The 110,588-nt window shown below is 38.9% G+C and overlaps 2 protein-coding genes across 2 annotated transcripts; both read left to right on the forward strand.

Moving 5' to 3' along the window:
- Positions 1-2,405: 2,405 nt before the first annotated feature.
- LOC139711823 (rho GTPase-activating protein 17-like) lies at positions 2,406-62,601 on the forward strand (the record flags this gene model as incomplete). The annotated part of the gene is made up of 14 exons (XM_071623673.1): positions 2,406-2,445; positions 3,873-3,974; positions 5,393-5,469; positions 8,612-8,723; positions 15,637-15,713; positions 26,641-26,761; positions 32,282-32,350; positions 36,771-37,028; positions 38,539-38,687; positions 39,588-39,668; positions 41,091-41,210; positions 41,589-41,668; positions 46,319-46,619; positions 58,822-62,601. Coding segments are annotated over 14 exons (2,077 nt in total), but the record flags the coding sequence as incomplete, so codon positions are not given.
- Positions 62,602-89,530: 26,929 nt separating this feature from the next.
- LOC139711831 (uncharacterized) lies at positions 89,531-105,526 on the forward strand. The gene is made up of 4 exons (XM_071623680.1): positions 89,531-90,611; positions 93,749-93,936; positions 98,754-98,988; positions 102,080-105,526. The coding sequence occupies exons 1-4, from the start codon at positions 89,900-89,902 to the stop codon at positions 102,415-102,417; spliced, it is 1,473 nt and encodes a 490-aa protein (XP_071479781.1). The 5' UTR covers positions 89,531-89,899; the 3' UTR covers positions 102,418-105,526.
- Positions 105,527-110,588: the final 5,062 nt, after the last annotated feature.

A 110,588-nucleotide genomic window follows, 5' to 3' on the forward strand; every position in this document is an offset into this window, starting at 1 on the left:
GATTACTTGAACATTTTTAAAATCACTGCTCCCGGTGGTAAACAATGCCTTTAAGTATATTTTGAGACACGTGTTGTCACATATTGATATTCTCTCCTTTCATTTGGTTTCTAACAAAAGTCTTAATGTAAGAAAAGATACAAAGTTGATGAATTAGTAACAGCCAGCCAAGAGTTCAAGAGGATAGCAACCTACAATTGTACATGTAAGCAATAAAGTCAAGTTATAGACCGTGTACCCCATTTCTTACAATGCCATTTGATGAAACCAAGGCCGTGCAAGCATGGATAGTAGTTGAAAGATAAATACTGAGTGACATCAAGTAAAATTACTCGTCATTTTTGAAAAATAAAACAAATGGTGGATAATCAAGTTTGACATTTTGTACAAAGTACCACGAGGAGCCAGGTATCTCTTCTTCCTACTCCAACTGTTACAACTTTCACAGCATGTTTGCGATTTGCATAGTATAACTATAAAGTATAATGTCAAATGAGCAGCAGGTTGCAATCATGATCAGGGAAAGCTAGTACCTTAATATTAGGTGAATTTAAAGGGCATATCATGTAAACAGCATTAATGAACTTCACAGTGACCTTTCTGTACGCATATGGTAACAAAATTTGGATAATTCGATTTCTGCCCTCATACTTGCCATCGACACATGATATCATTAGTCCCTTCTACCCAGATAATTGTTGTAACATCTAAGCATGCAAGGTCTTTGCAAGTTTCTTTGTCTTTTCTCTGTCAGCAAGACAACGTTATCAGATGAAAATATTGAAGTAGATTTATATGATGTCAGATGCTTTGAATAGGATATATAGTTCCTATTGTCTGTACAGAAATGAATTTTCTCTGTGGAAACAAGAAAGACAAAAGTGGATGATGAATGCTGAAAGGGAATCATCTAGATAATTGACAACCATTTGGTCCATCTGGACAATGCATAGAACTGTTAGAGACATTAACGTTGCCCTTGGTTGCCAGCCAACCTCTAAGATGGAGGGATCCTGATTCCATAGGTGAATGCAGGGTCGCAGATTCCATTCACGATATGTGACTTCGCGTTTATGAGTAAAATTAAACTATCAGAAATATATCCATAGATTTGCATACAGTGCACTCCCGTTATAACGAACATGGTTATAACAAAATTCGGGTTACAACGCAGTAAAAAATTCGGATGGGAACAATATCCAGTCTCTGTATTTTTATTGTTTATTTGTTCGGTTATTATAACGAAATTTTGATATAATGAAAGAAAACTGCCGGTCCCGAGAACTTCGTTATAAGGGAAATCCACTGTACATTCATAAGATTTTATGTTACAAGCAGCTTGCAAACAAACCATGTGTTATGGTTTCTCTTAGCAGGGGCAGGTTTATTAAAAAATACACAACAAAAACAAACTTCAAAATTGTGGTTGAACAGTTTTGATCTATTGTTCACTAAAGTAATTTTTAGGTGAAAAAGAAAAATATTGAATGAACATGTGGCATTGTGAGGGTACATTGCAGGTACAGAAATTTCTTGAGGGATTACAAAATTTCTGGGGAGTGAATGTGAACCGATTTCCCCAAACATGTCTCCTCAACTGAAAAGGCTCAATCTCCAAAGGGTCACCCTGTTCTCCAAGCCACATAGGTTCTTAACTTCCTGGGTTCAAGACTACAAGAATCCTGATGTTGGTCTGTGTCAGGCTCCAACAAGATACTATAGTACAACATGAAATTCATTTCCTTTACTCTCCTATCTTTTTTTCCCCACCTTCATAACTTTGCATGAAATGACATTGTGTGGTATAATTGAAGCAGTTGAATTTTGGATCAAAACTTCCTCATGACATCCAGCAGCAGGGCATAGATGCTGTTGTAGTCCCTGATATCCTTACTTGCTTTCTTTATTCCCTCCCCCCTTTTTTTTTTCCTGATCTATACAATTTATCTGGGAGCATATAACATTGCCTCATGGCAAGAAATATTCCATCATAGCTGATATCTTATAGACACAGGATATGCTTGAATCAGAATTTGTCATTGATTTACTTCAAATATTTGATACTGTTGCTTCTTTTTATTCCACCTGTACGTTAACATCTTAGCATGATTGCCACTTTTCTAAAAATTCCCTTTTCATGTCATCAGTAAAAACTTTGGGTTGATGTATGTACCAAGATATACGTTCATAGTATAAGACCAGATTTAAATCCTTTTTGTGTGTGTGTGTATGTGTGTGTATGTTTAGTAAAGTTCTCACCTGAATTTGAAAGTATGAAGCTTGGTATCCTTTTACTTACAGGAAACAATTGGGGAGTACCTGGTAATTCACTCTTTGAATGCCGGACATGTTTGCATTATGGTGACTTCAGTTTCTCTTTCTATTTTATTTTGTTGTTAAAACAGGGCTGAGAAGACAGAAGTACTGAACGATGAACTATTACAGGTAAGAAGGTGTTTTCCGTTCAAGTGAGAATTGCTCCTTCCTTGTTCAGGAATTGTGTTTGGTTTCCCTTTTCATTTGGTATCATAAAATACCAAGGGGAGGAAAAAAATAAGAGTACTATGTAAAGGTGTGCTCTGTATTATTGGAAAATCAATGCAGGCTGGATCAGAAAATATTTTCTTCCTTGTAAGTGTTAGTGTTTAAGATTTCCCAGAAGTGAAAAGAAAAGAAAAGAAATCCAAGAATGAACAGCAGGACAAAGACTCATTGTGGCTCACTGGTGTGAGGGAATTCCCCCTTTCTTTATGCATCGGTTGAGTAGGGTTTTCCCCTTTCATCTTGGTGTACTCATGTCCTTTCAAGGAGGGGTATTATATAAGATCTTAAGAACTATGCATGTAGGGTAGCAAATGCTCAACTGAGCTTTAAATATCTATGCATGAGTAACAGTGTTTACTGTGTGGAAACATTATACTAGGATGTACCTAGTTATATTCCAGAAACTGCTCTGATAATATCCTCCCATTTCTTCTTGTTTTGCGATGTGTTCTTGCAACCAATGTCATGTAAACAGTAATTCTGTGTCACAACAATTTTTGTGAGAGCCACTGATACTGTTCCAAATATCTTAACAAAGAGGCCCGTACGTGGATGGGTTAACCTGTCTCAAGTCAGATCTAGTGATCATATTGACAGAAAGTGTGGATGTACATGCAAACTATGTAGGCTTATCACAAAGAAGTCTTTGTACGATATAGAAAGAAGCCAACCAACAGTTGTTTTGTGATGGCTACAGTGGTTTTTGTAGAGCAGCAAAATGAGAAGAGACATTTGTTTGACACTTAATTTTGACCCACAGAAACCTTCCCTGTCAAAAAACAAACAAACAAACACAAAACAAAAGCAGAAACACCTTTGATTGGACAGCAATTTGGTAGTTTGTGGAATGAAAATAAGCATGTTCATGAGCCGACATGCAACATGCTGCAGATACTGATGTCAGTGTGCTTTTTTGAAGACAAGTACAAAAAACATCTGATTGGATAAATGTTCAAGTAGACTTGTTAAGCAGAGTTATTGTACAAGTAGGGTAACTTATATTGGTCAGTGATGAGGAGTCAACCGTGGTTAATTTACATCATTTAGGCAGATTTTGATAAAACAACACCGTTAAACTTACAAGCTGACTCCATTTGATGAATGGTAAAAACAACAATAACCAATTCAAACTAAGTGTGAGTTAGGGGTTGAAGTAGAGGCTTGCTATCAATATTGCAATTGCGAGTTATGTAGAGGTAACAGTGACTTTGTGCAGTTGTAAAAATTTTGTTCTCTCTGTGACATTTCTTCCATCCTCCATGAAAAGGTTTATTCTTTCCCAACTCAGCTAATATTTGGTTTGTTGTTGTTCTCCTGCTTTCCTCCAGTGTGAGAAGAGAACTGAGCACATCAAGTATGCATGCAAGAACATCACCACCAAGCTGTCGGCCTGCCTCATCGGGTCAGGCACAGATGTGGAGAAGAGAACGGTAAGAACATACAGAAAGGAATGACTTGTCTTCAGCTTTCTTTCTCCTTTTTGTAAAATGTTCATCTCGCATGGCACTGAACGCTTGGTGTTGTACTTGACAAATGTTTAAATTCTCCCTGCATTATGCTTTGTGAAAGTAAGGCAAGCTGAGTGGAGATGTTCCATTTATTTGTAATTTACATTTGAACACATTATAGGAGAACTTTCAAAAGCTTTTGCTTTCAGATGTACTGTATAATTTTGCTCTTGAAACTGTTATTTTGAGATGTTCGTAGAAATCAGAAAGATTGATGTCTAAATGTGGCTGCTCTTTATTTCTGCTGATTCTGCATTGAGACATTGCATTCAGTTGTCTCAATGAGACCTTCGCAGTCTCTTTCAAAATAGCTACTCTTGAATGAAATATATTAGGCAAGAAAATTTACTGAAATCACAATAACAGATAAATGCTAGAATTTCTGAAATCAGAAATGAATTCTGTTTCTCTAGCTCAGTGGTAACAAGAAGTGTGATATTACTGTCACGGTGCACTGGTCACCTTGCAATATTGAATAATTCAGGTGGAAATCGATACTATCTTTTCAAATTGTATGGATTGCAGGTTTGAATATTTCTAAAGCAAAGTTATCCCTAGTTAGATACAAACTTTTTTTGATGCACATTCCACCCCATCACACGATGCTTTTCATGTAACATGGATTGCGTGAAAAATTAAGTCTGAAAAACCCAGCAAGAGTTATCCTAGAATGGCAAAAACAATGAGATCCATTTTCATTTGTCAATCCAAATGTTTTCGTGGCCTAATCCAGACCTTGGCAACTTTGTTTGAGCTCCTGTAGGGCAGTTTTGTTTAGATATCAATATTCATTCATAGTGTTTTATCCTAAGGACTGAGTAACAAGGCACTCAAGTCACCTGTTCCTGAGAATAATTCAATTATTATTGTAGATGGTGTGCACTAGTTGATGCCATGTCAGGCAAGCCTTGGGCAAGCTTTAAATGGTCTCAGAACTAGTGTTTGTCATGCAGGTATGAATGAAATTTGAATTTGTTGTTGAACTGCTGTGAACGGTCAAGCGTTTACTTTCAAGTGTTCAATTTTAAGATTCTCCTCAAATTGTATTTTTTTTTTCAATTATAGTTTTGGTTAATTTCTATGTAATATTGGATATGGATTGGATTTGCAGGGTTGTACTATTAGCTGTTCATGTGTACGCAGCATGTGTTGAATCTTACAGGCTCTCTTGTACCGAGAGTATCAGTAATGATAGATACAGTGCATTATAAATGTACTTTATTATTGTTATTATTATTAATATTATTATTATTATTATCATTATTATTATTACTACTATCATTATTATTATTATTATTGTTATATCCCAACTTTTTTGCTCCCTCTCTCTTTCTGTGCAGAAAAAGCTTCCTCATTCCATCTTATCTCAAAGTATGAGTGAAATGAGTGTATCTCTTGGAGAATCAACCTTATTTGGGTAAGTTGGAACACACTAATCCTGGGAAGGAGAGTTTCCACTTAGATTTCTTGCTCTTATTTTTCAAATGTGAATGGGGTCACATTTTTTTTTTTTTTTTTACAGGGCTTCCTCATTCCATCTTATCTCAAAGTATGAGTGAAATGAGTGTGTCTCTTGGAGAATCAACCTTATTTGGGTAAGTTAGAACACATTAATCTGGGCAAGGGGGGTTTCCACCAAGCTTTCTTGCGCTTATTTTTCAAATGTGAATGGGATCACATTTTTTACAGGTAGAGTACCAGAGTCCTAGCCTGGATCACCTAGCAGTGTTTACACCGCGTGCTGCTAATTGCTCTAAAGTGGTTCATTGTAAACACATCAACCCCTGGATCATATGACAGATATTTGGTGCACTCTATTTCAGTCGATATGCATCATCACGTGGATCTCATATCTCCAGTTAGGCTGTTTGATTTTTGATAAAAAGTTCCAGTGATATTGTATATTTATGGCCTTGATAGAGATGAGACATTGCTTTTTAATGATACCAGATAGGATCAAAGTTTGTGCAGCATTCTCAGAAAGAAATGTTGTCAAGTCTATTTATTCCTTCTCTTTTCTTTAATGTGCACTATATTATCCCGCTGGATATTAAAGGCCCCCCAAAATGCACATTTGAAATTAAGGCCAAAAAGGCATTTCAAAGCCATTATGCTGACTAGTAGTCTTTGTATACAGAAAAATGTGTCTCTTCGCTGAATAATGTGAGAAGACTCTTATGGAGGCTATGGTAGTAATGTGGAGACTAGTTGAATATCATGTTAATTTATCACGTACCTCATCACAAAGTGACTTGTGGTTAGGAAAGTGAGAGAATGAGATTATAGGTCATAATGCCTTTTTTTCCCCCTCCTTATTAGCTGTCAACCTGTACCACTGTCTGACGGTGGTTTATGCATGTGTGTGTGCTGTGTAGGCAGTAAATGATTGTTTGCACAGGTTCAGATTAACGGAACATGTGCTGTTCCAGTATTCGCACAGTGTTTGGCATTTGGGTTATGCCGTGAACTTGAGCATGGATGCCACAGTCATTCCAGTGACATGTAGTCCATGGCCTGTTCGCTGACTCTCAAACAATAGCCCAATTAGCAGCGTGCCTCGTCTATTCGTGGTATCCCATGACTGTTTCTGCAGTCCAATGACCTTAACACACACACACATACACACACACATGTATGCTTGCACACACGCACATACACACACACACACACGGGCGCGCACACACACACATACATAGACACATGGCTTGGATACCAGCTGTAAAAACAAGACTGAGCGATACTGACTGGTGTCTCTGGATGTATGCAGTCTCGGGAACAATAGTGATCAATACTTCTGGTGTCAACAGGGCTGGCCCTGACATATGTCATAGGGTTTTCTCTCTCTCTCTCCCTCTCTCTCTCTCTCTCTCTCTCTCTCTGTCTCCTCCCCCCCCCCCTTCTTCATCTTGTGCTCCATCCGTCTCTCTTCCAGTATGTCTTTTTGTATTCTTTCTCTTCAATCTTCCTTTCAATTCTTGTCCAGCTATATTTCTGTCTTTTTTCCTTTCCTGTTATTTTCTCTCTCTCTTAATCTCTTTCTGTCATCTCTTTCTATTCCCTATCTATCTATCTATCTATCTATCCATCTATCTATTTATCTATCTATCTATCTATTCATCTTTCTATTTATCTATCTATAATCTATCCATATATCTATTTATTTATCTATCTATCTATCTATCCATCTATCTATCTATCTGTCTATCTTATCTATCTTATATATCTCTTTCTGTGGGTCGTTCCGCCCCCTCCCATTTATTGCATAATAAAAATCAATGATTCCAAGCCAAATTACACAGCAAGGACGTTTTCAATTAATGTAAGTTGCTTTGTGGCGAGTGTACCAGGAAATATTGTATGTGTTGTTTGCCAGCTGATATGATATGTGGGGGTGGAGATCGTTAATGACCTGTGAATGCACGAAAGAAATATTACAGTTTTTTGCTGACATTCACAATATTACCAGCTACATGGTTACTTGAGTGAGAAAAAGGTAAAGAGTAGTGCCTTAAAGTGGTATTATTTTGTTTTAATGTCATCATATTTCATAATCACTCTCACACATTACTTGTTGAGATTCCAACCTGAACAACTAGTGTAAAAGTTACACTTGTGTTGTCTTCTTTTATCCTCATGATAGTTAAAATTATTGTTATTTTGTTGTTATTATTATTATTATTATTATTATTATCATCATCATTATTATTATCATTATTATTATTATTATCATCATCATCATCATTTAATCCAGAAAGCCCAGTACTAATATATCGTGAAAATAGTGGGAGCTGTATTTGTAATGATCATATCACTTCTTTCTGACAATCAGAAGTAACAACTCTCTGGGCATTACAAGCCTTCAGTGATAACAAAGATCAGGGTATGAGCCCAGTGCAAAGACAGAAATCATTTGTTGTTTTATTCCAAATAGAAGAACCATATCTTATGGAGAACAAACATTTGCATATAATTTACACACTTCGTGGATTAATCTACCCCAGAGTTTAAGACAAAGTACCAACAGCAATAAATTCAAAATTGCCTTGAAAATGCGTCTTTTTACTGTCTTAACAAACATGATTCTTGGTACCATTGCAGTTGCAATTGTATATTATAGTATTTCCTTTTCTTACAGCACATAGGGACATACGCACTATGTGTTAAATGCTATAAAAGCATTGTTGATGGTTAACATTATGATACTTATTGCTATTAATGAAGCAAGCCTTTTGTCTTCCTTAGTGATTCTCTTGCTGTTTCTCATCAAAAAGGAAAAAGGCTTTAGAAAGTAGGAGCCTTGAGATTAATAATACTTCAAAATTGAATTTGCACATTCTTTGTTTTTAAACATGAATGTCTCTTGGCGAAAACCTTGCATGAGTATTTAGTTCCAAATTAGAATTACCAAGGACCTTAAAGACCAAGGTATTTCACAAATGTATTGCATGAGTGTAATTTGTCTTGTATTTGCATTCATGTTATGAGTTATTGGTGTATTTCACCGTAAATGTGAATGCATCTCCTCATTTTTTATAATGTTCGGGTTCTTACACCCCCAGGGGCATGCTGGAGAAGACATCGGAGGCCTGCGCCAATATCGCCGCCGAGATGACCAGCCACGAAATGGGTCTAGAAAACCTCATCCTCATTCCTTTCAACACAGTCCTGGAGGTAAGACTACCAGTACTCCAAAGTGCACCGACCCCAAACCCTCATTCATGGCCGCCAAACCTGTGGTAGCACTGTGGTAAAGCAGGTGCACAAGGCTCTTGACTCTATAATACAGATTAGGACCGGGGTTCAAATCCTGCCCAGTGCATACATTTGTAAGATTTTTGGTACATGTGTAACATTTTATAAGATGTCAAATCCACTGCGTGCTCTTGAACTATAACAGTGAAAATAAGCACATGGCATTGCAGTAGTGAAACACAGTGCTTGCACAGGTGATGATACTTATATTATTTATTATTATTGTTATTATTATCATTATCATCATTACTATTATTGTCATCATCATCATCATCATCATCATCATTATCAGTAGTAGTAGTGGTAAGGGTAATAGAAGTGGTAGTTGTAGTAGTATTAGCTTCACTGTTGCTATTTATAATTGTGTTATAATCACAACTTGAGTTTTGCTTATCGAGTTTGAGGAATAGCAGGAAAGTACTTTTAAAAAGGTAAAGATACTAGTCAAGGGATTTAAGCAAATGGAGACTAAAAAGTGTATATAATGTGATATACATCCTTCTTCCTCGAGAATTTTCTGTATAAATTGACATACTTTTACTTCCTCGATTCAATGGAGAGAGAGAGAGCAGGTTAGTTATCTTCCTTGCTTGTAAGAGCATATTTAGCCAGGTAGGTGATTTGTAACATGGCCAAGATTGTATGGCATGGTATGTCATGATAATGGAATTCACGCGGCAAGCTGGCGTTGCAATCAGTCAAGTGCTCCAGCAGAAGATGTACAGATATTGGACACGTGCGACCGTCATTAATTCCTTCAAAGTCGATTACTGTCAGCACCTTGTTTATGTCCACCTGGCATATATGAGTTCAACAGAATCCAGAGCTAAATATTGTTCTGAATGGTTGAATATATGCAAATATTAATTTGTGGTTATATATATCAAACAAATGAACAAACAAACAGAAAAACATGGGAAAGATTATGTATTCTGAAAAGTTACAACATGGATTTAATTATATGGGACTAACGTGTCTTATCATTTTTGCATACCTACCTTTTTCAGAATATTGCCATGAAGTGATGCCCACTTCATACGCGACTTTACCACATTTTGTGTGAAGGAAGGGGAATTACAATTTTGTAATCTTTGATTGGGTATGTGTTGAAAGGTTACAAGGGCTTACCAGGTACCCCTAGATTATGTTTTAATGTGAGCCAAAGTAAGTTTGTATGTTATCAGTATAACATTCATTGAATAGTGAATAACTCTTGCTTGTTGGTGCTCCAGTACACAGTCAGTGTCCTCAGTGTGCATAGACATACGAAACAACAACCAAAGCTGGCAATTGTGACAATATTTTTTTGTTATTGCTCATTAGCCCAATGAGTGCAAATTGTGTACAAAACTACAAATTTGTTTTGATAGCAGGCGCTCATGCTTTTAAAAGCGAATGATTTAATGGTATCTTCTCACTTCAGGATCATACTTTCATAACATGAATGCGAGACATTTGATTGTGTCCTGAATGGGCTCCTATTGATATGTTGTGTATGTAGGATTGGTACATTCACGATGCAAGGCAGGGGCGGATCCAGGAATTCCGTAAAGGGGAGGTGCCTTTGCAAAATTAAAGGAGGGGGGGGGGGGGGGGGGGGGCACGCACGCACGCACGCACCCCCCCCCAATTTTTTTCTTTTTATTTCTTTTGTTTTAACCAAAAATAAAGAGGGGGCGTGCGCCTGGTGTGCCCCCCTCTGGATCCACCACTACAAGGTAAGGTAACCTGCCCTCTCTGCCAGCACTGTTGAGGATTTGGGGATATCCATAAAGGGGGCAAAGCTTTCAAATTGTGTAAGAGTGACACTTTTACGCATGTTAATATGATCTTATGGTGTTTTGCTGTAATCGCAAGCTAAGCCAGGCCAAGTAGTCTTTGTGCAGGAATACCACTGTGATGTCAAGGTGTAGCGTCACTTTGTTTTGGCTGCTATCTTGTCAAAGCACCATTAATCTATTCATACATGGTATGGTTATATACTGATACCTGTGTAGTTTGTCTGAAAGTGGCCACATTGTGTGTTTCCCCTTGATGCTGCACTGTGTGCCTGACAGTAGGTAGGAAAAGGAAGTAGGGAAGGCAGGAAGTGGACTGTGTGTTGTGTGGTCCTCCTCCTATACTAGTCTCCTGTCAAGGATATCACATAGTTTTTTGCAAACATACATGTATACACACACAGCATGAGTTACTTGAAGCTCCCGATATGCCTATTCCATGAGGCTCAAAGCATTTTCATCATTCTTAACATAGTGATATTATATGCAAAAAAGAGAACATTGCATTTAAAAAATATACACTGTATATATTCCTGTGGATTCATGAAGATTAGATAATATACTTGAAGTTGATAGAGACATGTAGAGAAAGCATGGAGACACACCAACTCTCCTACCTGCAAAATAACCACTTTCTAAAATATGTGTTTACAGGTTTGTTTTCACCAAAGTGTGTCAGATATTTAAAGCCCTTTATTCACCTGTTGTTGCCTAGTCTCGAGTATACTCAGACAGGATTCCATTGGGAATGCGTGTTATAGCAAAAACAGCTTGTCCTCAACGGGATAAGAAAGCAGCAATTATCTGTAGACTTAGTACCCAGAAATATGAAGTTATTTTATCATAATTGAGTGAGTCTCCTGGAAAAAGTCTCTCTCTGTCCCCACTTGCTGAAGAAATATGTGTCAATTGAAACATCCCTTCTCACCATCAGTTTCCATTAATGTATTCCTGAACACATTTGAACTTTTTATTCTGCAATTATAATGAATATAAAAAAACAATTCATGTGGCTGTGTGTTTGTGCTAACTATGTGCACATGAATGGTTCAATATTTTCTCTTCTCAGTGCTTTTATTACATACAGTAAGTTAAATGACAAGCAGGTTGTTCAATTCAAAGGATGAAATAGCTCCAAGTGTTCAACAGACATTAAAAGTGAATATAGACCAAGATAATAGCTGCAGTAATCCATAAATTCAATATATATTTTTTTTACCCAATCAAACTATTGCTAGCAGTAAGAAAGCATTTAAATTGATGTTATGAGGATTTTCGAGATAGAGCATACAATGAAAGATGCAAATTTAAAAAAAAAGAATAGTTATCAGCAAAAATCTTTTGTCTCTTTTTCTTTTGAACAGAAAAGATGCACATTAAATATGTCAACAGCAGATACTTGAAATACTCTTCCAAAAAATTTCAATTGAATCAATTGTGTCATTAATCAAATATTATATTCATCCGATTTAATATATTTGTCACTATGCCTATTTTTTATACATTAAAAAAAAACTGTCTGGTTGGAATGAAGGCTTTGAGTTTGATATTTCAACAAATAACATCTGCCTGCCGTGCCTTCCAAAGTCTGTAAACTATTCCCTCTCAAGAGGTTTTTCCAGGCCTCGAGCCATCAGACAATTTTGCGACTAAAATAGACAATCGAGGGAGTAGTGATGATCCTCTAGTGGTGTTGCCATGGTGATGAAATTTCATTTGATGATTTTTTTTTTTTTGTCAAGGCAAGGTATTAGCAAAATAATCTAACTTTCACAGTTCAAAATATATATTTTCATTGTCTCTGGAGACAGAAGTAATGAATTACAGCTGTTTGATGTGATTAACATCCTTTTTTAGATAGTTTATTTCATCCAAAATACAAGGGTCTTGCCAAACTCTTTGGGGATTTGTAAAACTATAACATTTGCTTGATAGAACAAGAGTCAGTCCTGCAATGGGTACAACATTTTTCTTCTTTTTTTATAGTGCATTTCATATCATACATAATCATGTGCTTAGTTCTATCAAACCCATATTCACAAATATCCACAAAATTGATTACAGGTGAAAATGAAAAGATCTATTCCAAAAAAAATAGTATGTGTGAAGTCATCATGCGTAAAGGGAATCCATTGTTGTGAGAATCGTATGTAGACCTTTTGACCTAAGTTTCCTATCGAGTTTATCAACTGAATAATGCACTTTGTGTGACGATACAAAAAATCGACCACCAACTTTGATATTTATAATATGAAAGAATGTGAATGAGTCTCATCTTTACTGAATTCTCTGTAAACATAGATGGGTGATGAAGGACCTTGGCCTGGTAAACAAAAGACTGATTGTTTTGAAATCAAATATCCAAATCAAATATGCCTCTTCAATGCTGTATTTTGATATCGAGTTGATGCCAACTTACTTTTGGATTTTATTCAGGATGAAAGACATACTTCTTCCTTTTTTCTTTTTCTTTTTTCGAACATGAAAGATAGGCAGTGATAAACCCAGAAATTGACACTGGAGATAATACGTAGGTATATGGAAAAGGGGGGGGGGGGGAAGAGGGAGAGGAGTGGAAGGTTTATGATGAAACATAACCCAACATTCAAGCAACAGAGTGCCTTGCACTGGATGTTTTTATGTGGCTATGTATTGAGTAATGGTGTATGAATACAAAGGATGGGTAGACAGAGACCCTGTTTACAATGCGAGGCTCGGCCGCGGCTCGGCCGCGGCCGTGCCCAGCCCCGCTTCAGTGTAAACGCGCAAAAGGCCAAATGCGAGGCCCAGATTGGCCTCGCATTTGGCCTCGCTCTGGAGGTGGTCTCGGCCGCAGCCGAGCCGCGGCCAAGCCTGGCCTTTTCTTGGTGTAAACGAAAACTGGGCCAAATGCGCGGCCAATTGCGCGGCCAATTTTAGTCTGGCTTCCAAACCCTCTGCCTGTATCTTTCGCTATTCAGGATATTAACCCCCTCAACGTTGAAAACTAGTGTAGTTTAAGGTGGTTTTGTCCTGCAAAGGATTCTTTCCTTTGGCAAAGGCCTTTGCCCGAACGGCGACTGCGTCGCCACGGAATTCATTTGGCAAAGGGTCTGAAAATCAGACAATACCAAATTGCATTTGTTTACAAGCAGAGCGCCACTATGACAGAATATTGAAAGGTTTGAATTAAAAGCGCGACCGAGCCCAGCAGTGTAAACGGACAAAATTGCGAGGCTCAGCCGCGCAATTGAGGCCGGGCTCGGCCGTGGCCGAGCCGCGGCCGAGCCGCGGCCGAGCCTGGCCCCGCACTGTAAACGGGGTCAGAGACTCAATTTAAGAGCATGCTCTGAAGACGCTGTGCCCAGAAGCTGGGCAGTCACATGAGTGCATGCTGACTATGGGCCCTGGTTTGTGGAAATGATGTAGAAGAAGCACACAAATAGAAGAGGATACTTGTTTTGTTTTGTTTTGTTTTGTTTTGTTTTGTTTTGTTTTGTTTTGTTTTGTTTTGTTTTGTTTTTGTTTTTGTTTTGTGTGTATGTGTATTTATTTGTTTGTTTGTTTGTTTGTTTGTTTTTTATAGTCATTCCCAGTATGGATGTTGGAGAAATATTTTTATGCTATGTTCTATAATGTCTGCATGTATGCATCAGTTGTTTGGTTTTTTTTTTATGGAGGACATGCCTTGTCAGTTCCGCACACACTGCAAATAAGCCTCGCCAACTATACCGATATAAGACCATTTGTGCCATGTGGATGCATATATATTATGAAATGATATCAATCAGAACGATGCTCAAACCTTTGCTTCAATAGACATTCATAGACATGGACATTCATATGACATTACAATATTAGTGCGCATACAGACACTGAAAAGCAGTCTCAAAATGTTGTCGAAACTTTGTCTAGATCCATATACATGTACAATGTATGTTGTATACTTGTATGTACTTTGATTCAGGAACTCTGCAGACTGGGAAGGGGGCAGGGATTGATATAATGAGTGTATGCTGCAAAGTGTTGAAGGAATTATGATTGCAACCTTCTGGCGGAAAAGGTTGATGGAAATGTTAAGCAAGGAGTAATGTTTTTATGAACATACCACAGGTTATGTCATTGTTATCTGAGTGACTGAGTGTCTTCGTTCTGTATGCTGCCCCGATTGTGCTACAATCAATCCATAAGTCCAAGGATGCCAAATAGTGATTTTCAGTACACATCCCTGTATTTACAGTAATAGTCTTTAGTGCAAGGCAAGGGGTATTTTTGGTCTTAACCCTTAACCCGTTGAGGACGAGTCCCAAGTATACTCGGGCAGGTGTCTATGGGAAATGCACGTTGTAGCGAAATCAATCCGTCCTCAACGGGTTAAAAAAGTAGGAGATTAAACCAGTCATCCTATGAGAGGGAAGGAATGTGGCAGAACCTACTGCTTCTTCCAGATTACTGTCGAGGCATTTCCAAGCCTTATCTGTTGCTATACAGTGTACCATTCTAGAAGGTATTCACGTTTTTGTCTCACCGTAACACCCCGAACATGAGACAAAACAGAAACCATAAAACATGTTCTCATAGGTTACGATGTGTTGCTCCTCTTCAAACAAGGGGTACTGTATTCTGCACGATACTAAATAGCAGGACTGAGGGTTTGTTTATGTCTGAAATAGAATGGTTTTACAGTGGCATGTACAAGTTTATAGCAATCTACAATGTAACTATCAACTAGCAACCAGAAAATTTGGTTTCTAATTGACTCACATGCAGTGTGTTTGTTTTTGTGCTTTGTTCAAACCCTCTGTGGTCTATAAGCTGCTGAATACTGGAGACTTGATTTTAATTCCACCCCTAAGATTGGAATCTGTCTGATCTAGCGTAGATGTGGTGCCATTTGATGAACTGGAAGAAAGATAATCACCATTTTGCTTAATTCTGTGTGTTGATTTTTTGTGAAATAGATTGTAGAATGGTTATGTAAAGAGATCTTAAGTGCGCTTGAGAATCCAACTTTAGAAATCATTTACATTCGCTAATTCTATTTTGTATTTCTTTTTGTTGTGTGCTTTGAACAGAACGATCTTCCACAAATATCCACCAACAAGAGGAAATTAACAAGATTGACCCTTGACCTTGATTCAGCCAAAAACAGGTAAGAAGTACTCCAAACACTATATAATAATCTGTTTACTGCATGCATGGTGCTGGACAGAGACTGGTTTGCTTTGCTATAGGGAAATGTGTGTTGCCATCTTCTCTGATTCAGGATTCTAAGCTATTCAATATGTGCTGCAGATAATTATTTGCAATATTACAATATTAAAGCCAGTTGGAGTTCCACTTTGCACATAAGCAAAAAAAAAAAAAAAAAAAATTATTTGTGAAAGCAGGCATAAATTATGTTCATTTCTAAATTCACTGAAATATGCATCTCTGATGTAATGACTATTCATGTAATCTTTGTAAATGGTCCCTGCCAGTACAGCCATCTGACAGCAACAAAGTGTTCTATTCATCAAATCCATGCAGTATATCTTCAATTGCATGTTCTTCTCTTGTGTTGTAGTCCGATTTACGTCCTATTTCCTGTAAATTTCAATGTGAATTACTTTCAAAACAATGACCCAATCTTTCAAATTCTGTTCATCTGTATGATTTTTCCCCATGAATTATTCAATTTGTTAGTCTCAAGGTCAATAAATTCTACTGGTATCAGATAGAAAGATTTAATGCTACAATATCCCACGTACTACGTAAGTCTCTAGAATGGCTCAAGCACAATTGATGTAGAAAGGGCGATGGTAGCATGCATTTTCAGAGAACAAGTAGTCGTAGATATCTTTTGGTGAATCCCCACTCCCTGAGTAGATTGTTCAATGACAGCATATGTTTAAACTGGTGAGCACAGTTGCGGGTTGTACAGGGTGTCTCACTAAAAAGATATCCACTGAAATGCTAGCATTGGTATAGATCTAGCATAATTTTGAGTGTGTGTCTCAGGTTGAGGTGATTAACAGCTGATGCCTTGTAAGAAGACTAGCTTGTGTTGTGGCATTTCCCCAGATAATGAGCAGAAACCCCGGAGAGTGATATAATAACTCTGCTCTCATCCAATATAGGCCTAGATATGAAGATGCTCATCTGCTTGGCAGGAGAGCCCCTCACCCGCCACTTATAAAATCAAAAATTGATTTTGTAATGCCCGTAGCACGAACATCGTTCTTCAAGCTTATGTAGTACAAGTAATTTTCTTCCAAGGTTCACTGTGAAGAAGCTCGATGCTCAATAACTTTTGCGGCTCCCATGGGAGTAATAAGTTGTGAAAGAAGTGAACAGATTAAAATCCGTTGAAGACTAGTCCTGAGTCTACTCAGGCAGGTCTCTATGGGGAAACGTGAGTTAAAACAAAATCAGCTCATCCTCAATGGGTTAAAGTCTCCAGACATTTTTGTTTTCTTTTTTGAATAAGTCTTCAGACATTTATCTCTTAGCTGGCCTTTTAAGATACCATAGCTCTTTTGTTTTGTTTTTTATTTAAAAAAAAATAGGATAGTGGGATTGCATAATACTTCACACCTTATAGTTTGTTTTGGTCCCACATAGTTTTAAATACTATATCATAGATTATTATATTTTGCAGTTTTATATTTGCAAATTTTGCCAGTCAATCTATAGTCATAAAATAATTCATAAAAATGTTGCCACCTGTAACTCAAGTGCATATTATGTCATCTCCGAGGTGGGGAATCAAAATCTTTTTTGCTCAAAAAGTGGCATACTGTAGAACCGGGAATTTTTGCGAGCATGAAACTTTTCTAAATTTTGTGAGGAGCCAAAGTTTGGGAAAGTTTTATGTCATGAAAAAGGCCGGTTCTTTCTGCAAAAGTTTCTGGTTTTACAGTAAATGCCATTCTCAGTCGCAAATTAATCCACTCAAGAAAGATAATGGTGAATACACTATTAATACCGCAGCAGTTTATGGATATCTTTATGCACGCTTTGCCATCTCGAGCTGAAGTGTTTGTGTTGTAGTGTTTTGGTTAGGAGGAAATTCATGCACATACAGTTTCCCATCGTAACGAACACACTTCCAAGGCAGCCATATAAATAGCACTGTACATGTGCGATGCCGCCCCCTCCTCTGCCTTTGAAAATACCCACTTCACCTGCGATAAAGATCTGTGTAGATTGGCTGGTATTTAAAAACCCTTTTGAGGATGATTGTGATTGGGATGTTTGGTGATGTGGCTGTGTGTTTTGGTTCTGACAATCCTGTTGATCCATAAGTTTTGGACTTTGGACTTTTCACAAGGATCAAGGGATGTGTTTGACTTTGGAGGCTTTCTTTCATGCTGTGTTCAGTGGATCTATTCAGTGCACTTTAAAAATGGGAGTGATCTATTAGGAAACTATAAATGGGTGTAATAGAGCATTGTATCAGAATACTAAAGAGCTTACTTGAAGTAACATTCTTCATAAGCTGCTCAATCACCATTTTCCCCTCCATGATGATGGAAAAGAATGGAAAAGCAAAGAAAAAAAAAATGTACAGACAGTTTTCAGCTGGTGTCTGTTCATCCAGTACAGTAGATTGTGTGTCAATCAGTGATACAGCAGAAAGAAGTACTCAAGCATTTCGAAGTTTAAAAAAAAAAAGAAATATTATGTACAGATTACTAATGGAATGATATGCCCATTTACACATTGAAAAAAATGTGAGATGCAGTGTGATTCATATCACACTTGTTTGAGCTCTTGTTCACATGTACACAGGCAAAAAAAGAAAAGAAGAAAAAATGAAGAAGCTATCCAAATTGCATTGCTTCATGAAGTAAAGTCGCAACTCAAATCGTCCCAGTCTGAGTGAGGCCAACTGCACATGCATAAGTCTTTTGGAGTTTGACAAGACTGTCCTGTGTGTCTTGCATAATAGGAAATAAAATACCTTCCTCTCATCCAGCAGTGGCTGTACCGAAACCTTAAAAACTCATAAGTTTTGAACAAATTGTTGGAATTTCCTCAAAATTCACTGTTATGTTCTAATCAAAATTGCCACATCAGTATTTACAATTCTACTTAATCCATATACTGTATTTTGTTTCATCCCACTGTAAGACTTAAAACAAACAATGTGAAAAGCCTTTCTTATATGCAAGTCTATACACTTTCTTTTGAATTTATATTGACCTTGGCACGGACTGGCACTGCATGCACGTGTTAACTCCGTTTCTTTCAGTCACATGATCAGATGACATAATAGCCTCTGAGTTGTATGTTGACTAGTAGTGTAGTGACATTTGTTTCAGCCATTTGTTTATTTCAGAGATTTGCATTTCCAGGGCTACTTTCAATGTACACAGTGCCAGATGTGTATATACAGGAGTTCAGATGTACTATACAAAATTACAATATAGGAAAGAAAGATTTTAAATACTGTATAGATGCCAGATATTTTCTGGGCATAATACTTTGCAAATTGGGAGTTGAAAGACAATTTCGCGGGTGGCTGAATTCACGATCAGGGACGTGAGTATCATACTGCTTACGTACTCACAGCATAATACAGGGTAGGCATGCTTGTGCACATACATGTAGTCGGTCAGGCATTTGTGTGCAACTGCTGCCAGTGCCTGCCCATGATGCACCTAAGTGCATTGTCCTCATATTCACATTACAGGAGTGCAGTAATTTGGTGAGTTGATGTATTCGCAAATTTTTTTGACAAGCAAAATTGGCGAAAGTAAACCCCCCGCCAAATTAACCCCTGCAAAATATTCAGGATCTACAGTGTATGAAATATCACAATGATGAAACCAAAATAACAGGTCACAGCTCATGGTAATATATAAAAGACAGTAACATTATGATTTATGATATTAATAACTTTGGCATGTACATAAAAATTGATGCTGTCCGAGATTTTCCAAAATTTCATTTTTATTCATTCAGTTTAGAAAAACAAACACTGAAACAAAAAACAAAACAAAACAAAACAAAGCAAAACAAATAATAACAAAGTACATGGTATGGTAGCCACATCCAGAGCCCAGGGTTTGCTTTCCAGGTAAGCTCTGTGCCTAAAACCAGATATTGAAAGTTTTGCATAAAATCAAATTGCTTTTGTGTTGAATAGGTACTTCGACATACAACAAACTGTTGACATTTGTACTAAACAGTAAGATGTACTTAATGATAAGAGGCAAGAAAAAGTACAATTTATATTCAAGTTAAAAGGAAAAGACTCAAGTAAACTCGGTCCATTTAATAGTAAAGCGATAACATTACCTAGTGCGATAGGAAGATTTGACTCATTAGGTGGGTCTTCATCAACTAGAGCTTGAAGAATAGTGCGCTTATAGGGGATCCGAGAAATAAGCCCAAAGTCAGCTGAAATGTGCAATCGCGCAATTGCTAAGAAAAGAAGAAAGAAGATGACAAAAAGCAGAGCAGAAAAGGGAACATGATCATTTGCAGAAGTACAGTCATGTACAATGACAAGAGTGATACCACTATGAAAGCATTATGAAATAAATATGACTTAATTGCTCATTATAATGGCTTTATGTTTATTATGCTGAGTTTTGATTTGCTTGTTGACTTTAATGTGCTTAAAACCTCTTAAGACGCTGATCATACATTTGTAAATGGAGGAAACTATAGAAGCATTACATACTGAAATGGGAACCAGCAATTCATGTGCAAGAGCATGCGTCCGCTCTTTTGTAGAGTGCGTTTGGGTATTGGAATAAGCAGGGTGCAAGAAGACAGGGCGTATCTAGTTTCATCAGAGACTTGATACATAGTCAACGTGGGACGTTATTGAGATGGCGCAAAGTCGTTGAGCAGTTTGTATTCGGCTGTGTAGTCAGAATGAGTACCTTCATACTGGTCAAGGTATTGTGTGTTCAGGTTGTCCGTATGAATTCAGTCTGTCCACTGTGTAAGCCCCGGATATTGTTAAATACAATTTCATAAAAACCCTGTAGTAGCTTTTCGTGGTCGGACACTATGTAGGCCCAGGTATTAAAGTGGATTTGATTTGGGGCTAAAATCCTGCAAAGCCAGTGTTCAAAGGTTGCTGAACTGTGGCTAGAATTGGCATTTTTCAGCCATAACTTCCATCTAGGAATGTCCAATGATAATACAATGCGGTAGGAAGGAGAGAAATGAATTTATTGATGAAATAGTGTGAGCTAAAGTTACTTACTGAAATTGAGCTAAAAGAGGCTATTTTCCCTCGCAGTGGCCTTTTAGGGGAGGTTCACTAGGATAGTGGGAATGTAATTTGGAATGGTGTGTAATGTATAGACTGGACAGTGTTTCCCCTATATGCAAAGGTAACTAATTGTCAATCCTCAAATTCAGTGGTCAAGGTTAATGACTTGTTACATTTGATGGCTACCGAGGAGCCACACTTTATCATTGGAGTGTAGCGTGTGTGAGCATGAGAAGGTGGAGGAATCCCTGTCAACTGCCCATTGCAGTTGAATTTAATCTGTAGGTAGTTTATTTTCTTTCTTTAAAAACAATACGGTTTTAAACTCATGCTTTCAGTTTGTCTAGCCTACTCATACTAAAATATCTTTATATTGTTTCAGTTGCTTGTCTCCTGACAACTGTAACTTGTAATTTTCTGAATAGTAAGGCATAAATCAGATTGGTCAACTCCTGAAAATTAACTTTAAAACTGTCTTATCTGGCTAGTGTTGTGAATTGTATCTTCTTCTTTTTTGAACTACAAGTTAAAAGGAGTACTGTAAATTTCCATATCTTTGTGCGATTAATTTTTCGTGTTGAGCGGCCCAAAAAAATATTCACGTGTTCTTGAATTCACACTGCACAATTGTCAACCCATTTTAATAGAATGTGCAGAGAAAATTGTGAAGGTATTTTTGTGGATGTTAGAATTTGTGCTAGCCGAAAGTAGCGCAAAACGGCCTAAAATTAGTACATCACGAAAATTTGTGCACTTACATTATTAAACTCAATGAAACATAACAGGACTATAATATTCTGATAAATGATAACCCATTGTCTAATACTGTACACTGTACATGTAACATATTTTGTTGTGTACCAGTAGACACTCCATAAACTTTGCACTGTAATGCACATGCAAAAAAAATAATAATAATAATGATAATCATGCAAATACTTTTTTTAGATAATTAAGTATGTACAGAAGTACGCTCATCCACATAATTCTTAATAAAAGATACCAGGTAGGTAAAGTTTACTGGAATTGACCCTACAGAAAAGGAAAAGAAGAAAAATATGAAAACATCCACTTTTACAAGTGCAAGAATCCAGAATATTTTGTGATAGTACTTCTCTCTATCAAGCAGTCCTAAAACCCATGCTTTTCATCCAGTAGGTCCGATCTTGGACAGAAATGAAATCAAAAAGATCCATACACAATCTTACTGGGCTTTGGGTTAAAAAAAAAGGTTGAGAAGCACAACTCTAGACTGACCTAAATACCAAAGTACTATTGATTACCAGGCCTCCCAACTATTCTGATTTTGGAGAAAAGAATCTGAATTTTCTCCATTCCCAGCTCTTGTTTCAATAAGATTTTCCTATTTTTCTTGATAATTTTTACTACACACTCCTATGGGGACTGCTCTTTCTTTACTACTTATGAGCCAAACCATCCCTATTTTTCATTTGGAAAGGTTGAAAGGTCTGCATTACAGACCACATTTCAAATTTGGGTCCTTTCATTCCACGACTTGAAGACAGAAGACCTCAAAACAATGTCTTTGTGAGTAAAGTTTCTAAATGAAGTATTGCTTTCAGTGCAAAATTTTAGCTATCTCAGTCCCTTTTTAGGAGCAGCTGAAACCATGATATAATTGCACTGGTCCCACATGCTCATATTCCTGTCTGAATATAAGTAATTTTGTTCTTCTTTCTTGTGCATATTGGTCATATAGTTCCTGTAACACCTTTTTGGTTTTGTTTGCATTTCTCAAGATCAAGAATACATGGTACACAGTTTCTCATGAATTAGGTAGCAAAACATCAACCTCTGGAGCAGGATATTAGCATTTTCTCTTAAAATTAATTTAAATCAATGTCTTCTCAGACTTCATTTGATCTCAAGATGAAGCTTTGATGTTCCTATTGCATCCTTTGTATGAATTTGATATAAAAACAATGGATTGACCACTAAAAAGAGGTTTTTCTGTTTTGTTTGTTGTTGTTGTTGTTATTGTTGTTACTTTACAAGTAAAATTTGTCTGGTTGGATCTCAGACTTCCCATTGTGTGTTGCACGTGAAAAGGGCACCATGAAATCCAAAGAGGTGATCACACTCAAGTCATTTCATGCCATGACAATCATTCAAGGATGTGTAGGACCCAAATTCACCATGGCATAAAATATGTTGGGGACAGGGAAGCCGTGCAGAAGGAAGTCATGTGACCACATCACATGCCAACAGGCAAATAGTACTCACGCTTCACCAGGGATCAGTTTCACTTTGGCCTTCATGAACTTCATGATTTATTGGTTCCCAGCATATATAATTTCTTGTTTGAATAGTTGAGATCCTCAGATCACTGCTCTTCAAAACTTCACATCTTGCTACAGAAATGTGATTTAAACCAAATGTTGCTTTGTACTCCAAACTCATAAATTTCATTTTGAAGTTTACTCAGCGGCCAGTTACAATCTGATTATGGAGCTAGGCTAAGGGTGCAATCCATCACATCATTGCTATCTCCAATTACAGTAGGACCTCGATTTTCCGACCATCGATTATCCAGATTTTCTGTTATCCATCGACTCGTCGGTATCAATTTATGAAGTACGAAACATGACAACGCCATGCAGATAATTGTAATATTAGTGAATTGGTAATAACATGTGTATACCTCTAGCACGATATGCAAGAAACTTAAAGTGCTGTATTTGAGCATAGATCTCTCTTATCTGGCCTGATTGATTATCCGACCGACCACCGGTCCCAACGTGGCCTGACAACTAAGGTTATACTGTACAAGTTTCTTCTTCTCCTTCTCATTCACTTCTAAATGGAAATGCCTGTCTCCAAAATGAGTGATGCAGTGCACTGCAGATTCATGACTCGCATACAATTTTTTTTTTTTTCTCCAATGTCTCAGGTTGTGGCCATGCATTCATGTCTCTTCAGTGTGTTGTACAAGGGGCGCTCACTGCAACAGATGCTCTGTTATTATATATGCTGCTTGTCTGACATGGGCGAAGTTACATGTATGATGGGCAAATCTTGAACTTGGTTTGCACATGTCCATGCGTCGATTTAATTGATCGTGTCTTGTTTACAGCTTGAATAGTAGTCATGTGAAGCACTTGTGTAGAACTGGTTTACGGATGAACTGGCAGTCATGCTCTGAAAGATGTCATTGTAGATTTTGTTAATGCTTCTTTTGATAGTGTGATGGCAGGGGAAAACACCATACCGGTATAACGTAATTGTGTGCAACGCAGTGAATTCATTGTTTTAGGGAATAAGATCCTTCCTGTAATGATAGATAAAATAAAACACTGAGTTTTTTGCAATATTTGTTTTCTAAGAGCCCCATTGTCGATGGCAAGTAATCAGCATCAGGAAAATTGTTCAAAGAAATTAATGTCCCCCAAAGGTTGGTTCATGTACGTTAACTCATCAGCAAGTTCCGTGTAATCATACCTGTTGTTACCAGAGTGCACATTTTCAAGTTGTCTTCTTGCCACGATTCAAAACAAGAAATAAAAATAGATAGGGGAAGAAACAACCTGTAACTTGCAGCACGCAGGCGGATGTCGGCTCGATGTAGGAAGAGAACGACTCTGCCCCTTACGATCCCATCCTCGGTCATGAAGCCATGTTTCATCACCGGCCGTAAACTTGAACTGTTGCGTAGGAAGAGGAGAGAGAGAGAGAGAGAGAGGGAGGAGGGAAAGGGGTATCCCCAGCTGACAGACAGAGCGTGACTCACCCCCTCCCTTGAGGTCTAACCATTACAACCCTCCCCCCCCCCCCCAAAAAAAAAGGGATACCTCTGACAGACCTCACAGCCGACCTATATTAGAGCCGGAGGGTCTGGACCTTGGGTTAGCATGACCCCTAGTAGTATTATGTACCTCAGGGGCTCGTCTGCTTGGCTTCTCTGGGGCACAGGGCTCTTGGGTGCAATACAGGAAAGATGGCTCTACCCTCAGATATGTTTTTATTTGTAGTAATTTGTGTGTCTGTTTTCCATCGAGGATAATTTATGTTGCCGGGCCACCCCAGCAGAGGGAAAGGGGGAGGAGGGGAAACTAATGGAGAAGGAAAGGACAGCCAGGCTGAGTGAATGGCCTCTTGGCTGCCCAGACTCTTAGTCACAGACAGCTAGATAGCCATGTATTCACCCGCGCGGCGCAACTTTCAGTTTCCGATACTGCCAATTTGAATACCAGCAAAATAGGGGCTTTTGATTGATATGCACTAAAACGATTGGTGCTGCATGTGCAACATGCTGAAATAATAGTGAAGTGTGTGGGAGGAAGGCTGTTACTTTGTGAGATTAATTTGATGTGTGCATATGTGGTTTAAAGGGAAGAGTTTTGTTTGTTGGTTTCTTGTTTTCAGAATTTCTCACCAAACTAGGGACTTCATAACCTTCTCTTTTTTCTTTTCTTTTTTATTGCACAAGTTTCAATTGGTGTGGAAAGCACAAACCCCCTTGACTTGTTAGTGACATATGTTTGATCAAATATTTTTCTGTGTCCCTTTGGGGGAGTTAAGTCAATTGCTCTTTTGATTAACTAGAAAAATCTGCGTGGGCAATTCTGCTTATCTCATTATTATTGCACTACTGTGGAATCACAAGTTGTAAATTTTTAATCTGGAGAGGGATGACACATTACATTAACCATAACTTGACTTTTCAATGCATTTTTTAGTCTCCTCGGCATTCACTGAGTGTCTATTAATCTTTTTGGATTCACTGAATCCACAGAGGTTTTTGAGGATATTTCCCTTTAAAGATATTTCCTCGTACTGGAGACACATACAATGGATGGTAAAGGAAATATTCAATATTATAACAGAGCGCACTGTTATACTACATTAGTGATATTATTTTTTGTGATAAATGCTGTTACACTGTCTAGTGTCTTTGGCCTGTGCATCTTTTTTTTCTTTTCTTTTTTCCAGGTGAGCTGATGTGTAGTCTAGTCTCACAGACTCTGTTTTGGGCCCTTGTGACACTTAAAGCTCTAATTCTTAAAGTATTCAGCATGATTACAATTCAATTCAATTTCAATTCACTTTATTGATAATCATAAAAATGGAAATGTATACAGAGTAAAATGTGTCGGGGAGTTCACAAAGAAAGCCAAAGGCTTGAGACAAGTGATCCCCTTTGCGAGAGGTGGATACATAAGAATATACATGCAAATGCAGATTCAGAGTTACATTCAGATTACTTAAGGACAGTTACAGATAACATAGACAAATAAGGTGAAATACGAGTAAAAGACATATGCTACTACATTACACAAATAAAACAAACAGACAGAACAAGACTAACAAAGATGGACTGATACAATTCAATAGGCATTTAAAAGATATTGTTTATATCTAGACTTAAAAGCACTTTGAGTGGATACATTCTTAAAAATTGAATCTAAATCATTCCAAAACTTAGCACCTTTATATAAAATAGAATTTTTTTGCTTTATGCTCAAGTGACAAAATGGCAACACAATGTTATCCTTATTTCGAATTTCAATGTTATGTAATGCACAATTCAGTGTAAAAGAACCATCAAAAATGTCAGGTAAAATTGCATTCGAGTATTTATACATAAAAAGACCAAGTTTGACTAAGACACTGTCAGACAGAGTGAGAGTATTCAATTTTTTGAAAAGTGGAGCGGTGTGGTCAAGAGAGTTGGCGTTTGAACAAATTCGAATTGCTTTTTTCTGTAAAACAAATAAACAAACTAGAATGACTGCAGCTACAATGGCAATACTCTCTGAGAACTGATTTGGAGATGGGTATAGAGATATATAGCGAGTGACCTATATAAATTATGGATTGGTTATATCCTGCTTCTTTCTTAAAGATATCATGCAGCATCGAGGGCCACGTCACTGGGAAAGGGCAACATCCAGGAGAATGCTGCCAAGGTTGACGCCATCAAGGAAGAGCTGGACGATGCGCAGCTAAAAGTGGAGCAATGCAAGGTACTGTAGCCCTAGCCTTATACCCTTTTCAGTAACTCTCTTGGCTTGGGCCAGGCCCAATCTAAGTCGTAAAGATTTGAGTTTATGAATGGGTCGAGCCAAAGTGACCCACGCCAGGCTCGGGCTATTTTGGCCCTGCTGTAAGCTAGCACCAAGCGCGGGACGCTGATAGAAGAGTTTATGAACGATCGCAGCGCCAGACTCGGGCCAAAATTCAAAGGTTCACGATCAGATGTCACAATTACCTGGCCATGCCTCCGCCGGAGCGCATGTTCAGTTACCATGGTAGTTATCCATTATGTGGCCAATGTGTGATTGGGTCATTATAAGAGTAGCGCGGCTCTGCTATAGTTACTGAACGCAATTTTGGCGCTTGCTAATTTAGCTTGGTCCGGCAGCTGGCCAAAAATGCGTGAGTTACTGAAAGGGGTATAACACTGTTTGATTTCCTTCATATCCTTTCCACCCATTAAACTTTTCCTTTCCTATCACTCCATTTTATATTCTCCCAGAAGTGTGTCCCACGTTCGCCCCGAGACTGTTTATAAAGTGCCCTCATCTAACGTGAGTCAAAAACAACTCTTGTAGGTTGTGCTAGACTCACACTAGGCTGACATGTGCGATCTTTTCCTCAGACTTGCCCCAGACTTATGCTGTGTGCTTAGCGCCATGACCGTGAGAGTCCCCATCATATGGGGTGAACACAGCACGTCTCTTTGAGGTTGTGCCATTTTATTGGGAACTCTAAATGGGGTATTCCCCCTTTTCTCTACCCCCAATCCTCCCACCCATTATCTTTCCCTTTCCTATGACTCCACCTTATTAATCTCCTTTTCCTTCTTTTTAACCTGTTACACTTTCTTTTCTCTATCTCTCTAATGATCCCTTTCTAAAACTGGTACTGGAACTGAAGTAGAAATTCACTGTTAACTCTCAGCCTGCAGAGCAAATATCCTTTTGGAAAGTCTTTTAATATTTATTGCACTTTAGTAACTGTCCAAGGCAGTGCCTTGATAGGCAAGACTGTTAAACAAGATGATCCCTTTTGCAGATTCTTGTTTCTCAAACTGATTGAGAAACTACTTTTTTCATACAAGAGCTATATTTTCTTGTACTTTAGTATGCACCTGTCTTGTGTGGAACAAATCAAAGTAGATCAAATGTGCTTTCTTTTTTTTCTCTCTTTTTTTGCTTTGACCTTTTGTGGAGGGATAGCAGTGCAGGATGCACACATATCAATTTGAAGGAGAGCAGCAGGAGTTAACTCAACCTTAATCAGTGAACATGCTTTGTCTTATACCATTGTTCTCTAAAAGTTAAAGTAAAATAAAGTAAAGTATGTCTGAACACACTTCTACTGCCTTCACAATACGCCAGCTTTCATTTGCTTGCATTTCAGTATCCTTTGTATGCAGTCGGGATTTTGACTAGCACTTGAAGTTGATGTTGTGGCAGGGATGGATAGTTTTGGAAGGACATTTCTGAATTGACTTCATTAAACAAGACCATTCCCTTTCCTATGATTCAGGAATTATTGGCAAGAATTTTTGGCTGAATTTTTTGTGAGAATATGTGACCCGCTACAACACAAGGATCCTAAAGTCGGGGGAGGACGATTTTCTGAAAATAACATAAAATCATTACCTTACTCTTCCGCTGTAATTTCGTATATAACACGACTCATAAAAGGTACTCGGTTGTAGAGATTTTGCTGATTTTATGAGATCATGTCGAGTGGTCTAGGAAATCAGCGTTCCCAGCAAACGGCCTTCAAATTTTTCTTTCCGACGCAATCGTGATCAAGGGGAGGTAAGACAGCTTTCACCTCGTGACAATAGAAGGTCTGTTCATAGCAACCTCAGAGATGTTCATTCGAGCTTAGCACCAGCGGTCTACGCATGACCAGTCAGTAACAAAGGTGCCACGCACTGACCAATAAAATCACTCCCTCTTTGCTAGGGGCAGAGTCTATCTGCGGCACTAAATCCAAATCTTCGGACACATTTCTGTTCCGTTGAAAGTCAAAAAAATCATGGCCCAGAAAATTGCAAATTTCTTGCCTTTCCTTTATCATTTAGCTTTGAGATTTCGGCAGATGATAGATGATACATTAGACTGTAAAATTATGCCAAAAACAGAAATCAGATCGTTTTGATTGATTTTGATGATCTGACTTCAAACTCAATTTTCTCGGCTCAGCCGTCAGCGACTTTAGGATCCTTTTGTTGTGGTGGGTCACATATTAATGTTCATGGTTGATAAATGAGACATGAATGGAAGGCAGACAGATTTCGAAACTGTCCCTGACAATAGTTGCTGGCTTTTTTCCCACACAGTTGTTGAATCACTCTGTATGTGCCTGTTACTCCCTTTGTTTTTTAATACTGTACAGACATGAGCAGTTCTGATCACTTCTGGAATAAGACCAGGAAGTAGGGACAGTATTGTAGGTGAAAACGACAATGTTTTGACTGCATGCAAAGCCTGTATTAACACCCCAACAGACATGCATCTTTCTTTCACTTCTGCGGTGGACTACTCCAAACTCCCATGCTCTTTATGATGTCCCTTAGTTTCAGTCTCTTTACTTCATAGGCAGGGAGGAAAAAAATATATATAGCACGGTTTCAGTTTTGGAGTTCCTTATATGGGCATGTTCTAGGATAAAAGGAATTGGACAGCCACCCTTCGTCAAAGCCCAGTCGCAACCTTTTCGGTTGTTGAGAAAAGTTTTGATAGTGTTCCATTAATCTACAAAAGTCCAACAGTTGTATTGCATTAAAAGAGGTCTTCAAGCTAGTATCTTGTGTTTTTTATTACTGTTGTAGTTTCAACAGTGTGTTTTCAAAGTGCTATGAAGTTGCTACGATACTGCCAGGTATACAAGCATATCAATATCTAGGCTGTATAATTCCCGAGTGTTTCAGTGGACTATAAAGTCTTCCTTTACTTTCTCTGAATTGCTAATCACTCCGATGACCCCTTGATCAAGACTATCTGAACTTTTTAGATTTGATATCCTGCCTTTGACCCTGTGACAATGTCAAGCTTTAGTCTCAGTTTCATTCCTGTCAAAGTATTATCTTTTTTTTTTCTTTTTTTTTTTAATCAGGGTCGATATTCATAGGCATGAACCTTCACAGTGCATGAAAAAGTCTTCCATGACAACTTTAAGATTTCTCTTTGTTCACTGTCTACTACATATTTTGTGGTAACTCATCATTGGGCGTGGATTCTCCTCTGTACAAGGATTCAGACAATGTAGGCCCTACACTATTCTCTGTTAGACAGCCAGAATGGAACAACCTGCCTTTCTCATTTTACCAAGTGTGAAACACTTGCCATGGCATATTGTTTTAGTAGTTTTTTATGATGCCTGTTTCCAACGTATTGATAATCACACGAGTCATTGAAACCAATCCAGGGTGACTTGGTTTTCAAACCAGATGCCACATTCTATTGTATCTTGCTATTTTCTCCATCCCTCACCCACAATAATGTTGGTGATGATAATGACAATGAAAATAACAACAGTAATTGCAATAATAATAATGTAATATGATATGATAATGAGGGTAGTAATAAAATAATCTACTGTGAAGGTGGATATTTTCGCGCAACTAATTTTTCACGCTCGGCTGGGTAAGAAGAGTTTCGCGTGTTTTTAATTCCGCAGTTCCAGCGTGCTTTTTATTTGCATGCTTTTATTTTTGCGCTGGTTTTGGATTGCACGAAATGTGCAAAAATTTCAACACCGCTAAAATTTCCACTTTTACAGTATCCATTCACATTACAAAATAATGAGGTATTTCATCATATAAAGTGTGAATGGGCCTATTCAGTTAATGCTGACGTCCCTGTGGCAAGCCATGTACCGATGTACAATGTAGCATTCATTCCAAGAGCCTACATCTACGGGTGGAAATTGCGGATGTCTTCTCACCAAGAACAAACTGTTTTATGCTCCAGAACAGTCGGTAGTTTAGTTTAGTTTTTTGACCGTTAGGGAAGTTCTATTTTGTCAGGCTTTGTGCACTTTATGAACTAGGGTATAATGCCTCTCTTTACCAATGGTATACCACAAATTATGTAGATAGCTGACAGTGTATGTCTCTGTTAGTGAAGGGGATGATTACTCTGCTGAAATAAGATTAATAGTATGATACACCAGGACGATTAGACATGTTAAGACGAAGATGACAACACGCCCATTCTCATGTGTAGCTTTCACTTCTGTCAGTTCTTTTAACTTTATATTTGATGTTTCTAACCATACTCCTCAAGACAGTGCATAATAAAAAGTTGCAACTATCGGGTCTATGCTGTGGTAAAGTGCTCTCACAGCATGAGTGCTTACATATTTTATACTTCAATTTTCAAATCTCAGACATCATATAGACTCTTGTGTGCTCTTTATGACCGGATCAAATATTTGAAGATCTTTTAGCAATCATCTGTTGCTGTCATGTACAAAATACATTTTTATTTCTTTTTCTTTTTCTTTTCTCTTTTTTTTTTGCACCTCTGGAGTGCTTGTGATACTTCAAACAAAAAATTCAAACAATGCAGCCATCAAGACACCTTGCTGAAGAGGTTTTGGTTTCGCAGCTTCAATAATCGGCCAGTGCCTTCAGAACTTCAGTTGTTTGGAAGATGCCTCAAAGCTAATAGATGTGCATCTAAAGGGAAGCTCATGTACATCTCCACATTTTGAGAAATGTCCCACCTGAAAATACTGCTATAAAAATTTTTAGACTGCTTTTATATTTGCTGAACCACAGATACATCTAAACTGTAGGTATCTCGCTTTACTCTGAAGGATTTTATCAAAGGCTACTATGAAAAAAAAAAAAGCTTGTCATATCAGAAATCATCAGATAGCATTCTGCATTATTTGATTTCTGGCCACACATGACGTTCTTGAAATAAAGTTTTCTGTCCTAAAAGCTTGTGTATAAGAGATGATTCATTTTACCCTTAGTGAAAGAAAGGAGTGTTCGCACAAATGTTTGTATGTGATAAGGACACTACGTCCTCTGGTGGGACTACTACCATTTCCTGCACAAGGCAGTGATATTCCATAGACTGTGTGAGTAAATGTTACAGTCACACAACTGAGACAGCTGTTGTGATTTTTTTTTTCTTTTGCTCTTAGTTTCATTCTCATGAACAAAATTCTGCTCCTGTCTAGTATATTTCATTTTCATCTCCTTGCTTTACTTCTGATTGTTTCCATCAACATCCTCTTTCCCTCTCCCCCCCCCCCCCCTGAAAAAAATAAAAATAAAATAGAAGCAAAACTGTTTCCATAATGATGTCTTTCCCTGTGCTGTGACAAAAAGCAAGTTCAGGTTGTTCAGTGCCTGCCTTGATATTGGAATGTGATGAAAGCAAGAGTTTACTTTACCATGAAACCTGATGAATATTAAGCAAGTTTATGATCACTCTCACAATTAAACCACTTAGTATTCTCTCTCTGTTTTCTCCCTTTATTGTTTTTGTCTTTGATAATTTTCCCAGGATGCCTTAGTGACGGACATGCTGAACCTGGTGGCCAAAGAGAGTCTGCTGGCTAGAAGTTTGATGGACGTAAGTACATCTCTGCTTCATTCCAATCTTACCTAGTCTTTAGCTCACCTGAATCGAAGGCTCAAGTGAGCTATATTGCGACCACTCATCGTCCGATGTCCTGCGTCCATTGTGCATTGTGCGTCTTTCATCGTGCATTGTAAGTCAGTTCATGGCAGCTGCTAGGGTGGGGCCGGGGGTGGGGCGGGGGGGGGGGGGGGGGGGGGGGGGGGGGGGGGGGGGGAAGGGACCAGCACATATTCCTTTAATTCTTGAAGGGCACATGGTCAAATTTGTCATCAAACTTGGCAGAAATTGTCACTGGAATGACAGTATGTACTATGCAAAATATTGTTTAATTCAGATATACTTTAATTAATTAATTAATTATTGAATGTACTTCTATTGAGGTTATTTATATGATAGATAGGGCTTAGGTGGGGATTAAATTGGAGGCTAGTTTTTACATTTTGATCATCTTTTTTAAAACTGCATAGTCAAATTTTCTAAATAAAGTGTACTTTTACCATTGTCATAGAATGTGCAACTGGACACCATGCCCCATGGAAGCCCTCAAAGTTGCCCCCGCCCCCAAGTTTGTAATGTTTTCAGGTGGAAGTCTGTGAGAGTGCGTGGAAGGTGAACTTGCGATACTCCTGTGAGACCCCCTGGGTTGTTTTTTTTTTTTCTTGCAAAGTCGTTCCAGCTCATAGATGGGCCCTACCTATGTCTAGCAGTAGATGGGAAAAGAGGGAGTTTCCCTAGCCATGTGTTATACCAAGCCTGCATCTACTGTATACACTATATGTTTAGCCAGTCTATTATTTTTTATTTATTTTATCATTATCTCTTTTTTTTTTTGCAAATCACGATTTCCTGACAATTTGAGAGTGGTTAATTTTTTAATCCTGGAGCACAGCAATGACCGTAGAAATGTACACATGAAGAGTTTGTTAGCAAAAACCGATAAGTCCATTTTTGAAGATTTTGAAGTACGGTCTCTGTCATAAAGTAGAAAATAATACCTCTTAAATGATATATTGGTCACTACATATAAAGTTACATTTTTGAAGTTATGGTCAAAAGAAGCAAAAATTTTCTTATTATTCTCTTTATTTTTCTGGACCTTTGATCACAAATATCTCCATTTGGCAAATATGGACTTATCGGTCTTTGCAAACAAACTCTTCACATGCACATCATATTCATGACGGAATTGGAGGTAATATAGCACGTTAATTTCCTGTTAGCAGTGGATGTGCAAAATTTCTGAAAATAGAAGTCCCACAAAAAGATGGTGTATACAGTATCTCAGCAAGAGCAGAAAGATTAGAGCCACTCTCAGTGAAAATGGGACATTCCATAAAAAAGGTGTATCAATTTTTAACAGTTTTCCCTCTTGATTTACACCAAGTTTGGTCATTGCCCAGTCACTTATACCGAGTGGCTCAAGTACAATCCCTGTCAGGAAATATCCTCTCTTTCTCAAACTGTGAGACAGGTGGAAATGAACACTTAGTGAATGATACAAAAGTATGTGTACTTAAAAAAATCTGGCAAACTTTCTATAAAAGACTTGATTTCAATGTCAGATAGTATTACACAAAGTGTCATTGGTACAGAAATTTTGGTTACAGAGATGACACTGAATGTCTGTTGACTTATGGAGCAAATACCACAGCTTCCAAGAATCAGTAGTGGGATAAACACGCATGCGAATTAGCGGGATACAAATCTCAAGATTTGCATCACAATCAAAATATTGAGATTTTTGCCTGTGTGGACACAAAAATCCCCCCAACTATCGCTATCAGCATCGCGATGCAAATCCCAAGAAATCCTGTGCTTTTTTTCTAAATCATCTTGATAATTCACCCGGCGATACCGTGTGAACACTGGAACAAATAACCTTGAGATTTTATATCCCATCATTCAAAATGCACTTCACAACAGCGTACAAACCACATCACTGTGACCTACAAGAACAAAGTGCGAAAAGAAGAGCATGCACTGAAGCACACTGTGTGCGCCAATTGTCAGGATATTTCTCTGTCCATATGAACGCTTGCAAAAAAATCTTGAGATTTGGATGACAATCATTATCCCACTATTTCTGTCTGTGTGGACACTTGCTAAAAATCTTGAGATATGGATCGGGATCATTATCCTGCTATTTTGTATACGTGGATGTGGCTGATGATTGATATATTTCCAGATAACACACTCATATTGAAGCATGCAATGAATCAGATGTTTCCAAAGTGCACTGATTGTCAAGTTTTCCCCACCCAGTCCTGCCAGTACTGATCCCTGCTGATCAGAATGAATTCCATGGTGCTGCAACATTCTGTATGACCCTTCAACCGCATAATTCACATGTTAAGTGATAGACACCAATTGTTCTGGCTGGCTCTATTTTGACAACAAGATGCATTAAACAAGGCCACATCATATGTGACCCGCTACAACAAAAGGATCGTAAAGTCGCTGATGGCTGAGCCGAGAAAATAGAGTTTGAAATCACATCATCAAAATTGGTCAAAACAATTGGATTTCTGTTTTTGGCATAATTTTGTATCCCGATGTTTTGTCTATCATCTGCCCAAATTTCGAAGCTAAATGATCAAAGGAAAGGCAAGAAATCAGCATTTTTCTGGGCCATGATTTTCTGACTTTCAACGTAACAGAAACGTGTCCGAAGATTTGGATTTAGTGCCGCAGCTAGACTCCACCCCTAGCAATGAGGAAGTGATCTTATTGGTCAGTGCGTGGCATCCTGATTACTGATTGGTTGTGCATAAACCGCTGGCGCTAAGCTTGAATGAACATCGCGGAAGTCACTATGAGCATACCTTCTATTGTCAAGCGGTGAAAACTGTCTCACCTTCCCTTAATCATGATAGCGTCAGAAGGAAAACTTTGAAGGCGTTTTTTTTTTTCGAAACTCTGATTTCCACAACCACTTGACATGCGCTGATAAAATCATCGATATCTCCGCAACCGAGTACTTTTATGACTTGTGCTATATATGAAATTAAAGTAGAAGTGTAAGGGAATAACACCATGCTATTTAAAGAAATTTATCCTACCCCGACTTTCGGATCCTTTTGTTGTAGCGGGTAACATATGATCATTCAGAACCTAGTCCCAACCGTACATACATTCCTGTATGTATGTCTATACTTTATGTTTAGTTTAGAAAAATGGATGCACTGTAATGATTGCACCAGGCTATAGCCGACTATGGTATAAAGTGATCAGTTTCATGAACATCCATTATTTAAGGACTTCCTTACAGCTCTCATTGTGTGGTTTTTAATGTTTTTGTGTACCAAAACAATATGACACACATGTTGTAACCAGATCTGGCCATCTTACAATTGTGTGTGCATCAATGGCTTTTTCTATAAAGTTGCACTTCTCATATGTCCCATTGTGGCATACCACGAGTATTGTCACACATAGCTGCTGAAATGTCCAGATTGACACTTGAACAGACTAAGCAGGGTTTTAGAGTTGTAGTTTATATCCTCTTGTGGAAAAGATGGTTTCCCTGTTCATTTGGTCTTATATCTGTTTGTCTTGAGTGAGTGTGGTATAATCTTGAGACTTTTAGATAAGATTTGTGGTGATTTTTTGGACATTCCTGTTCAACAGATGTTGAGTGTTGCATTAAAGGGATCCTATAGTTTTGGTTGAGACCTAATTTCAGGTTTGTAACATTTTTTGGTGAGATAGTAAAAAAAATCTTATGAAATATGAAAGAGCATGTAATTCCATGAGGATTTCAATGTTTATTTGATGAAAATTGGTTGTGAAATGGCTGAGATATCCAAAATAGAGCGATTCTAATAAGTGTGGGACCCACACTTTTTTACGATCGCTTTGTTTTACTTTGTTTTTGGATGTTTCAGTCATTCAAATAAACTTTGAATTCGTCTTGAAATGGTATGCTCCGTACTATTTCATAAGTGTTTTCTTGGTATCTCGCAAAAAGTTAAAAGCCCAATTCTCATCTCCACCATTACTGTGTCATCCCTTTAAGGTTAACTGTCATTTATCTATTTATTTATTGTTTCTGTCTGGTACAAATCAACAAATCACTTGAGAAAATGTACACATTGATTCATCATTTATCATAGTTAACTTTGCATGTGAGATAAATCCTGGACAGTCACATAAGTCAAATTTAAAAAAAACCCCAACCCAACACGAATGTCACCTTTCTCAATTGAGTGGGATTTATTACTTTTGCTGAGTCTTCACTTTCAGTTCACCTTAAATGAATATTTCTTGTTGATGGTTGTTTTCAAGCAGTTGATGAGTAGTGGTCCATCACTTACTGTACAAGCAAATTTTTAAGACCACACAACATGAATCAGAGATCCCAGATGTGTGGTTGATATCTTTTTTTTTTCACCCCTGTTTTATGTCTGATCAGATGGTTGCGGCCCAGGCACAGTACCACCGCAACGCTCTGGCCCGGCTGGAAAACACGGTGCCAAAGATGCGGGAGATGCTAGACCTGGACCAGCACAAGCCCACCTTCGGCACACCGCTGGAAGAGCACCTGAAGATGCAGGAGCGGGACATAGCATCCCCGATCGAGGTCCTCGCCATGTGGCTGCTGGAGCTGGGCATCGAGGAGGAAGGGATCTTCCGGCTCGGAGGGAACATGTCCAAGATGAAGCTGCTGAAGGTGAGATGGGAATTGGGGTAAGACTGGGCTCTGGAGCGGGAAACAGAATTTTGAGTTAATTGGTCAATTCCCTTTCTTTTCTTTTTTTCTCTAATTCCAACGGGATTCTTGTGTACAGGCAGATTTTGAGTAATGGGAAGGAATTGAATGTAACATTAGCTTAAACTATTAAAAAATTGTCCATCATATAGGTAGCAATGAGAATGTTACTACTTCCAGCATAGAGGGAGCCAGTCAGAGATGAAGCTGCTTATGGATGTGGTCTTAGGATAGAACTGTGCACCGAAGCGGGAAAGCAAGTTTTCAGTTGAATGGTCATTTTTTTTTTCTTTTCTTTCTTTTCTTTTTTTCTTTCCTCTTTTTTTGTTTTGTTTTGTTTTGTTTTTTTTTTTTGTTTTTGGTGGTGGGGGAGGTGTCATAATTGCAACAGGATTATTGTGTACAGCCTGAGTTTTAATAATGAAAAGGAATTGAAGGGAACACTAGGTTAAACTGCCAGAAATTGTCTTGTCATATGGATAGCAATGAGAATGCTGTATCCCCTACTACTTCCCCCACTGCTTCTACTGCTGCTACTACTATATTGACTACTACTTCTACTTCACTTACTACAACTACTAATGCTGCTGTTTTTATTAGTACAAGTTTCTACTCCACTTACTAGAACTACTACTGCTGTTGTTTTTATTAGTACTTCTACTACTCTTACAACTACTAAGACTACTATTATCACAACTAGAAAAGCACTCTGAGAGCGCAGACCTCCGCCAAGCAGCTACTTTCCACCGATGATCTTGCTCTTCCCAAAGAGATTTTTCTCCTCTCCACCACTGGGGAAAAGCTCTGTGGGCTCTTCCATCAAGATCAGTGATTTCCACCCATAGGTATTCATGCTGAAAAATCACCCGATTTCCCAATATAGAAGCCTTTGTTACGTCATAAACCCTCAGCTGCGTGCCACGCCTTGCCCTAGCAGAAACTAGAGCACGCACTTTAGTGCACGTTTGAAAACCTCAAAAATGCGCAGCTTGAACTCCCAAGTTCATTGACCCTACCTGTCAAGTTATCAAAAATCCTTTATAAACTCCCCCTAAATTCTCGTATCACTACCAAAAGTTAATCGTTTGTTACTTGTGTCATTCTCAACCTTTCCTGCAAGTTTCATCCAAATCCGTGCACAACTTTTTGAGTTATTTTGCACATGGACAAACAAATTAACTAACAAACAAACCAACGGTAACGAAAACATAACCTCATCCCTTTGTGGAGGTAACTACAAATTGCGCCAGTCAGACAAGCTTCATGGTAGACCCTTTCAAGATATTGCATGCAAATTCCAAATGGTGGAAGATGAATTTTGATCTCTCCTGAGCAGTATCATTTACCTTTTACTCTGCAATACACATGTATAGCCTAGGTAAAACTTTCAATGAGTTTATACCAACATGTTTTATTTTCTGTAGGGGAGTTTTCATGTCTGTATTTTGCAAATCGTACTGTGTCACTGCAGGCAGCCTTTGATGCAAACATCGAGCTGGACATGATGGATTTCATTTTCCAAGAGCACTCCGTGGCAGGCGTGCTCAAGCTCTACCTCCGAGAGCTGCCCGAGCCACTCTTAACCTTTGCCCTCTTCAATGATTTCATGGAGGCTGGAGCGTGAGTACAAGTACCTTGAACACTTTATGTTCATTTCTTTCATATTATGATTTCTTCCTTTTGGTGCAATCAATCACAGTGTTTCTCTCCATGCATTATACTGTATATGCCAACTATTTTGTGAGGTTTCTTTTATCGCATATTTCATGAGTCATGTGCTATTCATGAAGTTAAAAACACAGGAAAGTATTGACTCTGATCCCGCCATGAATGTGACATGCACGCATGCATTTCTCCTCTCAGTCCTGAAATATGCAATCGTGAATTTAACCACTTGCGAAATTTTGGGAAGTCCCGATTCGCAAAAATTAAACTCATTAAATGTATGGTTTATACAGTATTTGCTGGGTTCAGTCTGCATTAATATTGAAAGTTACCAGATATCAAGTATGTTGACTTTTCTTCTTTGCTCTATAGTGGATTGGAAAATTAGTTGAGAGACAGATGCCGTTCATTTTTACATGTAATCATGGTCTCTTTCTCTGCTTGAAATTTAGCTCTTTTTGCATCTTTTCGGACTATGTTATACCCCTGCACATTCATGTGCCATCATGTAATGCTGATCTGCACTCTTAACACCAAATCCAGAGGGTATTTCTGTAGATTGCAAAGCATTAATGTTCAATATTGGGGAATTTTCTTGCACTCTTTGGGACTTTAAAAAGCATCAACTGCCTTACCTCCTTGGTACTGAGCATTTTGTGCTGCATATCCACATAAGATGGAATGGTGTGCGCTTTATTCTTCTGTCTACTGACGTGTGTGAAATTTAGCGGTAGTGCTTGTGAATCATTGTTGACAATATCATTTGATTCATGTGTGTCATTGTAGGTGGTACTCTTGACTTCATTGAAAATGTTTTTCTTCTCTTCAATCTTATATTTGTTTTTTTTTTTCCAGGATCAAAGACCAGAGTGCCAAGCAGCAAGCTCTGAAGAAAGTTGTACAGAAACTGCCAAAGGCAAACTTTGACAACCTAAAGTGAGTGTGATAGATTCATGCAAAGATCTGAATGTAGTGATCTTTCCTCTCTGGTTATCCACAATTATCTATTCACAGTGCACCAGTTAGCATAATCTCTGGTAGTTTGTTTTGTTTTCTTTTCTTTTCTTTTTGTGGGGGATGGCTTCTATTTCTGTCAGCTGGGATGATTTTCAAATTTTGTACAGCACCAAGGTCTGTATCTTTTGCCAGGTTCTAGGACAATTACCCCCTGGACAAATACCCCGGACCTGACCCTGACCCTGACCCTGACCCTGACCCTGACCCTGACCCTAACCCTAACCCTAACCCTTACCCTAATCCTGAAGCTAATCCTAACTTCGATCCAAATTCTAACCCTTAACCTATCCCTAATTCTAATCTTTACTCTAACCTTAACCGGTATTTAGCCTGGGATAATTGTCATTGGGGCCTGGTTATTGTCCTGAAACATTTTTGCAGGTATACGCACTTTTGTTGGGTTGATCTTTTGTAGGCATGCGCATTGTAGTTTGTGTTCCACAAAGCATTTGATTAGAAAAAAAATGAGTAGTGAGATAATCAAAAGAATTATGAATGATTCACCAGGGCAGTGATGTTGCTCAGTTGGTAGTGCGTATGCCTTGCAATCAAATGGCTTGGGTTCGAGTCCCATTGAGTCTAGCTGTGCCATGTTGTGTGTAATCATGACGTTCCCTCTAGTAATAGGAAAAAACACTCTGTCCCTCGGATAGGAATTACATGGAGGACCCATGTGTGAGAGAGTCACAAATCTTGCACATAAAAGATCCCACTTTACCCTCGCATAGTGCAAGGTGGTAACCTAGTGAAGTGGTCAGCCCTGCACACCGACACCAGAAAATGGGCAAATGATGCTGACCCTGTGTTGTTCAAGGCAGGTGACTAGCAATAATCAGCAAACTGTTTCAACCAGGCACATTGTGCAATATGAAGAAGAGGAAGAGGCCTTCCATCAGATAGAGATTGAGTGGTCAGCATTGTTGAAAGTTTATTCTGCTACTGCAGTTTCTCTCTGTGAAGGAATTTCACATATGTTATTTATCTTTTCCAACCTATGACATTGTAAAGTTGTCAGTAGCAGTACTGTAGCAGTAGGAGGCTATATAAACTCAAATATAAATGACATGTTGCATTGATACTGGATAAGGACAAAATACTGAAAGCCATTTCCATTGTAAAATCTTTTCTGTTTGTGTCAATTGTCTAGGTTTAGCAAAGAGCAAATTACCGTTTGAAAGCAGAATTTGATCTACCAGCCAGTAATTCCTTCCCTCCATCTAGTAACAACTGCATATGTATTATCTAAACACCAGTAATCATCTTTCTCATGGTACTACAGAATTTATTGTGAGTTTGCTCTTGTGAATTTATTTTTGTGACTTCATCTTTGACTTCCCCCAGACATCTCTGTCGATTCCTGAAGCTGGTAGCAGACAGGAGCGACAAGAATAAGATGAACTCTACCAATCTTTCCTTAGTGATTGCACCAAACTTGCTCTGGTCAGAAAAGGATGAGTTAGGGTACGTATGATTATGATTATGTGCTTGTGTGATTATAATATTTAGTTTACGTGCTCATTTCTGCTGTTCATCCTTTGTGAGATATCACAGGAATATATTTGGCTTGCTCATTGTAAGCTTTTGTGTAATCTGAAAAGCGATAGAATGTGTGAAAACTGGATATAAATAGAAAATTAGAGTGAATTACATGCCAAAGATGTTCCCAGATAAAAGGCTTTCATTACCAAACAAAGTGTAAGTAATTTTGCCATGCACTGAGTGTCCGCTCATGGAAAGAATGTTTCCGCAATGAAAGTGATGTCACATGTCAATATTATTCTATAATCCCTTTATCTGATCCACTCCTAACTATTTTCTTGACCCGACATCAAATCTCAGGACCTCGGCACTGTCAATAGGAGCTGCACCCGGCATTGTCGAGTCGCTAATCTCCAAGGCAGAATGGTTCTTTCCCGGCGGTAAGTAGTCTGTGCCCAGCAATGCAGGCCATTCACTCATTGTAAGTGATGAGAAGTTTGTTCATATTATGCCTTTCCCAGTATGGTGTTTGTAGGGTGCTTCCATTTATCAATCAGTATTCCCACCAGACAACAACATATATACCAATTCTAGACTGTAGCTGAACAAATGTTATCAGTTTTGTAGTAGAGGGACCGATTTGTCGGCATGAGTTAAAGAGTAGCGTTGGTTTCATGAACACTGCACATAGTAAATCTCACAATTTTTACCATTTTCTCCATTTAGCTGGGAATTTAATCATCAGAGATACATTTTGTCTCTCTTTGAAACAGATATTTTTAGTTTGCTGGGATATGATATGAACAGGGCTTCAGACTGTTTTCTAATGCATTTTTTGTTTTGTTTTGTTTTTTTTTTAAAAGAAGAATGATAAAACAGTTTGACTTTTAAATGGTCTTGGTGCTAGCTTGTATGTGATAGACCACAATTTATTGGGCCCGTTTTGTATCAGTATGCAGCGGTGGATCCAGGCGATGGCGCACCAGGCCCACGCCCCCCTTAAAACAAAAAACAAAAAAACAAAAAACAAAATGGAGGGGGCGCTTGCGCCCCCCTTAATTTTGTAAAGGGGACCTCCCCGTTACGAAATTCCTGGATCCGCCCCTGGTATTTTGTGCAGCCTCTTGCTCATAAAAGGCTGCAATTTTTAGACACCTACATTTAACATAAAGATGGACATGTTGGAGAATCTAAAGATTGTGCTTAGTGCTGAATCATTGCTTCTCTTTTTTGACAATATAAATTTTTTTAGAAGCAGTATTCATCGCAATTTTACGACCTTATTGCTACAGACGCGAAGATTGAAACAGACTGAGCAATATCTCTGTATTCAACGGGGCACCTAATGGCAATATTTGAACAAATGCTTGTGGGGAAGATATAATCTTAAAGAGACTTTGGAATTCTAACTCGTAGTCTATTGTTCAATCCATCTTTGCAGAATCTGTGTTCATGAGCAATCCTGCATAGCTGTAATTAAGACTCATCCACATCGAAAAGACAGTGCAAGATTTACAGAGAACAGTTAGAACTGAAGAGGCATAAATTGAATTTTTATTTTTATAAGTATACACGATAAAGGGTTGTAGTGAGAATAAAGCATCATATTTCTGGAAGGGGGGTATTCAGTGGCATAGACTAACGGAACCTACAATAAAAACGTTTGTGGTTATTTTTGTTTTGATTGCAGTGTTTGAAATATTCTCCAACTGTTTGAAAAGGAAAAAGAAGAGCAAAAGATTTTGAATTTGGATGAAAGTACATGTACAACTGGAAAAAAAAAAAAAAAAAATGTAGTTGATAGCAATTTCATCCAGTTCTGTTTTGGTTGCCCAACACTAGACTTTGAATAATTTGAAAAACTGCTTATTTTAGATGATTTGTTTACCTTATGATGTTTTCACACAAGTGAAGATTAAATGAGAATGCTGTTGATCCTAAACTAAACTGTATCTCTTCTAAGGAGAATAGCTTTGTCATAATTAAGGTCACTTACAGTGTTTGTGTACACTAATTGGATGATGGTAATTGTTTGGTCTGAACTGTTAAGCGCATTAATGATTCTTCTTTTCTTCTTAGTAGCCAGATAGTACCCCTCATTATACCATATCAAATATATATTTCATGGGTAAAGTATCAAGTATATAATTCATGGGTCAAGTTTATGGAATATATTCTACATTGGTAAAGTACATGTACTCGGTATGTAGACTTTTCATATTATATTGGAAAGGATATCAAATGGTCTTTACAGTATTTTACTTTATATATTTGATTATTTTCTCTCTTCCCCCTTTCCCTCCTTCTTTTCACTTTCTTTTTGGTCCCTTTATTTTGGGATGCTAATCTCCTTTAGACCCGGCACAAGGTATTGTGTTACAAAGGTGGTTGATTTGGGAAATCGACATCCCATTACTACCCCCTTTCATTTGTTACTAGGTGCCGAAGGCAAATCTTTGTTTCATGCTTGCTGTAGTTCAGATTTTGGACCACCGCATTGGGGAAAGGGAACAAAAAGGGCTGATTGTAGCATTTGGGAAAGAAATATCGACAAACAAACAAAATGCTGTGCATACGGCTTTTCCCTACCTTCTGAAAAAAAAAAATAGAAGGAGCACACATCACCAAAAAAAAAGAGGAAAAAGTAGGAGAACAAAAAGTGCTGAGATAATCTGTTGAAATACAGAATTAATATTCCATATTTTTCTTCTCGGAAAGATTTTTTTTTTTTCTAAAAGGGAAAATTTGAATATCATATTTTTCTCCTTGGGAAGATTCTGATATGGGAATTTTTGTGATGATCTCACCTCACTTTTGTCTTCGAACAGTTTTAATATTTAGATATGCAAACCTCTGAAATCATACATGATGTTTAAAAAAAAATGAACAAATCCTCTTTCCCAACTCCAGATTGGGTCCTCCTCCTCCAAAGATTCTGTGTTTTTTGGATTTCTGTATATTTTTAGTTGACGAGAGATTTGCCTCTATGACACACTTTTTTTCTTTTTAGTTAACCTTTCCTTACAATTCCTTCTAACCAATATTTATTACTCTTTTAGTTTGAGCATGAGAATTTTCCATTTTTATCAACCGTATATTATACCTCACAAAATTTATTTGTTGTTGAGCATTTCATGATATTGTTTACTTTCCTCTGAAGATGGACAAAGATTGGATTTCATGTTATGTTTGCATGCTGGGGATCAACGGTATAATACGTTGCCAGAAATCTGAACAGTTTGTTCATTTTGGATACTCCCTTATATATTATTATTATATCTATATATGTAAAACCAGCAACACATATACATTGTTCTTGTTCAATCCTTGCATTGTAAATGATAGAAGTAGATCTCTTGACTCTTGGAAAATATGCATGAGATTGTTTCAAGTACCACCAGCCAGTTATTTCAGAAAACGTATGAAAAGAATGCAAGAGGCTGTTTCCTTCTGCCATGTGAGACTGAGCATTTGTTGTCAACTTTTTCTTTATCAGAGATCGATAGAGTGTTTTGTCCCATCAATATTTCTGTTATTTATTCATCTACATCGTAGCTTCTATCACTTGGAAAGTTCTGTGCATGATACACAGTACTGGAGGGAAAACAGAAAATGCCCCTTATCCGTTCTCGAGTGAAGACGCCGAGAATTTGTCACTTCCCTAAACAGTCCGCTGAACATCTGTAGATGTTATCAGAACAAAGGATGTTACCCAAATAAAATCCCGCCCCTTTAAAGAGCCTTCACGTTCAACTTGATGCCATGAATCGCCCCCGAATCTCTCATTTTTTCAGGATCCACAGAATTAGACGGTAACACTTTAAGCCTCTCCCCAGGGTAAGACAATCGTAATTTGCCAGAATCAAAGTGCCCAAAGTGATGGCATATCTGCGCTGCCATAGAATTCTCTTCTTCCTTGGGGTCAGGTGCTTTGGTTACACATCTCTACCAATTATTCTTGCAGCCCAGCTGGCTGTAGAGTCTCTTCTACGCTAATAAGACCACTAACTCTCTTCACTGCTTTAGTGGGAAAGAAGTGTGTTGCGCAACTTATCGAAAGAAGAAGAAAAAAATGATGGTGCAAAAGAAACAGAAAATTGGTGATGCTTTGGTCTCCACATAGGTATCCACTAGGGTTCGAAACCAGTTAGTCTTTGCTGCAGCGGTTGTACTTTCGATACATTTTGTGTCCTGCAAAACCTTATTGTGTCTGAAGTTTTAAAAAAAAAAATACCCAACCTCTCCCCTACCCCTAAAAAAACCTTTGTGAAAGCAATATCAGGAAGGTTAATGAGAATAGTGCAGATTTATTATTTAAAAAAAAGAAGATGATTGCTAATTTGAAGAGAAAATACCCATGTAATTCATAAGCTTTTTACTTACAACAAAATTAATACTAACATTATTTACCCAACATCTTTACATCATTCAGCGTAGATTGAATTTTGCACTGTATTTTAATAGTTTTACCCCACTACCAACTTGTTTTCTAGCAAAGTAATCCCTCAACAAACATATAAGAGAAACCATGCCAATCTAACAAATAACACTAATGTCAAATCATACAAACTTTGTTCCTGTGAAAAATATATGTCAAGCATGGATGGTGAGTTGGAATACTAATCAGTGCACAGTGTACAGTGCCTACAAATGAAGGAAATGAGGAAATTTTTGAACAACTAAGAAAGGTTAACAGCTTTGTTCTGTGCCTTATCATTGTGCATTCACAGGCTTGTAGCCTTGTGTTTAGCACAACACAATAATTAAAGGTATTTTTCCCCAAAAAACAAATTGAAAATGCGTGCAGGTGTAGATTTTAAAGCGGAATCTCCCAGTGACAGTCTATTTCACTTTAATGTATTTGTTATTTTACAAATTCAATTCCAGTCTTTTGTTGAGGAAGGTTATGTCAAATGCTGACAAAGTTTTCCTGTCCAGTGTAATTCTATAAAGTGAATACCTTTCTTGTTTTGAGCTAAAGATACGAGGCATTGGTAGAGCAGAATTGTTGTGCATATTAAAATCACTTACACTGTAAATACCAATAGAGACAAACAAACAAACAAACGATCCCATCCTGAACTCCACAGAGATGGACTTTCCAACGCTGAACCTCTCGTCGCCCTCGCCAAAAGCCAACTCAGTTCCAGACTTGGTTCCGCAACAGCACAAGAGCCCGGACGAGAAGTCCCTGCTCATCACGTCAGCGTCGGTCCCCTCCGCCCACTCCGTCCCCCCTCAGCACCCCCACCCCCACCACCACACTCTCTCCCCGCCCCTCGGGCCCCCACCAAACCCCCCAGTGGGCGTGGCACCCGCCACTGCTAACCCCTCTCCATCCGCCCCTCAGGTCACCGTAGACGGCATTGGTCCACCTCCACCAGCTGAGAAGTAAGCATGAGGGTTCATTAACATATTCATGGTGACTGACCAGTAGAAAAGATTTTTTACTTTTCTTGTGCATGTCATTTGCATGTCATTTGCATGTGATTATGTAGTGAGGGCACTGTTGTGGACGTTTGCACCTTAGCACAGAGTACAAAAGATTCATGTCGTTTAGTATTTCAATGTCTAGTAACTGAACTCATGCTTTTTGTGTATCGGTGTGCTAATCTGGCATCAAGAGTTTCTGCATGCCTTCCGCATGCCTATTTTGTCTTTGCTGTGATCTTGACCAAATGTTTCTATTTAAACTATTTGACTGTGCTTGTGTTTGAAACTATGATAATCCATGTTTCATGCTTACTGTTATCTTTGCTGTGTTTCACAAGATGTTATATCTTAAGTTTGTTGTATGAACAATCTTAGATGTTATGCCTCTGATGAAGATCATTGAATGGATTGACTTCATTGAAATTATATTTTCATGCTTAATCATATATTATGCTAACAGGACAGAAGTTTGCATGCCATATCATTCTATACAAGTGCATGTGATTTGCTGAAAGTTTCATGGTGAAGACGTTTTGATAGTAGTGCAGCATTACATAACTGTAAATCAAGTAAATATCTGAGTTTACATTTGTATAAAAGCATGTATTATATACCGTTCATCAACAGTGCTTAGAAATACTCTCATCAAAGTTTCTGAAATTTTTCATATATATGTCGATATAGATATTTGTGTGTGTGTGTATGTGTGTTGTTTGTGTGATGAAATTTGGAAAAACAATTCATAGATTTAAAGAGCAGAGGACAGAAAAGTTGGGAAATGGTCCACCCCACCCCTCTCATTCAAAGAACAATGAAGAAAGAAAGAAGAGAAAAGAAAATGAGAAAAGAAATACTTGGATTAAACTATAATGAATGAATGTCTTCACAACAAAAGTGATGCCAATATACTTGATTTAATTTTGCAAGGAAGAAACTGCACACAATTTTTAAAGTGAAAGCTAAAGATTGACGGCTGATGTTTTGAGTGTGTTTGTGTCTTCATACTTTAAAAGCCAGTTTGTCTTTTCTTTTAATGGGGTAGGATGCCTATAAATACCCTTCCAGCCTTGATGGAATACAACATATTATGTGACCGTGCATCACAAAACGAACAAAAAGTCGCACACACTGATTTTGTGTGAGGACTGAAAATAGGTGAAAAGGGTCAATTTGGTCAATCTTGACTTTTTAATATTTTCTAAAAGAGCAAGTCTTCTTCTCCATTAGGGAAAAATTTGGTATCTTAAAATGAAGAGGAAAGTGTGCTTGGTGAAGACTAAACACTTGAATAGAGCCTGTGCTTCAGAGCGTCTTTTCTCAGTTCACACTTTTCTGGAGTGTGTGCTTTCTTTCCAATGTTTAGATAGGTTAGGAGAGTCCATTTGATTTGAGTTATACATCAATTAAAAGCTTGAAGTCTGCTCTTTCAAAATATGCTCTAAACTAAAAATCCATGTCTGGCAACTTTTTGTTTGTTTGGTGGTGCAGGGTCACATATATAAGTCTTTTGTATTTTGCATTAGATTTTTCAGAAAAAAAAAATAGAACTCTTGTGCGGTGAGCTTGTCTCTTTGGAGTGATACTTGTTTGATGTCGTAGTGACAAGTTACTCTTGCATATATGTGGCATCAGTGGATGTTGAAATACAGGGTGTGTTCGAGCGCTCTAAAGCGAACCAAAGCGAACTGAACCAAAGCGTACCGTACCGAGCCTTGCCAGATTTGAAGCGTTCGAGTGCTCTGTTGAGAAAGCGTACCTCACGAGTTATTTTTAAAAAAGGTAACGCATTTTTGTAGCAAGAATGTCATCCACCTGGCGCTTGAACTACTTACAGCTGTCCGGAACAAAGAGAATGTTGTCTTTGCATTGTGATGTATGGGCATGATACGCGCATGCTTTACAGCGAACTTTTGGTAGACTTTTGGTACGCTTTTGGAGCACATTGGGAAGTGGTCCACTTTTGGCTCGGTACAGTCGGGTACGGTACACTTTAGGAGCGTTCGAGCGCTCCTCTGGCGCGGGTACGGTATGGTACAGTTCGCTTTAGGAGAGCGCTCGAACGCACCCTCTGATGCATATGTGGCAGTTACAGTGCAGTATGATACCCATTTCTGGAAAGGAATAATGTCTGACTTTTGTGTTAGTCTTGTATCCTTTTCCTTCAGTTGTTTTCCTTGAAACTGCACCGAAGTTACTTAAAGGGATGGTATAGTATTGGTTGAGGTGGGGATTCAGCCTTTAAATTTTGGGGAGATACTCAGAAACCACTTTATGAAATGTTACAGAGCATACAACTTTAAGAGTAAGTTGAAGTTTATTCGATGAAAATTAGTTTTGAAATGGCTGAGATATGCAAAAATAAAGTAAAACAAAATGATTTTAATGTAATGTGGGTCCCACCTTTTATTAGGATCACTCTGTTTTGGATATATCAGCCATTTTAAAACCAAGTTTCATCAAATAAACTTTTAATTCCTCTTATGATTATATGCTCTTTCCTATTTCATAAGGAATTTCTCATTATCTCTAAAAAATCACCATAAAATAATGTTGGAAACCTGAAGTCCTATCTCAACTGAAACTGTACCATCCCTTTAAAAACACCATTTCTTCTTCCTTTATGATGCCTTCAAAGACAGAGGGTGGTATTGTTCATGTTCATTTTTCTCCCGCCTTGAGATATGAATGAAAAGTTTGATTGCAAAATGGGTTAAAAGCCATTTTTAAACATTTTGAAGTAAGTCCATCATCAGATAGATCAAAGTAGAACTTTTCCAGTGATACCTCACTTGTTACCTAACAAGGAATATTCTTGAGGTTGTGAAAACAAATATCTCATATTTTCTTCTTGTCTTCCTTGTCTTTTTTCACAGCTTTGATCACAAATATCTCCACTTTAAAAGATTGGAATTAATTCATTAAGCAATCAAAACTCTTCACATGTAAACATGTTTAGGTCTATGTCAGTGTTGTAGGGTGTGTAGATGAATAGTTCAAATCAGTATTCATTGTATTCATCAAGGGCTCCCTGGCTTCATGGAGTAGTCCTTGTCTGGAGGTGTTAAAGTTGTTACGAAGTGCGTTACCATGGAAATGCAGGAATGAGCCGAGTGGAGCCAGATAATCACTGACTTTCATTCTGTGATGTGTAATGACTGAGCCTGTTTATTTCTTCTTCTCTCCTTCTCCCAAACCCCTGCCCAACCCCATTCCACCCACATTTGCACCGATTCTTATCATGCAATACCTGCCTGGACCAAAACTCTTTCCCCCCATTCTTCCCTACTTTCCTATATTCTATGAAATAATGCAACAACCCTCCTTTCACCACTATACCTCCCCACCCCTTCACCTATTCTTGTTCCAATCATATTCCTTCTCCCTCCCCCCCCCCCCATTCTCATTCCCCTCTCTCTTGGCCCCAACACTGCAACTATGTGTATTTCTCAAATATGCATATATTTGTGGTCTAAATCGCAAATATACAAACAAACTGACCAACAAACAAATGAACAATTCCCAAAAATAGAGGCGGTCCGGCAGGAGGCCATGTAACTAAAAGAAGAGCCCCTCTCCCACCACCGCCACCTATACCAACCTCTCAACTCCCGTCTCCTCCATCTCCACCAACGCCTACCACTATTTTATCTCCTCCTGCTAGAGCCCCTCCACCCCTGACACCCCGCTCCAAGCCGCCCTGTCCGCCTCCCAGTGAGAAGCCCCCTCCCCTGACTCGAGAGGGCTCCTCCTCCAATTTAAAGCCCCCGATTCCGCCCCGAGATATCCAGCTTGGGGACAGACCCCCACCCATAGCTTCACCCCGCGATAAGTCCCCGGTGGATAAACCGCCCCCCTTAATTCCACCCCGAGACAGCCCCATTCTAGAAAAGTCTCCTCCTCTCATCCCACCCCCATCACCAGCCTTCTCAAGTACAGTCCTCTAGCCCACACCTGTAGTGTCGATGCATGCAGCATGTCAGCCCTAGGTACTATGACAACACATTATTTTTATCTATCTCTCTCTTTCTCTCTCTTCTGAAGATCTCTCTATCAAAACCTCAAGGTAGTAGCTCTCAGTTGTCAATTTATCAGACTGCAAAATTTCAAAGAGGAATTGACGTGAGCGAGCCCAAAGTAAAAGCTCCTGTGATCAATTTCAAATCCTTTGTTGTTAGGTTGACATTTTAACATGTGTATCTGCTCAAGTAGACTAACATTTATTTGGTTTGGTTGGATATCAAAATTTTGGGGTCTCAGTAGGACAATTGCTCATTTTGTCATCAGCTGTTAGCCTGTTTGGTAATGGAAGTTATTGTCATTAATGGCTGTAGTATGATTTGGCTTCAATAGTACCAAAAACAGAAAGAAAATAACAAAAAATAATCTTATCTTAATATGGCAGGTGTAGGCTTCTAGCACTGAAACAAAATGAATGGTATCCAAATCATCATTTCAGGTCAGTTTCGTGGTAATATGAGATCAGATTTGACACAGATTATTTTGACTTGTTCAGACAAAAAAAAAAAAAAAAAGAGCTACTACCTTGAGATGAGACTAGAAGGTTCGGTAGACATGGAGTCAAGCTTGCTTTAGATATGCTTGTGGAAAATGACTTTTGTAGTAGAAAGTAATCTCCAGATAGAGTTCCCTTTTGTAGTATAATATTACTATATAGCAAATATATATATATAAATATATCATATTCTACTTCAGCTGAACATAACTTAAGTGATAGAGTCTGCTTCTGAAGGCATACTCAGACCTCCCAACCATTCTGAATTTGGAGGAAAGATCTGAATTTTTACAATTCCCAGTTTGTTTGTTGTTGTTTTTTCAATAAGAATTTCCTTCATTTTTTTCCTGATAATTTTACTTCACATTCGTATGAAAACTGCTCTGTCTTTCCTACTTTTGAGCCAAATCATCCCCATTTTTCAGTCAGAACAGTTGGGAGGTGTGCATACTGTTCCAACAACAGGCAGATAGAGTTTGGGTCATCAAACAAATCTCTAAGTACATAACTTGATAGATTAAAATCTTTTTTTCTTTTTTTTGGTAGGATCTTGTCCTCCTGTCTTCCAAAATTTTGTGAAGTTATCAGGTCCTAAAATCAATACCTCTGGCTTGTAATTGTTATCTTTGAAACTAGTATCAGGGGATCAGAGCAGTTGTCATAGAAACAAAGATTTAAGAAAAAAGAATTATCCCCGTAACAGAGAATTGTCGGGGGAAAAAAGGAGTGCAAGGAAACCACAAAGTATGTTGATAGAAACTAGGAACAAAGTTTGATACAATGTCTCCATCGTGAAAAATCTATGCAGCAAATTTAACTCTTCATCTACTTCCCTGAATATTTTAATGAATGTAGTGAAACTCTAGGAATACAAATTTTCTAGTGTAACACCTTAACAGTATAAAAATTTCCCCATTGCTCTTTATACACAGCAGAAAAAGAAAGTAAATGCTTTTTCAACTTCATCTTCCTCATAGACTGTCTGGCTAAAAATGGTGTTTTATATACCATGTTAAAGGTAATTTAATTAGCTATCAACCTAGTAGGTCAATGAAAAGGTTAACTTTACACATGAGTGAACACATTCCTTTTTCTCTTCCAAGGCACAATAGTAAAAATTGCAAAATGGACAAGTTGTTATTCAAGCGTATTTGCTCTTCCATATGATAATGAGAACAAAAGACAAATTCAACAATAGAAATGCAAATTAATTTGCAAAAATCAATCTATGATCTCTATAATGTCTCTGTAACCCTCCAAAGATAAAGAAAGACAAAAAATAATGGAGGAAAATGAAAAATTTTCTGTCAAATCCGCAGTCAAAAGACATGAGAAAAAATTATGGTAACAAAGTTAAATTTGAAACGTTAGTCCAAATTAAGAAAATGTGAAATATTATTTGGTTCTTGAATTTTTCGAATGCATTCTTAAATTTCTCAATTAAAAGGTTAAATGAAGAAATTCTGTCGATCTTTATCACCTTTACGGCTTACTCCCTATGTCATTTAAAGTTTGAATTGATGGAAAATGTTTATGTTCTACCTTCAGTTTCCCCACTATGTTTTTGTTTTGAATATAAAGGGAAACAAGGGAATGGAAACTTATTTCTACTGTTTCATTCATGCCTCTCGTTATGTTAAATTGGTCTTTTGTTATCATTGCTTTCTTGGAGGGCATTTGCAAATGAATTTCAATATGTCCCATTCTGCAATTTTTACTTTTCTGCCTTGGAGGACAAAAGTGAATGTGTTCACTCATGCGTAAAATTTCCCTTTGTATAAACCTACCAGGTTGATAGCCAATAAAATAATCTTTGATTTGGTATATGACACATTGATTTTTATCAAAATCTCCTATGAAAAATATTAACTGGAAAAAGTGTTTACTTTCTTTTTTTTGCTGAGTATATAAAACTCTTGGTGAAGAGTATTCACCATTAAGTGTTAGAATATGACCCTGCATACGATTTTGTGAAACATTGATTTAGAAGACAGATTGATATTAGTAGTGTGATTGTGAAAGGAAAAAATGATTACAGTGTTTATATTTGTTCAGCCATAATTTGTTGGGTAGAAAAGTATTTTCAAACTCTATTTTAGCAGCATTCTTTGACACCTTGTGGTGTCTCAAATTTAATGAGATTAGAAAGGTTAGAAGAAAGTGTGACAGTTTATCCAGCTTTTTTTCGAAAGCACACATTCTTTATGTCATTCTATTGCAAACCTGACTCCATTCTATGTACCTTCTTTCACAGTTTTTGTACCTCAGTCTTGTAAAGAGAGAACTTAATGTGTAAATAGCTAATTCTGTCTTTCTTGTCATAAAGAATGTCACCAATACGACATATAGGATAGGAAAAAAAAAAGTGAAATTCATCCAGAGGCTGTTTTCAAACTGTTACATTTCTATTTTCTTTAGAAATTAGTAAACTATGAATTTGTTTCATAAATGCAATTGTTTATCCTCAAAAGTAGTCTTTTTTTCCAGACTTGAAGCATTTTAGCATTTGTTGATTGATTTCTCACTTCATCTTTGTCAATGATCAGAGAGAAAAAAAAATCTTGTTGTGTATCATGATAACAGAGAAAAAGACATCGCAGAATTTAGGTAAATGCTGTCATGGGATGTACGTGTATGAACAAAATTATTTCCATCACCAAATTTCATTGATATCTGCAATTCATATAAAATCACCATCAGAACTTGAGCAACAATGATGCACAGAGATGTACTCATGCTTCACATCTTAAACAGGTGCACCAAGACGGACAAAGTTACACATGATATGCACTCTAGAGCCCCCCTATAACTATGCCAGGGGTACAGGCAGTATATATATACACACACCACTGCATTCTTAAAAAATACAAGTTAACCAGGGACACCACAATCACAAATGCAAGTGATTGCATCATGTTAAAAATGTTTAAGATCACTGTATTGTGTTGAAACTATCTCCTTCATTATGCTGTGCAACTTAAAGTTGCCATGGTTATGGTAAAAGCTGTTATATTTGTGTACAAATATATTTGCAGAGGGGAAGTCACAGGCATTTTTGGGAAATGTTAGGGGTTTTTTTTCGCTATGTGACACTGAGGCTATTGTATTAATTGTGTACTGATGCCCGTCCATTTACAATATTTTCGTGTGTTGTTAAATTTGCGGCCCAACAGTGATTTGCAAAATTCATGAAAATTAAACCCTCGCAAAAATAACAGCCTTTACCAAATGCAGCATCGAAGGTCATGCCAAATGTTGTTTAAATTTCCATCTTAGAACTTTCGGCTGTCATAGAATCAAATCAGCTACTGTACTCTGAAATTTAAAAACATCTTCTCAAGTGTTAACTTTACATTGTAGAAAAGCAGCTGAATATAAAATACCATTATGATTTATTCTTTGGTCCATTGCATTATTATAAAAGATATAAGATCCGCTTATTTTAATGTAGTAAGTATTATCTGTTATTCATCACAGCTATACCATTTCAACTGTAGAAAAGTTTGATGCAGTGGCCATCATTTCCTTGTGTAGAAACAAGAAATTTAGTGAATATTTGAGAGCAAGCCATTGGCAGACATAAGAGGGGATGATGTCATCCCCTCAGCAGATAGTTTATATCACTGCTGAGGCGACAAAACCTCGTATCTCAACAATAATGACCTTTAGGTCTGCGAACGGGAATGCTAAGACGGCGCTGATTGAGCCAAAAATGGTGTACTGCACATGCGTGACACAATTATTTCCATTGTCCAACCCGTGAAGCTACATGGTCTTAGCGTTCATGTCGCAGATCTAACGCCCACTAATGTCACATGTTCAGAAGATAGGAAAAAAAAAAGAAGAATCCAAAAATGGCAGTCAAAGCACCTTAACCTTTGGCATGCCATGGTGCCTTCATTTTGCGGGTAAGACAGCTAGGATTTGGTCAGGACATCACTTGACTGATTATCTGACCATTAAATTCAGAAAAATGATTTTCACCAAAATTTGAGATACTGGTCTAGTCACCCCAACAACAATATGTGTTCTGTTAATGATTTTATTGTGAAACTTCAGCATTCCATGACTCTCTTTATGTGTGTGTGTGTGTGTGTGTCTGCCTTGGATGAAGCAGTCACTGGTCTATGCATATCATTTTTTCTGTATGTCAAGCAGCCAAAATTGAATATGAATTAGAGTTTTGCTTTTTTATGTAAAATATCCCCTTCATTTTCATCACTTTATTAGATATTGTTGTCTATCACTGTGAACACCTATTTAACCAATCAGAAGATATGAATGTTTCATTCATACTATTTGACATTGTGTTGAAGTAAAATGTCTGCACTTTGTGTGACTGCAGTGTGATAATGTTTTCAATATTACCTTTTGTTTCAACTGAATGTAATTTGAATGTTACACTTTATTTTCATGTAATTTTCTGTTTTCTTCCAAAATCAAATTATTTTTGGCATGTACACTTCACACCCAATGAATGTGTCTTGTGGCATTATTGCATTTTGCAGCTGTGAAACGTGGAGTTTTTGTGTATTTGTTTGGGGTTTTTTTAAAGTTTTTTTTAATTATTTTGATTTTCTGCAAAATGGCACCAGCTTTAGTTGGTTCTTGTTCTTTACAGTGAATTTAAGAAATTTTCAGAATCATCACCCTTTCTCTTTCTTGTAGACTTTCCATATTTATTTTGTCTGGTTATTACTGTATTATATATCATGTGTCAGAAACGCTTTGTTGAGATGTAACCTAATTGTTTGTTAAAGATATACTGTTATGTAGTTAAGTAAATTTACATAATGATTGTTACTTTTTTTAACCTCATTTGTGTTGAACATGTCATTGGAAGTCATATAATTATCAGATTGAAACAAAATGTGATGTACGCTATCAGCTAATTTTCAACTTTGCATCGGAAAGAGATATGCCGTTTTCTTTGCGCTGTTCAATTGATTTTGTTCCCAAAGCTGTGCAAATGTTGATTACCAAATTCTTGAGCACCCATTATCCTTTGAATTCTGTCTATTGCTTGGTATACTTTGGCATGTTTATTTGCTGAAATGGGTGCCTTTGGTTCAATTGTCTCTGTTTGACTTGCAATGCTCCATTTAAAAACAAGGGGTTTTATTCATGGGAAATTAATTGCAATGATTTTTTGATGCATTTTGGTATGTGGCCCAGTATCACAAGTCTAAGGTGCAGCATGCCTAGACATTGGCTGAATTTGAGTGAGGCAGACCTACCAAATGAGACTCATGCACCAGGGGTTCTTCCTCACACTCACATGCCTGACAAGGTGCTTTACCTCACACCTTACAAAAAAGACCCAAATAAAAAAGAGAAAAGCATAGATTTCCAACCACCAAGGAAAAAAGAATACATTTTGGGACAAGTTTTTTTTTTTTCAGTCAGATAAAGTCACATTATTTCATAAGTATGCACTAGATTGCAAACTTTAAAACTTTAACATGATAAAAGTTCCTTACCTTGGTATGATGGACACTCTCTCCCTGCGCGGTTGCTTTTCTCTCTTGAGAAAATCCCACAGCTATCTGCTCTCAAGATCTTGCTATTTTTGGCAAAGATGCTCATGCTCCGATGACAGGTGTATTTTCGGGTACATGTCACGAGACCGACACCCACGAGTCATACAGCTCACAAGTCATACAGTCATACAACTCACCCGTGAGTTATACCGCTCACGAGTCATACAGCCTGTAAGTTCAACACTAAGCTAACAAGGCCCACGAGACCGACACATTAAGCCCCGTGTTGTATCTGTCAAACTCGTGGGCGGTTTTTACCTAGTGTCGAACACGTGGGCGGTTTTTACCTAGTGTCGAACACGTGGGCATTATTTGCCTAGTGTCGAACTCATTGGCTGTATGACGTGAGCTGTATGACTTATGGACCTGTTTTCAATGTTGAACTTGTGGGCTGTATGACCCGTGGGTGTCGGTCTAGTGGGATGACCCCGTATTTTCAAGCAAGACAATAGGAGGTGTTCTCTTTGCCAGCAATTAGATTTCAGGTGCTGTTAGCAGGCCATGAGGGAAAAGTAAAGTTCACCTACTGAACAATGTGTCACAGTGTAACCTGCACAGCTTAAATTGAAGTAAAACAATTATGTAACAAATATAGTTACCATTTGACTATGATTACAATTATGCACCAACATGTCATTTTAAGGGTTAATGGTCCAATGATTTGCTGATTGAAAGTGGATTTATAATTGCTTTCTCATTTTAGCACTGTCTAGCAAATATTCAAAAATATGCTCAGGATTTTAGAAAGCAGACATAAATGGGTATAAAAAAAAAGAAATGAAGAAAAGTGAAATCAGCCTCTTTCTAAGTGATACTATGCTGTAATGTCGACGTCATCACACTGTTAATTTCTTTGTTTCATGAGTTTCTGTGATTTATGTCGGATGGTATGTCATGATGCTAGTGATGTCATCACATTAGACTACAATAGGTCCATCCCAACAGGGCATTTATGGTATAATGTCTGTTGCCTGCAAGAGTACAGAAGCCAAGCTTGTTTTCAGAGAAGATGCACTGTCCCATATTATGCTGTAGTCTTCTGCTCACATCCATAATAGCTTTCATAAAGTGTAGGCCTGGTGGTTTGTGGGATCAAGATGCTCTTTTTTTTCATGACATTTGAATTATCAAATACTGTAAAAGTGGATATTTTGGTGGGAGTTATTTTTCGCGCTCGGCTGGGTTGGATTAATTTTGCAGGTTTTTAATTCCGTGGAATCAGGACATTGATTACATGAAAGTATTGCATGCAAAAGTATTTGCATGCTTTTATTTTTGCACTAGCTTATGGAAGTGCGAAATGCGCAGAAATTTCCACACTGCAAAAATGTCCACTTTTACAGTACTTAGCATACCTGTGTCTGTGTAAGAAACATGACTTTCTGTTTTTCATTTTGCTTTTCTCACTTGGGCAAAAGGTAGAAAAAAAAAGATTGTGCATAATATAAATGACAGTCACCTCAAAGTTATTTGCTTCTCTTTTTTAAGCTGACCACTTTTACATATCTTTTCTCCTTTTTTTTTTTTTTCTTGTTGTGCTCTGCTCTGCTTGTGAAACTGTACTTCAGGGTTGATATTAGCTTCTTTTCTTTTTTTGCCATCAATGTTTGTGGACAAGAGAGCCATTGTGGGGAACACTGGATATGTAAAGCATCATTTCAATACACCTCACTTAGTGAATGAAAGCAGTTTGCTTGTTGCACTTGTAGTGTGTGCACATAGCAGTCTCATTTAAAAAAGGACTCATCGAGCTATTTAGTTGTAGATACACAAGCTATCACTTGCCACTCTTGCTGGTCTTTTCTGCAATTTTTGTTTAAGCATCTTCTGGGGAAAACAAGTAAATGCTATTGCAGCAGTTCTAAGCTTTCTCAGTTTCTTAGCACTATGCTTCAAGTCTGGAAAGGAGCTACTTTGAATGCTTTTGATATGAGTTCTTTGCTACTTGATTTCTGTCTCTCCGTCTTCCTTGCATGAAGTAATAACTTTTATTGAATGAACATGAGTTGCATCGAAATTGAGTTCAGTGAAGTTGTTGTGTAATGTTGTACTGCATGTATTAATTTGTTGATGTTTCATTGGTTTTTCCTCTTCATTCCTCCACCAGACCTGTAAGGAATTCCACCCTTCCCAGGAAGTCAGTGAAAAGATCACACGCCCCACCCCCTCCAGTGAGTGCTTCGCCGAACCCCTCCCCGACAAACAGCCTGGCGAGGAACACCCCACCCCCAGCAGCTGCGGCCACGCAGAACAATCACAGTGGTTCTGAGTCGCCCTCGCAGACGACAAATGGATCGATAGCCAAGCCAGAACGCCCCCCGGACAAGCCCCCAATTGCTGGAAAACCTGTCATTGCGGAGAAGCCCAAACTCGAAAAACCCACAGTACCGAGTCCGACCAAGGAGCGCCCAGGATCAGGACGTGACAGCACCGACGGAAGTGGAGTGCCCACAATTCCGCCGTCGCCGACAACCAAACCAAAAGCAACGTCGTTACAAAGACCCATGACAGCACCACCGCCCCCGCCACCCAGCGCGAAACCACCAGAAGCCAAAGACGGTGTCAAGAATCAAGAGAGCTTTGACACCGACTTGTGACATGGTTCCGGTGTGGAGAGATGAAGACTTATGAATTGCAAGATGGCAGTGTCGTGATTTTATCACGAGAATGTTGTACACTAATACCAAATAAACTTGCACGGATATTTATGATGATACTAAAAAGGAAAATGTGCTGCTTTGGTCTGCAGTGTTCCGACTGTAGGCACCCCTCTCTTGTCTTTGCAGAATCTCAGTGGCAGCCTACGTTGTGCAAGCTTGATTTAGATATATTTTAGACACTATCTTTGCAATCGAATTTCTAGATTATACATAATGATTACTCACTTTATTGGATTGTTAATACCTGTTTGATTGGCATTTGAAAAGAAGTGAATGAAAACTGGTGTTGATATGTAAAATGAGGGAACATGGTTCCCTGTATCCATTGTACTGTGTATCATTTGCATCCCTTTAAATGATGCTTTGCACTCTGATATATACATATTAAAGGACAAACAAGGACTTGTGTGTAATGATATGTTGCCTCATCGTTTTTTTTCCAATATTTGGAAACCACTCTTTATCAAATAATTAGACTCTGTAGATTCTGAATTTTCTCATTTCCATTTCTGTAGTCCCACGCAGAGTTCTCTAATAATCGTCTCTGTCCTTCGTGACTCCCCTCTTCTCACAAACAATCATTCTCATATTACATGCACAAACTGTATAGCCAAAAGGGGGAGATGAGAATATGAAATAGATATGAAAGGAATGACAGAGAGCAGAATGCACATAAGTATTAATCTACAACACAGTTATAGAATATTTAACAGTAAACTCTTCTACATCATAATCTTGTCTATGAATAGGCATTTTTGTTTGCATGAACATGTGTGCATGTAAAACTGTGTGTGCATCTTGTACAGAACAGATGATGAATGTTATAGCCATGCCTCCTGGCAACAAGTGGTACATTCCAAAATAGGATACCCAGTCTATGCCAGCCAGGCACATTCCATTCAGAAGCAGAGGGACGATGATTCTCTCCTGAACTTGCATATACATCTTATGGAGATATGAATGTATTGCTGTTATAGTTCACATTCTACCGTGTGCCACTTTGCTTTTTCCTTCTTCAAATCATGGAGTAGAAGAGAGTTTTTTGTGCAGAAGTGCTGGCAGGTTCCATGCAAAAGTTTCTGCCATTTCCTTGTATAGAACTTCAACAGCTGTGTACACCAATAAGCACGATGCACTTCTGAGGACTGTGATCTCTGGAGCTGTGCAAACTGTAAGAGCTGCTGCAGGTTGCCATGGTACTGCTCTGCTCTGAGCCAGATTTAAGGTTTGTATGAGATCTTATATGTATAGAGTACCAAGGTGATTATGTCATAGCTTGGGTTGGAACCAGGTGCAAACATGTGTAGCAGCAATAGTGTTCACAGATATTGGGGCCAGGTGAGGTTGTGTAGAAGCTGTTTCCATGGCGATGAATGGCTGTGACATCACATTTTTGTACTCTATAGGCGTGGTCAGACTGGCAAAAGATCGAGAAGTTTAAGATCGCGAAGTTTGGGCCATTCGTACTCGCGCGAGAAAGAGTGCGCCGTCCGATGGCTAGTGATTGTGATGTAACAATGCACATTTGTACGTGACAATGGCCCCGCATTTCGGAGACACCGCCCGCAAACAGATCGAGAAGTTTCGCGACAAGTTTCGCGGGAAGTTTGCGGTCACACTGGCAAAACTTCGAGATCTTAAAGATCGCGATCTTAAACTTTGCAATCTTTTGCCAGTCTGACAGCGCCTTATATGTAGTTTTGTGGGGCCATCCTACATTGTTCTCACAGCACAGAGCCTGGTGTATGTAGCCAGCTCACAACTCAATACAGCTGTTGTGTGAGGGTATCTGTACGTGATTTTTTTGAAAATGTCTATCTTCTACTCAGACCAATTGATTTTAATATGAAAGTTATAGATTATCACGCTGAAGTATCCCATGTCTAACTTGGAAGTTTCACTCATTTCATATCACAGTGATTATGAATGTGTGAATGAGTATGATAAGTGGCCATACTGAAGTCCAATGCCACTTTTGAATCTGGACACAAGAAATTAATTCCAGATTAGAAAATCTTGATGGCATGGCATGCAACTAAAATGCTAATAATGTGTCATTCAGATGTCTTCTGATTTGGTGTTATAGGTTGGGGATGGATGGGGATGCTGTTGAGATTCTAGCAGTATATTTGAAATATTTACAAGACAGTTGATTAGCTGAAAAACTATAAAGGAGTTAAACCATGTAGGATATATCCCAAGTGTAATCACTGTAGATAATGTTGATACCACTAATAATCTTGATACCACTCTCTGTGAGGTTGTAGTAAAACGAATGCGAAGCAAATTTAGGTCTATCGGTCACATTATAACTCATCTGATACTATATATTGTCCAGAGACATTATCATCGAAAGAACTAGCTTGACACGTTCTAACATTTGATCTTGGCGTTGACTCACTCATCTGAGCATCTTATGAGAAGGAAATATTAAAGCGTTTACTGCACAGTCTTTGCCTTCTGTTACTCTGTGTTTCTGCTTTCCACCTTTACTTTCCTGAAAAGCATTTGATGAGGCTATGCATCAGCCTTTTCCTATCGTAATGTGATGAATGCTTGCTTCAAGTGGTCTTGGAAGAGTGCAAGGATGTAGGTGATAGCTGTGGGACGATGAACAGAGACTTTGAAGATAAACCATCCATTGCTTGTAGGAGTAATTTTGGAATAACAAAACCGTTACATGATGTCAGTCCAACTCGTGTGAAATATGTCAGATGCTGCAAGATAATGAAGGTAGAACAGAGCAGAATGCCAAGCAATTTCCATGACCTTTTGATTGCCACATCAGCATTAAATATCAAAACATATGAAAAAGATTAAGTGTAGGATGAGGCATTTTATTCCAGCAATATTTGTACTGATTATTTCATTATTATAGATGTGACTGACTTTGTCAGCCTTCGAAAGAAGTAGTGTCCAATGATGTTTTTAGTGCTTGCCACCTAATTTAGATAAGTGAGTAAAAGGTAACAATTGTATGTTTAGAACAAGAGCTTTCTTGTCCATACTTGACATTTTTGTGCGTTTTTGTTTCTAAATATATGTGTCTGCGTAGCATGCAGCTGTCATTTCCTAGTCTGAGCTCATGATGGAAATAGGCTCATATAGTTTCCAGATGTTAAAGAGCTGTCATTTTTTTTTTTTTAAAGTAACATGCATGTCTTTTTTGGACATGGTGTGTAGGACTTGTACGGTCTCTTGCCTGATCTGGATGTCCCTGCGTACATCCAAGCAAATCCTCCCCCACCCCCCCCCCCCCCCAATTTGTTATTGGACTTCACAGTCTTGTAATTCAATTGCATGGTGGATTTAAAGGGATGGTATAGTATTGGTTTAGATGAGGAGTGGGCTTTCAACTTTTTGTGAGATACCAAGAAAACACTTTTGAAATAGTACAGAGCATACCATTCTAAGAGGAATTCAAAGTTTATTTGATGAAAATTGGTTTTGGAATTGCTGAGACATCCAAAAGTTTTTGATATCTCAGCCATTTTAAAACCAATTTTCATCAAATAAACTAAAATAAATATCATTCATTGTGAATCAACTGGTCGTCAATGGTAACAAAGGAGTTAAAGTGCAGAAAGTATATTACAGGGCTCCATCTGTAGAGGGGTTTATGACTTGGTGATGTAGTTGGTCTTTTGGTGTCTTTCATTTGGGAAGGTTGGGTCACAAATTAAGGAACAATTTTTCTTCCTTGGTGCGTATCAAAAGAGCTCCTGAAGTTGCATGTTCTAAGTTTCAACATACTGCAATTCCTTTTTAAGCTCTTGTTAATTTTGTAGGGTTTTCTTTTTGTTCCTTTGCCTTTTGTGTGCTTCAGCTGGTCAGAAGTAGGTTCAAATGGAACATAGAGTTTAGAGTTTACAAGTAAACCTGTGTGGTGGAATGCTAATTTGTTTTGATGTCATTTCCCCTACACCCAGAACTTACCAGCTCAGTTGTCACTTATGGTCATTGTGGCCTTCAAAGACAGTGACTGTCGGAAAGTAAAAATAAGAATAAATAATATCTGTAAGCTGTTTGCTGGTAGTGTGATAGAGATGTCTTAATTTGAGAAATTAACTTTCCTTTGAGGTTATATGGAGAGAACTGCCACTTCAGTCAAAATTCCCTTCATCAATATCCACCTGAAAAACACCTTTTTTGATCATTTTGATACCGGTAAAATCCAAATTTTAATTGGATTCATCTGATGGTGAGTCCAGAATTTGAATCTGCTCAAAGATGTAGATGAATCTTTCACACTAATATTTCCTGAACAGTTAGTCGAGGAAATGTTTGTTCTGATTGCCACCCGTTTGGTTCACATTGAGTTTGACTGTTGCAATATACATGTACCATGCTTTAGTTGGACGGTGTACTATGTTTCCATGTAGTTTACTCTATCGAGGAAGTTAACGCATAGTCACAGTTTTCCTTCATTTCCACGACTACACTGTGTCATGTTACCATTGGTATTTATGACTGAAAGCTGTGCTAAGATTAATGGCACAATTTTTTTTCTCTATTTTCTTGCATACAGAGTCAGTATTCAATGGGCCACTGACGAAATGATTTTTCAATCTTGGGTACTCACACAGCTGTTTCCGAGAGCTTAGTTTAAAATAAGAACTTTTGAGACACCCAGTAAATGTGTGTCAGAGTCTTGTCAATGTGAATACACTGTAGACATGGCACCCGTGTGATGCAATCAACCAAATCGCATTTTTATTATCACTCGTTTCGTAATCATATCTTATAAGATGTTACGATGGTTATGAAGGACAGTATTTGATAATCAGCCTAGTGTAAGCTTGAAATGTACAATATTTCCCGTAACATCACTTGTATCCATTCCATTCTTAGAAAAATAGAAGTAGATTTACCTAGCCTTTTATACTGAGTATAATCCTTTATCCTCACCTGTGTAAAACCAGTCTTCAGCGTGAGAACGTCTCTATCTCTATCAGATAACATTATTCCTTCTCTGCTCATGAATATATTTAAATGATGTAACTAGCTGGTAAGAATGAGATTCGATATATTTTATGTACACTTATTTATGTAGCTGATAAGAGAGATTTAATCTGTTATTTGGTTCCGACAGCGTCAGCAGGTCAGTTTCTAAATTGCATTTTATCTGGGGTTGGTCCTGCAATGTTGTGCGTACTGTATAAAATTGTAAGAAAGACGCCCCAAATGGAAAAAAAAAGAAGTTCTCGACTTTTTTGTTCTAATTCCTCTTGAGTAGAAGAGGAATACATATTTGTAATAAGAAATGACACAAATATGCTACATCTTGTCTCCCTGTGTTTATTCTGAGTAAAGTTTATGATTTCTGCTTAATTGTATACCACACAGACTCCTTCAGGAAGGAGAAGGGGTAAAATTTTGGCTGTTGTGTTGTAAAATTGAAATTAATGTAAATTGTAAATATGACTGAAAGTAGATTCATAAGATCAAGTGTCTTATTGCATATAGACCGATTCTGTGACGCGCTATGTGTATTTTTGGCATGGGCAGCGCCATTACTGCGGTGTCTCAGCCGACCCCCCCCCCCCCCCTCCCACTCCCCCACCCATCTCCCTACATTAGCACGCGCACGGAATGAAAAACTGATGCATGGTTGCTTTAGCCAATAGGCGTCTCTTACTGAGTGCGCGAATGCTTGCTTAGTGCGCAAACCTTTGTTACAAGTGCGCGATAAACATGTTGCCCGTCGGGTGGGGGAGGGGGGGGGGGGGGGGGGGTCGGCTGGGACACCGCAAAATGAGCTAATGGCTGTGCCCAGTGCCACAAATTGTCTGCTGCCCTCAACGAACCCGAATCGGTCTATAGATCACTGCACCATTGATGTATTAAAACATGAAAGAGAGGGGGGAGGAGGGGGTTGTCTGCGTGTGAGTAGTGTGTTGCGGTTTCGGTTTTACTGTTACCCGTTCTGCAAGTATTGGTGCTGGGATGATATACATTCAAAGATCAGTGGTGGATTTTGTGTGTATGTGTGTGTGTGTGTGTGTGTGTGTGTGTGTGTGTGTATTTAGCAAAGTGCTTGATTTTTGTTTCGTTTTGTCAGCACTTTATGAAAAATACTTAATGACAGACAATGTAAAATGTCACTATTAGTTAAATTCAGGTTTTTTAAAGACCTGCTCAAAAGCAAAATAAGGCCTTCTGATATAACGTTACAACATGAAAGAATGATTATCAAGCAGATGATTACCAGGAAAACATGTTACTAAGATGATACTTCAAATTCAGATGGAAGATAAGGAAAGCATCTATTCAGTCCTTCAGCGATCTCTGTTTAAATTTTGCTGTAGATTAAACGAATCATTAGAATGGATGGTGTCGACATGCATAATATGCCTATACAATGTGTCTTCAAAGATATAGAACCATGGTCATTGTAATAGATAGGTGTTAAAAAGCAATAAGATGCCAAGCATTCTTTGAAAATGCAACTCTTGTATAAAATCAAACATTCAAAGAAACAGTAATAACACGACGTGTGTGTTTTACGAGTGTCCAACTTTGAATAAATGTAGACAATACTGCACTGTAAAGGTGATCATATACATTTGATAGATTTGAAAGTCAAATCGTATCGAATGCATTCAAATTGTGTTGAAATACTCATTGTACTATAAAGCTGTATTTGGTATATGAACGACAGCTTTTCGCCCAATGTAATGTCAAAAGTTAAATCATATAAACCTAAGCTTGCTTCTATAGTGACGACTTTGACCTCTAATGAATTTATGTCATTTTATGTAAACTTCAAATAAAAGAGAAATGACGTAGCGTAAATACAAAAAAACCACAACACAGTGATATCGCATACACAAAGTTATAGGCAAACATACACATCATCATCAGCATGATGAGCACCAAGCAAGATGAGGGATAAATTGCTTGTATTTTTATTTTTTGCGGATAATGAAAATGACTGGTTTTCCTCTCAAAAATGTGGTATCCCGAGTATCTGTTCCGCGCTCTGGAACCGTCGCTCGTGATTTCAGCGGATCATTCTCAAGATGCGGCCGTTCTGTAATAATTTGAAATAATTTAAACCTGTCACGCATTCAGTGATAGAAAAGCGAGCTTTTTAGATTTGCTAATAAGCTGACATTTATGACGCGCCTCTTCCCGGATTGGACAATGGAAACAACTGTCTCACGCATTCGCAGAAACCGTTTGTGAATGTCAGTCGATGTGGCGATTGCGATTGCTCCTCGATCCCTACCCCCTCCTTCAATCCTATTTAGGCCATAATTCTAGAGTCAGTTGGACGCGCTAATTATGGCCCGTTTAATAGTAAAGGCAGTGCCGCTAAATCTTACTTGAAACAAAGGAACGGAACAAAAGTCTTTGATGATGCCCTGTGAGGTGTACGATAAAATAATGATGTGTAGAATGCACCAAAGATATCGCTTGAAGGACGAGGAGTAGCTGTTCTATGTGACGATTTTCTAGTTGACGTTATTACATGTATAGGATAGTGTCTAGTGTAGGAAAGTACCTCATTCTAGCAGGGTACTACACTATGCAGCCTTTAAGGACGGTACGTGTTATGCGCCCTGTTTGAAATTTCGGTCTTCTCTGTTGTTTGGTTTTGTTTATTTTCCGTATGCGTGAAAGACGAATAATGATGAAGTCATTGCTATGTTTCAAGTACGTACCATGGCGACTTGGACGATGGCTAATCTTACATATATAAGTCAACGCTGTATGACGTCATGAGGTCGCACTCTCCGCCGACATGGTCTGCAGAATAGGGGCCACGACCTGAGGGCATCCAGAAATTTCCGGTTTCCCAACAAATAGATATAGGGCATGGTGGCGTGGAAGAACGGGACCATGCTGCCCAGTGAGTACAGCGCGAAAAGTGTGTCCTCATCGATGCTTTCAAAAACGGTCACTAATTTCACAGTCCACGTGGATACGAGGACGAAATACATCAGGATCATCATCCTCATCAGCCGATACTCGGCTCTCCTGTTGACGCTTTGATTGTCGGATGTCTTCGAGCTGGCCACATTAGCTGTTTTCTTACTTTCGCCAGTTGCACTGTCTTTTGCAACTTGGCGGACTATCTCATGTGTGTCAAACTCTGCTTCCTTAATTCTGCGTGTCGGCAACCCTTGTTGACAGTTGTTCACGCATGGAGTAGCAGTTGTCGCACTTCCTAACGCTTGTTGCTTCTGATTTAACGCAGGTGGTGATTGAACTGATGGTGACGGAGGTGTAGTGGCTGCGGAATTTGCTTCTTTCGAGATGATCCTAGTCAGGTGGTCCGCTTTCGGGATGCGAGTCCCATCACAGTCCGTGATTGATGTCGAGGGAGCATCATTCTGATTGTCCGTCGACAGGTTTGTGCTCTTGTCGGAGAGATTTGAATTACGGGCACACGTTGGTGCATTTCTTGATGATGTGTCTGCGATTGGTCGTGATCTTGCTACGCGCTTTGTTGAGTTCTCTATGCGCCTACGACTCTTTCTCACCACTGATATGGTAATCACGTGACAAACTGGAACTATAACGATGGGAATAATGTCAAAGCATATAAGGTATAAGTAAGGGAGGAAATTCATCCATGGGTACTTATATCCATACACATAACAGCCTTCTGAAAGCTCGACTTCGGCAAAAGCGACCCGAAGCGCAGCTCTTATAAGAAACACTCCCCATGTGCTTATCAGAGTGATTGCAATGGGACGCTTCGTGCAACACCTTTGATGGAACTTGTGGGGTGAAGCTACCAACAAACACCGGTTGATAGCTATATAAGCAATTGTGACCATGCCTGGGTCGACCATCAGCAATTCGTACATGACGTAGCTCGCTACACACGCATTTCGATTGGCAATCATCGGATAATTCCATAATGTGATGAGGAAAATGGGATAGCACGTGGCGACGCTGAGAGTGTTAACGATCGCAAGCTGAACGATGAAGAAGTTTGCAGAAACGCGCCGAATACTGGCACGGCGAATGTAAGGGACGACAATGAAAAAATTACCCGTCATGCCGAACACAGTCGCCAACGCGTAAATTAGCGAAATCCACGCTCGCAGGTTGGAGTGGCTGGTCAACCAAGCTTTCCACATCCCCGCCAGACTATCGCCGTTAGTCATGTTCAAATCACCATCATTCTGGACGGATAGATTGAGGCGATATCGAGGAGTGAAGTTTGCCTCCATTTCTAACAACTCCTTATCGAAATACCACAAGGTATCTTCTACATTTGCGATTTCTCGATATGGTATAGGCTCAGTATGGCTAAAGAGATATATTTTATGCGAAGACACATGGGGGAAAAAAACTTTAACTACTTCACACAGTTCCTGTGAATAAAAATAAAGGAATTTTCCTGTCCAGTTCTCCGGTTTATCGGATTTCAGCAAATTTGTTCCTTCACTGCCTGCCTGGACGTCCATGTACTAATGATGTTGAGGAAACGCAGTGTCAGAAAAAGTTAGTTGTTTTTCTTGCTCACTCTCGAATCGTCATCTCCAAAGAAACTCCATAGATTCTCAAAATTTTCACTCCTTCGCGTTGCTTCTACGAGCAAATTAGGCAGGCATCTCATACTCCTATCCACTGTAACATTAATTGAGATTGAAGAATGCTGTTGTTGGGTTGACACTGCGCTCTCCACATTTGCTGCGCATGCTCAGACGAAGGTTATTTCTAACCTGGAGTTGTCTGTCAATTGCAATTAAGATTGTGGTATTGTTCGATCCATTATTGACCTGCGTCTGGTCACTAATTGATGCATTATGGACAGATAAACAATATCGCTTTGTGTGGGTAATTGCTTCTAAAAGCGAAATGTAATTGATACTGCATGTTTGAGCACATGTTTCAGTTACGCTAATTTTTCAGTGCCACTGCTGTTGGCAAGTTGTCTATTCAGTGATATCCCTGCATGCACCAGAAGCACAAACAGCTCCAGACTTCCAAATTAAAAGGGACATTGAGTATGTTTATTTCTGTAGTTTAAATCTGCTTGCAAATGATGGAAGCTAAATTTAGCTAATCCTGCTCTTATTCTGGCAAAGTTAAAAAGAGAACAATAAAAGATCAATTAGCGGTGTTATCGGTAAATGGACGTGTAAAAGTAAACGAGGACTAAAGAGGAAGATTTGTTGCACTGAAATGTTTAGAGCGTGTTTAAGCTCCAGGAAAACGAATTTTTCATCAGGGTAAATTGGATTCTATTATGGACCCCGGATACTTCGTACAGCGTATAGCTCCAAATGAAGACCTTGCTCTGTTTCTAGATAGTAATATTCGTTTGTTAATACAGTTGTATTAAGCGAAGTGAAATCTTCGATATCGGGTCATTGACAACCTCTTGCGACGATTTATCAATTTGTTTTGTTTTGCTCTACTGCATTTCATGAAGATAATGTTACCAATCAACCATTACGACTACGAGGGCAATGACGTCTGATAAGGCGCCGTACGACGGTTAACAGGTATCAATTCCGTAAATGATTCTTCCGCGTCGGTCATGATATATAGCCCTTTATCTGAAACTAGTCTTCATGTCGTCTTATTCCTTATGATTATTGCATATTGCATGGCAACAAGTCTAAGATACGACAGTATGAATAATCATAAAAGCCACAATTCTTATGGAAACACACAAACACGAACAGACAAGCATCTTCTCGAAATCGTCGGGATAATTGACGAGTGACAGGTGTCAGTTTCGTGAAGGGTTATGATCACTCGATAATGGAAGCCTATTTTTATTTCTTCGAAGACTCGTTATTGTGTTGATGCATCGACTGGCAGCGTATTTAAAAGACTGTAACTATAATAGCATCGATGCTCCCAGAAGAAATACAAGCAGACACACACATCCACACACATCCACACATCACACACTGTAATGTGTCAAATCTTCAGAAAAAATAGAGCAAGCGTGCATAAGATTCATCATTGGTTAAGAGAATATTGATGGCAGTCGAGAGTATTATACGAGGTCTGGGGAGTTTGTTCTGATTTCTGCATCCTGCAGGATACTTAGAAATATGAGCAAGAAAGATGGGTATATTAATATGGAAAAAAAGACTGCTCCGTACAAAATACGGCAGTCTAGACGAGTGTGATGACTGGACGTAGGAAGCATTCTCTCCATCTTGTATATTCCATTTATTTTGTCTTTTTTATCTTTTCTCCGATGGCCCGTTCGGCAACTAAAATATCAAAATTTGAAATTTGGTGAAAAAAAAGAAGATATTGTTGTGGCGCGACAGAGAGGCAACGTAATAATGCATTTTAAATCTTATTTGCCCGATCGCGCCACCAAAAGGTGGTGAAATTTGGCGGCTCACCATCAATTTCATTGGCCCTGTGGTGTTTCATAAAGCTGTTCTTAAAGTTACGAACGACTTACGAACGACTGGTGATCAGTTCTGATGTGCTATACTTATCAGAATTTCAATAATTCAGCACAAGAATTGATCAACAGTCTTTCGTAAGTCGTTCGTTACTTTAAGAACATCTTTATAAACCACCCCGGGTCACGGCTAATGTCGAACCCCTGCAGTGGTGGTTATAATGATTTCATTATGAATATATAAAAATGTATTATGCTTTTCAGAGATTTTGTTTTTGTTTGTTTGTTTGTTTGTTGTTGTTGTTGTACGCACGCCAGTGGTAAACAAAGACATTGGTGGCCTAAAACTCTTTAGATGTACCCCTGAGGCCCTACATTCTGTTCTGTTCTCAAAATGTACACACATTGACACACACACACACACACACACACAAACACACACACACACACACACACACACACACACACACACACACACACATATACAGTGCACTCCCGTTATAACGAACACGGTTATAACGAAATTCCGGTTATAACGAAGTAAAAATTTGGGCTGCAATGTCATCCACTCTATGTATTTCTATTGTTTATTTGTTTGGTTATAACGAAATTCCGATATAACGAAAGAAAACTGCCGGTCCCGAGGACTTCGTTATAGCGGGAGTCCACTGTATATGCACATATACATGTGTGTCTATAGACACGTGTGTCTATATATATATATATATATATATATATATATATATATATATATACATGTACAAGTGTATATATATATATATATATATAAGCCCCATCTGCTTCATTGACTTGTGGATCAGTAGGCCTATAGGTGTATTCTACCGCCTTACACACACACACACACACACACATACAAACACACACACACAAACACACACACACATATACACACACTTTCGCTCGGCGGGTCTGTCTTGTTTCCTCGTACCCATTTTAACTTTGACACTGAGAAGCATATTAATCATGATCACATTGTTATCAATCATATACTTATCATCTATTTCCTATCTCTGTTATTAAGTAATTGCACTTCGAACCGAATCTTTCCAAAGCAAAATGTGTCATAAACATTATTGTCGGACTCAAACTGTAGGATTCAATGAAATACGACACAGTAAGACAGGAAATTTTTGACACATAACTTGGTACTTTTATAGGAAATATCATACTATGACCAGTAAACTTTACGAAAATTGATGGGGTATTTCACCTTTAGGAATCGATCAATATACTTTTCAAAACGCATGGATTACGTAACAGTTGTAAAATAATCTATGTTATGATAATGATATTACATTGTGTGTAAACAGTTCACGTGTGATAAAGAATACGTTTCATAAGTCGTAACACACCATTTCACAAATGAACACGCTAAATCGATTTCTACGTTGACACAAATATTCACACAAAGTTGATGATTTTAAGATATAGGCAGAACATAAGCTCGCCGGATGCATCACAAAAGTCGTTTTGTTCAAAGCCAAATCCATGTGATTATCAATTAGATCAATTAATAGACTTAGAGAGTCTAAAATTGATTCGTAATTGTAAGACATAAAAAGTGCAAAAGCAGTAGTTCCCTCTCTCTTTCTAAAATATTGCAGTTTTCCAATACCAGTGTAGTGTTGATTCAAAAGTAGTGTTGATCACATTCCAATATATATATATATATATATATATATATATATATATATATATAGATAAATATATATATATTATATATATTGGAATTATGTATATATAGATATATATAAATGTATTATGTTATATATCAGCTGAACAAATTGTCAGGATTTTCCAAATGAGAGCAGGTGAACGCGATTAATCCCCAGTTTATCTGTGGACTGTGAATCACTCTATAAGGCAATATAGAACATAGAAGCTAAAATTTTTAGTCAAATTCAATCAATTTGATTTACTAAGAAACTTCACCCAAATCTCGTGTTAACGAATGCAATGATCAGAGATGATATATATTAACGATAAGCGTAGTATAAAATGCACTCACACCAATTCAATAAACCGAAATCACATCACGACAATAAAACATAATTGAGATAATTGTTTTCATGTATCGAATACCAAGGCAACAATCGTCGGCTACTAGGTGACAATTATTGAAGAAAAAAGAAAACCCTCTTAGCTGTCTTTTTGCCCCTTGAATACATAGATTTACTGATTCACTGTTTACTTGTGATGATTAACCACAATAGAAATGATAGAAAACACTTCGAGGGATTATTCGTCCTTTCTCCATTGATTCCGCATTCCATAGCCACACTGTTCGCCGACTTCGTTTTTCTTCTCTTGGTTTCATGAATCTTTACTGCTCTCCCCTATCTCCATGATTCTCCAACATTCAACTCCTTCCTCTTCCTCTTCCCTTCTATTTCATCTTTCCCCTTCTAACGATGTCCGAACATCCTACTTGATTCTCACACTATTCTTTCTTACCACTCTGTGTGTTCCTTTCTCTACCGTCTCCACTAGTGCAACTTCAACCTCTAGCCCATTACTGTCCCCCACTCTTCACTTTCTGCCCTCCTCACAACCCCCATATGTCGCTTCCCTCTTCGTTTCTCCTCTTTCTAGGCTCTTCTGCCAAACAGCGATCCGATTAAGGACTACATACACATGGTGTCACCGCAAATCTTTCTTCCACACTTAGACACGCCGAGAAAAAAAAAAGATCAATGTAAAATACAATGATCATGCCCCTGGTGGGCCGATATACGGCAGAGTACTTGTGAATCTTGATGTTTAAACGCAAGATACCGGGTTCGTAGCCCACATGGGCATAGCGAGCAGATTGCATGACAAGATGCTTCACCCGCTATATCATGTCCCTTTTGGCCCTGCTGTGACCCGGTAATGCTTAATGATAATAATTCGAGGGCCTTGTGTGGATACAGTAATTTCAATATAGAGCCCTCCTTTTGCAGATAAGACCTACCGACCCTGTTATTTTGATGATTGATCGTTGTCAGGGCTTTGTTGCCTTTCGGCAGCAAGAGAACATTTTGGTTGATTTGAGGGTGTCCTGAAAATTACGATTCCCCATGAGGTAGACGTACGGCAGCAGGGCGTGACACAGAGGCATGAGTCCGCCCATAAGAAAGAGGATATGGGCCGAAGAGAGGTCGATGACTTCGAACCAGGGTAGCAACACGCCTATCCAGATTGTGATCACAATGAGGTACATGACTACCATGATCTTGATAAGCCGGATTTCAGCCTTTCTGGAATTCCGATTCGATTTTGGCTCAATTTTGGTTCCGTCGCTCCGTCCCATGACGCTGAAGAGCGTGGACTGTCGAGATTTCAGTCCGGGTCGTCGTTGTTCAGTAGAGCCAATACGTTTCGATGAGTTGTTGATGGGTGCGTCGCAGTGACGTACAGCAGGTGCGGATAAGCACGTGCCGGAGGTAAGATCGGTGATGACTACTGATTTCCCACGACTGGTAGCTTTCGTCTGTGTGGTCATAGGGACAGGACGCGACATTGACGCATCGGTGTCTTGGCTGCACGTTGGGCGATTTACGGCGCTGCAGGGCTCAACCTCCGACACGGGACACATGGTCACTGTGGTAACCATGGAAACGTCTGGGATCACGTCTGTTTTCGGGAACTCCTGTCTGGTACTTGGCTTGGAAACATTACTTTCTGCATCCACCACTATCGCCTTTGAGCCGCTGCCTATGTTTGACATGTTGCGGACCTTTCTCATGCTCGATCGGATGAAGTAGAGAATTGTCAAGTGACACACAGGTATGGCAACGCTCGGAATGCCGGAGAAAAGGATAAAGAAAAATGTGTCGAGATAGTCTACCCACCCGTAGCGATATCCTACCAGCTTACAGCGCGGATATGTTCTTACATCATAGTAGATCATATGGATGATTGCCTTGCATATCAGACCGAGCCAGTATGTCGTCATGACGAGTACGATCATCTTCGTCTTGCAACAGCGGAGATACATCTTATGTGGGGAAGCTATCAGCAAGCAACGGTTGACAGCTACACACAGCATGCTGAAGAGACATGGGTCAACGAACAGCATGTCGAAGAACACGTGAATTGAAAGACACGTAGATCTCGTAACACCATGGCTGCCGTCGTACACGATGGACAGGAACACCGGATAAAACGCGCATATGTTAACGATGCTCAGAACGCTTTTGTGCACAACGAAAATATTTGCGGTTACTCTTCTCATGGCAGCGCTTTTTGCAAAGGCGAAAATAATGAGACTGTTTCCAAAGAGTCCAAAGACAATCAAAAATCCGTAGTAGAAAGTGATCCCGATTTGCATCTGCACAAAATCACCTTTTGCAAAATTCTCGGAGGACTTCCACGAGCTTAGGTTGTAGATATCATAGTTGCTTGTGTTGTTTTCAATGAAATCTTGGTCATTGTCTTCCCAATCCATGGTTACGTAGCTTAGATGTTGATCTAGCTAAAAGGCGCGAAATCAGTACTAGTAAGTATGATTGACTGCCCAGGTAAACCATGAACGTCTGTTACCGAAATTCCAATTGAAAGTCATTGACTGAAATGGAATTCTCTACTATCAGAGTGATTCTTCGCAATAAATCGTGTATATAAAAATCTCTGGCAAAAATGTATAACCAACCATCCCACAACACTCACATCTACAGTAGATTTATATCCATAGTAGATGTGAAGTTCTTGTCCACTGTTCCTTTCCTCTCCTCTTATCAGAACATCTTGAGTCTTTTTGTTTTATCTCCACCGTCTTATGTATGTTCTCATGTATGATAAAATCATAAACTTTATTTCGCAAACACTTGTAGGACGATACAAATGCAATAATGGTCTTTAACGTTGAGACACCAATATCATAGCAGCCATGGGAAACAGGAGACAAGATGAATACTGGTGAATCGCTCGATGGACCTTAAGGCATCAACGTTTACTAGCTTTCTCTACTAAAGCTGAAGTTGCTGGACCTCACATTATAGTTGTAAACATACGCAAACCTCCCATCGGTATCAGTGGCACATCACCGTCAATTACTGACGGGTGAAATTGGACTGTGTTTTGCGACAAGTGACGAGGCCAATTCTAGTATCGAGTGTTCACAGTACACTGTCATGCACATGCAAATGCTGATCTTGTTCACAATAATCCCTTGTTTGTATGAGCCGACAGGATACTGGTCGCCCTAAACACCTTTTCTCCATTTTTCGCTCTGTAAGCCTTTGTGAAGTTAGTTGTCCACTAAAAGAACCCCATGTCTTTCTCGAAACTATCACAAAGCACAATACAGCCCTCATTAACGAATGCGAAAAGTAGCAACGACACGCTGTTGAGACAACCAAGACAACGCATCAATACAATCATGTCTGACAAAGTTTAACTTTGATCAAGAAGTAACGTTACTACACACCGTTCGGGGGATGACAACAAGCTATCAAATCAATGTTGTTAAACACGTCTTCCTCTATAAATGAGTTAAGATCACTACATGATTCTCGAAGAAGCCAAACAAGGTGTCTTCACAAGGCTATCCTCAAGTGAGTCTCAAAATTGTAATTCACCAATCAATATCACTTCTGCGACCACGCAACGAACGAGACAAGATAATTACTGACAGGCCTTTTTAATTGCAAGAGAGAGAGATGTGGAAGAGGGAAGAGGAGGGAGAGAAGAGAGGGGAGGAAAACAAATAAAGAGGAAGCTTGAGGGGGAGAGGAAACAGGAGAGAGATGACAAGAGAAATGAGGGGAGAGGGGCAGCAAAAGAGAAGTTAAACGGGAGGAGGGCAACGGACACTGAGGTATAGAGAGAGAGGAGGGGGCGGGAGGTAAGGGATGCATGAAGAGAAATCTCTCTGCATTGTTGCGTAATCGACTAATTGCGAAACAAAAGGTCCCTGAGCTGTTTATAGTTCAGTGTTTTAGTTCCCATTAAGAGGAACCGAAGAAAAAGAAAAGAAGTAAACTGCTCATTTTCATCGGCACAAATTGCCATCTAATTTGGACCTGAATGAGTTCTTTAGTATTGTTTACTGTCTACTGGATCATAAAAATCTACAAGAATCGTATGAGACTTTTGGCATTGCTTAGCATGTCGGGTACACATTTTGGAACACTTAAAGGAAACCAAAACCCAAATATGAATATGGATTGAGTGAAAACAACAATGTTAACCGAATACATCAGTGAAAGTTTGAGGAAAATGGGACAATCGATTCAAGAGTTATTTTGAGTTTCTTTCTCAAAACCTTTAGCGCCGTCATTGCTTGATATGAATACTACTACAGGTAATGCGGTCTTGTATGACAATACAGAGAAAATATAAGGATGATTAAACAAAGACTCACTTTTTATGAAAAGTACAGATTCCACTTGTTACTAGCTATGTTAAGGGTAATGTAATTCCCCCTGCTTTATGATAAGGGTAAGTCAACTGCTCTTTCATTCTGCTACGAAAGTTGAAAATACTTCAAGTTTTCTGTTTATTTCCTTTATTGGAGTGTAGTAGTCTCCTTATTCAGCGATTGTCTAAATTTTCCTCATACTGATGTATTCCACTAATATTTCCACTTCCACTCAATCCATATCTATATCTTGGCTTTGGTTTCCTTTAATACGGCACATGTAATATGGCCGCGGTGGTGCGCGTTTGAAGTCTTATATGTATATATATATATATAGTCGTATATATATATATATACATATACATATATATACATATATATATATATATACATATATATATATACATATATATATACATATATATATATACATATATATATACATATATATATACATATATATATACATATATATATATACATATATATATACATATATATATATATATATATATATACATCTTATATATATATATATATATATATGCATCTGTAATCGACGCGTTCACATTCAACTGACTGCTTGAACCATGCGTACGTGAATGCCTTTGGATTAAGATGTGTAAGGTTATAATTTGTATATCTCAGATTACACATACACACACATCGTTTATAAGTATGAGGGTGTGTATGTGTGTGTATGTGTGTGTGTGTGTGTGTGTGTGTGTAACTAACATTATGATTCAAATACAGCACAAATCAAGGACAAAATTCATTCACGAGTACAACGTGAAGCCGAAGTTTAGAGCGGCAATTTGCCATGGTGCGGCTGACGCCGAGAAAAACAAGGGCAAAAAAAAAAAAGAAAAGAAAAAAAGGACTCAACACCATCTTGGTGCGAACTATGTAGAATTTCTTATCTCCTTCTTCAGTTTGAAATTCAACATCGACTACCTGCACGTACGCATTAATTGTGTACTTCCACCATATCCACCTGCATTACACTTTTAACCAGCCTACAAGTGCAACCAGAGCGTTAAGCGCTATACGATGGCGAAATTTATATATTTTTTTCTTTAACACGCAAACAGTGATAACGGTGGCCACTCCTTGTATGGCAGAATCTCTGCACCTGTTTGACAGAAATTCACTAATTGACTTTGCATCATGTCTACCAAAATGCTTGCGAATCATGATGCTTAAACATAAGATACCGGATTCGAATCCTGGCTGGTGATGCCGGGCGAACACATTGCATAACAGGGTGCCTTATCACCCACAATATCATGTCCCTCTTCACCAAACTGTGTCAATGGTTACCTAGTGTTTCTGGAGTGATGGTACTTCTAGAGCTTCTGTGGATACAACAATGTCACTTACGAGCCATCCCTTTGTAGATCAGACACCAATGATCATCTTAGGGCTTTGTTGCCTTTCGACAGCAAGAAAATACTTTTGTTGATTTGAGGGTGTCCCGAAAATTGCGATTCCCAATGAGGTAGACGTATGGCAGCGAGGCGTGACACAGCGGCATGAGTCCTCCCATGGTGATCAGGACGTGAATCGTGGATAGGTCAACGAGGTGGAACAAGGGTAGCAACGTACCAATCCAGATTGTGATCACGATGAGGTACATGACTACCATGATCTTGACAAGTCGGATTTCGGCCTTTCTGGAATTCCGATTCGATTTTGGCTCGATTTTGGTTCCGTCGCTCCGTCTCATGACGCTGAAGAACGTGGACTGTCGAGATTTTAGTCCGGGTCGTTGCAGTTGACTAGAGCCTGAGCACTTCGATGAGTTGTTGACGGATGCGTCGCAGCGACATACAGGTGAGTGAGAGGATGTGGAAAATGTACCGGAAGTAAGATCGGTGACGACAACAGATTTCCCTCGACTGATAGCTGCCGTCTGTGTGGTGACGGAGACAGGGCGCGATATTGTGTCTTGGCTGCACGTTGGAAGATTGAGGACGCTGCAGGGCTCAACCTCCGACACGGGACACATGGACTCAGTAATAGTAAACATGGAGGTAATGTCGGGAATCATGTCTGCTTTCGTGATCTCCCCTCTGGTACCTTGCTTTACCGCGACGAGACTTTCTGCATCAACCACCGTCGCCTTTGAGCAGCTGCCTATGTTTGACATGTTGCGAACCTTTCTCATGCTCGATCGGATGAAGTAGAGAATTGTCAAGTGACACAAAGGTGTGACAACGCTCGGAATGCCAGAGAAAAGGACGAAGAAAAATATGTCGAGATAGTCTACCCACCCGTAACGATATCCTGCCAGCTTACAGCGCGGATATGTTCTTACATCATAGTAGATCATATGGATGATTGCCTTGCATATCAGACCGAGCCAGTATGTCGTCATGACGAGTACGATCATCTTCGTCTTGCAACAGCGGAGATACATCTTATGTGGGGAAGCTATCAGCAAGCAACGGTTGACAGCTACACACAGCATGCTGAAGAGGCATGGGTCAACGAACAGCATGTCGAAGAACACGTATATGGCAAGACACTTAGATCTCGAAACGCCATCTCCACCGTTGAACACGATGGACAGGAACACCGGATAAAACGCGCAGATGTTAACAATGCTCAGAACGCTGTTGTGCACAACGAAAATATTTGCGGTTACTCTTCTCATGGCGGCGCTTTTCGCAAAGGCGAAAATAACAAGGCTGTTTCCAAAGAATCCAAAGACAATCAAAAATCCGTAGTAGAAAGTGATCCCGATTTGCATCTGGACAGAATTATTTCCACCTGCAGAATTCTTGGAAGACTTCCACAAAGTTATGTTGTAGATATTGACGTTATTTATAGTTTGTTCAGTGTAACCTTCATTGTTCTCTTCCCAATCCATGATTACGTATATATGACGAGCGTAATCTAAAACGTAAAATCTCGGCAATGATTAACTTTCTTGTTCAGATCAAGAAAGCGGCCATAAAATGTCTCTCAGTAGAATTCCATTTAAAAGAGCTATTCCTTACCAGCTGAGATACCGCGTTGAGTAAACGATCATGATATATAATTATCTTTGCAATTCTTCACGGTAGCCATAATCAGCTATACCGTAGGCTCAGCGACATGAGCAGTAGATTTATATCCACATTAGATGTGAAGTTCTTGTCCATTATTCCTTTCCTCTCCTCTTATCAGAACATCTTGAGTCTTATCGCACTTCTATACATAATTATGTATGTCATCATGAATGACAATTCCTCTTAAAGATTTCATGTCGGAAGCTGCAGCAGACGATACTAAAGAAACGATCTTCGGTTTTACGTTGAGGCACCAACTTCTAAGTTGCCGTCATAAAAACGATATAAAGTGAATACTGGTCAATCTCTCGATGGGCATGAAAACGTCCGCATAATCGTCTCTCAACGTTGGTCGGCTTTTTCCTCTGAGGCTGCTGGACTAGAAGCTACAGTTGTAGATATGTCCATCTCTCGCACCACACTATCGCCAATACCTGACGGGTTAAAGACTGCACACGCACATATACGTGAAGCTGTAATTCAGAGTGGAAATTTGTCATGATGCGGCCGACGACGAAGGAAAAAAGCCCCAAAACTGTCTTGATGCCGAATGGGTGACGGGCTATATACCATTTCTAATCTCCCTTTTAAGTTTGAGATCCAATACCGATTATTACCTGTTTTCGCATTTTCACGTGCATTACCATTAATCAGCCTACCACGGCAACCATAGAGGTTAAGCGCTATGCGATGACGTAGCGCATAATTTCTTTAACACATAGATAGTGATACCGTCGGTTGATCCTTGTACATCGCTGCATGTCCTTGACGTTAATTCGTTAATTGACCCTGCAAGTCATCATTATCTACCACACAATCTTCGATCTCTAAGGGTTCCACTCTCTTCCATCAGCTATTCAGTTTGTACCTGCGGCCGAATATTAATCTCCTACAAACTTCACGCTGTCCCCAAATGGAGCAAAGATGGACACAAAGGAAATGTTGAAATTGGGCTCTGATTGTACCAGGATCGAGTCAGTAAATATTTTGTGAGAGCATCTTAAGCCCTCGTAGGACCTCCGGTAGAGTGTTTTAGTCACCATGCAGCAGCAACTTCGTGAGAGGATTGGTGACAAGAACTTCTTGTGGCCACTGTGTTTCCTGCGAGTGTCCTAAACTTCTTAGTAAAGATTCACATCTTCGTGTAGCTTTCGTGTGTGGTTCAACTGCCATCCTTTGACCTCCTGTAGGCATCGCACTTGCTTCGGCTGTCGATTGGCTTTCAGGTGGCGTCGCATTGTCCCAAATTTGACATTAAGATGACCATATACCGGTATGGACGTTTCGATATCGCAGCTGGCCCCGAACTTGGTTAAGTTCATCAACAACCGAAGCAAATACGATTTCTACTAAAGGTGACACTCTGACCCCTACCACAATAGAAGCCTACACAAAGATGTGAATCTTTATCATGAAATTAACTTTTGCAAGATCTTCGGGCTATTTGTTTGGCTTGCAAAAGATTTTGCCGTCGTTCACGAAGTTGCTGCCGGATCCAGAGAAACTTCATCGGCGGTCATAATGATGGCTTAAGGTTCCCTTACGAATGACTCGATGTTCATAGTACTATCAGAGCCGAATTTGAGCATTTCGTTTATCGTGTTTCCCTATTTGCTCAAATTCGGAACAATGTGACGCCTGCATTAGCCCTTGTTCGAGACATCTTTGCACGAAATTTAAAATGCCATGTTATTGCCATCCTCTCTTAATTTCAGGACAGCGTGACACGTGTCACCTTTATAAAGGCGTCACCACTCATTTTCGCTGTATTCTCTGCATTCGTATAGATTAAGTTCACTGTTTACTAGTTCAACTCTTTCCTCTCGTATTTCACACAAACATCCGGATGCGCAATCCCATTTCCCTGCCAATACAAACATACACAAACGCACACACACACACGAACAAACACACACACATACACAACACACTAATATATGGAACCAGTACATGCCTCGAAACAACATGAATGTCGTGAAATTGCAAAGTAAAACACGAAGTTGGTCAAATCAGTTTAATTTACGAATATTCTAAGGACTTAAGTCTCACAAACGTCGTTTGGAATAACTGCCACTTGCTTTCAATGCATTGTGTAGACACGAACTTTCGGGTGCGGTTTAATTTCGCGAAACTAGGCTCCTCGCGAATTTATCAGGGGAAAATAAGAGATCATGCATGCGAATATTTCTTGTTTTACAGTAATTGACTACATCTCGGTATTTTGATTAGATCTGCAATACCACTCATCACAAGACATTTTGTAAGGAAAGGCATAAAGAGGTAAAGCTACCGGTATCTAAAGTTAAGTTATGAGAGAGGAAGTTATGAAAGAGAGAGGAAATCAGGTTGAGAAGCGACAATTTCAGTAGTATATGACAAAAACATAAATGTACATTGTGTTGCATCATTGTTATCAATCAACCTCAGTATTTTGGAGTATAGTGCAGGAGTGCATACCGAACATTTTGCGAAGAAAGATTGAGAGAGATAAAACGTGGAGCAATACTCGAATAAATTATGAAAAAGTAAAGAGAGAGGGAGGGAGAGGAGAAGCGACAATATTCAGTATACAGAAACAAAGTCATCGTTACTGTGTAGCATCACTATTGTGCAGAATCCATAGACTATTTCTCGATATTTCAATTCACCGTGCCATAATACTTACAGCTTTTGTATCTCGTGGCCCGTTCGGGCATCGAATATTTTTCAATTTGACATTTTGGTGGGCCAAAATAAAATGAAATATCAAAATCAAATTTGAATCTTAGTTGCCCGATCGGGCCACTAAAGAGATAAATATTTTGGGAGCTTGGTGACCAGACATCAAAATTTTAGTGCCCAGGGTCCCGAGGGCCACCGGACCACCGGGCCATCACTAATGTTGCGCCCTGCTTGCAGTGCATTTTGCAAAGAAAGCCATGAGGGGAAATTCAAGAACGATTCTTGAGTATTCTATGAAAGTACATAGTAAGAGAGGAAGAGAGAGGGAGGGGTAAGAAAGAGGGAGGGAGAAAGTGAGAGAATGTGTTACGTAATCAAGACATGTACCGCGGAGAGAGTAAAAGCATATTGCTCTAGTTTGCTGTCTATGAGTCCATGAGGTCGGCTTGGAGGATTCGATTATCAAAGCAATTAGTGCAGTTTTCATTAGCAGCATTTTTGGCGGCAGTCCTTGAAGTGTCAAGGTTTTACCAACATGTTTAATCTTGAGCTGACAAAGTTAGTTGAATAGGCAAAGTTGGTAATAGTTCGGACTTTTTTGACCTTCATTTCTTCTGCAGACACATCGAATACGTATGATTTACGATGCTTTCTTTTGTTATCATGCAGTGAGTGATGATTGAAAATGATCACAGTAAAATTTTCAAAGCTATAATAGCTATACTTCAGATATCCAGTGTATTTACAAACGCAGGCCTCCAAGCATGCAGTCTTAGACAAAAGCAACTAGTTATACGAATTCCATATCTGTATAAAACTGTAAACATGTACCGTAGTTTTGTAATCAAGTTTCATATCCATCTACAAATTGTTTTGTGGAAAGTAAAGTATACCCAAGCCGCATCACTGCTTAACTGCGGTCATTGATTAGAAAATGATAGACAGTTTCTCAATCTCCATTTTGAAAACATGAGTGAATTTGATAAGGTACATGCGAAACATGAATAGAATAAGATTGTATTCATTCTTCTTTCCATGGATTGCAGATTTTGAATTACGTGATTCGATGTTTCCGTGTAAGCGGTAAGCCTTACATGCTTCTCTCTTTTGCCGAATTCAATGGGCGGCAAACGAGAAAGATGTTTTAAGGAGGTAAGTAGAACAGTGAATACAGGAACAGTGAGATTCGAGATGCATATGATGTAATAATGATATTTATGTTCCATAATTTCAATAACAGTATATATTTTGATATAAGGTTAATAAATTTGTATATATACTTATAATAATATTTACAATATGTCACAGTAGTAGCGGCTTTTCAGATTCATTAGGTTCTGTTCATTAATTTTTTGTAAAATTCAGTAAAACCTCTCCTTGAAGTATTTGTTGTTATAGAGAATTAGCAATGGCAACAAAAGACGGCAATATGGTGGAAAAGAAGGCAAATTGACAGAAGACATGAGTTGCATATGTAGGTCTGCCAACACTTATCGAATACAGGACAGGTACCGCCCTCCTACAAGAATGACTTGAGCAAAGATGACGATACGCAGAATGCGGGGCTTCCGCACTGGCGCAGCCGCGACAGCGGAAGACATGCCTTGATTGCCGTTTGACAGCACGGCAGCATCCTTCCCGATTTCTTTGATCATTAGGGAGTCGCTCTGAGTGCTGTCCACTGCGACTTGTCCAAATACTTGAGACAGGCCTAGCTGACCCCTGGATTGACCGGGGAGCTGGGGGAGATTTGTCACCTCTCTGGCTTGACGATGCCGCGTCACTGCCCTCATGTCCACTCTGCTCCGTTGTGCCGACACTTTCCGGTACATCTCTTGGTGGGGTTCCGGTGCTCCGATGCTCCTCTGGCGCCAATTCCAACTCTAGCTTTGCCGCGTCGAAACTGCCTCATTGTCAAGAAAATGGTGATCCAGCAAGTTACAATAGGAAAGCAGAGTATTACGACTCCTTCCGTCACCCAGATCCTCTTCAACCATCCTGAGATAACAGCAGAACAAGACGGAGTCGAGACGACCTCGGCCATGATCAACGGCGCGTTGTCGACAATGACAAAGATAATGCTGATCACCGTAGCAACAGACGATGCTCGAGCTATACATGCACGCTTCAGACTAAGATCTGATCGCAAGAGACCGATGACGAAGCGCGCACCATCTATTGTTGCCAGTAGCTCTACGAGTTTTGTGAATGTATTGGAAAGAATCATATACATTCTGCAGAACTTTGTGCTTTGCCAGACATCAGCTACAACGCACACGAGACTGAGCGAGTTGAGCAACATTCCATGACAGATGTTCACCAACATGGCAACGGTGGCATAGAGAGAAGACACGCGATTCTTTAATCGGGGATTTATTTTTGACAATGAGAAATAGTGTTACGTTCGCTGCTATGCTTATCAACATCGTAAGGACAAGATAGATGGCTATAACAACGCGCACCCAGATATCTATATGAAAAACACCAAGATGACTCGGGGGGCTCAAATTCCACCTTAGAACTGTTCTCTGGTGAACTTGTAGACGAAGTCATTCTCGCAGTTTCAGTCTTGAGTAGGGAACAAAGCTCGCCTGAACTGAGCACTTCTAACATGAATCGGTCGAGTGAATAATTGCCTTCCCACATCCCTCCTACATGGCTGCATATACGAGTAACTAGCAATATTTCTTGGATAAATGTCAGCATCAGCTTCTTTCACAAGGTGGGCGTGTCTTGATGCAAAAGAATCACTTATCACAGTCATCGATAGTTACAAAAAGATATATGATGAACTAAACACACACACACACACAAAATCGCTGCAATTGACATTTCAGACAAAATTGATTGCTACACCAACAGTCTGAGCTTCTTAATAGAGAGTTCATGAAAAGATAGGAAAGTCGTATTTTGATTCTTGACAATGATTGAACAGCCATAGAATCACCATGACAACAGAGAGGCATGATGTAAAATCTACACCATCAATCAGTGATTTGAACTGTTCCTCCTAGCATTCACGTTGTCATCAAAATGAAGTATTTCGTTTAACTTATCTGAAATGTTCTTCTAATGACATTGATTGCCCGGTATACTAATAATGTGTGTTCAAGGATAAGGGGACAGAGAACTTTAATTAGCAGAGATCACTAAACTGCGGGGCTGAGAGAGTATCCTGTCAGCGTTCCGATTTACACTTCATTCTATTTTTCATCATTGTCCCCTATTAATTACATCGCATGTCAAAATTGAAAGCGTCGTTTATCCTCGATTTAAAGATTCATAGATTAGAAAGCGTCTTTGAAGCAGAGGCATCGTATTGAATGATAGAGATCAAACGATATTTATACAGTTGGAGTGTGCAGGGTATGAACGTGAAGTCTCCATGTCAAAGTAGAGTAGAAGTATAATATTCGCAGGGGTGGATCTTGTTTTTGGCTATTGGGGGTTAAATTTGGGTCATGACAAGCAAAAAAGAAAAAAAAAGTCTTTACATTTTTTACTGCTACTTTTCTCCAAAAATCGGCTGACAAGCAAATAAAAAAAAATCTTCACATGTTTTTGCTTAAAAAAAAAGGAGAAACAAAACAATGTGGAGTTCAAGGGAGATTTAAACTCCCTACCCCCCCCCCCACCCACTCCCCCCCCCCCCCCCATAGATACGCCACTGATTCGAAAATGGAAGAGGGCAATGAGAAATGTTGCTTGTCAGTTTCAATTATAATTTTGAGAGAAGGCTAATAAAGTGACGAAGAATCAAGCGTAAGAGTATGTGCGCAGACATGCATGCGATGTAGGTGGACCGGTTTTATAAAGTTGTATGGTTTTTTGTCTAACATTCTCCTCCTTAACCCCCTGCATACCACATTGATTTTTTTGTCCATATGATTATGTATGTGGTGTGAAATTTGTGCACATTTGATTTATTGGCATGCTCTGAAAGGGTAAATATGGAGGGGGTTAACAAAAAGGTAAATCAAATATGTAACCATATAATGAACGAGTAGGGCATGTTGTAGCATTAACCTTATCAGACATTCAGAGTCGGCAATTTCGAATGAAGCTATAGATCCGCAGACGTTTCTCTCTCTCTCTCTCCATCTCTCTCCGCAGCTATTATTATGTCAAACGGTGTCAGTCTGTTTCTTTGTTTGTTTCTGTCAATGAGGGTAATTCAGTGGTAATACATTGTATATCTCGTAGCAGAGGATACGAAAAGTTGGCCTATAAGACACCATGCGGGAAGATTATAAGATCAGACGATGTAATAGACAATGAAAATATATTCAATGTCAGATTTATTGTCTTGATTTCTCTGATTTACATTTTCATGCTAAAATCTTCAACTGTTTGATATACCAAATCTTGGGGTAAAGCAAATAGAATACAAACCTAATTATTAGGCTTGAACTGAGACTAGGTATCGGATATTCTTCGTATGTCCCTCCATACGGATGGCTCTTGCAGAACAGAAGACATAAACAAAACAAAACAAAACAGAAAAGAAAAGAACAGGGCAGAGTACAGAATATTTCTTCAATTTCGTGATGTTATATTGTTAGAGCGCGCCATCTTTCGACAGAGTCTTGACACGTTCCATCATTTTTTGAGGTCCTTGTAATATATATCTGAGGGTTTTTTATGATTTGTTTGATAGAGTATAATTCATAGGCACAACCATGCATATAGATTTAATCTAGCATTTTTGCAATGGTGCCGTTTCAAAAGCCTTCAATATAATAAAATTCCAGCATATAAGAGCCCCCCTAAAAAACAACAACAAACAAACAAACAAACAAACAAACAAAACAAACAGCTATTTATTATGAATTATACCTACATGAGCATCTCAAACAGGCTGGTGCCGTAGAATGGGTTAAAAAGTCCTTCACAAACGTATTTCTCTTGACTGTGAATTAATTCGATTTGCCCTATTGTTGCATCTTCTCTCCCTCGTGTCTATACTGACTTTTTCTTATTTCTCTATTTCCCTTCCAGACCTGTGTATATCAAAGACTTTAAAAAGAGGAATAATACTTGTAACTGTGGGTAATCATCGCAATCATTGCGCAGTAGGCCTGGGTATAGCAAAGAATGACAACAGGGTCGAAATAGAAAGGACGGCAAGTATTTTCATTTATTTCATTCATTTCATTCCATTACATTTATTAGATTTCCAACAAAAGTATGATTAAAGCATAACATTAAAATGAAATGAGCTGCTAATGCTTTGTATAACTATGCATATGCAAATGTTATGCTATATATACAGGACTATAACCATGCATACTTTTGTTAGAAATGAAATAAATGAAATGAAAAGGGCATGATTGGTGATCCTTCAGATCCGGAACATTTTGAAACTGCGTTACCCGATGTAATGTCTACCACCTTGAAAACAACTTTCTGCATAGAAATGTGCAAACTGTAAAAGAGAGAAAAATAACGTATGTTTTTTTTTTTCAGGTGTGTGACAAAGGTTTTCAGACCTGAACAAATTTGATACATCCAGCTCGTATTGCGTACCACAAACGAGTTTCATGATGAGGACAATCTCGGTATGCAATATAGGCGTATACCCCCCCCCCCCCCGTCCCACACACACACATATTGTATATTTGAATAATTTTTGTTGTTATTATTGTTATTATCATTATGATTATAATTATCATTAACATACAAACATATGTATGGAAAACGCAACCAATATTGATACCTTTAAATCTCGTTTGTCCAAAATGAGATTTTAAAGTGCTGCAACTGTATGCATGAGAAACTGCACGTTTATAGCCCAGCAGCGGCGGTTGGTGCATGCAGTACTGACAAGAGAAGACAAGATACATGATTTTCATCAACTTTAGAACTGAAATTGGAGCTGCTGAAAAACGAAGAACACATTACTGCAGCTATAGACCTAAGCTATCTATATGATAATTTGAGATCTTAAAAAACATCATTTTTTTAATGTAACAAGTGCAGTATCAATGAAAAGACCCATTTTTATTGGATGATGACCATTACGCAAAAATGAAATTATAAAATGTTTTTTTTTGTTGTTGCATTGAAACTCCTCACATAGGCCTAATGTGCATGTGTGTATGTGTCTGCTCATATAAAGGTCTACACAGCTCCAATTAGTAGGTAGAACTCAAGAGGTTTTCAATTTTGATTTTATAACATTTAAATCTAATCTGCGATTTCGTAAGGATGTTGTTGCTTAATATTGTCACTGATCATTCGCTTGAGTAACCGATTATTTACCACTTGGTACGTGTGGCAAGCCTCATGAAAAACCCGAGTCACATTAAGAACATTCCGGATTGGATTGAAATAGGTAAATTTTCTTTCTACTGTGGAAAATATTAACTGAAGTAGGCCTACAAGTATATCATGGATCAAGGAAGTTGGTATGAAATTGTTCAAATGCGATGCGAGAGTTGCGAGTGGTCGCATCACAGTGACTGAGCAGGCATGTATCTCTGTGTCTGCCCCCCCCCCCCCCCCCCTTATGCTCTATCATTGCAGATAAATCACGTGTACCATCGCATGTACCTGATAGACTCATTCCACAGATGTTCTTGTAAATTCAATCATTCCCGAGGTACTAGCGTGCTGTACTGTATGTGCGCTGCGCGTGTAAAACAACCAGCAACATAATACAGTAACCACCAGCGGGCCCAGTTTTGCGGTGGATCGTGGAACTTGATCTATCTAGTAACGTAACCTAACCATATCACGATTGCAGCGGTAGTTCGTATGAAATTGTTCAAATGCGAGGGTAATCATCCGCATATCTCTGTGTCTTGAGACTATAACTAAATCTACTCCATGTTCACTGTGAGTTTACCCAGAAATCAGGATGGACGCCTAAAACGCTGAGGTCGATATCATTCCTACGGTGCGGTGACCATTGGCATTGCATTGGGAAGACGGGGACATACGGAAACTCCACGGAAACATAGACGTCTACGTCTACACTGCACTTAACCCAATGTTACGTTAATTGTGGAACCTCATTTTCGGTGGAGAACGGGACGCGACTCGGCTCAACGTATGTAAACACATATTGTTGTGAAATTGCATGTTATTTGTGTTAGAATTCTGTAATCATGGAACCAAGCAGTACGGGTATTAGGTCGAGTGCAAGTAAACGCAAGAGAGAAGAATCGGGCGGAAATTTGGGTACCACAGTCGACACTGAGCCTGATGTTGAGGCTGAGGGATCATCTTCTTCGTCGGCTCCATCTGCTATGAAACGACCCAGCAGCAGTAGCAGTCGTGGTAACATTGCAACAAATTCTTCAACAAGTTCGCATCCTACTTTCCATCATCCACCAGAAAAACGATTTCGAAGATCTACGTCCCCAGTTCTTTTGAATCCAAGAACAACGTTGTCAGTATCGTGTCCTACGGCTACGTCATTAAACAGGAGCGCAAACTCTCTTCCCATTGACTTATCCCAGTCTAACGTTAGTAGTAGTAGTACATGTAGTACCTTCAGCAGACAACATGTACGGCACGTAGTAGGACCAGCTGTTACAACCGCATCCTTCACAGAACCACGTAGCACTGCTTCGGTCTCCTTGAGGAGTTCCCCTCAACCACCCTCGACGGCAGGCGGGAGTGCCAGTCCACGGCGCGGTGCTTCGCCGCAGCCTCCCGCTCGAAAACAGGGAACTCAGCTGTGGCAGCCAAACCTCGAAGGGACAGGAGTGGGTATTCTGAGAGATGGTGCAGGTTGGCCTGGATTTGGGAGTGAGGAGGAAATGGGAATGAGTTCCAGTGGTGCCGAAGAAGATGAACGTAACAACAAATACACTGGTGAGATACTATGACTACTGTAAAACCAGCGATTCTCGTGCATGAAACTTCCGCAAATTATGCAAGGAGCCAGGATTTGCGAAAGTAAAATGCATGCAGAACTGTTTGACTCTCAATGCGTTGAATGCCAGTGGCGATTTGCAAATGTTTCATGCCATAGGAAAGGCTGTTGGCTACAATTCATGGCAGTTTCATGCCGCGAATGTTTCAGAAATTCTGGTTTATGCCTTGGTCTTCAGTGGCAAGCAAGACGCTCATTTTATGACAGTTGTGAAATTGTTTAACATCAGTTATTAGGGCAAGTAATGGCTTACCCTTGTAAACAAAGCATGTCTAGATACTGTAGAGTAGTTTTTTACTGTAAACATCAACTTCAATCATACATTTGTGAAAGGAAGTTGTCTTTCTGTATCAGTAATGAATGGTACAATACATGGATGAATTGCACAATACAAAGTTTCTAATCATTCCGTTTGTTTTTTTTCAAACCTTTGTCACATGTTAAAATCTCTAGAGTCAATCGTGATTAGCAATTACGCAGTAATACTTATATCAAGGCCTCACAGAATGTTGCATTGACCCGTTGAGGACGAGTCCCGAGTATACTCCGGCAAGTGTTTATGGAAAATGTGTGTTGTACATAGCAAAATCAGCCCGTCCTCCGCAGGTTAAGTCAAATACAATGTACACCTACACACTGCTCTGTGAAATTTGAGATGAATAACTGCCCATCTGACGAGGCAGACATATATTCAATCTTCTACAGCTTTTCATGCCCAGAACTCGCTGGATAGATCATGTGTATTGAGCACCACAGACTACTCATAAGGAGTTTGGTAGTGTACTGTGACAAAGGATCAAGGCATGAAAAAGAATGACCATGAAAAGGCTGTAAAGCTAAAGGGGGGGGGGAGGATCTCTATACATTTGGAGAACAATATGCATCTCTCTTGTGCTAAACTCCATAACTTTCAGAAAGCAATTCAACCAATTTTTTGCCATACCATTGACCTCTACAGTATCTGCTTAATACCCTAACCTTGATAGCTTACAATGGGTGATTTCAAGTTCGGTGCTAGTGCTAGTGCTAGTGCTAGCCCCCAAATAACAGCGTTAAATCGAGCTCCAACACCGACGGTCAGATTAACGAGGCGATACCGATCAAAATTATCGATCACCAGCACTAGGTGTTGGAATCACAGCACCGCGAGCTCCGCGGTAATTGCGCGACGAAAAAAAGTGATTGCGCGTGATTACAGTAAAATATTAAAAGATGTAGACAAAATTGCTCAGTTTTAGAGACATGGTGAGGAAGACAGATTAAAATTCCACAAATTTCATCCACTCCCCTAAATACAACTATCTTAAATTTGCTCCCAGGCTCGGATTTAGAAAGCCATGTCGAGAGTGTTCGTGTACGTTACGTGGGCGACCACTGCATTAGCATAGACTTTGCACGTAAAACGTGCAACTACTTATGGACGTACATAAGAGTCTCGTACGGCAACGCTAACACCAGCACCGAACTTGAAATGACGAAAATGATAATCCCTAGGGGCTAGTGTTAGTCAATGGCGAAAAAGCACGTAAATCGCTAACACAAACGGCGGAGCTCGGTTCAGCAGACGACATTGAACACCGAGCCTAGCACCAACTACCGGAAATACGTCATAATTTTGAGGTCAACTCCCAACACCGACGTGATTTCAAGTTCGGTTTTATCGCCGGTGTTAGTGCTGAGATAGCACTAGCACTAACGCTAGCACCGAACTTGAAATCACCCACTGTAGATGCTCGCACTCACATGTATTTGGCAAGTGTTCGGGTGCATAATGATTGAGTAGTGGGGGCATGAGGACGTCCCGCCATATTTGAAGCTCAGACTAGACAGGAGGATATTACTTGTAGTTTAAGTTATGCAATTAGTTTTTATCACTCTGATGTATCGCCCAGAATCTTTTATGAAAGAATTGATATATTCACAGAGCACTACTTAGTGATGGGGTCATTACACCCCATGTTTATGATGTCAAAGCTTTTTTCTGTTCTTTCAGACTTTCAAATATCTTGTTCAAATACTGAAAACATTTTGTGTCTGTGCTGCATATTGACCTCGACATTTGTATTAACATCTCATGGATATCTGAGATTTCGTTTAATTTTTCCATTTTTTTTCCCTTTATATATTGGTTTAGCTATTTTGGCACTATAAAACCAAAGGCTATGCTTATACACATGAGATCAAAAAATTTCAACAGTGATACATTATTAAAAGAAAGCTTCTTTTGAGGGCTATTCCCGTCTAGTGCATCAAGTTGGAATGTTGGAAAAGTTTACATGTAAAACATTCTTGTCCCCCGTAGCTGGTACTGACTACTGATAATGGAGTGTGCCATTGTGTTTCCAGTATGGCCAGCCAAAAGAACTTTTGCACCATCATTGGTTTGTACTGTTTACACATTATATTATTGAGTTTACTACTATACAAATAATACACAGGTGAGAGTGCGTTAGTGGAGATGTAGCGCACTCGAGGGTATTTACAATTGTGAAACATGCACGAGGCGAAGCCGAGTGCATGTTGCACTACATTGTAAATACCCGAGAGTGAGCCCTGCATCTCCACTAACGTCACAAACTCAAACCTTTGTATTATTTGATTTATAAAATGGGTCGAAAACTAACAGCATTTTTCATGTACCTTTGTGGGTCAATACCAGCCAGCTGAATGTAGCACTCGCTCAAAAGTCAAGATGTCCGAAGATGTTCGTCCCAAACATTTACGCACGTCGCACTCGGAAATCCCGCACATATAAGTACTGTACGTATAAGAGTATACGTACGCGGTACGCCACATGTTATGCACAAGGAAGGCCGGCTGGCAGCCCGAACTAGAAGTTGTTTACAGGATTGACAGCGCGTATAATAGCGCGCGACGCACTTGTAACAACTGATTGAGTGTGCACTGCTAGTGTAAACATTGTGACGTCAGTGACTTTATGCTTTTTTGCACGGCCGTGCATGTTAGTAAGAAAATAATGCACGCACACGTGACTCATTTCAGCGCTTCCAATTGGCTACATTCTTGAACCCAGTTTATAAATAGAATTACTGTGTATTTTATGCATTCCTGGCAGGGTTCGAATGGGAGTGGGATGACAATGCCAAGTCCAGTGCCTGCTGCCTGGCCAAGATGAAGACCGAGGTGCGCTTTCATCTGGACTACAGCTGTGGCACTGCAGCGGCCAGAGGCTCAGAACTCATGAGGGACGGTCAGTTTTACTGGGAGGTCAAGATGGTGTCCCCTGTGTATGGCACGGACATGGTGAGCTGCAAAAGGGAATATGATACAACTGAATCTTCAAAATATAAATGCCTGCTCTCTAGATGTATTTATTTTTAGGTATTACTTTATTAGCGTATTAAAACAAATCAGACATGGATATGACAAGTAAGGGGCAACATGTTTATTGAAGGCAATGCCAAAGTAAGCTCTCTAAAATTGCAGGAAAAAAAGAAAGACTTTTGGCACATAGTTTTATACTTGTTTATTAAAGGACAAGTTCACCTTCATAAACATAAGGATTGAGAAAATGCAACAATATTAGTAGAACACATCAGTGAAAGTTTGAGGAAAATTGGACAATCGATGCAAAAGTTATGAATTTTTTAAATTTTTGTGTTGGAACCGCTGGATGAGGAGACTACTACAGCTTGTGAGTCATATGCGTACAACAGTATAAAGAAAATATAAAAGAAAATTCAACATATTTTCACTTTTTTCGCATAATAAAAGAGCAATTTACTTGCCTCTTTCTAAAGGCAGGGGGAATAATTTTACCCATAACATTTATCGGTAACGAGTCAGGGGAATGTGTACTTTTTTCAAAAGATGGAATTTTGTGAAATTCTCTTTATATTTTCCTTATATTGTTGTACGCATGTGACAGCTAAGTTATTCATACACTGCAGTAGTCTTCTCATCCAGCGGGTACTACACAAAAACTTCAAAAATTCATAACTTTTGAACGGATTGTCTGATTTTCCTCAAACTTTCAATGATGTGTTCTACTAATATTGCTACATTCTCTCAATCCTTATGTTTATGAAGGTGAACTTGTCCTTTAAAGCAAAGCACATCAATGCAAATCATGTCCAAATGAAATGTCCCCATAGATTCCAAAGATCCCTGCTGTATTTTACCACGTGTAATTTTCTTAACTTTCATTGTGCATCACGTAGTTCCCTGTCTTATATTTGTTGTCAATTAATTTGTGTTATTTTTTTTTTCATTTTACAGTCTGAAGACCAAATTAACAGACTTGAAGACATACATACCTCTTAAACTAAGTGCATAAAACGTGATCAAGGAATTCATCGCTAGGATGCATTATGCAAAATTGACTTTGTCATTGTGATGCAAAAGCATAGCACAGTAGACTCTGCATAAGTCAAAGTTGCATGTATTGTAACTTTTATAAGTCAAATATTGCCTGTAAAATGGAATATATTTCCAGGACCCATTTCTTTATTTTCTTTTTCTCTGAGCTGTAGTCTTGTTTTTAGGTGGTTTTTTGTTTGTTTGTTTGTTGTTGTTGTTTGTTTGTTTTTTTTTGGGGGGGGGTTTCTTTCTCCTTTTTTCTTTTTTAGCCCCAAAAGATGCGACTTAAGCACAGGTAACTTCCTACATTTTTGCCACTTTTTATGATGGGCACCTCAATGTATCAGACACTTCAAGGCAACTGTGGAAAGGACTTCAAACTATTGCCAAAACATGCCAAGACAGAGGGCATAGCGCACCTGTTGAGAAAGGGACTTGCAGTCTCCTGACATGTCATCCATTTCCGTGTCATGTTGCAACTAAAGCAATGAGTGATGACGAGGATACCTTTGATATGAAAAGTACAAATTCACCGGAAAGGTTTCAAAGTGTAAGGGATTGAAGTGCAATATTTTGTCAGCCACAATGTCCTGGTACAATTGTTGTTTCTGATAACTGGGGACAATTTATCTGTAGCTGATAACTTATTGTAATCCTTGCCTTCGATCAAGTCGTACTCAATTATTGTCCCCGCCGAACGAGTTCGAGCAGGGGACTATGAAACGGGCTCCGTACGTGTGTGTGTCCGTGTGTCCGTCCGTCCGTCCGTCCGTCCGTGTGTCCGTGTGTCCGTCCGTGTGTGCGTCCGTGTGTGATCAAAATCTTCAATTTGCTACTTCTCTGTCATTTATGAGCCAATTTTGATTCTGTTTGCTTTATATGATAGCACTACATGGGAGCTTTGAAACTTCTACACAGAATTTCAGTCGTGACCTTTGACCTTGACCTTTGACCTATATTGTACATTTTGCTACAAAATGCTACTCCTTCGCCATTTCTAACCCGATTTCGATTCCGTTTGCTTTATGTGATGGCACTAGGTGAGGGCTTCAAAACTTCTACACAGAATTTTGACCTTTGACTTCTTTGACCTTTGACCTTGATTTTTGACCTGTATTGTACATTTGGCTACAAAATGCTACTCCTTCGCCATTTCTAATCCGATTTCGATTCCGTTTGCTTTATGTGATGGCACTAAGTGAGGGCTTCAAAACTTCTACACAGAATTTTGACCTTTGACTTCTTTGACCTTTGACCTTGATTTTTTGACCTATATTGTACATTTTGCTACAAAATGCTACTCCTTCGCCATTTCTAACCCGATTTCGATTCCGTTTGCTTTATGTGATGGCACTAGGTGAGGGCTTCAACACTTCTACACAGAATTTTGACCTTTGACTTCTTTGACCTTTGACCTTGATATTTTGACCTGTATTGTACATTTTGCTACAAAATGCTACTCCTTCGCCATTTCTAACCCGATTTCGATTCCGTTTGCTTTATGTGATGGCACTAGGTGAGGGCTTCAACACTTCTACACAGAATTTTGACCTTTGACTTCTTTGACCTTTGACCTTGATTTTTTGACCTGTATTGTACATTTTGTTACAAAATGCTACTTCCGGCGGGGACATATATTACGCACCACGTAATTTCTACTTTTCCTTGTTCCTAAATGAATTACTGTAGTGTTTGAGCTCTGAATACCCACCATTAACTTAACAAGTGGCTACTGTGCTCACTAGTTCAGTGCTATGGGCACTCTGCTTTTAAGTCATTAGATCTTTCTATTGCCAATGTTATCAAACTAAAGCACATAGAATACAATTTCAGGGCGGTGAGTTGGCTCAGTCGGTAGCGCGTCTGCCTCATGATCCTAAGGACCTGGATTCAAACTCGAGTTTGGACTGAGCGATGTTGTGTGTAATCATACCATCCTCTGTGACAAAAGGCAGAACACTCTGTCCCTCAGATAGGACATAAAATGGAGGTCCCGTGTCTGAGAGAGTCACAACTCATGCACGTAAAAGTTCAGTCTTCATTCATTCATCGCAAAGAGCAGGGTGTTTAACCCGGTGAAGTGGTCCCGCCTCATATCCAACTGGACCCCATGGAAGACCAGCTTTGCATAGCTGAATATAGGCTATCAAGCCATCTTCTCAGATGGAAAAATGAACAAACAAACAAACAATTGACAGATTTATTGGGCAGACTGATGGTAGTTCTGCAGAATGTAACACTAGGATAGCAGTGTGGCCAAAATGTGCCTGGTGAATGATTGAAGGGTTGTTGTCAGGAACCAATTCCTGTATTTGTTCTGACAAAACACCTGTGTTTACTTCAGAGTGATTACATCACTCTCAACTTGCATTACAAAACCAGTCTTGCTTTCCACACTTATTATGCATACACCCATTTAGAGAAAATATGCACATTCATCCTCTCTAAACCCAAAAAGCAACTCCCCCCCAAAAAAAAAAACCAACAAAACAAAACAAAACAAAACAAAGCAAAGCAAAAGAAAAAAACAACCTTTAAAAAAAATCTTAAAAAAGAAAAACTCAGATTTTTTTTTTAAAGTGTGCAAAGTTTTTTGTTTCTTTCCTTTCGTATTGTGGACAGTTTTGTAGTCCATTTTGATAATCCAAAAAAGTTTGGGGGAAAACAAACACTGGGAATTTACATGAAAAGTTTGTTTTTCATCTGCTCATTTATTAAGAAAGAAATGTACTATGTACAAATGCACATCCACAAAGAAAGCTTCATTGTCAAAGACAGGAAGATTACTGGAAGATCAAACTCTTAGCAACTAAACTAGGGACATATTGGTTGTGTACATTGCGACAATCAATTCGCCTGTCATGACCACTGCTATATGTACTATACATGTGCGGATACAGTTTGAACACATTGTACCCCCATTTCATAAAAGATGTTAGGATAGCAGCTCTTGCTGGAATGGCAACTTCTCATAGCAACAGCCAATCAGGAAGCTGGATTCTTGTCATTACCATGACATTTGCCATTCCAACAAGAGTGGCTATCACATCAGCTTGTGTGGTCTGGTGTGGTTCTTTTCCAAGATACATTGTACATGAAGTACATGTTGATTTGATGGGAACATGCATGTATTCAACCACTTGTAACATCAAACCCCTTTTCAAATGATCATTACCAAACTGCATCTGTTTCCACAAGTTCAGTTCTTTGAGATGATTATGTTTGTTTTGAGGCAGTCTTCACATGAATAAGAGAGGTTGTTTGTTCGTTTGTTTTTTTCTTGAGAGACAAAGCTGAAGCCATTTGAAGGCAAGACTAAGAAAGACTTACATTAAGCAAATATTTACTGTGTGTCGAGTAATTCTATTTCAATCAGTGATTTCTTAATGAGAAAAGTGAGGCATTTCATCAAATGAAAATAGTTATGAGTAGGAAAATGTGCACATGTAAAAAAATAGTTTATTTTCTATAAATCTTTCATCTTCTGAAATTATCAAAACAATAGGTAGCAGAAACCCATTACAGGAAAACTTTTATCATATGAGGACCTAAAACCACAACAATACTTTGTACCTTGATATATCGGGCTTCTTTAACAAAAACAAAGAAGTATGAAAAGTTGGGACCAGCAAAGTCACCTCGCTATATAAGAAAATTTTGTCATATGACCTTATTGGTTTTTAATGAGGTGCCACTGTACTGCTATGTTAGGGTAGTTGTCAATGACCCATTTTATTTTTACTTTGCTCCCTTGGTGGCAGATGATCGGCGTGGGAACCAAACAGGTGGATCTGAACCAGTACTCCCGTGCCTTCTGCAGCATGCTGGGGCACGAGGCCGGAAGTGAGAGTTGCGGTCTGTCCTACACCGGTCGCTTCCAGAAGGGCGGGGTCGGCAGGATGTACTGCAGCAAGTTTGGCCAGGGGGCTATCATTGGCATGCATCTAGACATGTGGTTTGGCACGCTGACATATTACAAGAACGGAAAGAGACTTGGTTAGTTGACACTCCCAGCCCTCTATTCACTGTGTTATGACAGAGTCCTCAGGGCCAGCAGTTTTCTTTCTTTTTATCATAATTTCATTATAGGCAAGCAATATAATGTATATAAAGATGAAATGTAGACAGAAATTTTTGGACCTTAATTTTTACCTCATTATACCCCCACCCACACATAGTGTGTAGGGGGGGGGGGGTATATAGGAATCACTCTGAGGTCGGGTGGCCGGTCGGTTGGTCGGTCGGTCGGTCGGTCGGTCGGTCGGTCGGTCGGGCGGGCGGGCGGGCGGGCGGGCGGGCGGGCGTCGGGCGGTCGGGCGGTCGGGCGGTCGGTCCGTTGCAAAATCTTGTGGATCGAACTCCTCTCTCATTTTTTGAGCAATTGACCCCAAATTTGGCATGTGTGACCACTATCAAAGGTAGATGTGCAAGACACCTTTTTTGTTAGTATCGCGTAATGCGTTGCCATGGCAACGGCATATTTTCATAAAAACTTGTGGATCGAACTACTCTCTCATTTTTTGACCAATTTACCCAAAATTTAGCATGTGTGACCGCTATCAAAGGAAGATGTGCAAGACACTTTTTTCGTTAGTATTGCACAATGAGTTGCCATGGCAACGGCAAATTTTAAAAAAATCTTGCAAAATGTTGTGGATCGAACTCCTCTCTCATTTTTTGAGCAATTGACCCCAAATTTGGCATGTGTGACCATTATCAAAGGTAGATGTGCAAGACACCTTTTTCGTTAATGTCGCATAATGCGTTGCCATGGCAACGGCAAATTTTCCTAAAATCTTGTGGATCGAACAACTTTCTCATTTTTTGAGCAATTAACTTCAAATTTGCCATGTGTGACTGCTACCACAGGCCGATGTGCAAGATACCTTTTTCATTAGTATTTCATACTGCGTTGCCATGGCAACGGCAGATTTTCATAAAAATCTTACAAAATGTTGTGGATCGAACTACTCTCTTAGTTTTGTAACAGTTCAGTTTGAGTTTGGGATATGTGATCAATGTAATGTATAGTTGTGCCAAAACATCTTTGGTGTGTGCATTAAAAAATCTGTTACCATGGCAATGGCAGTTTTTTTTTAACCAATCATACAAAAATGTGTGGATTAATCTCACTCCTTCAGTTTTTAAGCATATGGCTCAAAAATTCGCATATGTGACCACTATGGTACGTAGATGTGCGTACTTACTCTTTCGTCATTGTTGATCAGTGCGTTGCCATGGTAACAGCATAGTTTGAATGAAAATCAAACAAAAATATTGTGGATTCAGATAACTCCCTCAGTCTTTGAGCATTTGGCTTGAAATTTGGCACATGTGACCACTGCAGTATATGGATGTGTAAACTTAATCATTCGTCAGTGATGAACAATGCGTTGCCATGGTAACATGTTTTTTTTACCGAAAAGCATACAGAAATATTGTGGATTCGGCTAACTCCCTTAGTCTGTGAGCATTTAGCTTGAAATTTGGCACACATAACCAATGTGGTACATAGATGTGTAAACTTAATCTTTTGTCAGTGGTGATCACTGTGTTACCATGGTAATGGCATATTTTGAATGAAAATCATACAAAAATATTGTGGATTCAGTTAACTCCCTCAGTCTTTAATCATTTGGCTTGAAATTTGGCACATGTGACCACTGTAGCATATAGATGTGTAAACTTGATCTTTCATCAGTGGTGAACAATGCGTTGCCATGGTAACAGCATCTTTTCACTAAAATGCATACAAAAATATTGTGGATTCAGGTAACTACCTCAGTCTTTGAGCATTTAGCTTGAAATTTGGCACATGTGACCACTATAGTACGTAGATGTGCATACAGAATCTTTCGTCATTGTTGATCTTTGTGTTGCCATGGTAACAGCATATTTTGAATGAAAATCACGCAAAAATATTGTAGATTCAGTTAACTCCCTCAGTCTTTGAGCATTTGGCTTGAAATTTGGCACATGTGACCGCTATAGCATATAGATGTGCAAACTTAATCTTTCGTCAGTGGTGAACAATGCGTTGCCATGGTAACAGCATCTTTTCACTAAAATGCATACAAAAATATTGTGGATTGAGGTAACTACGGTACCTCAGTCTTTGAGCATTTAGCTTGAAATTTGGCACATGTGACCACTATAGTACGTAGATGTGCCCACTATAGTACGTAGATGTGCAAACTTAACCATTTGTTAATGTTGATCAATGCGTTTCCATGGTAACAGCATATTTTGAATGAAAATCATACAAAAATATTGTGGATTCAAGTAACTCCCTCAGTCTTTGAGCATTTGGCTTGAAATTTGGCACATGCAACCACTATAGTACAGAAATATGCAAACTTCATATTTCATCATTGTTGAACAATGTGTTGCCATGGTAACAGTGCATTTTGAATGAAAATCATACAAACATTTTGATTCTCCTAACTCTCTGTTTTAGAGCATTTTGGCTTCAAATTTGGCATATATGTTACCTCTACATTACCTAGATGTGCAAGAAATCTTTTGTTAGTGTTGAAAATGTGTTGCCATGGTAACAATATATTGTGAATGAAAATCATACACTAATGTTGTGAATTCAACTAAGCCCCTCAGCCTTTTATCATTTGGCTTGAAATTTGGCACATGTAACGGCTATTGTGCAAACTTCATTTTTTTTAATGTCCTACATTGTGTTGCCATGATAACACACAATTTTTAATGAAAACCATACAAATTGTCAGTTTATTTATCTTGCTCACTCAGTTTTTGAGTGCTCACTTGACTTGAGATGTGGGACATATGACTAACAGTGAACAATACATTTATTCACTTTTGAACAGTGCATTGCCATGGTAAAAATTTTTGTGCCATTAAAAAGTCCTGGTTGAACTAATTCCCTCGGTTGTGGGTGGGGGTATATTAATCACAATGAGTGATAGTTCTAGTTGTAATGAGAGTTACATAATAATCATGTTTGTTATGACAGAATTACACTGTATCTGTGTCTGGGCAGCAGCTGTTTTGTTTCTTTTCATTGGTTTAAGAGCTGGTGAAAGAGCAGTACCATCCTTTCTTTTCTCCTGTTCAGGAATAGCTGCCAGAAACCTGATGAACAAAACCTGGTATCCCATAGTCAGTTCCACAGCTGCTCGGTCCAGCATGCGCCTGGTGAAGACCAAGTCCTTCCCGAGCAACCTGCAGTTCTGGTGCTGCCAGGCGCTGCGGAAGGCCGTCCCTCCCGACCTCAACGTCCTGGACGTCCTGGAACTCCCGCCAGGTCTCAAGAACTACTTCGAGGACAGCCTCTCCTGGCTGCTGAGGGCCCACGAGGCCAAGGTTGAGGTGGAGTGCAAGACTCAGGGCACGCAGACTGTGCTTAGCATGATGGCAAGTAGTCGCAAGGACAAAGGAGTGGACAAGTTATGATCTTAGCCTAAATCGTAAGAATATCAGACTGGCATCCCGTTTCTTCCCCCGTTCCCTAGGATAAGATGTTGTATGCGACATGTCGATGCGTCAGTATTTGTGAGTGACGTCTATAACTCATCAGTCTGCATTACATATTGAAGGAGGCAGGTTGCACACGTTGTGGTCAGCGAGATGGGCAAAGAGCCAGTGGATCGTTGACAGCAATCTTGTATGGATGCATCCCTTTAAAGGGAAAGATGGCAGTGTTTTCTGTATCATATGAATGCCAATGTTTACACTAGAAATGTTAGTGATTAGTTATGTTGTACTGCATGACCAGATTGTGTAGCAAAATATCTCATGAGGCATGTGTTGCCCAGAATCTTGTTAGAATTAATTAGAAGAAGACAAATCTAGGGAAGTTATGTCCTGTATCATTCTGAGGAATGAGTGCTGTATCACTTGCACCACCACTATACAAACACAGTCACCCACTCAGGAGAAGAAGTGTCCAACAACTTTTCACCCTGTGTAAGATGGGTGAGTTTTAAAAATGTGTAATTCTTATAATATAGATGGATCCCATTATAAAGAACACCAATTCAACGAGACTTTGTTACTGCAAGAAGATTTTCCCAGTGTGGATGTTTTTAACAATGTTTATGGCAAAAGCCACTTGACATTTCAATCAACAGTTTGAGTGGATTTTAACAATGAAACGTTACATCCCTTCCTGGCTTTGTTCATGACAAGACTGAAAGAACAGGCCAGGGTGATACACAACCAGGTACACATCTTGTTTGCATCACACACACAAACATGTGGCACACTTTACGTTCTCATCACACTTAAGAAGCTGGCAGGTAACACTCACCGTGGGGTGCAGTGTGTGGGGGCTGAAGTTTTGCTTCTGTAGAATACATTATGGCATACTGTAAAAGTGGATATTTTCGCGCAACTAATTTTTCGCGCTCAGCCGGGTAAGAAGAGTTTCGCGTGTGCTTAATTCCGCGGAATCAAGACAGCTACTACTGGAATATATGGCAAGCAAAAATTTTCACGTGCATTTATTTTCGCGAAAATTTCAACACCGCGAAAATTTCCACTTTTACAGTATTACCTGGTACCTGTACGTACTACCTGCCATCTTTATGCTTATTGTCATAGGAGAGGGTGTGACTGATTCTTACGTTGTTATCACTGGACGCATCAACTCCCGAATGACAAGGAGGGATCCATAGAAAGCTTGTAGCGAAAGAAAAAAAAGAAAGAAAGAGAGAATAAAGTTTTTCCGTACAGCCTACAATACCTCCTCTCTCTGTCTCCACACGATGTTTCCACTTCCAGATTCACACATAGACCATATTCATATGGCAGTTTCGTGAAGAGTTCATGCATGCACACATGTTGACAAACTCTATATGTTTCTCATGGGTGCCCATGTTGATGAGATTACTTGTGATATAACAAGGATAATCTTGCAGTCCTTAGTATCTTACATATAACAGGGTTCGCCTGTGATTTGGTTTTGAGATTAACATCGATGCAACACATTTCATACCCAATTTATTGCCATAACAACAGTCTGTTGACTTCACACACTGATGTCAGGATCCAAAAAGGGTCTTTCTCTGGGCATTGCATAAAAATTAGTTTATACAATTACATGTATGGTGTGCATGCTTGTATATTTCCATATATAGATCTTGTAGCATGCATATTGTATTACATAGAGTCTATTCAGAATTAGAATAGATGTGTGTAGTATTGTTAGATCTGTCAGGGAGAATTATACAGCGCCCCTTTTTCCCTAATGAGGGAGATGTAGGCCCTACATTTTCTCAAGATGTTTGCATCATTAAAATGGCTACTCACGATTTTGAAGGAGAATTCAACCCCACGAAGAAAGTTTTTTTTTTATTTTAGGAGTTAAAGTACATGCCTGGTCACTGAAAATTTTGAGAGAAATTAGACTAAAACAAAGAAAGAAATTGCCATTTCATAGTCAGTGAACCAAGCCACATGTTACCCACTGGGCATGATAATTGAGCTGTAGTGGACATGTATCCATTCAGCTTGCCAAGAATTTCTCTACTGGTTGGCAAATGAGTGCATTAAGTGTCATCAATCCCTACTTGTTTGAAATGAAAGTTCTCGTAATAATTTGCCCATAAGAGAATCAAAAGCATTCACAATCACCAGTGTGTTCATGCACATTCCCATTGGTAAAGGAAGTTGGAATAATGCATCCTGACACATGGAACAAACATGAATATTTGTGCAGAAGTCAAAGTAGAGAGTTTTGTTGTACCTTCACTTCTCTTTCACAGGGCTAAATGCAGCAGTGTGTGTACAGTAGATGTACAGTATTGGATGATTCAAGTACTAAGAATGATCTGTCATTTTTTGTGGCCAAATTCTCCCAAGTTTACACTGATCAGCTGCTTAGTGCTAACAGATGTTGCTGCAGTTATTTCATCCTCAGTCCATCTGGGGGGTAAATTCTTATAAATGTCCTGTGAGCTCTTAATGTCATACTCGACTCTCATGTCAGGTTTCGTCAGGTACCGGTATTCATATTTGTTGGGTTAGAACCGAAAGAGCACTGAATCTTCAGACATACAGCAGAAATCACCTTCTTGCTGTCAGACGATTATACACTGTAGATACATGTACAGTGGAACCTCATTACGGCGAGGTCAGATATAGCAAGATGTGTGATAATATAACAAGTTGCTTGTGCAGGTCCCATTCCTTTTATATTCTGTTGTCTTTATCCCTGATGTATTAACAAGATACCAAATACAATGTATGGTGAGGAAATTTCAGTGGTACACCAAGCAGACATCCCAACCAATACAATATTTTAGTATAGTAAACAGAGAGAAATATAATACGATATCGCCTCTTGAAAGTATGACTTTTCATCTTTCAAAAAAAAAAGAAATGAAGCTACAATATAGAATGCAGAAAACTGCAGAAAACTGCTTCATCACATATACAGATGTGTTACTAAATCCCTTGAACCCCTACTAAAACGTTGAACAACAAGCCGGGAAATGTTTGGATGCTTTACAATTTCCTCATCAATGTTGATGAAGTAGTAACATTTTACTTAACCGTTCTTACCAGGGAAACATTTTTTTTTCCGACATCTTACTGGCCCAGGGCCAATGGGCTATAGTGATGGTGCCAGGATTTCATGAAAATCTGATTTTCTTCTCAGAAATCTTTTTTTTTTTAGAGGAAATTTCATCTGATTTTTGTTTATATGTCAAGAAGTTGGCGTCTCTGTCCCAAGCAGCTTGCTGTAATGAGGTTTCCCTGTATACAGTTTACCTTATTATAAGGAGGTTGAATATAAGGATGCCTCTTATAACAAGGTTATTTTGCAGGTCCCAAGACTCTTTACATTTCTTTGTTTTTGTATCCTGATGCACTGTAGTGAGAAACCTGATATAACAAGGTGATTATCAGGGTTTTTGGGTCCTCATTATAACAAGACTCTTATGTATGCACATACGTAAACCTTACTGCTTCCACAAACTTGCACAGTCACTGCTAAATTGCTGCTCACTCAGTGCTAGTCACATCATAAAGCAGGCTCATCGAAATGACAATTTGTCCCATTGATTGCTATACAGTAATTAGACCAAGGAGGTACTAGACAAGCTTGCCTAGTACTTCCTTGATTGGACCAAGAGAGAAAAGAAACGTTTTTGCTCAAGAGACTGTTTCAATGCACGTTACAGAGGACTATGCAGGGTTCAGAAAGCAATGTCACACTTGCCTGGTGATTACTAGTGTAGGTACTTTTTATTTGTGTGTGTGTGTGTGTGTCACTCTCAACATGAATGTGTCATGTCATTTGTTAAAGGGAACTTCGCTCCACATTCAACAACACTTTTGATAAAGACTGAAGTCGGGCAAAGCAGCGAAAGCTGGCAAACAAAACAAAACAAAAAATGCATGAAAAACATGAAAAGTAATGGAATCTTCTGGTTTCTCATGTTTTGATAAAACAGTGATGTTTTCAGAATTTGTGCATTCAAGTTAAAAGATGAGATATGAGCACTGCTTGTTTTATTCGTGGTTAAAAAAGATAATGTTGTCATTGAAGGCACCTTGAATATAGATCTAGTGAGTTTTCACCCAATGGGTGTACCATCAGCCGCTGGCGTGTCTGCAGTCCTGTACATGTAATTGGATCAGCAGTGTCGGAAGGCCAAGGTCATTGTAGGTCAAGGGTTATTAGGAAGTGGTCTACAGCAATCAAAGTATACAGTGCACAGTGAAACCAAATAAACAAAGCACTGTGTGTGTATGTGGCATGTATTCTTTCACTTCTTGTATTAATCCAAATGCTGTCAAACTTGATCTCACATACTTCATCCAGTTATACAAATGTTGATGACTGCAACACACAAGTTTACAGTATTGAATAGACGTCATATTTAGACAAGAATTTGTTTTGAATTGATCTGATCGTATTTCTATTTGCTTTGTGTGGTATCTAGTTGATATAATAGTGTATGGTTTCAGCAGAATATACATACACAGTTGTGTCCAGAGTAGAAAAAAAAAAGAGTATTCATGCATGCAGTAAGTAACACAAGAGATGAATGTAACCTTGACTATTTATAGTTTAGTTGTATGTGACGATGAAGACCTGTGTGTGTTTTGCCTATTCACAGGACAGGATATTTTATATGGTAAAGGCTCTTCATAGATGGAAGTTATGGGATCTTTTCACTCTCCTTGATTTGGGGATAGTATAAACCGTACATACATAGGAAACGGCTACCTTGACTTTTCTTGCAAAGTTTGCATTTTAGTTAGTTTTTTCTTTCTTATCATTCCGTTATGACCGCAACAAGGGCCCCATGTCCCTTGCATGAAACTGAAACTTATTCTATGGTTTCCTTATTTACCTCAATGATTTTGAGAGAAAAAAAAAGAAAATGTTAAAAAGGAAACTTGATAGTAATGATAACTAGTGTGGTCTCACCAGGCTGAGCTGTATGTGTCAAATCAATATTAAAAATAGGATAGCTGTGATCGCTAACTTGACATGGTATGTACGGTGACCATATGACATTCTCCAGCATGTAGTGTAAAACCAGATACATTCGTTGCTTGAAACTTCCACCAATTGGAGCAGACAGCCTTTTTTTTTTTTTTGCGGCATGAAACTTTCACAAATGACTGTTCATGATAGAGTACAGCATTTTACTGGCTTTCTGCGCATTGTGTAGATGAAAACTTTCATGCGCATAGTCCACTTTCACAAATCTTGGCTCCTCAAAAATTTTGTGCAAGTTTCAGGCATTTGAAAATTTCTGGTTTTATACTATTTATCAGGGTCAAAAGAGTAGAAATGACAGCTACGTGTACTGGTACTAGGATTGATTGGTAAGAACTTGGATGTGTGCATAACAGATTTCTAGGGAGTGTATTGTATGTACAGTGGACTTCAGTTATAACAAAGTCCTCGGGACCTGCAGTTTTCTTCCGTTATATCAAAATTTCGTTATAACCGAACAAATAAACAGTACAAATACATAGAGAGGATAACGTTGCGGCTGTATTTTTTACTTCATTGTAACCGGAATGTAATTATAACCGTGTTCGTTGTAACAGGAGTGCACTGTACATGCACTTGATTGTTGTCCAGCGGCAAGTGACTCTATTCAGCTAAAATGCTGCTTTTTGTGAGATTTACATTCTGTGAATCTCACAGTAGTTCAGTGTTTTGGGTTGGTTTGGGTTTTTTTTTTTTTCTGCCTATGGCTGCCTCCTATTAAATGTTTGCAATGCCAGTATATACGTTGCCAACAACACACTATGTCTCCATGTGCCCGCTGATGTCGAACATGTTTGAACAAGCCTTATGCCAGAAACTTCAAGACTGTGAAGATCCTTTTGACTCATCAGACAGGTGCAACTAAAACAATCCTGACAGAAGAATCAATGTGGAGGTTGTTTGCTGCATTTGTTGCAGTAGTGCATGTGCACAGGTGGGGGATAGTCAATGACACTACTTTAGACACAGTAGTGCATGTGCACAGGTGGGGGATAGTCAATGACACTACTTTAGACACAGTAGTGCCAGTTTGCAGACATAAACCCTTGTGGGTCGTATAAAGGAGTCTGCGCCAAAAAAGACTGCATGCACCACTAGCACTATCCCATAGCCCCTGTACTGTGGCTGCTCCTGGTTGGGAGCAGCTACAGTGGAGGGATTAAATACATGGAAACACCATGAAATACAGTCAACCTTGTTATGTCGAATCTTTTTGGACTGGAGAAATGGAAAATTCGACTTACGAGTAATACAAATCAGTAGAATACACCAAGTAAAGAGAAGAGGACTTGAAAAGACCCTTCGAATTAAGTGATTTTTCGACTTGCGTCAACTTAGTAAAGCAAGGTTGACTGTAGATGCTTTATCACAGACTCATTTACGACCAACAAGGGTTTGTGCTTGCAAACTTCAGTAGTGGCGAGTTCAGTTGAAATTTGTAATCTGATGTGTTTCTGAATGATGCACAAACTGTTTGTTTTTTTAAGTCGAACTTTGTTTTTATGAACATTGCCCCTGAATGTTTACAACAACAAAAGAAATCAGATGATATTATAATTATAAACAAATTCAGCACTCCGAAGAGCAGTTAGGTGAAGTCCAGTGGACATGATATAATCCTGGAACATTTTGTGCCATGTCTAGCTGTTGAATGTCAGCTCAAAATTGGACATAATGTGTGTAAAGTCAACCTTGAACAAGACAAAAGATATGCTAACTCGAAGAAAACGCTACCCTGGATGGATATAAACATGTCAATTCTATTATCCGAGTTTAAATTCACAGAAGTTGAAGGATTTGCTCCGGTTCCTTTGGATTCAACACTAAAGAAAAGTCGACTGTATATGTAGTCAGGTCTGTGAATGTGCTCAGCATTTGACAATTTAATAGCCTCGTGTAGCATCTAGTGGAAACTTTACAGCTTATTCAAGTCTTACTTTTGCACTAAGCACAAAAGTATGTACAACTTGTCTGCATCACAAATTGAACCAGCAGTGGGTGTAAGCAGGACCAAATTGTGTCGAAGTGATGGGGTTTTACTGTCTGGTACTCTACACTTTACAAAATAAAGATTTACTAGCCTGTAAAAGAGTGGTCTATATGGGAGCAAACACACTTATAATGCACAGTGTGATGGTACATCGTATAGCGCATAATAAAAGTGGAAATTGTGTGTGTTGAAACGTAGTAAGAACTTGACATGTGCAATGGGTAGTGTCATTTTAAACATTGTAGGGAGAATTCGGTCTCTTATGCAAATCAGAAAGAGGAGTTAGATAGTCATGGTTTATATTATAATAATTTTATTGTAGTATATGTAAAACAATGTATTGTCATTTCAGATGAATGTTACCACAAAAAAAAAGAAAGATATGTAATTAAATCAGAAAATAGACATGCTTGCTTTTGAAAGTTGTTTTTGATTTGTTGTGTTGTGTTTTGTTTCATTAGATTGGATGTGACAGCCGCAACCATTTGATTTAGGCCTACCTACTGGCATACCTACAATGTAGTTTCACTTTGTCACTTTTCCTTCTATTCAAATTTATGAAATTCTTCCGTCGAGATGTTTTCATTGCAACTGATTTTTAATTTGAATAATTACGCGGTACCCGCTGCATGCTATAAGGATTAGAACCAACACTTGCTGTCGGGCGGGAGTTCAGTAGTCTAGTAGAGAGGACGCCTGTCCGGAGATCTGGGGCCCGTTGCATAAAAGTTACAATTATGGTAACTTTGCCATCCAATGGTAACTACCATGGCAACAATACTCAATGGCCAATCAAAATCAAAAGAATTCCATGGAAGTTACCATAATCGTAACTTTTATGCAACGGGCCCCAGGAGGTTGTAGATTCGTATCCTGCTCAAGTATGTACACCCATAATTTCTTTTATCATGGCTACTATTAAAACACTGATCAATTCAGTGCTTATTTACGTTGATGTAGGGCAATTTGTCAATCAGTTGCAACTTTTTTTTTTGTTAATGAATCATTGGTTCTATATTTTAGGGGAAATGAAATACATTGTATGTTCAGTGGTCACTATACAAATGTTTGACTGTAATTGTACAGTACACAAACTGCCAAAAAAAAAAAAAAAAA

Source organism: Diadema antillarum, unplaced genomic scaffold, assembly GCF_040938485.1.
Source record: "Diadema antillarum isolate AM-2024a unplaced genomic scaffold, OU_Dant_1.0 seq00001708_RagTag, whole genome shotgun sequence".
In the NCBI taxonomy this organism is placed as follows: Eukaryota; Metazoa; Echinodermata; class Echinoidea; order Diadematoida; family Diadematidae; genus Diadema; species Diadema antillarum.

Coding starts and splice junctions, on each gene's coding strand:
- LOC139711831 (XM_071623680.1), top strand. CDS start 89,900: ATGGAACCAAGCAGTACGGGTATTAGGTCGAGTGCAAGTAAACGCAAG. Junction 90,612..93,748: donor ACGTAACAACAAATACACTG/GTGAGATACTAT, acceptor CATTCCTGGCAG/GGTTCGAATGGGAGTGGGAT. Junction 93,937..98,753: donor CTGTGTATGGCACGGACATG/GTGAGCTGCAAA, acceptor CCTTGGTGGCAG/ATGATCGGCGTGGGAACCAA.